Genomic DNA, 144,179 nt, shown 5'->3' with positions numbered 1-144,179 from the left:
TTTCTATTTACATTTATAGATCGCTGAAAGGCCTCATACCACTACTGGCGCAGTGGTGCAGCGGTTTTTAAGCAATGAGTCATAGCCTCGGCAGGTGGCTGTAATAAACACAGCCGCCTGTGGGGCTTGTGAGACCCGGGCTGCTCTTCCCGAGGTACCACTCGCAACCAATCATTAATTTAAATTCACCTGCCACGGCGGGCAGTTTACTCAGAATTTGATGGGCAGGTTGCCAACTGCCACGGTTGGCTGACTGTGATGCCACGGAAGGGTCACATGACATAGGTGGAAAGGTGGGCCACCTGCTTTCTCGCTCACGATGGTGGTGGTGGTGGTAGTGGTTTTATTAAAAATGATAGCAAAAAGGAAGGACAAGATTTTTTGCTAGCCCCGGCATCGACGGCGGATTTTCTTCAGAACGGGAACCTTAACGCTGTCGCGTTTATATTAATGTTAACATTCGTGAGCATATATACAGCTGAAGAAGCTATTTATTTATTTATTCGGTCATGCTGTTAACCCTCCAATGAGGGTCGTTCCAGGGAGGGAACAAAAACAAATACATTTCATAAGCACTTCAATGAGCAATCATGAATCAGAATTCAAAATTTATACACCATTTCTCAAAAACAGATCGACACCTCGCTCAAATTGTTGCACGTTCACACTCTCCACAGCATCACTTGGCAGTTTGTTCCATATTTCATGTTCCAGTAACAAAGTTATATACACAATGAGACAAAAGACGGGGTATGGGGAATGGACACGTGTATAATTCAGGCGTGTTGATCGAAAAAAATATGCATAAACGTGCACATTATTACTCGATTGAACGAAGCAGTGCAAATACAACTCGAGGCACTTTGCGAGACCCCGAAAGATCATAGGCGTAGAAAGGCAAGGACACCGACGACTGAGAAAGGGAAACAAAAACGCACACACAGAAGACCATAAGACAGGAGAAAGAAAAAAAAACCCATGTTCGGTGACCGTCCCCGTTAGCGAAAGGTACACCTTTTCTCTTTCAGTGCGGACGATCGAAAGGACGTTGACGCAGTAGTCTTAGGCGCTGTTAAGTGTTGAAGGCTTCTATAATTTTCCTTTTAAGTCGATAGCCGCTTTTCCTGATTATGGAGCAGCTTCCGAAGGGGTGCAGGTAGCCGGAATCCGTGGAGTGGGCACCGAGGTGCCCAGAAATCACTTTTTCGCGTTACGTTGGTATTCACGTAGGTATGGTATGTTGGCATTCACATTGACGCACCAGCCGGTTTGGCCAAAGTAGACCATGCCATAGCTTAATGGAATGGAGTAAACTCCTGCAGAGCACAGCACGAACTGCAATATCTGGTTTGTGGTACATGCTTCCCTCTCCCTCCCAGGTCTCTCGCTTAATTCCCTCTCAGTTCGGCAGACTTACAAGATTGCTGAGCCTGGACAGCTTGGTAGGAACGGAGATCACGTCCACGTTGGCGCGTTGCCCGATTCTTTTTAGGCGGTGGGATAATTTGTAAATGCAAGGAATTGTGGTGCACTTTCTTTTTTTCTTTCTCTTTTCTGGGCGGAGGAGCGCCCTGCGAGGGATCCTTGCAGACGATCTCGTTCTGTAACTGATTCCAGGTTCCCTGCAACGAATTTTAAGACAGGGAGGGAACCCGACGGCGATGAGTTGCTCAGCCTGTTGGCTGAAACTTGGCTCTATGGATCGTACACAGGACCTGCTGAGGGCATTCAAAAATCACATTCTTGACAATGCTTCGTTTCTCTAGTTTCGAGTTACCCAGCCGAATGATATACGATAGAACAGGTTTCGCCTCTCTTGATTCGTAGGCCCTGCAATCATGTGCACAATGAAAAACCAACTTTCGGTCAAGAAATTTTATAAAGCGTTTTACAGGGAAATCATGGACTCATGGACCACCTCGGGGGGGGGGGGGGGGCGCCACGGAAACCTCTTGAGCGTCAGATATGCTGTTCTGAGCAGGTTCACGGGTTTGAGCAGGGTTCTAAGAGCAGGAACCCTGCTCTTAGAGCAGGAAAGTTGGAACCATGTTCCTTAGATGCGAGAAACAGGCACTCAGAACAATGTCAATGCAGAACCAAATACGTATTCCATTTCTCTGAACCAATATGCCTCTTCCCAAACGGAGGCGGTACAACGGAGGTAAGAGTTTAGCCCCAACTCGATGGACGCATCCTACGCGTACCGGCTGAGTGCCTACGCGCACGGGCGTACGCTGGATCCTGTCTGCGCATGCGCAAAGCGAGACGCGCGCGCAGGCGCGCGCGTTTCTAGATATCTGTTTATGCCAGATATTTTCGGCCCTGGCGGCGCGCTGGCGCACGCGCCGGAAGTGGCTCGCTGGTTTGTGGCCAATGAGAGGGCACAGTTCCCGCAATATCCGGAATGAGCCTCTGTGGCGCGCCGACTGATTTTTTTTTGTCAACGAGCTGCGACAGCCCCCTGCGCAAACATGTCGTACCTAATAAGCAATGAAAAATTAATCGCTGCTGTTGAGAGGCGCCGCTCGCTGTGGCTTGCCAGCCACAAACACCACAAAAATAAGCTCGTTACGGCAGCGTCCTGGAAGGAGGTGGCGGCGGAAATAATGCCGGGAACACCATGTGAAGGTAAGCAGGCACATTGCTCATGACGAGCACTTCATGATTGTAATGTTCTTAAGATTCCTCATGTTTCAATCACGCAGAGAACGTTCACCACATTCAGAAGCGGTGGAAATCTCTCCGCAATAAGCACTGAAATGCGTGCCAGTTTGAATGAAAAGCTACTATTAAAACTGCAGTTAAGTTTATATATTACATAACTTGCCTTGCTACTTTCAAAATGTAAAGATTTCAAGTGGCAGTCTGTTTTGGCCAGTTCCAATCTATGAGGTCTAGCAAGAGCGTGCTAGTGCGCGCACGAGCGCGAGTCAGCGACAGGCTATAGAGGTGCACACCACTTGCGACGCCCGTCGCGACGCGGCACTGGGCGCACAGGCGCTCTGCGCGTACGCGTAGGATGTGCCCATCGAGTTGGGGCTTTTCGTATTCAAGGAATACATGGACCTAAACCCTGGCTTTGTTATGAAAAAACAGAACACCGTGGGCTTCGATGGCTTCTGGAATTCCAGAAGCAATTCTTCCTGAGGGACAGAGTAAACAAGTCCTTGACGTAAATCGCAAAGGCTGATAGGCGCTGGGTCTGATCCTCAAGAAAACATATCACCTCCGAGGAGCTCTTGATCAGAAATCAGTCAACCACTTCGAGGATACATAAGCTTTTTTTTTATTTCGCACACTTGCCATAAGGGCATAATTTGGGTTTGCTGTGTGCTAAAGGAAATCATGTAAGCTGTTTTCGTGCAAGAACCGGAGAAGGCTCCTGCTCATATTGTTGTCGGTCAGCCACTTGGAGAAATGGTTCTCCCTTGTCGCCGTTAGTCCCACCTCCTGTAAAATTTGTGTCTTTGAATTCCTTGACCGTACGCAAGTCCACAGCAGATGGCGAACATCAACCTCTGCAGCCAGTGTGGCAGAGTTGTTTCTAATGTATGCCATAAACGATTTCTACCATATCTTATTTTCAGGCACGGTAACCCGAGCGGACAATACAGTTTATCAATTTTAGCTGCCAAAATTTTTATTCTGGAGAAAACGCACCTATACACTGCTTCTGCGGGGCGATCGAGCTTACACTCGGTGCATAGCTCCTTTGCCCTCTGCTTGAATAAGACAAAGAGAACTGCTGAAGAAATGGGAGCCCCAAGTCACGAAACAGCCCTTGCACTCTTGGCGAAGGAACGTGACAGAAAGCCCCAGCCCTCTTGTGTGCAGCAGCAAGGTGCCAGGGGTTCGACACTAAGCTCCCAAGCACACTGTTCATTGAAGTAAGCCGTCGCCGTCACCATGCAGCTCCGTGTGTAGCCTCATTCGAACGATTGTGTAGCAGTGCAGCGGCCAGGCACCAGTGCGGGGATGGCCTCAGCGAGGGGGGGGGGGGGGGGGGCTTCGAAGAGCCTCTGGGGAACATCCTGCTACATAAGGAGGGCCGTCTATGGGGATGGGTAAAACAGAACGACCGTCCAGAAAAAGGCGTTTGTATCTTTGCCATTGGACTAGAACTCTTGTTTAGTTTTGATTTAGTCGTCACCCCTACGTCCACGCGTGTTCTGGAATCGGGTGTGCCCCGGACGGGAAACTTGAAACAGGATGGGCAAACTCTGTGACACACCCTAAACCCGTGCATTATTTCTTCCCTCACCCTCATCTCACCGCCTATGCCCTCCCTCACCCTCGCGCTCAGAAATTTTTGTGCGCTGATTTGTGACGAATTTCGTGATGCTGTCATGCACTGGCTACTTTTGCCTTGATTTAGCTGTTTGAAAGTCAGAAAAAAACTCGGTTTCTTGCTGTCGATGCTTCAGCAACAATTACATTACCGCTGTCTTTTAGGGCATACATCCAAAAGAGTAGAACTGCAGATAGGGCTAGTTGGTGTTGATTCATAATGGTGGTTTAACAGCGCAAACACACACAGACCAAAAAAGATACAAGACACTGGTTTAAGTGTCCGTCTCTTGCTTCGTCTGTGTGTGTTTGCGCTGTTGAACCACCATTATGAATCAAAAAGAGGTCAGGTTGGAGCAAAGTAGTGTAAATTCAAGATGGTTCTTTTCCTTTCTTCGGAGGGGGGGGGGGGGCACAGGCCTCTCCAAACCTGGTTATTCGGCGGTGTTGAAGGAGATGATGACTGATGATGCCAGATGATGAAGACGATGATTGCATTTACATGAATATACAAGGGCAAACTGTGAGTTATAGCTGAGTCTCACAGACAATCAAACGTACTATAACTGTTGGGAATTCTCACACGGAGAAAACACTCTGGCCCCGCCGCGGTGGCTCAGTTGTTAGGGCGCTCGACTACTGATCCGGAGTTCCGCGGCGGCTGCGTTTTTATGGAGGAAAAACGCTAAGGCGCCCGTGTGCTGTGCGATGTCAGTGCACGTTAAAGATCCCCAGGTCGTCGAAATTATTCCGGAGCCCTCCACTACGGCACCTCTTCTTCCTTTCTTCTTTCCCTCCCTCCTGTATATCTTCCCTTACGGCGCGGTTCAGGTGTCCAACGATATATGAGGCAGATACTGCGCCATTTCCTTTCCCCAAAAAACCAATTTAAAAAAACACTCTACATGAGCTTACTTGACCTACATGACCTTGCTTCTCGAGGCATGACGAGTTCTAGTTAACTGGCAGGACAACTAATTAGCTGGCTCGTCGTCGAAGTGTCAGATGGCGGTAGCAGGAAACGAGCCCCGCGACACTGCGGTACTGTCGAGAATGCCAGCAAACGAAAGGGCCCTTCCCGAAAACCAGGTTCGCATGTTTCCGCGAAAGTGGCATGGGGAGCCGCTGGCATGGAAACGGCAGGCCGGGTCCAGCTGTGCCTCATGCCCACCACTACCTTCTGTGTGCGCCACGCGTGCTTTCTTGGTGCGCTCGTAGATGCGCAATGCTAGGGGTCCTCGGCCGTCGCAGCGATGGTGCTGAACGGGCAGTAACTTCCGGGCTTTTGAGGATGTTTGCGGGGGACGCGCGGGTGTGGAGCTAGGGGCTTTACTGAGAACTCTCCGCGTAGACCGGAGGCGCGTGGTGGCCTCGAGCTAAAGTAATTAAAAATGTCGGCGTTAATGAAGCGCGGCCTTACAAGCAGTTTTATTTCGTAGTGGCCATTTCTGAAGCGCTCTACAAACGTAATCCTTCCGTTTGTCACGCAAGTCTCTTCCAGCAATTTTCTTGATGAGCTTTGATGACTCCACCAGTGACCTCTCACTCAAAGTCAGCCTGATAGGTAGCGTCTGTGACAGCGTCCTTTTTCTTCTTTCTCAGTGTGAGCTATCACGCAGCATGTGGATTTTTCCCAGTGGTCGTTGGTGCCGGCGCCACCATCACGGGCGTCATGGGGGCGTTTGTTTGAAACCTCGTTGCCTGCAGGCGGTGATGGGCATCACACAGGAATTAATGGTGATGATGGGCTGCCGTCGCGGCGCCCAGTGCCACAGGCGACAAGGCCAGTACGCAGTTCGATAGAGAAAGGTTAGGAATTTGTGGAGAGGTCGCCGTCGAAGTGGGGCCGGTAACCAAGGGCACTACCTCGGGCGGTGGTGTTGCGCCTCGGAAGAAGCACGCGTCGGAATTCGCTGTCGCCGGGGTCACCGTGCCGGCCACGGTAGCCGTCGAGGTTGTGCGCGTCAGCATGACGGTAGCGACCACGTCACCTCCGCATCCTCCGCAGAGGGCCAGGCAATGGCGTCCTCAGCCAGGGGTGGCGGCGTAACGAAAGTAGACGTGGGAGTAGTCGTGGTCGTGGTCTTCAGCACGACGGTCGCAACCACGACATCTCCGCATCCTTCGTCCAGGGCCAGGCCGCCATCGTCCTCAGCCAGCGATGACGACGTCACGGGTTTAGGCGGGGCGGTAGTCGAGGTCGTGGTCTGCAGCACGATGGTAATAACCACGTCACCTCCGCGTCCTTCCTCCAGGGTCAGGCCACCGTCTTCCGCAGCCAGTGATGGCGACGTCACGGCACTAGGCGGGGTGGTAGTTGCGGTCGTTGTCTTCAGCACGATGGTAGTAACCATGTCACCTCCGCATCCTTCCTCCAGGGTCAGGCCGCCTTCGTCCGCAGCCAGTGATGGCGACGTCACGGGAGTAAGTGGGGTGGTAGTCGAGATCGTGGACTTCAGCTCGACGGCAGCAACCACGCCATGTCCGCATCCTTCGTCTAGGGCCTGGCCGCCGTCTTCCTCAGCCTGTGATGACGACGTCACGGGATTAGGCGGGGCGGTCGTCGAGGTCGTGGTCTTCAGCACGATGGTAGTAACCACATCGCCTCCGCATCCTTCCTCCAGCGTCAGGGCACCGTCGTCCGCCGACAGTGATGGCGACGTCAAGGGAGTAGGAGTGGCAGTAATCGAGGTCGTGGTCTTCAGCACGACGGTAGCAACCACGACATCACCGCATCCTTCGTCTAGGGCCAGGCCGCCGGTGTCAATAAGGAATGACGGTGTCATAGGAGTCGGCGGGGTGGTAGTCGCCGAAGTCGTGGGCATCAGCATGGAGGTAGTGACAATGACCTGTCCACAATCTCCGTCCAGGGCCAGGCCACCGTCTTCCGCAGCCAGTGATGGCGACGTCACGGCACTAGGCGGGGTGGTAGTTGCGGTCGTTGTCTTCAGCACGATGGTAGTAACCATGTCACCTCCGCATCCTTCCTCCAGGGTCAGGCCGCCTTCGTCCGCAGCCAGTGATGGCGACGTCACGGGAGTAAGTGGGGTGGTAGTCGAGATCGTGGTCTTCAGCTCGACGGCAGCAACCACGCCATGTCCGCATCCTTCGTCTAGGGCCTGGCCGCCGTCTTCCTCAGCCTGTGATGACGACGTCACGGGATTAGGCGGGGCGGTCGTCGAGGTCGTGGTCTTCAGCACGATGGTAGTAACCACATCGCCTCCGCATCCTTCCTCCAGCGTCAGGGCACCGTCGTCCGCCGACAGTGATGGCGACGTCAAGGGAGTAGGAGTGGCAGTAATCGAGGTCGTGGTCTTCAGCACGACGGTAGCAACCACGACATCTCCGCATCCTTCGTCTAGGGCCAGGCCGCCGGTGTCAATAAGGAATGACGGTGTCATAGGAGTCGGCGGGGTGGTAGTCGCAGAAGTCGTGGGCATCAGCATGGAGGTAGTGACAATGACCTGTCCACAATCTCCGTCCAGGGCCAGGCCACTGGCGTCCTCAGCCAGGGGTGGCAACGTCACAGGAGTGGGAAAGGCGGTAGTCGTCGAGGTCATGGGCGTCAACGTGAAGGTAACGTCCACGACGCCTCCGCATCCTCTCTCCTGGGCCACGACGCCGGCGTCCTCAGTCGGGGATGACTGTGCTATGGCAGTCGGAGGGCCGGTAGTCTCCGAGGTTGTGGGCGTCAGCACGAAGGTAGTGACCGCGTCTTCTCCGTACTCGACCAGGCCACCAGCGTACTCAGTCGGGGATGGCGTCGTCAGGGGAGTCGGTCGGGTGGTAGTCGTCGAGGTCATGGGCGTCAACATGAAGGTAACGTCCACGACGCCTCCGCACCCTCTCTCCTGGGCCAGGGCGCCGGCGTCCTCAGACGGGGTTGACTGTGCTATGGCAGTCGGAGGGCCGGCAGTCTCCGAGGTTGTGGGTGTCAGCACGAAGGTAGTAACCGCGTCTTCTCCGTACTCGACAAGGCCACCAGCGTACTCAGTCGGGGATGGCGTCGTCAGGGAAGTCGGAGCGCCGGTAGTCGCCGAGGTCATGGTCACGAGCGGGACGGAAGCGAACATGTCGCCTCCACTTCCTCCTTCCATGAGCAGGAAACCGGGATCTCCAGCCGGGGATGTCATAGGAATCGACGGAGCTCCGTCGTAGGTGGGCCTGTGGGCTGAAGACATAAGAGACGCGAGAGCGGTGGTACTGGCCATGGTTTCTTCTTCGCCGGCCATCATTGGGTCACCTCGCTCAGCTGCACGACAAACATGCTGGAAAGGCCACTTGGCCAGGCCACTGGCATCCTCAGCAAGGAATGGAAACGTCGTGGGAGTGGGGAAGCCGGTAGTCGTTGAGGTCATGGGCGTCAACATGAAGGTACCGTCCACGACGCCTCCGCACCCTCTCTCCTGGGCCAGGGCGCCGGCGTCCTCAGACGGGGTTGACTGTGCTATGGCAGTCGGAGGGCCGGTAGTCTCCGAGGCTGTGGGTGTCAGCACGAAGGTAGTAACCGCGTCTTCTCCGTACTCGACCAGGCCACCAGCGTACTCAGTCGGGGATGGCGTCGTCAGGGAAGTCGGAGCGCCGGTAGTCGCCGAGGTCATGGTCACGAGCGGGACGGAAGCGAACATGTCGCCTCCACTTCCTCCTTCCATGAGCAGGAAACCGGGATCTCCAGCCGGGGATGTCATAGGAATCGACGGAGCTCCGTCGTAGGTGGGCCTGGGGGATGAAGACATACGAGACGCGAGAGCGGTGGTACTGGCCATGGTTTCTTCTTCGCCGGCCATCATTGGGTCACCTCGCTCTGCTGCACGACAAACATGCTGGAAAGGCCACTTGGCCAGGCCACTGGCATCCTCAGCAAGGAATGGAAACGTCGTGGGAGTGGGGAAGCCGGTAGCCGTTGAGGTCATGGGCGTCAACATGAAGGTACCGTCCACGACGCCTCCGCATCCTCTCTCCTGGGCCAGGGCGCCGGCGTCCTCAGACGGGGTTGACTGTGCTATGGCAGTCGGAGGGCCGGTAGTCTCCGAGGTTGTGGGTGTCAGCACGAAGGTAGTAACCGCGTCTTCTCCGTACTTGAACAGGCCACCAGCGTACTCAGTCGGGGATGGCGTCGTCAGGGAAGTCGGAGCGCCGGTAGTCGCTGAGGTCATGGGCACGAGCGGGACGGAAGCGAACACGTCGCCTCCACTTCCTCCTTCCATGAGCAGGAAACCGGGATTTCCAGCCGGGGATGACACAGGAATCGACGGAGCTCCGTCGTAGGTGGGCCTGTGGACTGCAGACATAAGAGACGCGAGAGCGGTGGTACTGGCCATGGTTTCTTCTTCGCCAGCCATCATTGGGTCACCTCGCTCTGCTGCACGACAAACGTGCTGGAAAGGCCACTTGGCCAGGCGACTGGCATCCTCAGCAAGGGATGGAAACGTCGTGGGAGTGGGGAAGGCGGTAGTCGTTGAGGTCATGGGCGTCAAAATGAAGGTACCGTCCACGACGCCTCCGCATCCTCTCCCCTGGGCCAGGGCGCCGGCGTCCTCAGACGGGGATGACTGTGCTATGGCAGTCGGAGGACCGGTAGTCTCCGAGGTTGTGGGTGTCAGCACGAAGGTAGTAACCGCGTCTTCTCCGTACTCGACCAGTCCACCAGCGTACTCAGTCGGGGATGGCGTCGTCAGGGAAGTCGGACCACCGGTAGTCGCCGAGGTCGTGGGCGTCAACATGAAGGTAACGTCCACGACGGCTCCGGATCCTCTGTCCAGGGCCAGGGCGCCGGTGTCCTCAGACGAGAATGACTGTGCCAGGGAAGTCGGAGGGCCGGTAGTCGTCGAGGTCATGGGCGTCAACATGAAGGTAACGTCCACGACGGCTCCGCATCCTCTGTCCAGGGTCAGGGCGCCGGCGTCCTCAGACGAGAATGACTGTGCCAGGGAAGTCGGAGGGCCGGTAGTCTCCGAGGTTGTGAACGTCAGCACGAAGGTAGTAACTGCGTCTTCTCCGTACTCGACCAGGCCACCAGCGTACTCAGTCGGGGATGGCGTCGTCAGGGGAGTCGGTCGAGTGGTAGTCGTCGAGGTCATGGGCGTCAACATAAAGGTACCGTCCACGACGCCTCCGCATCCTCTCTCCTGGGCCAGGGCGCCGGAGTCCTCAGACGGGGATGACTGTGCTATGGCAGTCGGAGGGCCGGTAGTCTCCGAGGTTGTGGGTGTCAGCACGAAGGTAGTGACCGCGTCTTCTCCGTACTCGACCAGGCCACCAGCGTACTCAGTCGGGGATGGCGTCGTCAGGGGAGTCGGTCGGGTGGTAGTCGTCGAGGTCATGGGCGTCAACATGAAGGTAACGTCCACGACGCCTCCGCACCCTCTCTCCTGGGCCAGGGCGCCGGCGTCCTCAGACGGGGTTGACTGTGCTATGGCAGTCGGAGGGCCGGTAGTCTCCGAGTTTGTGGGTGTCAGCACGAAGGTAGTAACCGCGTCTTCTCCGTACTCGACCAGGCCACCAGCGTACTCAGTCGGGGATGGCGTCGTCAGGGAAGTCGGAGCGCCGGTAGTCGCCGAGGTCATGGTCACGAGCGGGACGGAAGCGAACATGTCGCCTCCACTTCCTCCTTCCATGAGCAGGAAACCGGGATCTCCAGCCGGGGATGTCATAGGAATCGACGGAGCTCCGTCGTAGGTGGGCCTGTGGGCTGAAGACATAAGAGACGCGAGAGCTGTGGTACTGGCCATGGTTTCTTCTTCGCCGGCCATCATTGGGTCACCTCGCTCTGCTGCACGACAAACATGCTGGAAAGGCCACTTGGCCAGGCCACTGGCATCCTCAGCAAGGAATGGAAACGTCGTGGGAGTGGGGAAGCCGGTAGTCGTTGAGGTCATGGGCGTCAACATGAAGGTACCGTCCACGACGCCTCTGCACCCTCTCTCCTGGGCCAGGGCGCCGGCGTCCTCAGACGGGGTTGACTGTGCTATGGCAGTCGGAGGGCCGGTAGTCTCCGAGGCTGTGGGTGTCAGCACGAAGGTAGTAACCGCGTCTTCTCCGTACTCGACCAGGCCACCAGCGTACTCAGTCGGGGATGGCGTCGTCAGGGAAGTCGGAGCGCCGGTAGTCGCCGAGGTCATGGTCACGAGCGGGACGGAAGCGAACATGTCGCCTCCACTTCCTCCTTCCATGAGCAGGAAACCGGGATCTCCAGCCGGGGATGTCATAGGAATCGACGGAGCTCCGTCGTAGGTGGGCCTGTGGGCTGAAGACATAAGAGACGCGAGAGCGGTGGTACTGGCCATGGTTTCTTCTTCGCCGGCCATCATTGGGTCACCTCGCTCTGCTGCACGACAAACATGCTGGAAAGGCCACTTGGCCAGGCCACTGGCATCCTCAGCAAGGAATGGAAACGTCGTGGGAGTGGGGAAGCCGGTAGTCGTTGAGGTCATGGGCGTCAACATGAAGGTACCGTCCACGACGCCTCCGCATCCTCTCTCCTGGGCCAGGGCGCCGGCGTCCTCAGACGGGGTTGACTGTGCTATGGCAGTCGGAGGGCCGGTAGTCTCCGAGGTTGTGGGTGTCAGCACGAAGATAGTAACCGCGTCTTCTCCGTACTCGAACAGGCCACCAGCGTACTCAGTCGGGGATGGCGTCGTCAGGGAAGTCGGAGCGCCGGTAGTCGCTGAGGTCATGGGCACGAGCGGGACGGAAGCGAACACGTCGCCTCCACTTCCTCCTTCCATGAGCAGGAAACCGGGATTTCCAGCCGGGGATGACACAGGAATCGACGGAGCTCCGTCGTAGGTGGGCCTGTGGACTGCAGACATAAGAGACGCGAGAGCGGTGGTACTGGCCATGGTTTCTTCTTCGCCAGCCATCATTGGGTCACCTCGCTCTGCTGCACGACAAACGTGCTGGAAAGGCCACTTGGCCAGGCGACTGGCATCCTCAGCAAGGGATGGAAACGTCGTGGGAGTGGGGAAGGCGGTAGTCGTTGAGGTCATGGGCGTCAACATGAAGGTACCGTCCACGACGCCTCCGCATCCTCTCCGCTGGGCCAGGGCGCCGGCGTCCTCAGACGGGGATGACTGTGCTATGGCAGTCGGAGGACCGGTAGTCTCCGAGGTTGTGGGTGTCAGCACGAAGGTAGTAACCGCGTCTTCTCCGTACTCGACCAGTCCAACAGCGTACTCAGTCGGGGATGGCGTCGTCAGGGAAGTCGGACCGCCGGTAGTCGCCGAGGTCGTGGGCGTCAACATGAAGGTAACGTCCACGACGGCTCCGGATCCTCTGTCCAGGGCCAGGGCGCCGGTGTCCTCAGACGAGAATGACTGTGCCAGGGAAGTCGGAGGGCCGGTAGTCGTCGAGGTCATGGGCGTCAACATGAAGGTAACGTCCACGACGGCTCCGCATCCTCTGTCCAGGGTCAGGGCGCCGGCGTCCTCAGACGAGAATGAATGTGCCAGGGAAGTCGGAGGGCCGGTAGTCTCCGAGGTTGTGAACGTCAGCACGAAGGTAGTAACTGCGTCTTCTCCGTACTCGACCAGGCCACCAGCGTACTCAGTCGGGGATGGCGTCGTCAGGAGAGTCGGTCGAGTGGTAGTCGTCGAGATAATGGGCGTCAACATAAAGGTACCGTCCACGACGCCTCCGCATCCTCTCTCCTGGGCCAGGGCGCCGGAGTCCTCAGACGGGGATGACTGTGCTATGGCAGTCGGAGGGCCGGTAGTCTCCGAGGTTGTGGGTGTCAGCACGAAGGTAGTAACCGCGTCTTCTCCGTACTCGACCAAGCCACTAGCGTACTCAGTCGGGGATGGCGTCGTCAGTGGAGTCGGTCTGGTGGTAGTCGTCGAAGTCATGGGCGTCAACATGAAGGTAACGTCCACGACGCCTCCGCAACCTCTGTCCAGGGCCAGGGCGCCGGCGTCCTCAGACGAGAATGACTGTGCCAGGGAAGTCGGAGCGCCGGTAGTCGCCGAGGCCGTGGGCGTCAACATGAAGGTAACGTCCACGACGGCTCCGCATCCTCTGTCCAGGGCCAGGGCGCCGGTGTCCTCAGACGAGATTGAGTGTGCCAGGGAAGTCGGAGGGCCGGTAGTCGTCGAGGTCATGGGCGTCAACATGAAGGTAACGTCCACGACGGCTCCGCATCCTCTGTCCAGGGTCAGGGCGCCGGCGTCCTCAGACGAGAATGACTGTGCCAGGGAAGTCGGAGGGCCGGTAGTCGCCGAGGTTGTGGGCGTCAGCCCGAAGGTAGTGACCGCGTCTTCTCTGTCCTCGACCAGGCCACCAGCGTACTCAGTCGGGGACGGCGTCGTCAGGGAAGTCGGAGCGCCGGTAGTCGCCGAGGTCATGGGCACGAGCGGAACGGAAGCGACCACTTCTCCTCCGCTACCTCCTTCCATGACCAGGAAACCGGGATTTTCAGCCGGGGAAGGCACAGGAGTCAACGGAGCTCCGTCGTAGGTCAGCCTGTAGGCTTCAGCCATAAGAGACGTGAGAGCGGCGGTAGTGGCCATGGTTTCTTCCCCGCCGGCCATCGCTGGGTCACCTGGCTCTGCTGCACGACAAACGTGCTGGTCAGGCGGAAGGTATGCGTCAAGATGGCGGCTGGCGCTTCTGCCGCTGCCAGCACGGCAGTGGTAGTGCTGTAGATGGGTCGGCTGCGTGTGCTGCGCTCGTTCTTCTTCTTCTTCGTCCTCTTATAACATGGCACGCAGCCTTCATCGTCTTCTACTGCTGCATGCAGATGGTGGTTTTAGTATTAGTCTTGTATGCAGGAGGTATAGGGTTGAATCCCCAGTACCGCTGCGTCCGATCGGCCTTCCGCTAGGTACAAGCTTTCCCCTGGCCTGTTGTTCGTCTTCTTGTTTAAAGAAGATAGGATCTTTGGGGCGTATTCATCATCAAGAAGTTCGGGAAAAACGAAGAGGGGACTAAAGCGACAAAAGCACTTATTCGTCACCAATTCGTTGCCAATCCCCCTCGTGGGTACGCGCCAGGTCTGAAGAGGCCAACAAACAGAAAAGCGCTTACTCACAACTTAAGATTTAATCAGAAATTATCCCAAAATTATACACAATTGTGCAAAAAGTCTCCAGGGTGTTTTGGGTGTGAAAAGGGGGATGGAAGTGTGCGTTGTATGAGACGCTGGTTTTCTAGGAGGTCAACATATGCGAGAGGTATACGTGTGATAAGGGGCTGGGGCTTCGGGGAAGCAGATAGTGGGCGCGTCGGTGCGCGCCAAGATTGCTGTGGCCCGACTGATGTACTGGTACACAGATCAGACAAAGAGATGGGGGTGGGGTGCGGGTTAGAACTGAAAGACCGGGCTGGCGTAGAGTGACTTGTCATTCTATGCTCGCCTACGCTGCCTATAAGTCCGATAGTACCATGGAAGGTGGCAGGTGGAGGCAGCTAGCGGTATTGAGTTTTGAGTTTACTTACACAAAAAAGGAAATACAATGGTTGTGGGGGATACAAGGCAGTTTCTTCAGCCGCCTTGGAGTCGGAGGTACGAATAGAGCCGCTGGTAAGGAGGGAGCCTTGGGATCCTTGAGGACTGGAAACAACTGTTGTGAAAGAGCCTTGGATGAGACCTGCGGCGTCTATGTAGACTGTGTAAAGGTGTGAGTTTCAAGTGCGGGAGAGGCGGTCACTCGGGCTTGTCGTTCTTGGTGAAATTCCAGGTGCATATGCCAGTGGAGAGGTTGTACATGACTGGGACTGAGGGGACATGTCCCCCTTCGTTGTGCCGGGTAGGGCTGGGAAAGACCGAGTGTAGTGAGCAGGTTAATTGCGTCCCTGCCGTGGTGGAGGAAGAGAGCCGCCTGGGTTGGGACAGCCGCTGCGCTTCATGCAGTTCATGAAGTGTGTTGTGGATGTCCAGAGACATAGAGGGGAAGGCCCAAGGCTGCTTTCTATGCTTCGTGGGGTATAAGCCCCAGGCGTTGGAAATCTTGTTGCTTGAGGTGGAGTAAGGGTGTGCCGTAAGTAATACGGCTTTAGTAAGGATTTCTGACGGGCTAGTTGGTATGAACCAACTCAACATGAACTTCAACAACATGAAGTTTGTGCGGTAAATAGACGTTCACATGGAAAAAGAGTAGAGACGACAGGATAGAAGCGTAGCTTTTAACTTTAATAAAGCCAGGCGCGCTTATATAGCCGGTGATGTCCAGAGACAGGCTGCATGAGAGAGCGTGAACCTAACAAACAAACAAGAGGAAGAGCATTAGGGCACATATAAGTAAGACTAGAAAAAAACTAAAAACCAAATAGGGGAACATATCAACACGTGCCGAGGTATGATAGAAGCTTGGTAAAAAGAAAGAGCATTCACATGGCCTGACAACAATGCATAACAACATGAAAATACGCAGCTGCATGAAATATAACAGTCAAAAGAAACAAGTGCATAGCAACATGAAAATGTGCATAGCAATATGAAAAAATATGACAGTGATAAGCAACAAGAGAAGACCATCCCTTTTGATGATCCTTTCCAGATTAAGAGCTCGGTAGATGTCATAGGGTTTCTGGAAGGCCAGAATCACAAAAACTTGCAAGCATGTTCTATAGATATTAAGGACTTGTATTACTCTCTTCCGCAGAAGGAGTTACTTTCATACCTTGAAAATAGCGTCGACAAATTTGGCTCTGTAGCTTTCCAGAATGCAGTTGGGATGAGTGTCAAGTCATTTTTAGAAATGCTTACTTTCTACCTTGGATCCACTTACGTAACTTGGAATAACGAAATATATTTGCAAAAACAAGGTGTATGCATAGGTTCTTGCTTGGCACCCATCCTCAGTGACATTTTTTTAGGCCATCTTGACAACATGTTGATGTGTCACCTGGCAGAGTTCAACGCCGTAAAAGTGTTTAGATATGTAGATGATTATTTAATTCTTTTTGATGATAGCAATGATTCTTTCCAGGCAGATGTAACGCAAGCATTGTTAGTCTTTCAGAGATTGTTCGAACCACTCGTGTTAACGCATGAGCTGCCGACTAACGACACCATCCGGTTCCTAGATTTAAGTATCACGTGTACGAGAGATCATATCTGCTGGACATACGATCCACGAGGCAAAAAAAGTGTCCTACCGTTCAACTCGGCACATTCTAAACTAGTAAAACGTTCCATTATTAACCTGTGTTTGACAAATGCTTTGCAAAAATCCTGTCCACATACCATGGAGCGCAGTTTTTATCAACAGACTGCAAGGTTGAAAGAAAGTGGTTATCCGGAGCAGATCATCATCTCGGTGGCTGAAAGAATCTATAGGGAAGTGAAGAGTAAAAGCAAAGGAAGTATGAAAGCTTCGGCTGAGAGTCAACAAAAACGAAACCTGGTTGTAGTACCCTATTTGCACAGCATCTCCCACAATTTGAAACGAATAGGCAAAAAAGTGAAGTTGAGAGTATTGTTTTCAGCCCCGGAAAAGCTGTAAAAGCTTTGTAAGCTTACTCAGACGTGTGGTACACCACGTGTGCAGTGCTCCAAAAAACACCGGTCTCCGTTTGTACCTTGTACCAAGGGTGTGGTGTATCAGATTCCGTTAAGCTGCGGGAAAGTCTATATAGGACAATCGGGCCGATGCCTTAACGACCGACTCCGAGAACACAACAATAATTATGACAATCTGCGCAAGAGAAACATACGGGAAGGAAATCTCGCTGTACACTGCAGCGAATGCAATAAGTGCATACCACGGTTCCAGGACACTACGATTTTAGGTAGAAGCAGCGATCAGACCACGAGGGAGATTATCGAGGCAAAAGCCATCCAACAGAAAGGGGACATGTGCGTCAGCGCTGTGTCCTTAGTACTCCTGGATAAAGAACTTGGATTCTTGCAGGCCGCAGGCGCGCACCTGTAAATTTCAACACTCTTTAAATAATGGGTCTTATACTGTTTTAGTTAATGTGTTTTATACCGTTTCAGCCCTGTTTTTGTCAATGTATTTTCTTTTATCTTTTATTTTTTTGTGACAACGGGAGCCCATATACAGCTTCACCCTGCTTTTGCATTTTGGTATCATAGTTTTTTGGTAGTTTTTTCGAATGTTGTTCCTTCACCGTTATTGATCATGACACCCTTTAGGTGGTTTAGGCGGCACGTGTCTTTCAGTGTTTTCCATTCGTGTTTTTTCAGGGTTTTGATCTAGAGTATCAGTGATTTTAGATGGCACATATAGTAGGACGTTTTGACATCTTCTGAGTCACATGTTAAAAATTTTTGTATAAAAGTCGCTTATTTTTCCAATAAAGCTCAGTTGAAAGTCAGCGCTGTGTTTCGTTCCCTTTTCTGTCCGTCCGTGTTTCGTGTGCGCTGCAAACACCTACAACAAGAGAGGTGGGAATAAAAACCCTGTAAAGGCCGGCAAAGCAATAAAAAGCACATTAACCATTCTAAAAGCAAACTAAAATTCGGAGCAGCGAACGGGTTAAGAGGCTTGATGTAACCATTCCAAAAAGGATAGTTCATTTTTAGAAAGGTGAATGGAAGGCGCGGCTAACGCACTTGTCTTTGCTTAGGTCTGTGAAAAAGGCCTCAATTACTTCTCTCTCGTCCGGAGCCTCAGCTAGAAACTTAGTTTCATGAAACTCGGGATGGCAATTTTAGCAACTGCTGCTGTGTAACGGAAAGTTGCCTCCAGATTCGCTCTCCAGGTTCACGTTGTGCTTGCGAGGGCGCTCATTGAATCATTTTCCTTTTTCCCCATATACACTTTGTCGCGCGTGAAGAGAAATTCATACACAGCATTGACAGTGCATTTTGAGTACACGGTTTGGTGCTTGATGTTACAGGCCTTTTTAACACGCTTTTTGGCACCATCGGACATAATTTGGCCAGTTTACGGGGAGACAGAAAAACCAGCTTAACCCCGTGTCTAGACGCAACTTTCTTCAAATTGTATGAAAGACCGTGCAGGTAACACATTACCTGCACAGGTTCCTGCTCCGTCTCGCGCTTACCATGTTCCGATTTTTAATTTTTTTTTTTTGCAAAAGGTTTTCAGACGTGCTGGTAACCACATAGGCTGGGTAACCTGAAGATAAAATTCGTTAATCTGGCACGGGAAACTTTCACTTCTCTTGTGGGCGCATGACTTTTCTAATGCTAATTTCATGCAAAGAGTTACTATGCCACGCTTTACCGGCTTAGAGTGGGCACTTTAAAAGGACAAAAGTGGCTTCTTTAAGCGCGGCTGATAAACACACATGCGCATTTGAAAACAATGATCTGTAGGTCAAGAAACTGGAGTCGATCATGATCTTCTCTCTCATGCGTGAACTTCAGATTGGCGGCTTTTTCACGCAATATATATACATATATATATATATATATATATATATATATATATATATATATATATATATATATATATATATATATATATATATATATATATATATATATATATGATATTACACGGCGAATTAGGGACTTGGATCCAAGAATAGGTCACTGCTATGTCACAGTAAAAAGTGCGTTCCGGTACCGCAGTCGCCTCAGGTAAAAGTCGCGCGTGCGCAGTTGTGTCCCCGGCACTCCGGTAACGCTAACGGTAACAAGGTACATGGTATGCTAAAGGTCTCTATTACTGGGACTCAGGTAGCGTTGTCGGGTCGGAAGCAGGATTGACGAAGCCTTCGGTGTGGTCCGGCTGCCACGTGACGGCGTCCTTCGGTTTAGCAAAGACAACGTGTCGTCTGAATTGTCCACACTTCCTTGCTAGACCCACAAAGTTTCTCAGCATTTTCTAGGGGGAACGCTGGCACCACCGTCTATGAGAGATTTAGAAAAGCACTTCATCCACAGGGGGGATGCCGGGAAGACGTTGTACTTAACGCGGCTAGTGTTGGGCGGAAAAACGAGTATTGTGCCTCCGAACCTCGAGCTGCGCAGCGATGCCCTCTGTGTGGTTTCAATAGCGCATTTTTTCCTTCTTCAATGAACTTAACGCCAGTGAAAGTTCGGTGTTTGGCCGGTGTGGAAACTTTCACAGCATTTATTGGAGGTTTGCCTTCAGAAGGGTCGCATACTGTTACGGCCGAATCCACGTTTCGTGCCCAACAATAGCCAAGGCCCGCCGCCGCGGTGGCTCAGTGGTTACGGCACTCGGCTGCTGACCCGAAAGACGCGGGCTCGATCCCGGCCGCGGCGGTCCAATTTCGATGGAGGCGAAATTCTAGAGGCCCGTGTGCTGTGAGATGTCAGTGCACGTTAAAGAACCCCTGGTGGTCGAAATTTCCGGAGCCCTTCACTACGGCGTCTCTCACAGCCTGAGTTGCTTTGGGACGTTAAACCCCTATAAACCATAAACAATAGCCAAGCCAAATACGAACCCTCACCTTTCCGGCAATTCTGCGCTATTCCATGGTGGATGAAGTGCAGCGCCGCCAGCTTTCCCACATATCATGTAATTATCGCAAGTTACCGCCACGTAGTGGTAATGGAATCATTTGATGTTGGCTGTTACCTTCCTTCAGTGTAATGCCCTCGTTCGCGGCATTTATGTTTTATTTAAGATAGGGGAATTTTCAGTCCGAGCTCGAACATGTACCCGACGTGAAACTGCGAAGTCGGGCTGCTGTCCCGCAAATCAAACTAGAAAAGGTGGAATCGCTTTCGAAAAATCTCAAATGCCATTATAATCTACGCTGCACTTCAAATCGCAGCTTGGCAGTGCCATTCTGTTCATAATTAATGAAGTCGAGCTGTATTTTCCTTCACTTTAGACAGTGTAGTTACTGCTGCATTTGACCCGAAACCAAACTGGCTTCTGAGTGCTGAAGGCACAGGTGTTCACCCCTAACGCCGCATGATCCTGAAGAATGCGTGCCACATATGTCGTTGCAGGCACATAAAAGCTGCGTGACATGAGCTTCATTATTGGCTAAAGAATTTCAGATAAATTGGTTTGGATTCAAATTCTAGTTAGTTCTATATAAACCACTAAACGTCCCAAACTTGGCTGCAGCCAAGCAAAGAGTGACATCGTATTATTAACCTCGCTTAAGGCGCCGCGATGGCTCAGTGGTTGCGGTGCTCGGCAGCTCACCCGAAAGACGCGGGTGCGGTCCCGGCCGCGGCGGTCGCATTTCGATGGAGGCGAAATGTTACCGGCCCGTTGTCTGCGATGTCAGCGCACGTTAAACAACCCAGGGTGGTCGAAATAATCCGGAACCCTATCCCTCATAGCAGGAGTCGCTTCGGGACGTTAAACCCCATAAAACCAAACCAAACCTAGCCTCACTTAAACTTGTTCAAAACGATAGGATAGGATAGGATAGAATAGGATAGGATAGGATACACTTTATTGATCTAACAAGGTCTTTCTGTCAGACAGAGGTCTTCATCTTCAAGCAGATGTCTCCCTCCGTCTTGCAGAGGTCGGCGCCCCTATTCCAGGGCACCGCTGAGTTTGGCCGCTCGCTGGGCATGGATGGCCAATCCTCTTTGTTGGAGGATTGGGTTGCCGCTGGAGAGCACACTCTCCCACCCTTCTCGACCCTTCTCGCTTTATAATTTTAACTAATTTTGTTCTTGCATCATTCGCACCTCTCGCCGACAGGTTTATCATTTAACCTTATTTTGTACGCTGTATCATTCCGCATTGCACAATGAGAATTCGATCGAAGACCGCATTACATATCGCATCGCGTCCATCATCGTCACAAAGTTGGCATCCCGTTATTTGAAACGCTTTTTTTGTAATTTCTAGCGTCGTACATCCGAATAATAGAATTATCTTCCCCAATTAAGTGAAAAAAAAGTGGAAGGTGGTGGGGTATCTATTTCCGATAACTATGGTTCCTGCGAAATTTTAGCTAACGTTGTGCAAGCAGGAACAATCCTCATATACTAATGGATTCTGCATGTCCATATTCCTGTGAAACTTAAGCTAGCATTGTATGAATAGGAACAAGCTTATGCATGCTAATATCTTTCGCGTTTGTATACCTCATTAATTCTTTTCTTGTAACACCTGCCTCTGTAATGCCTGTTGGTAGCTAAGGGTAAAAAAGTAGTAAGCCGGGTGTTAGCCTACGAAAAAGCCCCCTGTTAACAATACACTGCACCGCAATTACATAAACAGGTTAGGTGACTCAATTTCTAACAAGTCTCCACTTCAACTTTCTCAAATTTAACGTATTGCACTGCGCCCACCTCGACAGCAAGACTTGTATCCGCATTGCCGCCCAGCCTTCAAGTTAAAGTCTAGCTCTAGTAGAAGTCCTCTTTCTCCTTCCTTATGCTCGCTTTTCACTTATTTCACTTGGACCCGCTTCTTTTATTTGCCCGTGACGGAACTTCACCCTCACCCTCGCTCTGTAATTTCTAAGAACAGAGATAAACTTTTGCGTACTTAAATATATTACAAATTGTGCAAAGTCTCTTTCGTATACTAACCGAAAACAAGAAATTCTCGTAGGGTTTGGGGGGGAGGCACTTGACGTTTCAATTGCATGCGTTATGAAACTCTATTCATAGAAAGTTAAATGAGGTTAGAGATCAGCGGCGTGACAACCGTTGAAAGGAACTAACTAGTTTTGTAAATTACCGCACCCTGAAATGGCAGTCGATGCGGCAGAACTCCACCTTCTCGCCGCGTCCAGAGAAAAAAAAAATATCCGCAACAAGCGCGACGGACGGCAATATATACGAGCGCGCCTCCCCGCAGAGGGTTTCACAATGATTATATGGCATTCGGCTGCTGAGCACGAGCTCTCGTGTTATATCGCCTCCACGTCGACTACGTTTACATGTGGCGCCCGACTGCAAACGATGAATTTGTACAGGAATTGTGGTGAACGTTGAAATACTCCGCGTAATTGGAATTACTTCTGAACACTTCGCTCTATAAGGTCTAGCTTTGGCGAGTAAATTTTCACCAGTTAATTTCTGGAACCTCCCCCGCTATGGTTTCTGAGGGTTCCGTACCGTATCCTCTGTCTTTCCCGGATGCAATATCGTCCACCGGCAGGCCTTCCCCTCCTAATGGGAAGATTGACGTCATTTCGGATTCCGGGGATTAGTGGCGGCACAGAGGTATTTATGCCGACCCTGTGCCCTTCATGGGTGCGCGCTTCTCCGATGTCTCGTGTTTTCCCGCTGAGGTTGTTCTTCTATAGGGATTGCTGCACAAGAGCGTATAGGTGGGCAGAAACCGAGCCAGTTTCCAAAGCCGTCGTTTCCGGGACTCTAAAATCGGCCGCTCAGTCCACCGCCGTCTCGTCTGAGTTAAAATGAACCGTAGCCACACCAGGCAGGTCGGATTCTCCACAGGCTTTAAATCCGCATCTTTTTTACATTTCGTACTTCGCCGACGTCTTTCCTGAGTTCTCCTCATGCTTGTGGTTTGCCTCTCAGATGGGGTGCCCTTTGTGCTTCTCGTTCTACGGCATATGATTATACAGCGTCGAAAAACTTTCACCACTTCTTTTCAGCTTTCTAAATATTGTGAAGGAAGACCCAGAAAAGCGACCTGGATTTCTTTCTTTTTAGCGTTAGAAGAAACATTAGTATGCTGACGTTTTCCGCTAGACGCACTTGCATACTGCCCGATGCATAAATTGGCACAGCGACGCGTAATTGGGGAGAGGTTTGCTAGAACAGTGATTTTTTGGTGTTTTCTGGCGTGAAAGAAGAACGTGTGTGCATCAAGTATAGCGCACATTGCTGGGCTAGTTGGTGGTTTGAAGAAATTTGCGCTTTCTTTTGAGAAAAGCAGCAACCAGAAACTGCTACAATGCTTCGAAGGCCTTCAAGAAAGACGTTCGGAGGCAGATGGGGTTGACGAATGGATTTGCTCGGTTTAAGCGTTACATATGTCGCTTGAATACGAACCGCTCTGTGGGCGTTCTTCAGCAAGCAAAACCCTGAAATACATCTAAAGATTTCGTTATTCGATAATTTATATTTGTTGCCGATAATGTTTGATCGGCTGTCTCCATTAACAAGTCACGCTCTCAAGAAATTATTGCTGAAAAGTAACGCTACCAGTTACCACCAAAGAGTAAATTACTGCAGTTTTGTGGCTCTAATGCCACCACTGTCGTGCCGTGTTGGGACACGTACCAGTAAGCTTGTTCAAAAAAGATCATGTACCAACTTCCCTTCAGCAAGTCTTGTTCAGTAACGTTCCACAGAGCGGAAAATAGGCGAATAAAACGCCAGCACTACACTTGATGGAAGGAATTAATAGGGATCGGGGATCCTCGCGTAGCGCCCCAATTTTTCGAATTTACTGGGCTGGTGCAGAACGCCACTTTGAAATACCCAGTCAAGTTTGCATTAGAAATTAATGGACTGCATAAATTGAAATTATCCAGGGTTTTGAATTAACAGAGTTCAAAATATCGAGGTCTTACTGTACATTGTTTTCAATATAATAAAGGTGTTTGTCCATTGATCTTTTTCTGACCAATTTTATACTGAACAGATATGCAATCTTCGCGATATTCGAAGCCCATTTCTCGTCATGTTCGTATTCCAGTTATATTCGAAAAGTTCGATAATCGTGTGGTTCAAATCCATATGTCTGTATGGACAGATGACCACTGCATCATTTCTTTTGTATTTGATGTTCGGATGACAGTGCATAAGCAAGCCAAAACTAAAAGTTTATTCGGTTCAGTTATACAAACCTATTAAGAGTACAGCACTAAAGTACATTTCAAACACAAGTATTTTTTTCCAGAATCCTTCCCCCCATCTAATTCTTTGTGCCCACTCATTACTAATATCCTGGAATACCTTCTTTCAGCGCATCAGTAGCCAAAGAAGTTGTTGCGAGGGGGCAACGAAAGGGGCCTTTTCTCCTTAGTAGTGGTTTATCTCTTGCTTTTCGTATTTTTTGTAAATAACTCATCATTGAGGAAAACAGGCTCATTTCATTGGCATCATGCAGCAACATTAGGGAAATTCGTCAGGCATGATTCTAGGCAGATATGCCCTAAAGCTTACTTCTTTTTTTGCCTCTTGATGACAGCAGCGGGGATGACAGTTGCCCGTCGTGTTCACTCGTCCGTGTCGTCTGCACGCTTGTATACGTCGAACGTGGTTTTTGTAACTAACCCAGACCCATACCTTAGTGAGCGATATCTAGTGCATTTAAAGCGAAAGCTGGGCTAGATGGGGATCTTTAGATTCAAGCCACATGGTAACTAGAGCTAAAGACAAGAAAGGTGGTTTCTGTCTTCTGAAATGTGCGGCAATACTGAGCAGGATCCAGCCATCTGGCAGCACGTATTCTGCAGAAAATTCGTATCGAGGGATACCACGTGACCTCCTTGGCTCCTAAAGCCATGCAGACTCTGCGACATGCCAAGCAACACCAACCACGTCATTGCCTCGGTTACATGTGCTCTCATCCTTCCATGTGTGGTAACCCTCCCCTGCGGTCTTACCAGTGCAGAGGAGGTTGCACTTCGAAGCATGTGGTTCACGTCCTGCCTGCTGTGAAAGTTTCCGAAAGAAGTTCGATATTTAGTTAATGTCAATCGATCCACTCTCTGTTACAATCCTCTATCGCACGAGCCACTGGCCGCATTTGATTTTCAGTCCTGGACTACTTAATTGTTGACTCCAGCTCGGCATACGAATTTCCAGGGCAGCCGTAAGCAGGGGGGTGAAACCCGCAAGCAAGGCGCCAGGTGCACGGGCCCTTGGCAAACGCCTTCCTCCTCACTCTCACATAAACACTGACCAGACGACGACTCCAGTTGCAAGCGTCTCCTCTCCATCCGCTGCGCAGCAGACTCGTCGCTGTATTCCTAATAACCCCAACTTAATGAGGTAGCCGAAACAGAGATAAAATCTCAGTTACCCCTAGCGAAGAGAAGTCTTAAGTTTATTAACCTATCCTACAGTAAACATGCAGGCACGAAACAGCACAGATGAGGCTCTGGCCTCTCTCGAGACCCTGATTAATGACCGGCATAGTGCACTATAGTACAGTGCTACTGCAATATACTCATCCAGTTGGGTCCAATTAGTCGGGCGGCTAAAAAAAAAACACCTAGAACCAATCGGAAAATCCATTTCGAACCAATTGAAATATCAGTTGGTTCCAATTGAAATTTACCTTTTTTTTTTCACTGGCAAAGTTATTTCTTTACCCCTGCCAGCGCTTTCAGTCAATCGTAAACATGCAGTTCATTTCCGGGACTGCTGAACATTTCTTGTGTTTTCTGCATATTGATTTTTAGACCCACCGTTCTGCTCTGCCTGTTAAGTAATAATTATTAATTATGTTTTGCAGTACATATCCCCTTAGTGACTTAGCAAGGCAATGTCATCATCGAGTGCATATTAGTGCGATTTTCTCCAATGACTCTTATCCACAATTCCCAACATAGGTCTCTGAATACTGCCTGTTAGAGTGAACTCCGGTAAATAGGTGGTGAACAAGATCGTGTCACCCTGCCTGACATCCTTCCTTATTGAAATTTTAATGCTCGCAGAAATGGAAGCATGCAATGAAATCTTGATGTATTGCATACAAGAAATTTGCAGATGTCTGTGACTACTGTTATCCTTCATACATATATAATTGACCTCGATGAAGCAACGCTGTCTTAACTGCGTGATCGACGAAGGACCAAATACGAGACTCACGCACTTGGAAACCGGTGAGTTTAAATAGCGCGGCGTTGCAGAGGCTTGTTTGAATAACACGTGGAACAGTGATGCCAACTTAGGTCAACGTTTTATCCCTAAAATGAACACCCAAAAATATCTAGATTGAAGAAAAATCCCTAGCTTTTAGTTCTTTACTTGTTAATGGGGCGATTACAGTTTTAACAAAGTCTCAACGCAGTTCACGCTTTATTCCATGTCTTGTACATTTTATCAGAGATAAATAAATGTGTGTTAGCCGCAACTGTAGCTTTTTTTAAAATTTTTTGTAGAGTTACCATGCATAGAATGTCCACAGAAGGCACCACCAGATAAAGGGGGAGTCAGCAACGACGCTCTCCTGACTCCCCTTGTATCTGAAGTAAAATTCCAGCAAACGACTCCTGTTTCACCGCACCGCCTTTTGAGCTGCTCCTTCAGCAGGCTCATCTTTACGCGCAAAGAACCCTTGCAGCCCTTTGTAAATAGAATGGAGTTGAACCCAAGTTGAAAGAGCTTACATTGTTTGCTAAGCCCCCTTAACGCATCAAAGTATTTTGTTCAGACAACATTAACAGTCTGTTTAAGATGCAGACAGAAAGACGAACACGTTTGACTTCGTCAAAGTTCCCTTCTCGCCTCAAACAGAACACTCAGAAGCTGTGAAATGGCGTACCTGACCGCCCAGTACTTTATTTATCAACGTTTCAATCAAAGATCGTCAAACAGTAGTTGGAGCGACTAAGAAATGACATCACGAGAACTTGACATCCTCAAAAATCTAGTCCTGCTAGTTATATAGCAGTGATTCAGACGTAGAGTTGGTAATTACAAAATCAGAAAATGGTTCCTTAAAACTGAGAATATATATGTTGTTTTGGAATTGAGCAGCACGTTGAGACGAAGCGGTCTAGCAAACGTGAAGAATGCTTTTCTTTTTAAAAAAAAAAAGCTGCACACATCGAAGCACTTTCTTCAATAACATAAAAACACGCACGATGCAAATGATACTGTATTCAGAAATAACGTAAACGCGCGTGCAGTGTCGATGCTGACGCTTTAAGGTATATATTTCTTAACTCTCTAGATTTATTATATGGCGCACGAACAATTAAGGAATTAGACGCGCACACAATCTTAGTCTTAATCATCGTACATATCTTTGTTCATCCTCTTCAAATGAGAAGGAGTGATCCTGAACTTGTAACAGCAGCTGTCCATCAAGGCTCTTTTTGCACAATGCTTCTGTTGCACAACCGCACAACGCTTCTGTTGACAATCTGTTTCTCTGCTTTGTTTTCACCAAGTTGACTTGCGAAAACACGCGTTCGACAGCGGCGCTGGAATGTGGCAGGCACAAAAGGTTCTTCATAAAACTTGACAGCAGGGGGTACTCTTGTGAACCGTCTCCTTTTTTCATTTGAGACACTTTGTGCCAGAACTGGCTCGCAGTCAAGTCAGCGTAGTCGCTCAGCTCCATGTTGCGGAGAAGTCGCCATTCCCTGTCCAGTTCATTCACTTATTAGTTTTCTTTCACAATCAGAGGAAAGGAGACCGCAAGCGACGCGATTGATGGCACTGTCTTTCCCAGGACAACTTTCGTGTCTATGACTCGAAGGTTTTTCATCTGTTCACTTTTTAGGGGGAACCGCAGGTAGATCTGATGAGCTGCTTCAATAAAAAAAAACTCTAAACACCGCAGCCGAAAGTTGTGAACCTGATTATCGTTTAAGCCGTGCGTGTTACCGGCTACTGCGGCAGTTGGCTTTGCTCCGAGGTAAATTTCTTCCAATGGCAGGAACTTGGCTGGGTCTTTCTACCGCACATCGGACAACGCTGTGGCCTCCAAGTAGTCCCGCTTGATGTAGCATTCAAGTATGCATTTCAGCATGGCCGAAACTTTTTCATGGAGCAAGTGGATTCTGGTTTCTTCCGACTGCATTTCCTTATTTAGGTTAGTGAAAAAAGGCAGGACATACTCAAGGAACTCGAGGTAGAGTTTTGTTGACGGGTCAATCAGTTTTTCCAGAATGGCTTCTGCAGCAAGCAGGCGGTCGTCAGTGGCGGCTTTTTTGAAAAACAAAATCAGGGCAAGCATCTACTCAAGTAAGCGTGTCACAACAACTTGTAGGGACAGCCACCTTCTTTGGCTTCGGTGCAACAGCTTGTGTGGTTTCACCTCTGCAAGCTTCTGGAATTCTTGGAAGGCAGATGTCTGCTTCGGCGACAAAAAGTAGTTGAAAACATCGCATGCCAGATCCTCAACTCCTCTCGGAAGTGTTTTACATGCATACGAGGCGCACAGATGGAACGAATGACAAACGCACTTCAAAATGAAGAGGCCTGCATGGAATTTCTGCCTGTAGCAGCGACGCGACGGAATGATGTGCACCCATCATCACGTTCGCTCCGTCGGCCGCAAAACCAATCAAATTTTTGTCGTACGGAATTTCCGCAGCACTGAACACTGCCTTCAGGCTAGTGTATAGAGAGAGCTGGCAGTCGCATCACTGAGTGGTACTAAGTCCAAAAACGCATCTATTATGCCGCCGTCGACGCGTTCATTACTCGGGCGACTAGAAGGGAGAACTTTTGTTTGCGCAAAAGCTCACAGAGCTCTTCGCGACTCTCCTCTCCAAACACATTATGATGGCAGCGCACTTTGTCCGGCGGCAACTTAACTTCTTTGCAATCAGCGAGTCATCACACGACGCTTTGACATCAACTAAATGCCCCATGGCATTAAAGGGTAGATTGTGTTCCGTGATAAACGCCGCAAGTCTTATTTCAGCCTCTTTGACAGATTTGTCTACTTGAGTTTGCCCACTTATTGAAGGCATGGATGTCAGCGCGCGGGTCGATTGCAAGCTCGCAGCGCTTTTTTTGTGTTTGGAGCTCGCAAGGTGGCGGTCGATTTCGGATTTTCCCCCTTTGTAATCGGATCTGCATGCTTTGCAGGAAAAGAACAAGGGCCCGTTTTTACTGGCTGACAACCAGCATCTGTACTTTGAATCCGCCTCCCATTTTGTCAAATATTTTTGGTCGTATGCTTTCGCTTTCTTTTTGCTTGGCTCACCTTCCTCAAAGTATCCCGGTCCAGAAGTTGCCATCTGACATGCAGCACGTTTGAACGGATAAGGTACGCGGTGAGTGTAAACGTAGCGCGTTGATCCAAACAATACAAGTCAAAACTCAACTTTTTTCTTTCGTAGAGCAGCAGTCCCTCGTAGCGCCTGTGATGACACGCACGATTAAACAATTTGAAAGTCATATGGTTTCGTTTCTCCTCTCTGTGCAGCAGCCAATTATTTCGCGTTGCAGAACTGCTGTTGCCATCTATCGGCTTGGCACAACACCAGATAGAGGAGCAGTAACTAGGATTTTTCATAGTTTTTTTTTGTTCGAAAGGCAGTATTGGCTGCGTTCCAATACTCCCAAGTAGACGGCTACTTAGACGTCTAGCCGGACAGCCGCCATCTTGGGACGCGGCCTCAAAATCCCTAGATTTCACAAAAAGACGCTAAATCCCTAAAGCAAAGAAAAAATCTCTAAATCTAGGGATAAATCTTTAGGGTTGGCATCACTGACGTGGAATGACAGCACGACTAGCAGCGTAGGGCTAAACGGAGGAACCTGATCCTCATGTCACGTGGTTTTTAATGACGTCATTTCAAAATGGCGTTTATCTCGGTACTTTTCTGGGTACTTTTTGTCGCAAAATTAGGTAAAAATGGCGCTGAAAACTTTTGAAACGTCTCTAGCCACAGTTCCTAGGTCGCTGGCGTCTCCATGGTTGCCACGGTGACCATCGCTGCCATCGCCACGGTGGTTTGTTTACATGGTTGTTTAGCGCGCGGTGCATTGACGTGTGAAAGAAGTGGTGTCGTCAAAGGCATGGAAGGTTAGCGCAAGGGCGAGTGATATTGACCGCGCTAACGTCCGGACTTGTGCCCTAGTGCTGTCTTTATTATGTAAGCTTGCAGTGCGACCGGTTCCAGCTAGTGGTATGATATGGGAAGCTCGTAAAGACTACATTTTGCAAGGCGGTGCCTGCATTGAATGAGTGTGTCGAGAATTATGGTTTCCTTGTGTTCCGCGTAACTGATTCTGACCTGTACGTACTGATACGGCAACCTCGCATGCATAATGTCATCTCTATGCCCTGTGCGATGTCTGTATTCTGTCATCCCATTTGTCAGTTGTGGTATTTACCATGTTCCTATAGTCCTGCATATGTGCCCACCGGCGGCAAGCTATGCGCAAAAAAGGCACTTGTGTACCGAAGGAAGGCGGACAAGGAGTACTGCACTAGCCTGTGAAAGGACATATCTTCCGTCTTACATGTTTGATATGCCTGCAAAGTCTAACCACCAACTAGCCAAGCTGTAATGGATTACTTCGCATTGACGCCCATGTTGCGCAAAGCACATGGTAGGCCACAGCTGCTTTGCACGACGCCGCAGCGTTTCCCGCGGAGAGACCTCACGCAACGCGACGCATCGTGCCACATATGAGCTGTGGTCCCTACGCCGCTTTCTTCACTGATAGGCTTTTAGCGAATTTTGTAGTATGGTCACACCACCTAACCTTGTAATATCTGTGAAAGCTGTTGGTGAAGTGTTTTTATAACCTATAAGTAGAACTTGTGAAAGTAACATGGTTCTTGGTGTATTTTTTCTAACGTTCAGCATTGGAATGAAGCCAGACAAGGCTAAAACTTGTTTTGCTGGCTCTGTCATTCCTGTAGTGGTTTGTGATAATGTGGGAGGCATGACAGGCTTTCAGCATCTGCGTAGCCAGAGTCAGCACAATGTGGCCTTAGGGTTCGCTTGGAAACGTTGGGTTATTGCATGGTAAGTAAAACATAATACAGAGAGAAAAGTAAACACTCTGAATGAGCAGTCTCTTGCACCTTCTGTGTGTAACATTTTCTGAGCTTAAATTCCTAGACACCATGAATGCATTCCAAATTTCACAGCTGTTGTTTCTGCTGCTGCAGTTAGTAAAAACGCAGACTGATAGGCTAGTTAGTATGGCATAATAAGGATAAAACAGCACACCTGTACAAGGGCGAGACTGTGTCTTGTCTTATCTTCCTTTGTCCTTGTGGAGGTGCGCCGTTTTAGCCTTATTAGTAAAAGTATGCTGTACATATGGACGTTGGATGCCATGCATGCTGTAATCTGTTGCATGAACTTTGTGCTAGCATTTGTAGCTAGAAGGGTTTCTTTTTGACGTTAGCGCTGTATAAGTGAATATAATTTATGCACGTACGTGAACAACATGCTGGCTTGGCCTTATGTAGGTCAATGGATCATTACGAAGTGCATGAGGTGTCACATTAATTGCATGCCTGGTATTACAGCATGTTGCCACTTTTGAGGGGAAAATCTGTTTTTTTTGGAATGGGTACTCAGAAGTGACTAGGCAAGCTACCTTTAACTTCAAATGAGCTTGCACCTTAGATGGCAGCTCTATGTGGCAATGGACGCTAAAAAAAAGAGTAGCCATGATCTTTTAATATAAAGTGAAGAACCAGCATAAACCAATATCAACACATCATACATGTGACATGCTTCTGTGCATATAGTGAAGAGCTTAAAAATGCATGAAAATGTAAGCATGGCTTGTCTACTTATATTTGGTTATTCCTTGTAGAAGGAAGCGTGTTGACAAATTTTTCTATGGTTTAAGGCAAACGTCTAGACTGGAGTGCAATTTCAATAAGGAAACAGTTACAATTGGCCACATATGAGTATGAAGTCTTCAACTTGGAAGGTCTGAAAAAACTGTGTGCCTTTCCTTTCTATCTGCATTCTATTTTTACTTCCTCACTTGACATGCTGCTGAATGGATGGATCTGCTGGTTTCTGAATTACTGGTTCTGTAACATGCACAGTCAGAACATATGCAAACCACAAGTATGAGGCAACATGGTTAAAAGTGCAATGAGAAAAGAGCTTATCGATACATTTTTGAAGGTAGACAGCTCAGTTTGCTGATATGTTTAGGTGCGTTTTATATTGTTAAGGCCCAGTAGGTATTAAAGGAGCAGAGGCACCAAAATTTTAGTTGTTTTCTTTCAGTTAGAATGATTCGCAGTAGCTTGGAAAACCTAGACAACTGCATGGATTGCTCCAACAAGAGACAGTATATTTATAACTATTTTTCTCTCACACTGTTTAGCTTAAACAACCGAACGACGACTATGAAGTCAGCGGTGCGTTCAGGTCACGTGAGGCATGCAAAGACTGCAGTATTGTCACAACTTTGTTCGTTGTTATTTATATCAACTCGTACACAAACCTGCGAAGAGTTGGAATGACATAAAGTGAACTGGCAACGATTATATCTCAATTTTTTGCATGCCTCACAGGACCTGAACTGACGAAAAATTAAAAGGCTCAAGTGTGTAGCAAACCAAGAGCAATGGAAACCAAGGAGGGCTTTGGGCAATTGTAATAATTTAAACGAAGTGGGGAAATTGCCTTTTGTTAATTTTTACATTGCAGGTATAGTAAAAGTACACTATGCCACCACCGTCGTGCCGCCACAGTGGCAGCCGTGTTTCAGTGGAGGTGAAATGCAAAGCGCCTGTGTACTGAGTGATATCAGTGCACGATAAAGAGCCCCATGTGGTCAAAACTAATCCGTAACCCTGCACTATGGTATCCCTTATAACCCTGTTGCCTTGGGGCATTAAACCTCATATTCCATACCATACCATAACTTTGGTGTGTGTTCTGTGTGCTTGACCATTTAAGCTGCAGTAATTGCTAGCACTCTTGAATTTTGACGCCATCAGATGTGCGTACACGTACTCTCACCTCTCTTCTCACCAGATCGGCACCCATCAGGACCCTCTTTCTTCTCCTCCTCCCCTTCCTGAGTGCAGAGAAGCAGGCAAGATATCAATCTTTCTGGCCGACCTCTTTGCCCTCGTTTCATTAAATTTACCTATCTTAAATTTTCATGAGTATTTGTGTGTGCAAATGCACAATATGTGGTGTTGACGAGGTGCATATCAACTATTACATATGCATGCCACCCATGCTATGATTGGCATGCATGTGTGCATTCATGCCTGTCATGTAAATAAATGTAAGTAGCACAGGCTCCATACAGTGGCCAGAGAGCGCTGCGGAGCAGCACTGCTTTCAGCACTACCGTGGCAGGTATGACGATACTGGGAAGGCGAACACGCTGGCTGCACTACTTGCTCTCAAGTTTTTGCTGCGTTTTGTACATGACCGCCGGCCGTGTTCTTGCTGCATCATGCGCTGTGCTTTCCAATGTCGCAAGTGGCCTTTTCTGGTTTTAAGACTATTAAAGGCTTTTAACAATGCGTTGTTCCCACCGCTCTGAAGGGCTTAATTCAGTTGCGCTTTATTTTATTGCGGAAATTCACTCTTTGCCATCAGTGGAATGTAGGACTCCAATGAGTAGTGCATACCATGGTTGTTAAGGAACGATTATGGTGTATGAAACATGTCAGATACCTATCATCTCTTGAAGGTCTCTTGGTTGCATAGACTCGGCTAACTGTAGTAATTGGCATGCGTTCAAATTGCACTTTTTTGCATATTTTCACGAGGTGGTTAGTGTAGATGCTTGTTGACTAATTCGACACAAATTTGCAGCCATCGCTCTGAATATAAAATAAGATGAAATAAAGCGACAACAGCTAATTTGCACTATGGCGCGGTATGCGTAAGCCGCGCGACACAGGCAAACACTAAAGTTTATGGGACATACAGATTTAAAAAAAGCCCAATTGCTTGGCACTCGATCTAAGCATGCAGCCACAAACTGGAACATGTTCGTTACACTTCCCTGCACGAACTGCACAGTGCACCCCTCCTCCAGCAGGCGAGGAAATCCAGCTTTTTCGTGATTTCGATATTCAGAAAACTTGTGGGCGTCAGTACGTGCTATTGGCAGCAAAGGTTACAGGACGCAAGTTCTCGGATTTAAAAAGAAGTTGTAGCGCTACCTCTTACCCAGTCGCTAGGTAGTATTACCAGTGGAAGGAACGCCCCGTCATGCATTCGTACATTTCAGGTGATATGCTTGCGTGCTGAAATAATCCCACTGTGCTGAAATAATCCCACCCCCTCCTCGCATTACGTTAGCTTCTGATTCCGACAGCACGTACGTGTTTGATATGATCACAAACATCAAAGAAACTAAAGCACGGTGAGAAGCCACACAAACGCCGAAAGTGCGGTTAGATGCCCACAATTAGAAAGTAGCTCTAGCGCTATCAAAATTCTAAATGCATGTTGCAGGAGTTGTAACGTGTATGCAATTTGAAAATGTAGCTTTAAATGCGCGGCAGTATGACTGACGTTGAACTTGACAGAGGTTGTTGACTTGACTCTCCGTACTGCTACAGTCCACCTCTCGGTCGTGCAGCCTACCAGAAAACTTGCACATTTTGATGCCAAGCTTCCTGCCCGGCTGTAATAATTCTGGACGCAGCATAACCGGCAGTAGTGTATTTTGCTTCCTGAAATTTCTTAGGTCGTTTCCGCTAGTACTCGCAATAGTTGCAGTGCCGTGAAAGCATCTGAGAGAGTGCTGCAGCACACGGCGCTTCCGCTCCCCCGCCCCACAGTTTTGTGAAAGCTGCGCTAGTTGGCGCAGGGCTCGTGACCAAACTTGACTGTACGGAGCCTATAAGTAGTGAACTAGGCGTGGTGTCAAAATGTGTGTAAAGCAAAAAATTCTCGTGTTTACATGTGCTGATGAGTCATTTTCATTGTAATGGCAAGCATGATTATGTTGAAGATTGCAGCAATATATCAGCACACTATGATTTTGAATGGTCAAATCTTTTGACTTGCATCTGTTGCAGTGTAAAGTACACATTACTGCCAATTAACATGATTAGTGTGAGTGGTTTTATTGTACACTGTTGGGAGTGAGGCTTCCAGTCCATCCGAAGTGCTCTGATGAAAAGTACCTTTTATAATGGTACTTGTGGTTGCTTCATGTCATTGAAACTAAACTCGAATAACAAATAATGTGATTTTGAGCCGCATAAGTGAAAATTATGTGACCGCTTTGTTCATGACACTACATTTGGTTTGGTTCTATCCGCTACAATGATAGAAGACTGTGCTGCTTTGAAACAGCAAAGAGACATGCACTGAAGCCTTGGATGCGCAGCAAGAGACAAAGTGTGCATATTGTTGACCATGCAATGTTGACCCTTTTGTGTCGTAAGTTTCCAGCGCCTATTACAGTTTTTTCTTGCTTAATTTTCTTATGGGCCGATTTAGAAATCTGCTAAACATGGTCGCACGTCTCAGCTTTAGTCTAACCAGGCAGCTTTGGAGAAAGCGCACATATTTATAATGTTTTGGTTTTATTTTCGTGAATGACACTGCTGTATCAATTTTATTGGCGCTTCCTTTCAATGAGTGTGTTGATTATCGACAGCTGCATAAGTGACTATCTTATTTATAATGTAAATTCTAACTCATTGTTTTTTTTTTCTAGTTCATTCCCAATATAGGCTATTTTTATTTGCGCCTCTTTGAGGAAGATCGCGATGATGATGATGTTAGCGCTCTTAAAGCGCCCCCTACAGTCAGTGACTGAGCTAAGAAGAAAAAAAACAACATGGCGGTTGTTTACGTGTTTGGAATCGCGGTCGGCGGTCGTTGCGAGTGAAGAATTCGCCGGCGTCGCGTCTTTGTGGCCTGTGTAGATATTTAAATTTGCCCTTTTTGTTTGTGACCAGCAGACCGCCCGTAGAATGCGTGTTTACCTCCCTCCCATGCGCCCCTAAAGGTGAGTGAACAGGATGCAAGCGCGTGCCGTCCAGTATTGGCGTCCCAGATCTGGGTGTTTCAAGCTCATTGCGGAAAAGATCTGTACATATAGCTCTTGTTATAATCATCACGATGCAGTGTGTAGGCTGTGATACGTCATCTCATGGAGCAAGGGTTGGAGAACGTTGCAGCATGTCTTTTCTAGCCCGCCCTCTAACAGTCCAAGGCACTGATCTGGACACCAAATGGCGACAGTACCGATTGACGACTGTTGTGGGTGCTTGTGTGCGAAATTGCATTGATCTGCCAGATCGCAGAGTGAAGCAATTGTCGGCAGAACAATCGCAAGGCTTACCCGACTGTAGCTTGCAACCACCTCAGCGGTCCCAATGCTTGGGACAGAGCGAAGAAATAAAGCTGCACAGTGCGAACGCTGGATTATCGAAAACCGTGCTTACGTCTCGTATAGTAGCTATTGGAATTGAGTATTCTGGAATGCACTGGCAATGCGTACTTCTGCTCTTGGGGCCGAGTGACCCGTCTTCCTTCATGGCGCAGGCAGAGTGTACTGAACGCGTGTGCACACGCTGAGCGGCGCATCTGAAAAAGTGAAAAGTGTTTCCATGTTCACTGCACGCTTTCATCGACGTAGGAGTTCTAAGGTAATCCTGTGAGTTCACGTTCTGTTGGTATACAGTCATATTTGGTTTGTGCAATCAGTGACTGCCCACATACTGTTGAAAAGCGAGATTTTTATTGTCTGCCAAAGATGATGTGGTGGAATGTATAAATTAATATAGCATAGTAACAATGTGACACTGAACACTTTTGTTAAGATGTAATAGCAAGTAATTTCGATGTTTGTGTAAGCCAGTGTGTTTGCCTTCATTGCTAAAGAGACTGAAGCAAGTGTTTGGGTGTTTATGAGTGGGGACAGAGCTGGTGTATCAAGTAGGTGATAGACAGGTGCCCAGACCATGCATACTCTGATGCTATGTACAAGTGTCGCATTTTGTCAGACTTCAGCTGCGAGTGATTCTTCGTGTCCTGCATCTTTTTGTTCAATGTAAAGAAAGTTGGTAATAACAAAGCAGAGTAGCTCAGAATGGAATAGGCTTGGGCAGGTTGGTAATTCATTGTAACACAGTGAGCATAGCACGGGAAGAACGAGAGGGGACAAGCACTATTCTTGTCCTGTTTCCTCTTCGTCCTGCGTTCTTTCCGCGCTATGCTTACTGCGTTACAGAGCAGCTCAGTGCGGCCAGACTTCACGGGATACCAAGGAGGACACATTAGAGTTGGGTCATAGCGATGATAGGTTACGTCATTCTAATGAAAAGGGGCTGCTTTTGCTGAGGATGAAGCTTTTATAGGCTATAATAGGCCAAAAGGTGAAATGGAAGTGTCATCATCCTGGCCGTTTTTACAAGCAACCTGTGCCAAGTTTTTGAGCGCAGTGCACCAAAGCCAGACAACATTGCTATTCACTTTCTAACAGTAATCACGGAGCCCTTCTCTATGTTTATATCACGAGTTTGAATCGAGTGCTCGGAAAAATTTGTAAATCTGATTTTATTTTTGGTGAATGCAGCAAACATCAACATAACCAGAAGACCAGACGTTAGATGGAGTTGTGCTGGCATGGTCATACTTGCCAGCCTAATTTAGAAGACTGTCAAAAAATGGTCGCGCATCTTAGGGTTTAGTTGTAATCAAGCAGAGTAAGGAGGAAAAGAATCTGGAGTCGTTTTTGCTGTGAATTTCGTGACTAGAGGAAAGGGGAAAAGAGGGAAGGTAGTGCTGAAATTAACTAGTGTTCAGCGTTAGTAAGGCAAGTCAGGAGGCATGCTGGGTGCATTCCGGTAAGTTGCACGTTGTGAAGACAGCTGTGCCAGACTGCACCAAGCGCGCATCAACTCCACTGGCCGCACTGTGCTCTGCTGGTTTTGCACCGGTGGCTGAAGTGGCGGGCTGTGTGATTTTGAGCTTTGTTCGGAACTCCCTACTTGTCTGCAGATGGTATAGCTGTGAGCGAAGTTCTCAAGGAAGCCAGTGAAGTGCGAATGCATGTGAAGGCTGCTGGTGATGCGGTATGTTGTAACCACCTGCTGGGCAGTGGGACTCGTAAGAGCTTTTGCATGGCATGCATGCAAATTCGAGAGCCTATTGTAGCAAGTGCAGGAGGGCGGAATTATGGGAATTTTCGTGCTTTAGAAGAAAGTGTTATATAATGCCTAGCATTTGTGTTTTCAAACCTGTTATGAGCTCTGTGTGCTGTTGTAATGCTTTTGTTAATATTCTGTTATGCTTTTATTAATTGTGGTGTCATCTGGGCACGCCGTGCCCGAAATTTTAGGCAAATGGACCACGGAGTAGGCACTCCTGGGACTGTATGTAACCTAATTGGCTCTTGCATGGGTTTACACATGTGTAATACTAGGTGTTTGCATGAACCTGACAATGTCGGGTCAAGTTGGCCGTTCAGGCTTGTGTAAATGCTTAGTAATCGTTGGGTCGGGCTAAGTCAACCAAATTGCAAGCAGTTCGTTGCTCAGCCCCATCTTCTTGGCAATGTGCACACAAGCATCGTCAAGTCATAGAGTCAGATCATTCGGAAACTGTTTTGTACTGGCACTTCTGGGACAGAGGGAGCATGCCACAGTTGTGGGTGGCACTTTTGCATGTTCTGTCTTGCTTAACACTGGGCATTACTGTACCTACGCCGGTCCTTACTCACCAAGATTAAGTTCAGGAAAATTCGCCATCAAGTACAAGTGTTCTTGTTGAGGCCTTTTCCCGACTTACCTTGGGCTCCTGTAAACGAAGCTGTAGTAGTAGACTCCTGCCATACTTAGGCATATGCATCATTAGTGGAAACCACTGCTGTATGGTTCACTTGTGTCCCTTAAGGATACGTTTGTTGTTTACAAGCACATGATGTTAGCTTTATATTGGCTGCATCAACGAGATGTTGGCTCTGAATTTATCGTATGGAAGCTCATTTGCCATTTTGCTGGATAAATAATCATGTTCTTAAATGTGGCAGGTTTTGATTGCTGATATTAGCACCATTGCATTGCTGAGTGATAGTAACAAACTGGTAGTCGTGTTTGTGCAGTAACCTTTTCTGTGGCACTGCTGTGCCAGCAATAGCTCAGCAAGTCTAGTAGGCAAGTCTGATGCGTCTTGCAGAATGTTTTAGAAGTTTGCAGGCATCACAGAACACCTTTGTGTCATGCTGGTATGCAGAAGGGTTGAAATGCGGGCCAGTTGGTGCATTGTACCTTGAAAAAAAAAAAAACAGTCACAAAAGACAAGGGACAAGAGAAGGAGTGTTCACGCCACAACGACAGGACCAGTCGTTGGACCAGTCGTGAACACTCCTTCTCCTGTCCCTTGTCCTTTTGTGACTGGTTTTTTTTTCATGCTGGTAGTGTGAGGTGCTGTAACTTCGTACAAGTGAGCCAAATACGGTTTAGCATTGAAGTATTATTAGGATGGTTTTTGTTGGCTTTTCTCAGAAAGGAGCAGGAGGTATGTGCACACTTTTCATTTCTACACTTTTCACATCCATTTTAGAGCGCCACTCTTTGCCACCCGTTCTTGGATTCCACGTCGTAGTCGGCATTACACGCCACCTGCCACGGCAAGAGCGGATGAATGGAAAACTGGAAGGTGGCTGCCACGGGAAGATCCCGGAGGGCGGCTAGTAGTGTAACGCGCCACCTCCCAGCTGTGGCAGGTAGTAGCAAAGCGAAATGCCACCTATCACTGAATCTTGCCGTGGCAGGTGGCTCTCTTAAATTTTGTACCTTAGCATATTGCAAAACTAAAATACATAAACAGCTGCGCTTAAAATTCGCATTACCGACTATCGCAATTGGCTGTGTATACATACAACCTTTGTCCGTAAAGTTCCGAGACTTAGTCCATTAAAAAAAAATGCGTTGAAATCATTGAAATCATTTGTGCAGCACCCCTTCGAAATAATCTCCCTTGCAGTCTATACACAGCTTCCAACGCTTCTTGAGGTCTTGGAAACAGTTGGAAAACGCTTCTTTTGGCAGGGCTGCCAGCTCCTATGTCGTGGCGCCTTGAATGGCCTCCCCACTCCCCATCCAGCGACCTTTTAGGGCTCTCTTCACACGAGGAATCGGGAAAAAATCGCATGGGGTGAGGTCAGGCGAGCATGGCGGATGGGGAACTACAGTAATGCTGTGCTTGGCGAGAAATTTTGTCACGCTGAGAGTAGCGGGCGGCCTTGCGTTATCGTGGAGAAGGCTCCATTGTCCAGATGCCCATAAGTGAGGGCGACGGCGTCGCAGTGCATCACGCATGTGTTGGAGCACGCGGATATAAAACTCCTGATTCACCGTCTGCCCTTGTGGGACGAACTTGTGGTGTACGACACCTCAGGCATCGAAAAAAACTATCAGCATCGTCTTTGTTTTGGTCTTCTGTCGCTGCACCATTCTCGACGCCGGAGAGCTTGTGGACCGCCATTCGGCGTTCTGCCTCTTTGTTTTGAGGATCGTATTGAAAACACCATGTTTCGTCTTCAGCAATGATGGTGTCGACGAATGCCAGCATCCTTCTCTGCCTCAGAGAGTAAATCAGCGCTCACTGATGCCCGCGTGCGTGTCCTTCTGGTCCTGTGTGAAGGAGTGCGGCACAAGTCTGGCATTCAGCTTTTGTTTCCCCAAGTTCTCACATAGAATTTGGTGGCATGTTGTTCTTACTAATGTCGAGAGCATCTGATAGCATGCGGATTGTAATGGTGCGGTCTTGCTGTATGATTTTCCTGATCCGAGCCACGTTGTTTTCATTCTGTGAGGTTTAAGGGTGCCCCTGCCTTGTGTTGTCTTCCACAGACGTTCTCCCCGAAACGAACCTCTTGTGGAACTCGAAAACTTGTGCCCACGATAATGTCTCATTGCCGTAAGCGCCACGAAGGAGCTGCTACATCTGTGTGGCTGTCATGCCAAGCTTCACACAGAATTATAAGCTTACACGTCCATCTCTCCACATTCACTCACAGTAGAATGTGCAGACGACAAGTGACAACGTATTTACATGTAGTGCCATCTAGCGGCTCCCTCAGCAACTAACATAAATAGCTCAGGTTAGCCCGAAAAGATTGTGCTACACATACGCACCAACATTTGTTTTGGGGAATTATTTCTATAGAAGAAAATAAATCAGCCTCGAAACTTTACGGACAAAGGTATTTTTTGCCCGTGGTTTACTGCTGCTACAATAGCACACATGGCTCAGTCTGTGCACTCTACTGCGTGCTAGCGCATGGTATGCTTCAAAAGCAAGGGTTCGGGCAAGTTGTTTGGGTGCTAGCGCATGGTATGCTTCAAAAGCAAGGGTTCGGGCAAGTTGTTTGTTTTAGTTAAGGTTGGTCGCAGAACAAAAAGGGATGACACGGGAACCAGACGCATAGCACTGACCATCGAAGAGTTGAGTCAGTGCTGTGTGTTCGGTTCTCGTGTTTGTGCTGTCTTTATTCGTTGCAATGTGATCAACCTTAGCTTCAAAAGCAGTCTTCACACTCTGTACAGGGGGAGTGCACATGCAACTGCTGCACAGAAAAGGCCTTAATAAGGTAATAAACATTGTCCATTTCGCGCTCGTGTCTGTGTACAGCACCTGGTGCTAACTGCTCGCTACACTGCACATTTCAATTTAGGCGCCAAATGTACTTCCTTGTGATGCATGGTGTAGCGAGTACTTTTCTACTTGGCATGTAACAAACTGTAGCTGTGATTCAAAAATATCATTGTAATGCGTCAGCATCAGAACCCCCATGTTGGAATAATTCGTCTATCCATCCGTCTGAAGCCTCAGGTGGCAAAGTGGAGAGAGTGGAAAGAGAAGAGAGGGTAGGTGGAGATGGTTGGCAAGCGGTTGACAATCACAGTCGAGGGGTGGGGAGAGTGGATGTGTCACAGATAGCTGGATTTCATTAGGTGAGTGGAGTGGGCGTGTCACGTGGTGATTGATGGGACCCATTCGTAGTCTGAACCTGTCAGCAGCTGCTGCGCTCCGTCTGGCAGGAACATAATGCTGACGCATACTGTGCCGCATGAGTCACATTGATGGTCTGTGATTTATTTTTAGCCTTAATTGATCAGCATTTAACACATGTACCATTCGTGATTAAATTTTATCGGTTTTCATGCGGCACTGCAGGGACCAGCTTCGCGATATTCATGCGTATGCCATCTTCACGTTTGCTACAAGTAACAAGCTCATGCATTTTGTACTATATTTCATGATTAATTTCAAAAAAACCTAATTAATGTAACAGTCTTTATTTTGACATCACCTTATACTGACACCACAGGCTGATTGTGACCATTTAGATTGAACTAGCGAGAAACTATTTTCTGCAAAAGAAGTGAGATACTACTACACGTGAACAATATTGACAAAGGCTTTGACCCTACAGGCACGTTTTGTTCAAATGAAAGAAACTTTTCTAATCTTCAAGTATTCCCATCATTATTGTGTTCGGACAATAACTGGAAGTTGCAGCAAGAATGCTGTTAATGAACATGCATTGAACACCTTGTCAGTTGTGCCCATGTGATGTGGGTATTGCAATTAATAGACAAGTTGGTTGTTTGGTTTATAAGGTTTAACGCCCCAAAGCGAATCAGGCTACGAGGGGCGTCGTAGTCGAGGGCTCCGGTAATGTCGACCACCAGTGGTTTCGCACAGCACACGGACCTTTAGCATTTTGCCACCATCAAAATTAAATCACCGCAGCTGGGATCGAAGCGGCGTCTAATGGAATCTATTGAATTTCAACGTTACACACACAGATTAGTTTTTGCTATGTGCAAGTTGTATTTAATGTCTGTACTAGGAAGGGCAGCTTTCTAAAGCCACAGATGGGCTTGTAGGGCATCGTAAACATCCATTAGAATCAATGTTTTTGTACAGTGATCACACAATGGCAGCGTATCTATGACTGCAAATGTTTAAATCAAGCGTAGTATCTTGAAGCTTATTAAAAATAGATCATATGTAAAATTACCTTCCAACTTCTCAGAAGTACCACATTCGTGGAGAAATGCAATTGAAAATTGCCAAAATGCCTAGGAAAAGAAATTTTGGCAGCCAAGAAAGGAAAAGGAGCACTTTATGCGAGGACTGTGGAAGGATGAGTTGCACCCAATTGTGGAAAACGATGAACCCTAAGAAATGATATGTGAAGGTGTTGCAATTCACATTTCGTGCATACTGGGCTGCCTTGCATTACGACAACTTGTCCAGGTTGACTGCCACAAGTCAAGGAAAACCCCTGATACATACAACCGCAGCTTTCTGTTAGACATTTTATTTGCAACATTCGTTATCTAGCTGACAGGTTATCAATATCCCGAGGTGAATGTGAGGTGCAGGATGAAACGGGTGCCATGTCTGGATACTGGAGAAAATGTGGTGTGATGAGCCTTGGGAGCCTTCCTCTTCACGTGGCTCCAGGCAGTTTTGCGGCCACATATTACGGTTGACAGTGCTTCATTCTGTAACCTAATACCACAGTTACTTGCATAATGGATGCAGTCTGTGGGAAAAAATTTGAATGGTAATTTTGGTGCATTTATTACATGCTGTAAAACTTGGTGTGGTCAATTAAACTTCCCCAAATTTTGGCGACTGAAGTAGGCAAGGCATTTATTATGCAAGTGCATCCATTATGTAAGTAAATATGGTGTACGAAAGCCTGAAACAAAAATAGAAATAAGTATCTGCATGAGTGGAACAAATTCCTAGCAACTTTGCCACAGCACCATACCTATGATTGCCAAGCAAATTCATTTATGAAGTGCTTTACTATTGTGAGGGAAGGCCATTCTCAACTAGTTCTACCACGGCAATATAAGTCCGTGTGACAAATTGCACCAGCAATGTTCCGAAAAATGAGTAATACTGTTTGTCTGCTGCAGCAGTATTGTCTTTGTTAAATAAGATGAATGGTAGTTATGTGCTCCACGATAACTACATATTCTCAACTGTCCTCTAAAAGGGCAGTTCACTGTGACATCACGACATGACAAAGAGGTATGTATGCAGCATGGAGTGCCACTTGATACTGCTTTTCCTGAAGTGCACCACATGCAAACAAAAATGATAGTGAATGCAAGGCAGGTATGAACAAGCAACAGAGTGCACTAATTGCCTAAAGATGAGAAATGCTTGCTAATTGTCAAGAGGTTCTCTGTTGAGCAGCACCAGAGAAAATTTACTCACACATGCAGATTCTGAGTGGGGAATGAGGGGCCTGAAATATCTTATTTTTAAACTGTGGGGTTTATATTTGAGAGCGACACATGGGCTATGAGGGACACCATAATGGAGGTCTCCGGATTAATCTGCACCCCCTGGGGCTTTTTAACGTGCGCTGACTTTGCACAACATATTGGCATTCTTGTATTTTTCCTCCACTGAAATACAGCCGCCACGGCCAGGATCAAACCCTGGGGTAAGCAGTCTAAAGACGCCAGAGCCACTGAGGTGCCATAGCGGGATGAGTTCTCCATTCCTAGGAGGAAAATTTCGGGAAGAAAGAATGACTAGAAAGGAATTACTTGAGGCCTGTAGTGTACCCTTACTGGTGCTGCTTGACATGGGTGGGATATCAGTTCCCTTGTTATGACCATGCGGGCTTCACGAAAATTAGCAAATGGCACTCCTCTTCCCTGCTGTGTTTTGAGCTTGCTATGCTGAAGAACTTTGTCAAAGCAGCCCAGCAACTACCTCACAAAATAATCCTCACCTGAAATCTGCCATCTTCAGTTGGCAGGGTCTACAAACAGCCAGCACATTCAGGTGCTACTTTCTGCATTAAATATTTTCCCTCATCAAATCTGCAAAAAACAAACACAAGCAAGGCAAGCACACAACTTGTGAAAAAGCTACATTTTCTCTAGTCAAGGACAAGTGAGCACCTGTCCCTATGACCAGTGTGGTTCAGCCTAAAATTTGGATGGCTAGTCTGGTGTAAAAATTTAGTTCTCTATAAAAAAGTTTTGCAGCCCATTCTGCTCTGCACACAAAGATACAGCAAGCTTCCTGCAATGCAAGCATGACAAGGACTATGTATTGCTGGATTAAAGCAACAGCATGCATGTGCTTGCACATGTGCGCATGCATTGCATGGTCAACACATGTGCATGTGAACATGTTGTGGCAAGCCTCACACTGCTTGCAATGAAGCTCACAGCCACTGCATGATTTGCTAGTCCTTTGCACTGTGTGCTTGAAGTTCACCAAGCTTTGTGACTTTACATGCCACTGGCCATCTCCCACTCTCTCAGTACTGGTCTTACAAAGCTCAATCCCCACTTTATGCCTCCCAAATAGGACAGATTTGCGGTGGTCTGCTCCTCCTTTCATAAGTGCAATAGCCCTGTTGTAAAGCTTGTCAGACGTCAAATAAAAAAGTACTTTGATTAATTTATCCAGTCGCCCATTTATCTTGCCACCAAAGTGAGAGTACTTCAGTGTCTTGTGCATTGACTCCAAGTGATTATTTGTTGTTAATCCAATGTACTGCCGATAGCAGTAAGCCCACTGACATGCCCTCTTTGCGTATGTTTTTTCAAAATATCTGATGAAGCCATCCAGCTCTTCCAGCTCCTTTGGAGCAAGGCAATTAAGCTGCTGCTCTTTGGAATAAATGCTAAGAAACGCAGGGAGCAACTGTTGAAACTCTGTCTCATCTGTGCACTTCATCAGAGTGTGTAGCATGTCCCTTATTGTATCCCTGCAGTCCTTGTTCGGGACCGTATTCAGGCGTGCGCCCCAGTTGTGCAGCACGTGCCAGCTGCAAAGCAGTCGACTCTTCAGGGTACCCATCACCTGCTCCCATGCATTGCCATAAACAGGGGCATCATCAGACATAAATGCCTGACACTGTACTGTGTTTGTTTTTTCTTTGATGGCCTCGAAAAACCTCACCATGGTGCCCATGTTCACCCTTTTTGAAATCACATAGGCACACGGGATACCAGATCCGTCTTCAGAAATTGTGAGCAGGGTTGTCAGTTGAAATTTGTACTTATTTGTGCCATGGGTGGAGTCAATGCACAGTTTCTCTGTCCCCAATTTAGAAAGTAACTCTCGTTGTGGGAATGTCATTAACGCTAGCTCAAAGTCACCATCATGACTGTTGGGGTCACCCTTCTTCATGTAATACAACAGTGGTGACTCGTTTTCCGCCCTCATTTCTTCGACCCATAAGTCAACACTTTTAAAATCGTCTGGATCTCTCTGCTCTTCTTTGCCAATCCTAAACTTATCTGCAATGTTGCGGAGGTCCTTAGTGGTCACAAGTTGCATCCGTGGGCTTGATCCACTTGTGTCTGCTCGGATGTTGTGCACAACGGTTTTTGCGGGCACTCCTTCTGCTAACCGACCTGAAAATTGTACAGAAAAAAAAAACTGTTAGCATCTCTGGTACATTTGCTTACTGCCATGTAATAAAGTGACAGATACTTCTTGTCAGATTCCTTTGTCTTCAGCCTTGTTCCTTTTTTACAGATGACACAAATTACATCATAACATTAATTTCACTTTTGTGGCACTGCACAGCACACGACAAAATGCTTGTTTCACAGCCAGATGGTATTCATTTTATGTGCTTGAGTGTTTAAACATGCATAGAATGCAAAACAGGAAAGTTATATACAGCCTGTTATAAATGCAGGATATAAAAGCTCTGAAAATGTGGACAAGAAAAGAACAAGGACATCTGGTTCTCATTCAGTCCTGTTTCATTCTACATATTCAGAAAGTGCACCAATTGACCTGACTGCACCTTTAAAGGAGTAGACAAACCAAATTTCTGAATGCATTCTTCGTTTCTTTGGACTGGAGCACAATACTGTGCATGAGGCGCAATGTAAAATCCTGAATAATTTCTAAGTGAATATTTTTCTCAAGCTGTTTCGGCTTCAGCAACCGAATGACTGCTGCTAAGTAAGAGACTATTTAAGGGTGTGCAAGTTATGCATAAACTGCAATATAATCTGCTTGTTCTTTTTTTTGTGATTTGAACTCTTGTCCAGGCTTGTGTTTAGTGGTTTTTGAGGAATGGAAATGGCACTGTGGGCACCTGAACGTGCCATGAGGGAAGGCAGGAACGTGGGAGTGAACGAAGCAAGGGAAAGCCGTAGTGGAGGGCTCCGCAATAATTCCAACCATCTTGGAATCTTTGGGCACTGACAATGTGCAGCACATGGGCACCTCTTGCATTTCGCCTCCATCGAAACGCAGCTGTTGCGGCCGCGTTCGAACCCGGGTATTCCAGCTCAGTAGCATTCAAACCACTGAACCACTTCAGCGGGTTAGGCTTGCATAACAAATGCTGCGAATTAAAACGACGAAAGCAGTGACCATCAAATCATCTGTGACGTCACAGCCACCGTTCAGCTGTTGAAACCGTAACAGCATAAGAGAAAAACATTCAGTTATTGTCGCTTGTTGGTACAATTCACATGGTTGTCAATATCTTCTCATGTGCTGTGCATCGTTGCAAAGACTGAACGTACAGCTAAAATTTGGTATCTCTACTGCTTTAATGCAGCCTGTTATAAGTACTCTAAACGGCTTATTAACATGGGTTCACGAAACAAAAATTTTCTGCACGTAGTACAAAATTTGGAGAGGATAGAAATGCAGTTATGGTCACGCAAAGTAATACATGAAAAAACAAAACCTTTAACTGATACCATAATAACCTTTAACTATTTATGTGGCAACAGCGGACACTGGTGTCTCCCACCTGCACAACTTTACAATTTGTGTATAGCTTGTGAGATGGCCATTGCCACTCTAGGACCGAAAATTCCTCATATGAACACTGCACTGAACTATAAATGTATTATTTTTCTTTTGTGTCATGGTGAAAGCAATATCAGCAGTTAAACTTCGTGCTCATTTCTGACGAGTGATGTTTCCAGCTGGCATTTTTTGGAAGCGACACAATCTTTATCCGGGCTTCCAAGAACATTTTTGTTATATTTCGCATGTCAACAGGAATGTCGGGACCCTGTTTGTGAGTGGATTTCGTAACTGGATGCACACTACTCTGTTTTATGTTTGAAAGTGTGGGCGTCAGTGAGGAATCATTACGATTAGCAATGACTGTTCCAGGCATACATTTTTAATGCAACGAAACTCTGCAGCGGCGTTAACCAGCAGTGATCCCAAAAATCCTAGATGATGTCTCTGTGACATCAAATAAAAATAAAATTTCGAAGGTGCAGGGAATTGAGCCCAGGACTTCCAGATTGCAAAGCGAGCGGGGAACCCACAGGCCACAAAACCATGTTGCGTCTGGGCGAGCAGAGGTGAACCAAGTTTATGCGTTACCTTACAAATGTATGCTAATGAGTAGGTGTGTAAATAGAAAGAGAAAAATTTGAAATGAAAAGGAACTGAAATAAAAATGCTTTCACACTCATGTAAGTAGTTTAAGCGCCCTTAGTAATTTTTCTTGGTATTGCATTCACCTAGTGACCTAACAGGTTTTCATTGTTCATAGTTAAGGGGGATCCGATAACCGAGGAGACCTTAGAACTGTTCTTCAGCTTTCTAGACGATTAAAAGCAAGGCACTGAATGATTTGGGCAGTGGTTTTCGAGCACCCTCCACTTTGGTTCTCACGGAGACATTAGATTGTGCAAAGCCAACACCAAAGGAAGCTGCAGGATCTCTAAATGCATGCTCAACCAGTTGGCGATGGTAGGGAAAATGACAATGGGATGGGCTGCTGTAAAGCTTACTGACATTCCTGCGAGCATTAGTAATGAAGTGACAACACAGTGAAATAGTCCGAATTAATGAAAGTTCACTGCAGACGAACCTGTCTTGTGAGAAAAAAACATGCCCCTTATACAACCGTTAGCCTGGTAGCGTTGTTGCTCTTATCAGAACAAAATGCCTACGCTTTCGACAGGCGGCCAAAATGGGGGCTAGCATTTAATTTTTTATTTGGCTCTTGATGCTGCAATTGTCATTCAAGACGCATTTCATGGAGCTCAAGCCAAATTCTTGTGGCTGAAGTTTAATGTCAGCCGACTGAGAGACAAACCTAGGATAGTCAATGAAACCAGCAGAAAAAAATTGGCGGTGGTTTAGCTCTGGTTAAACCTGGTGTGACGCGATAGCTACAGCTGGCCGAGTGGAACTCGCTTAGTCGAATTGCAAAGTCAGTCTTTCGCCGCTCCGTTTTGCTGGGCGTTTCATCTTCACCTTCGTCCCACTTGACATGGCGCATGCGCACAAATGTTGCAGCTCGGTTTCGCCTGCTCTGCACCATGTGGCTGGTCAGGTGACGAACCACGTGGCCATGTTGCGGTGGCCATGGTCACGTGCCACCACCACGCTAAAGGCTCGAAATGCTACCGTAATGTAGCTATCGCTACAAAAGAAAACAGACACTGCAGTGGTTCAGTTCTAGACGGCATTCCTAATCATGTTCAATTCGAAAGACTGGACCACTTCCACAAAGCATCTCTAAACTAAACAGCATGAAGTTCGTACGCGCAATGCGCCTGCAATGTGCCATTGTGGATCAATTGTTTTTCACCCTTCCATGCGACCAAGCAAGCTCAAGTGTATTGCACTATAGTCAGATACAGCTCAAGAACAAAGTGGCGCATGGCCCTCAAAGAAGACCCTCCATTCAATGGTATCAGCTGATTTTCATGACCCAGCAGTTAAGCCGCAACTAATCCCCGTTCATCTGCCACCATCCTGCAATGCTACTCCTTAGGATTAACGTGACATCATAAGAATTGGTCGACACCACTGCCTAGAAGGCTTCCTTTGAGGGGCATTGGTCACTTGGTTCTTAAATTGTATCCTACTATAACTTATTCTGCCCCCTCGTTTTGTGGGACATACCTTTTCCCACTTTACAATAGGTGTTTTCATGTGTCGTACCACCTCTTTTGTGCCATGAGTGCATTGCAGGAGAATGAAAATTCATTGTAATGATCACTCTTCAGTTCAATGAACAAATTATTTCCCTAAATTTCTAGTAATGCACTTTTGTCTCACACCATATGAAGGGTTGATAGAGTGTAGCCTCTAAATGTTTTTACATTCTGGTACAGTGAACACTGCATGCACAAACGCTTTGTACAAGAGGAGTGGCTAACCTGCAAGCACTCTGGCCTCATCCTGGGACAGCCTCTGGTGGCAGACTTCATTGAAGTGTCCGTAGTGTTTCTTTTGAAACACTACATATACTTTGCTGTCTTTCTCCGTAACCTCTAGAGTTGCAGAGCAATGCTTGCCAATTCTGCAGCTTCCTTGCCCCTTTTTCTGCCTTTGGCGCTGTTCTATAGGAAGCTCTTTGTGCGTGCCGGAATGGTGGCAATGCAGGTAGCGTTTGAAAACGCTTGATGCGCTTTCTTTCCTTCCTGTTGAAGCTATGAAATGACAGCAAGTTCTGCTTTCTTCTCCATCTTTCCAGGTGCAAAATTCTGAAATGGAAAAATTATAAACATAACTAAGCACTCCACACAGTAGAAATTAATTATTGGTGCAAGAGCACTATTCTGATGCGTAAACACCCGAGCAAGATTTTGTGAAGTATGTGGGTCTGTGCCAAGAGCATAGCAACGGCAGCATAGCAACCACAGTGTCATAGCAGCATTACAGCATAGTTATGACGTGATCAAAGTCCATGACTAAAAAAGTAAAAGAAAAAACAGGCCTGAACATACATGTGCTTCATTTTGATAAAAATGTACACAATGACAGTGCATGAAAAACGGCATAAGGCAACATTAGAAAGCCAACAGTGAAGTAACAAGACAAGGCAACGTTCATGCAATTCTGCTTTTGCATGTTTATAGAATTTTGGCAAAAATTCTCTTTTTTTGTGCATCACACCACTTTCATTTTTTTGAAAGGCAAGTGCAAAGTGAAGTTTGCTCTTTTTACATAGACTAATGAAAAATGCAAGCACTATGGATTGGGAACACGGGCAATACTCCCGCGCTACTACTGGCGCTCTGCTTGTGCCAAGTGCACATGACAATCACGGATTTAGTTGACCATTTTTTGCCTTTTGCCAGTAGTGCAGAACTGCGTTTCCCAGCTTATTTTTACTATTAAAAAATTGATCAGTCATTCACTTATGGGTTTTTCATGCTACTGGTGCATGAGCAACAATTTCTGGAGAATATTGTTTAATATACTAGGTTAACTGATTACACGAACTGTTACATAGTCTACCTCTGCAAAGCTCATTCCTGCATGGCAACCTTTTACGTGGCCCTGTCCTTGGACCACAAATTCAGGGCAGCTTTGTTGACTTCCAGAGGCTAGAATAACACTGGGCATTCCTCCTGCACACTTCTGTGTGTTGCAACAGCGATGGCTACAGCACTGCCAAGCCAGTGCATGCCGCGACAATGTCGTGTGTCCTGTATGTGTGTACCTCTGTCACATTGCGGTTGTGATGGAGATATGAAGTGCAGTTCGGTCAAGACATCGCAGGTGCAACAGAGCATAAGCAAGGCCTGTAGCACCGAGTCTTGCTGCTAGGATAGGCTGCACGAGCAGTTTTTTTTTCCTGCAGTGGCTAATTTAAATATGAAAGAGAGCCCCTTATGGAGGACCTAGGATACCAAAAAAAAATCTGCAAACACACTTAAGCGAGAATGCGAAATCATTGAGTCACGGCTACGCAGCATGACTAAGCAAACTTTGTACAACCTCTGTACACATTGCATTACTTAAGTGCTGAGTCATGCTATGCTTCATAACCATTATGAGTCGCGGCTATGACTACGCATACTTTACGTCGCTTGTATGATGATTATCGATTTCTATGGCGCAAAGGCATCTATGGCCAAGGAGCGCCATGACACAAGGTATTTTTGACTTCTCAGGGTGGGGTCAAAGACCCCGTTTCCAAGCAGTTCACCTTAGATAAGGCGAGCACCAGGCCAGGGGAAAACTTGTACCCATTGTATCACCGGTGAGTGCCCGGCGGCACTGGGGATCGAGCCCCGCACCTCCCGCATGCGAGGCGGATGCTCAACCACTTGGCCACCGCGGCGGTCATTACGTCGCTTGTAAAGTGCCGAGTCATGATACATTGCAGAATGACTGACTACAATCATGACTTCCATAGGTCAAAGTACGCTGCGTTTCAAATTTGACTAAAACGCGCATGTCATCGCGAAGTTTTTATGCGCAAAACCACGTGCACGTTTCACCGGGTGAGTGTAAGCCCGTAAATAAAAATAAAAAACGAACGGGCTTTGTATTAACACACTTCAAAAGCGCGCACTCGAAAGGTCAGTAAACTGCAACTTTTAAAACAGTAATCGAAGCTATAACGAGCGTCCGACTGCCTCCCGCTCTGCCCCTTTGTTGTCGTGACCACTGCGTGCATGCATGCAATAGCATCGACTTCGTTTCTTACCTGTATTAGAGTCGAAGACTAGATTCTCCACTTCTTCCTCGAAGTTGTGTTCGTCCACATGGTGCCGCCGCAGGTCACGAAGAATGACAAAATGCTTCGACACAAGTCGCACGAGAACGACCGTACCTTCATCGTCAGCGCTTCCTCGTCTTTTACATGCTGCAAAGCTCCTTCCCCGTGAACGTTCTTTACGTGTTTTCTTAAATTACTAGTGTTGGAGAACGCCTTGTCGCAAAACTTGCACCACTTCCGTTCGGAATTTTTGCCGGTGGTCGCTGAAGCAGCACCAGCGCTCACGTCCGTCTGCATGCTTGAGGCGAAAGGAAATGGCGGGAGAGAGAGAGATGCACCTTGGGATATGGGCACCTATCGTACCAAGGAACGCGGCGCAAGCAAGGATTTTCGCAAAGAGTTGAAATTCTCCCTATCGGTTGAAGCACAATGCTCCCCAAAAGTCCCCACAGAGTGACGTAGCGCAGAGCAGTGACGTCTGTTTTCAGTTGGCCAATCGCAACGAGGATCATCTTCCTCTGAATAGCCGCTCCGCGACTAGCATGACACTGCCGAAACTCAACTGTAATTTTTTTTCAAATGATTAGAGGCAATAACATCAAAAACCTTATGCTTGTAGTTTTGGCATTGATTAAAAAAAATTGAAGTTTTGTTTCTACCAAAATTTACTGGTAGCGCTGCGTAGGCTTTGGTTTTTTTTTTTTTTTTCACTGTCGCGAGCCCAGCAGAGCTGCAGTGCGCTGAATGAAATGTGTTCTACGCCATGTTTGGCTTGCTATTGTTCCTGATTACTGTCCTTTTCGTGCTTCGCTGCGCCTGTCGTATGCTTTCTTTAGTTGCTTTCGATGCTACCGAACCATAAAATGGCTTTGTTCGACATATCGCTGCAGTGCCGACGAACTTTCCACGCAATGAGCATCATTTTGGTAAGTCCAGCTAGACTACTGGTAGTTTTGCGGAAAAAAAAGGTGGTGGGTGTTTAAAATGATTGATTTCTCGAATTTCAGCATACTTGAATGTCATGGCGGCAAGTTCGGTACCTGGGCTAGAAGGTACCATACAGCAGCCCGCATAAACACGAACGCTCGAGCGCGTGTCTTCGACTGACATTAGCGCGGCTGGGTCCGAGTCTCCGAGACAATACTAGGCCGTTGGCAGGGCACGAGCTGTCTCCAACCTACGCAAACACACCGTGCAGCATAGTCTCGGGCTCGATGCCCATCACTCAGGGGCTGTAATAACAGTGCAAGGCGCGCAATCGAGCGTTCGTGTTCAGCGTGCTGCCGACGGTACTTGCCGGTCGCGCTTCTTCCGCAAATCGTTTTGTGAAATAGGCGGGAACGTTTTGCTTCGTGAGGTTAAATTGCACGCAACTTAGTGGATTGCATATGAGCTTGTCTGTGCAGGACTTATGCCAGAAATTCTTTTACTTGAATTCGGCATGAGCGTGATGCACGCGGCTTTGACGGTTTTCGCATCATCGAAACCAACGTCGGCTTTACACTCGCAGCTGACATCGGACGCAACATTTTGAGCTCCTATTTCAAGTGCGCGTCTCAGTGCTTGATCAGCGTACGGTAGCAGCCTGCCGACTAATTGAAAATGTATACTTTAAATCTGCCGGCCACCTCTTTTCATTATTAAGTAGAATGCTAATTCACTTTCAAACAATAGTGCAACGCAGTGTAGGCTACGGAAATATTCCGAAAAAAAAAAATGTGTATCACTCCGCGCTGTTCTGTGGCCGTGTGCTCTAACTCGTCGGTTTGGAAAATCGACATGCAACTGGTGGTGCGTTGGTTCAAATCCCGCATGGTGAAACTTTTTTTTTCGCACATTTTTTTTTTCATGGCAAGTTACATTTCGCGACTTGAATGGGAAATCTCGTTTTGTCCAGAATCGCTTGATTATGCCGCGTTCTAAAATGAGCTGCATGCATCTGTTCATTTGATTCATACCGCAATAATAGAGAAAACGAAGCGACTTAAAAACCGAACGCGGGAAAAAGACCGGTGTGTTTCAAGTTCTTGGCGCAGCACTTCTGTATTTCCACGCCCCTCCACGTGTGGCACACATCTGGACCGACGGGCCAACGCTGCACGGTCATCACCGATAACCCTGATATCTACCTCGTCTGCTGGGTACCACGAGGGACTGTGACGTCACCGCTCGCCTATATAAACTCTGTGCTATCCCTGGACGCGCCATTTGGCAGCACCGACGACGCCTGAAGGCACCACTTTGACAGTTGCCTTGTCGACTACGCAGGTTCTTGGCGCAGCACTTCTGTATTTCCACGCCCCTCCACGTGTGGCACACATCTGGACCGACGGGCCAACGCTGCACGGTCATCACCGATAACCCTGATATCTACCTCGTCTGCTGGGTACCACGAGGGACTGTGACGTCACCGCTCGCCTATATAAACTCTGTGCTATCCCTGGACGCGCCATTTGGCAGCACCGACGACGCCTGAAGGCACCACTTTGACAGTTGCCTTGTCGACTACGCAGGTTAGTTGCAGTCTGTCTGTTTTTTTTTTTTTTAGTAAGGGCGTCGTTGCTGCTGCTGAAGTGTTGTTGCATTGCCGTTACATTTGACTTCTTTGAAATTGTTTGTAGATTCTTGTTGTGGTAGCTCTTCTATCAGGAGGACCTGTCTAGAATGGGAAAGGGCCCTAATTCATCTGAAAAGGGCGCCCGGAGCGACAGTCGGGAGGAGAGGGCTGAGATGAGAGAAATGGTCAAAAGTATGGAGTATATTAATAAGGATCTTGAGCAATTCAGAAAAGACTTGGGGGAGGTCCTTGCCGAAAATAAACAGCTTAAGAAGGAAAATGAGTGCCTTCGGAAGAAGTGTGAGGAAAATGAGAAACGCATAAAAGATCTTGAAAAAATGTTTGTTCACAACGACCAGTACTCTCGGAAATCCAACCTTGAGATCAAAGGTGTAATTCAAACAGAGGCGGAGGATGTTGTCGAGCTTGTTGGTAAAATTGGTACTGCTGTCGGCGAACCTGTCTCGCCTTTAGATATTGAGGCCTGCCATCGTGTGTCAGCGCGGAATGCTCGACAGAGCGTCATTGTTGAGCTGAGCGAAAATCAAGAAACAAAAAAGTTCACTGCGAGCAATATTGTTGTGCAGTTCAGAAGTCGCCGGAAACGTGACCAAGTTCTAGAAAAATCAAGGAAGAAGCGCATTACTAATGAAAGTCTAGGATTGTTTGACAGCAGTGCTGACGGTACAGATAGCTCTGCAAGCAGCCATCCAGTGTTCGTCAACGAACACTTGTGTCCAAGCCTAAAAAAGCTGCTGTCATCGGCCATTGCACGTAAGAAAGCATGTGAATGGCGGTTCGTGTGGACACGCAATGGCAAAATATTGGCACGGAAAACTGAGGGTAGCGATGTTGTTCACATTGAGTCTGTGGACGACCTTACTAAGATCTCCTGAATGGTTTTGTTAATGAAGCGGTGCGAATTGCAGCTACCATAAAATGTTCAGTCTTTCTGATGTCTTATACCAGCAGTTTGTTGAACCTAGAACAGCTAAACTGTGCTCATCTGCAAAATGCACAGTATCCTTTATTCACCTTAACATCCGTTCTCTGGCAAAAAAACACGATGAATTTGCTCTTTTCATTGATCAGTTTTCTTTCCGATTTAATGTTATCATGCTAACTGAAACTTGGTGCACAACGAGCAACTGTGCGCCTTTGTTACCCGGTTATAATAATTTTTTTATCAATCGAACCGACATGCGTGGTGGCGGCGTTGGCATGTACATTTCTGACAGTTTATCAAGTGAGAAGGTGTCCCAGTTTACCGATATCACCAAACATTATGAAGCACTTTGTTTGCAACAAGAGAGCACTCTTTTCGCTGTCGTATACCGACCTCCTTCAGGCGATGTTAAAAGATTCATGGACTTTGTGGATAACCTACTCGAATATGCATCCTTCGAACGATTGCGGCTAGTTCTTGGTGGAGATTTTAATATTCATGTTACTGCAGGTAATACCTCTTCTACTGAACTGAACAACAAACTTGCAGCCTGTGGGTTTCAAAACGTCATTAAAACACCAACGCGTGTCACATCAACAACTTCATCGGTTTTGGACCTATTGATTACGAACAGCAACACACCAGTAACCGCAGCCGGAACCGTCAATTGCAGCCTCAGTGATCATTGTCCTGTTTTTATGGCTTATTGAGACGTCGCTGTGCGTCGCAAACCTTCTCGTTCAAAGTTCATTTTTCAATCTATAAATGACACCAGTATCGATGATTTTAGGAATAAAATTATTAGCACTGACTGGTCTGAGGTTTTTGCAGAAAGTACTGCAGATAAAGCATACGACACTTTTATGACTATTTTTTCTGCCCATTACAAGGCATGCTTCAAACTTAAATCTGTTAGGCAGCGTCGATCGATAAGAAAACCTTGGATCGGCATCGAGCAGGTAAAAATGATTGAAGATAAAAATAAGCTTTTCGCCCTGTTCTTAAAAACGCGTAAGCCTTCCATATTAGCAGAGTTCAAGAAACTACGCAATCGAATCACATCAGAACTAAGGAAAGCCAAAGTGCAGTACTTTCAGCAGCTGATTCAGGATGCCTCGACATCTCGTCCTGATCGGATCTGGAAGATTGTGAACGACGCACTCGGCCTGCGTACAGCTGCGCCTAATCAGTTTCAGATGACTGTCCAAGGTCAACTGCTCACTGAGGGTGCTCTAGCAGAGCATTTCAACACCCACTACATAACTGCCATGACTAACAATGCTGCTCCTTCTGTAACGTCTTGCGTCCTTGACGACAACCTCTTGAACACTGTTTTTATGGTGCCAACTAATACAGCTGAGGTTTACAACATATTTACGTCACTAAAGAACAGTAAAAGCCTTGACATAGATAATATCCAGGTCCGACCGGTCAAATACGTCCTCGACGTCATCTGTCCAGCCCTCGTACACATTTATAACCTTGCTTTGGAGGCTGGTTTTTTTCCACTAAACATGAAACGCGCAAAAGTTTCAGTTATATATAAAGGCGGCGACAAAAATGATGCTGCCAACTACCGACCAGTGTCAGTTCTCCCAGTGTTTTCAAAAGGTCTTGAAAAAGTTATTCTGTCTCATCTCGACCCCTTTTTTACCAAGCATAAACTTCTTTCTGAATGTCAGCATGGGTTCAGAAAAGGGTGCTCTACCGAGTCCGCCCTTTTGATTCAAAAGGAATTGATACTCAAAAACATGGATGCGAATAAACTGACGCTTGGGGTGTTTGTAGATTATAGCAAAGCTTTCGACTGCCTCACCCATACTGTTCTCCTTAATAAACTGTATCACTATGGCATTCGGGGCGTACCCCACTCACTATTAAAGTCGTACCTTGCAACACGCATGCAATCTGTAGTTATCGATGGCAGTCTGTCGTCCTTTAAAGAAATACCATGCGGCGTCCCTCAAGGCAGCGTTTTGGGACCGTTTTTGTTCAATATCTATGTTAACGATGTGGTTCGTATTGATAAGCATGTCAAGTTTGTTTTGTACGCTGATGATACCAGCTTGTTTTTCACATCAGATAATAGTTCTCACCTACTGCATACCGCTAATGAAACTCTCTGCAAATTGCTTGATTGGTCGAGCAAAAACTTTTTAAGAATAAATCCTAAAAAATCAAAAGCCATTCTGTTTGCTTCAAAAAACCAACCAGTAAGTTTGATTGGCGAGCTCCGCTTGGGCAGCTCTACAATCGATATAGTCAAAGAGCACAAGGTTTTAGGAGTGGTACTATCGCACCGTATGACTTGGGATGCGCATATACAGCAACTGGTGAAAAAACTCTTCCGCTGTTGGCTTAATACGTCGATCTCGAGATATTTTTCCAACTAACATTAAACTTCAAAGTTTTTCACTCCGTCTTTCGGTCCCACATTAACTACTGCACGTTAATTTGGGCCACGACTACTAAAAAAAACATAACTATACTACATAGGCTCGAAAAGAAAGCTGTTCGTTGCATCGCTAATGTTTCATACTTTCACAACACTCATGACCTCATTACTCAGTTCAAGTTGGTCAGTATACAACAGATTTACGATTACCGTCTACTATACCTGCTGTACTTCTCTAGTGTATCTTACCAGCAGTTCCTGAAGGAGCTGTGTACTCTTACTTTGCAAACTCGCACATATCGAACCAGGTCGTCTGAGGAATGGTTTGTACCGCGGCCACGCACTAATTATCTTCTGCAAACATTAACGTACAACGTACCATTTCTATTAAACAAGATTAAAACGCAATTTTCTGGTTCCATTGCCCTAATGCACACCGCATTGCGCAGCATGTTTGTTTCTGGGCAATTTTCTAAGACTGTTTTATGATTTTGAGTGGTAATTGTGAAATTGGGCATACAGAGTGAGTGTGTGTGTGTGTTTGCCTTCTCATCGGGATCTCACATGTCAAACTCTTTATGGTACTAATTTTTATTCGTTTGTTGCGTAGTTTGATTGTAGTGCACATTGTTCTTTTGTGGCGTAGTTAAGTTGATGAATGAAGTCCGTGTATTCGATTACAATATTCACTTGCATTTTAACTATTGTACTCAGTAAGTAGGACAATGTATGTAGTCTGTTGCACATTTCATTTGTATTTGAATTATTGAAGTGCATATGAAGTCGCTGCTGCCAAAATGGTTCCCTGACCTAGTCAAGCTGTCCTCACAGCTCTTTGTCACGGAAGCCATCAACATTGTATCAATGTTGAAAATAAATTTTTTGATTTGATTTGATTTGATTAATGTGAGCTGTCTGAAATCCATTGTCAGTGAGTTCGCACCGGCTTTTGGTCAGCAGTGGCGGTTTTCCTCCCGATTCTGCAGCATTGTGACTATACTTTGCGAGATTTGTGTGAAAAGATGACGTTCATTCGTCAGGCTTAATTAGCGCAGTGATGAGTGCTCCGCCGTGCCCCGATTAACAAGTGGGCTTCTGCAACTTTCTATTTCGCTGTTGCCGAGGAACCCACTCCTTTGTGGGCCTCTCTTAAGGTACCTGATAAGTAGTGAATTGTTCCGTGCAACAGGTTAGCGACGGATCCAGTTTTCGCCAGAAGCGACTGGGACAGACTTTGGCCCAAACGACTTGGCGAGAGCAATTATTTTTTACTGATCGTAAAGTTCGGAAGGAAGATGTGTGTTAATTTAGAAAGCTGGTGTAGCATACATGAGCTCAGAAAACATATTCTAGAGCTCTTAATCGCCTATTTTCTGACATTATATATGCAACATTCTTGTGCATATCTGTAATTCTTTTGTTTTTGTTAAAATATTTTTCGCTCTTAAGCAAAGCACGTTTTTCTTTGTCATTGAAAAGAGAGCTCTATAACTGGGCTACAATATGTGGCAGAAGAGCAGTATATTTAAACTGATGGGTTAAATTACTTTGCACACGTCACCCAAATATGGCCTGTTTTCCCGTGTTAAGTGTTAAATTTAAAACATAATCTTGATTCACACTGTGACAGAAAATAGTACTGCTTCAAGAGTTGTTAAGATTTGTTGTCGTGCACCAATGTATTAAAATGCATTACAGAGGCAAGTCAGCTTGTCTCGATTTCCTTGCTCTCCTAGAAGAGCAGAAGCAACTCAGGCAGGATTTTCATGTAGCCAGGCAAAAAGAGTTTCGAGCTGTGGGAGCGCCAAGTAAGAATGCAGTAAAAGTTGTACAACACTGTGAAGAAATATTTCTAAAGATCAAACAATAAATGAGACAGGACTATAATGTTGGCCCCGCAGTGTTTGCAAGAAATGTTTTTTTTTGGAAACAGCTGGTGGCATGGATTCCAGTGCATACAAATTAAAGGACACGTGCAGTGGAGGTACACCAGCACATGGTCAGTCAAGTGCTCCAAAATTGAAAAAAAAAAACTACAGGCCATCGAACAACATAATTTCATGCAACGAGAACCTGACCAATATCTGGACAGGGTTCAAAAAGCAGTGCGTTTTCAGTCAACAAAATCAAATTCCTGGGACATGTACTAACAAAGACATGACTCGAAACACAAATTCACACTGAACCGAGCAAGAGCCAGCTTGAAATCATTTACAGCCCCCAAAATTAAGGACAAAACATACTGTACTGGCTACCTCAACACTGGCACCGCAGCATTGCATAACATGTCTAAACGACCAGGGATTGACAGTAACGCAAGGCAACACCAAACCAGGCCTCCCTTTTCAGGACATGAAGATCAGACACCCATACATACCATTCCCAACTCTTACACACAAAATGAGGCCCATTCTTAAGGGTGTGTGAATGTTCGAAATTTTTGGAAATGGAATAAATTTCTGTTCAATTAGTCAAATGAATCAAAGTACATTTCAAAATTATTTTAAACGAATCGAATTTGCTCTCAGATTTTCAGATATTTTCAAGTAATTGACACAACCCTTGATTAAGCTGCACTGTATTTTTCTGCAATGAATCTCTCAAGAACTGCACGCATTGACGACGTGTAACACTATTCATATTCTAATTGAAAAAAGTACTATTTGCACTCCCTTACAAATTTTACTTCTATACAGACACTATTAATACGACCACGCATGGCCACCAACACCACCACCTCCTCCTCCACTCCCAACTTCACGTCCTTCACATCCACCTCGACACCTGCACTACAAGTTACTGCCTGATACAATTTGATGCTAAGGAGCGTGTGCTTTTACACACATGCACACGCAAGAGTGATCACAGCATGCCGATGAGTCCTCTCTCTTTCCTCGGTAGACTTATCAACACAGACACCCACATGCACACACATTTTCTCCTTTCCACCCACACACGTACAAAGGTGATGACAGCATGCTGTTGAGTCATCTCTTCTCAGTAGCATGTGTATTACACATCCATTCGTCCAAACCCAGACTTGGTCTCCTGGCTTGTATTCCGCATTGCGTCTTCGTAGGTTGTAGCGTCTGGCGTCGGAGCGCTGCTGATCTTTGATCTGTAATCGGGCAAGCCTTCGAGCTGCTTCTGCACGCTGAAAGTAGGCGGCAATGTGGACGTTCTCTTCTGTAACGTTGGGCAGCATGGCGTCTAGCGTTGTTGTGGCCTCCCTGCCATGGATGAGCCTAAAAGGCGTCATCTGAGTGGTCTCCTGTACTGCGGTGTTGTAGGCGAAGACGACGTAAGGCATGATGACATCCCAGGTTTTGTGTTCGGCATCGACATACATGGCGAGCATATCGGCGGTGGTTTTGTTCAGGTGCTCGGTCAATCCGTTGCTCTGCGGATGGTATGCAGTTGTCCTCCGGTGGCTGGTTTGGCTGTAACGCAGGATAGCTTGCATTAGTCCGTGATGTCCTCTGTCCGTGATGAGCACATCGGGGGCGCCGTGTCGAAGAAGAATGCACTCCATGAAAAATTTGGCGACTTCTGCTGCTGTTCCATTCGGTAGGGCTTTCGCCTCGGTGTAGCGGGTCAGGTAGTCGGTCGCTATGATGATCCACTTATTTCCAGATGTTGACGTTGGAAAAGTGCCAAGCAAGTCCTTGCCGATCTGCTGAAAGTGCCTTGAGGGAGGTTCAATGGGGTTCAGAAATCCTGCTGGTCATGTGGGAGGGGTCTTTCGTCGCTGACAATCTCGGCAGGTTTTCACATAATGTGCGACATCGGCAGACAGTCGGTGCCAGTAATACTTGTCTTGAATGCTTCGGAGGGTGCGAGTAATCCCGAGATGTCCAGCGGTCGGCTCGTCGTGTGAAGTGTGTAGAACTTCTTCGCAAAGACAAGCAGGTACAACAATAAGGTAGGCTGTTTTGTTCGCTGCAAAGTTCTTCACAAGGATCTCATTCTGCACACAGAAGGAAGGCAGTCCTCGCTTGAATGAAGCGAAGGATGAAGAAACCTTGCCTTTCAGGTACTCAATGAGGCTTTTTAGATCGGGATCCGAGCGTTGCTGCTGAGCAGAAGAGCTGGGGCTGATGGGTCCCAGGAAGGCGTCTTCGTCGTCCGGCGGTGGTGTATCTACAGGGGCTCGTGAGAGGCAATCGGCGTCAGAGTGCTTGCGGCCGGGCTTGTAAACGACGGTGATGTCAAACTCCTGGAGACGCAGACTCCATCGAGCGAGTCGGCCAGAAGGGTCCTTCAAATTGGCAAGTCAGCACAGCGCCTGGTGATTGCTGACCACCTTGAACGGTCGTCCGTACAGGTAGGGGTGGAATTTTGACGTAGACCAGATGATGGCAAGGCGCTCCTTCTCAGTTGTCCAATTGTTATCCTTAGCCTTGGAAAGGGAACGGCTAGCGTATGCGATAACTTTCTCCAGCCCGTCGCTTTTTTGAACGAGAACGGCCCCTAGGCCCACGCTGCTTGCGTCGGTATGAACATCAGTATCGGCGTTTTCATCAAAATGTGCGAATAATGGTAGGAAATGTAAACGACGCTGAAGAGCCTTGAAGGCTTCTCCTTGCGGCGCTTCCCATTTAAACGGCACGTCTGCTTTCGTCAGTTGGGTCAGGGGCTCGGCGATGCGCGAGAAGTTTTTCACAAATCGTCGGTAATATGCGCACAGTCCGAGAAATCTGCGCACTGTTTTCTCATCAGCCGGCGGTGGAAACTGTTCAATAGCAGCTGTTTTCGGCGGGTTCGGGTGTACTCCCTCCTGGCTAACGATGTGGCCTAGAAACAGCAGCTCTTCGTAGGCAAAGTGGCACTTCTCTGCTTTCAAGGTTAGGCCAGACGACTTGATGGCGTCTAGTCCTGTTCGAAGTCTTTTGAGGTGCTCTTCAAAGTTCGAGGCGAAGACAACGACGTCGTCTAAATATACCAGACAAATTTTCCACTTCAGGCCTGCCAGCACTGTATTCATTCTTCGCTGAAACGTCGCTGGTGCGGAACAGAGACCAAATGGCATCACCTTGAATTCAAACAGCCCATCCGGAATGATAGATGCTGTCTTCTCGCGATCTCTTTCGTCCACCTCAATTTTGCAGTAGCCGCTCTTGGGGTCCATCGACGAGAAATATTTGGCATTGCAGAGGCGGTCCAGTGTGTCGTCGATGCCGGGGAGGGGGTAGACGTCCTTCTTTATTATGTTGTTCAAGCGGCGGTAATCAACGCAGAATCGAAGTGCGCCGTCTTTCTCACTAGAACAACTGGTGCCGCCCACATGCTGTTTGAAGGCTGGATGACGTCATCGCGAAGCATTTCTTCGACTTGGTCCCGGATGGCTTGTCGTTCTCACGGTGACACACGGTACGGGCTTTGACGGAGAGGTCGGACGTGTTGGTTCGTTATAATGCGATGCTTAGCAATTGGCGTTTGTCTGACCTTCGGCGATGTCGAAAAACACTCACTATGGCTTCGAAGCAGATTGCAGATCTGGTCTTGTCTGTTCCGGGGCAGGGCTGGGTTGATGTCGAAAGTGGGCGAGTTCTCTTGGTCAGGCGAATTTTCTGCGGAAGGGTCGGAGAGGGCGAAGGAGTCTGGTACATGGGATATTTCGTTGAAGAAACCAATCGTTGTTCCTCTGCTAATGTGCCGGTATTTTATGCTGAAATTAGTCAGCAGCACTTGGCCTGGCCATTGCGGAAACGTGCGATGACTCTTGTGATGCTAATTCCTCGGTCTAGAAGCAACTGCATGTTCCCCTCGATGATGGCTTCAGCGTGAATGGCTTTCGTTGCGCCTACGGTCACGATAACGCTTGAACGGGATGGGATGCTCTGTTCTTCCTCCAGGACAATAAGGGCAACGTGATTTTCCCGAGTTTTTATCGAAGCAATGGCTTCGTATGTCGAAAGTATGATCATCTTGGATCGAAGGTCGATGATCGCCTGATGCTCATTAAGGAAATTCATACCCAAGATCACTTTGCGGGAGCATTGCGGTAGCACAACAAAGGTCGCAGGATAGGTATGTCCTTTGATGGTCATTCGCACTGTGTATCGTCCTGATGGCATAATGAGGTGGCCCCCTGCGATGCGAATGTGTGGGCCGTCCCAAGCCGTTGTGACTTTTCTCGTATACGCAGCGAATGTTCCATTCATCACCGAGTAATCGGCTACTGTGTCGACTAGAGCGGTAACTTTCCGGCCGTCGATAGTCACTTCTAAGTCGGAGGTCCTGGCTCTTGCATTGCATGTCGCTCTCGGCGTCGGGTCACGGCTTCGTCGTGCATGAGAGTTGCGGGTGGGCCGTGTGGCCAAAGCTTTTCAGGTGTGGTGTCGTCGTTTTGAAGGCAGTTTGCGTCGTGGTCGGGGTTGTCATTTTGTGTGGCGTCGGTGCAGCGAGTGTCGGTTCTTCAAGCGGCGTCGCGGGTGCAGCGTCTTCATGGGGCGTGGTCGGTGGAGGATCTTCGGTGCTTCGCTCGGGAGCAACCTCACCTCCAGACGTTGCTGTCTTTAGTTTCCCCTACGGGGGCTGGGAGACCTTCCTCGTACCGCGGCTGCGTAGTTTCGGCGTGTTGACGCAAAGAGCGAGGTTGACGGTGATGGCGAGCACGAAAAGCGGATTGGTGTGTGCTCCTCTCGACACAGGTACTCGTCGATTTCGTGCGGACGTTGGCCGAAGTGTGGTCGTGGGGCGTTAACGGAAAATCTTCGAAGACCGATACATCGGTATGGGCAGTGACGAAGAATATGGCCGACCTCACCACAATGGAAGCACAACAGCCGGTTGTCAGAAGTCCTCCAGGCGTCGCATTTCCTAGGGCTTGAGCATCGATCGTAGGCTGGGCGGGCGGGGGCAGGGAGGTGGCATTCGGGAACAAGTTGTTCATGTCGGACAGGATGCAGGGGTTGTCGTTGGGGCTGAGAAGTCCTTACAGCAGCGGCATAGGTCATAGCCCGGGGTTCTGTGGCCGTCGGGGTACCAAGTGCCTGTTGCACTTCTTCCCGTACCACATCCATCAGAGTCGCTGCTTGTGTCTGTGGGGAGGATGGCAGTAATCGGCGTAGCCCCTCTCGGATGATTTCGCGGGCAACTTCCCGCAAGCTGTCGCTGGTGGTGGCCATCGTGTCCGAACGGATTGCACAGGCAGAGGAAGGGCGATTGTACTGCCGAGCTCGGACGTCGAGGGTCTTCTCAATCGTGCAGGCCCCTTGCATGAATCCCTCGACTGTTTTTGGCGGCTGGCAGACGAGGCTGCCAAAGAGTTGTTTTTTTACGCCGCGCATTAAAAACTGAACTTTCTTTTCCTTGGTCATCTCGGGGTCGGCGCGGCGAAATAGGCGCTTCATCTCCTCGACGTAACTGCGGACGGGCTCATTCGGAAGCTGGATCCTGGACTCGAGGAGTCGTTCGGCTCTTTCTTTTCTCACGACACTGGTGAATACCTTTAATAGTTCTCTCTTCAATAGCTCCCATGTCGTAAGGGACGACTCGTAGTTTTCGTGCCACGTGCGTGCGAAGCCCTCCAATGAAAAAAACACGTGTCCAATTTTAGCCGCATCATCCCACTTGTTGAATGACGCCACGCGGTCAAATTGGTCCAACCATTCTTTAAGGTCTTTGCCTAGGGATCCATTGAAAGTTGGCGGCACCTGCGGCTGCTGCAGTATGATCGGTGTTGATATCTTCGGCCAGGTTGCGGTGCTTGTAGCAGCGTCTTTTCGCTCTCTGGTGCAGTCCGGCAAGGTCCTGAATTCAGGCTCCTCTATCTGGAGACGTCGGCTGGTTCGCTGAGCTGCTGGCTCGTCATAGGGGGCGAAGCTCTGAGGGCTGGCTTCACGTCTTGAAAGGGGCGTCCGGAACATGGAAGGCTACCCAGCACCTCCACCAGATGTCACGTAGTGGTGACGGCAGTCGAAGCAGCGATGAAGACGGACAAAATGTCTTCTAAAAGAAAACTGTTTATTGGGCTGACTTGCACCCAAAATGGACTGAATCACTCGGCGGCGGCGAAGCGACAAGCATGCTCGGCGGTCGTCGAACAGAATGCCCGCCGCTGTCAGCTGTGCTCAATTTAAAGTTGATAGCGAACTTTCGAGATAAAGCGTGCAAAGTTAAAGAACATTCCGGAACAACGTAGAATCAGCTCTGCCTGGCTGCGATCAATCGAGATAAATCTAGTCGCATCTTGCGTCGCAAACAAAGCAATAAAGTTGTTTGGCAGCAGATTTGAAGAATGAACAAACACTGCAAATATTTGCGGAAATATCCGCATGCTCATATCCTTTTGAACTGTGTATCTCGTGCTCTTAATTTCTGATGACCGCATCCTAAATCGGGCACATCACAACCCTCCTGGGTAATTTGTGATAAGAACTCAAGGGGTCTTTATTTGCCAGCACCTGTATATGGGCTGCAGACTGTTTTGATGCCTACGTTTACGACTTTTTGTGCCATTTCAGTCCTGTTCATTGATATCGTATTTGGCTTTGTTGAGCTGCGTGGATTGAGAGTTTTTTTTTTACAGCAAAGATCATCCGCTGTGCCACAATATATAGGGGTCTCAAACTTACAGGGCTGAGAAAAGGAAATTGTTCCCATCATCCCCTGAATACCGAATCAGTTGCGTTTCTTGGGAGAATCGCAGCCCAATGATATTCTTGGGTGCTGCCAAAACAGACTGCTCTTTATTCTCACGTATATACATTTTCTTGGGATCCTAATCACATACCCAATGAAGGAGTGGAATAGCCACTATTACCCATGGCTGTTGAAGTTAACTAAGTGCCTCTTGAAATCAACACTGGGGTGCCAATTAATGTTTGTTGAATCTACAGAACACTTATGCACTTCCGCTTGCGGTAGTTGGGTTTTTTACTTACTTTTTCTGTCTTTCCTCTACTTGACTTTGCAGATCAGTGTCGGCCACAAAGTACAAGCTCCCAACATTGGACCTTTCAAACTGCTTCCAGCCCTTGCTTTCTAGGTGTCTTACTGTTGAGAGGCTGTAAATTCACATACTCTGTTGTAGCATCTGGTAATGCATACGCATTAAATGGGGGAGACGCCAAATTTTTGGTTGGCGTGTTATTTGTTTCAAACGTTGCGTATTGCCCCAGGACGCGTGACACGCTGCCTGATTCATATATGCACTGTAAATAATTTTTTATTGAATTATTTATACTGAGCGATTTCGGTTTCTGAGCTCCGGGGTGTGCTGCGATGTCACGATCAGGGAAAAGCAGCAAGCCGGGTCACATTGGCCCCAAAAATTGTGACGCACATATTGCTGTGTCGTCTGCTCTCATACACATGCTGTGCATAGCAGCGCCTTTCGAAATCATAAGCCGACAAACTTGGTCGGGACTGCGAATCTGCTTATGTTAAGAAAAACCAAGTGAGCGAGGAACGAAATCCTGAAACCAAGCGGCTCACTTCGGCCGATCTCAGTTGCCATAGCACGTATGCCAACGCGGTTTCAGCGTTCTATTTCGCTTTGCCACGCCGATGCTCGGCGGACATCTGTGTCAGTGGCCCATAGCTGACCCTGGTCACATTACAGTGATACGATGCCTCACTTTTCCTACCGAGCAATATACCCGTCTCTGTCTTCACTTCGCTCCGCCTGCGCAGCTGCACTGCGAGACTGCTCAGGGTCCCGTGGCTGCTGATCGATGTATCTGCTGCTTGTTTAGCAGACAGTCCATGTATTGGCTAAATGAATGCTTCCAGACAATTGTACAGGATTCAGCAGTTACCACACGGGTACGTAACTCCTCCAGGAATGCGACCATAACGACGACTGCATCTCTGCGCCACTTTTGTTTACATATCTGCATCTGTGTACAGGCAGCAATTGCGCGTTATTTCGGCAGGAATTGCAAGCTGCATTTCACTTAGGTTAAGCAAGCTCATCTCTTTTGCGCTGGCTGCGGGTTTACTTGTTTGCGCAGTGCGATAACTGCTAGAATCGCCGAAGAATGTGAAGCACCAGCCTAGGGAATGCTTCATAGCCAGGTTGTGCACAACGCGTAGCACCGGTGTTTCCGACTCGCTGTAGCGTTTTTGCTTTTTTCGATGTCCAGTAGTTGAATTTAAATTGGTTTATCTAGAGGTATGTTTGGCACTCATTTGAGATAAACAAAATGGCATAATTTGTTGCCTTCAAGTGAGGATGACGTATCTGCCGTGGTGGGCGCCTGCAGCATTGACCGACAGACTGAGCCACACCGCCTAGCAGCGGCACTTCACGTTTGATATATTTGCGTCCTAAGATGTAACCAATCCTCGATTTAAGGTCACTGTTGTCAAAAGCACACTTGATGACCATATGTATCCGCTAAAACTTGTCAACTTGCTCTCCACAATCGCCGACATCGCGCATATGAACCCGGCAGACTTGCTAGGACTATTCGTACTGCAGCCGAGCCGAAGGGTGAACATATGAAATGTAGTTGCTCGTTTCGCTCTTTTGTATTATGGAGAAGGTGCAAACAAGAGAGTCATCGTCTCATTGACGTGAAAGGTCCGCTTGGCCGCCGATATAAGGTACGGGCTGGTGTGTCAGCAACGACATATATGCTGATCAGCACACCGATCACTCAGTCGCCGAAGCAGCGCCTCGCTGATGTCGCGTGTCGCCGTTCAGAGTACGTCACGTTACTGTGTTGTGATGTCACGGCTATTTACTGATATCGTTCCCAGGACTCTACGTCACCATCTATAGCACTAGCGATGGGCATCCATCGAGAGAAAGAGCACTTAGGGACTCTTTGGAGCTCAATTAAAATATATTTTAAGTGTTTGTTGCATCCAACACTTCGCTATAGGTGACCTTACATACAGAGGAAGCCTATAACAAGCTTAATATAGCCTCAATATTTGATGTCCCAACCCCTTTAAGCTATGAACATAAAGAGATGCCTTTTTAGACACTTAAGTGCCTGCTCCATTATACGCGCTGAGTGCACAAAGCAAATATACAATGCTGTTGTGTGGAGAAATCTCATGCTGCGATGCTCTGTTTCGATTTGCAGGCATGAGGACCAGTATTATGAGAACAAAGCATACCTACATGTCTGAAGAACCTTTGAAAGCAACTTACTGCACCAAAATTGTGCAGGAGCTTACCTTCATTTATTTGCCTGTGCAAAGTTAGGTGCATAAGAATCCATCTGGCTCTGTCAGGAGAACTATTGAAGACAGCTGTGGCTAAAAGTATCACAATTGACATCGCATTTTAGCTGTTAGAGAACGTCAGTTTCAAAAGCTCGTTCTCATAATTTGACCCTGCAGAAGTAATAAAATGACGGAGTGTGCAGTCAGATGTGGTTTTTGGGAATTCTCACTTATGCTTTGTGCATTGTCATTTATACGAAAGCAGACTGGCACCGCTGCTCGTGGGATTTCTTTTGTAGTGACTCTTTTTCTTCATTATTTTCCAGGCCATTATTGAAAAGACAATGCATACAAGCTTCCACAGAAAAAACCTTGAATACCACACCTGGCTCTATTGCTTCATGCTCACAACCTAGAAAATTGCATGTGCAGTCATCCCAGTGCATTGTGTCTACGTACAAAGTTGGATAGAAATTGTTTTGATGTAGTTGCTTGATCTGAATGATAAGGAGAAGGGCACTGTCCTCAAAGCAGAAAATTTGTTTATTGAACTTGTTTCGTAAATATAAGTCCACAGGAATGACAACAGGTTTTGGAAAAGAGAGGGAATAATGGATCACTGCATAGTTGTGGCTTCAGGGGTTGCTGATGATAAGGGGGCACGAAGTACTTTTTTTCCTTTTGGCTCAAGAGTCTTGGAGCAGAAATCGTTGTACTTTGGGAGAACAGTTTTCATTGAGCTCTCAGGTTCCTATTTCAGTTGTGGTACATACAGAAGACCTGACATGCACAGCCGTCAAGCAGAGCTTCCGACCTGTGTATTCTTGTGATGTGCACTTAGTAGCAGTATTAGAAACACATTATTTGAACACTAAAAATCAAGCGCCAGAAATGAAGTCGGCCTGGTGCACAAATGTCAGGTGGTCTTCCAGCTATCCAAGGCATATCAGGCACTCCATGAAGAAAAAGGTCGAGAGGGGAGGCGAAGAGGTTTAATGGTTTGGTTGGGATTTACAGGTTTTAACGTCCAAAAGCAACTCAGGTTATGAGGGGACGCCGTAGTGAAGGGCTGCGGAAATTTCAACCACCTGGGGTTCTTTAACGTGCACAGACATCGCACAGTACACGGGCCTCTAGCCATGGGGAATTAGAGGTGGCAATGGGTGAAATTGGGATGTGTTTCAGGGCAGTTATAACTGTCAAAAGATGTCGCATACTGTTGGAAGAAAGTGTGCTGGTGTCAGAGTCGATTGTCAATTGACTTTGTTACGTGTAGAATAGATAAAAAATAGGCAGCTGGAGATCACACGTGTCTCAGTAGTATACGGATTGATTCTTTCAGTTATACTATATTATTTTCTGTTTTTCATTGGAAGATCAAATATCAAGGGTGAAAATTGAATGCGCTGAAATAATGGCATTTTTGGTGCATCAGTGTTTGGTGCATCAATTTTTATCTTTATTCTTGAGCTGTACAGCCTTGAATGGGCAAATTGTTGCCTACGTTATTCAGTGCGACTCCATCACCTTGCACTGTTGCTTTTTCTGCTGGTTGGGGCTTTGTGAAGAGAGTAGCTCTGCCAGTTTTGTGCTCTAGGCATTGTGTGGTGAATTCTACATGGTATGTTATTTGCTGCTGTTTACTGGCCTGGGAATTCTCTTTCCATTGCTAAAGAGTACTCTGTTATTGCTCTTGGTTGCTCATAAACGACTGACCTTCTTTCTTGAGGCGCATAGCATTACTGACTGTCAGAACAGTATTCATTCCTTTTTGCATTCAGTCCACACTCTGACATCTTGCATTTTGTTTTGAGCCGTTTTTAATAGGCGGCAATATATCTGTATGGAATGCACTGTGACAGTTTTTTGTTTTCTCGCGATAGTGAATGCTCTTCTGCGCCTCTGTATTTCATTATGTACGAATTTCAATTCATGGAGGTGGTATCCCACTGGGCATTGATACTCTGCTGGCTGTCCCATGGACATCCTTTGGATGTCCTAAATGTCTGCAAGGCGTCCAAAGCTGTTTTATTGCCCATTGGGATGGACATTCAATCAACTTCTTGTTGGAATTTTTTACTTACTCTGCGAAGCTGTTTGTAAAGAATTGCTTGCTAACTGTTTCTGTGTAACCCTTTACTTTATTGATGTTACACACTGTGGCACAAGGCAGCTCCAGTTTTGCAAGACTCACTTGCCTGCAGTGTTCTTTTTTAGTTTTGCCCGACTGGGGCTCTGACAAAAGTCAAGTCTTCATGAATTTTAAAATGCCTGTAAAAGTAATGTGTTGCTGCTGCGATTGTACTGAGAATAATGCAGCAGCTAGGAGGTGACAAATTGCAGTTTTATTCACTATATTTTCCACATTCACCCTCTCTGCAGTCAAGGCCTTGTCATATGAGCTGGATCCTCTGCAGGGTGTGCGGGTTCAAATCCCAGTGCCACTGAGCACCCACCAGTGATAATGTACAGTATAATACACTGTTAAAGGGAACAGGCATTCGCGTGAAGTTGACTTTCCACTAGGCGGTGCTGCAGAAAGCCGGAAAGAATGCCGAGCTGATAATGGTCCGGAATTTTTTGTATGTACATGTACTGTACGCATTGAGTGGCATGTGAACCAAGTCACTCACACGTGGATTATCTAGCCCGGAGAATATGTTGCTTATTTCGCACGAAACGCGACCACAGAATGGAAAAAGCCAATTCAGCAGCGAGAAGAAGTAATAGATGCGTTATGGGTGTGAAAAATGAAATCCATGCATGGGGACGGAATGCCGAAAAAAACTCCGGACCATAATCAGCTTGGCATTCTTTCCGGGTTTCCGCAGCAGCGCCTTGCGGGAAGTCAACTTCACGCGACCGCATGTTTCCTTTAACAGTGTTCCATACTGTACAGGCGCTTTCCCCCTGGCTTATACTGGATGTAATGCTTGGAAATGGGTCTTTCACCCCACCTTATATAGACGAAAGTGCCTCATGCTATGGTGCTCTTTGGCTAAAGCTGCCCTTGCACCTTTTGAATTTATTGTCATCATCAACTTCCACTCTCGTTGCTGTCCGTTGAGCTCCCCTCATCAGCATGTTGCCAGGGATTGGTCTTCTCTGTGCCATCCGTGGTTTTGAAAAAGCCTGTCAAACCCCTCCAGGCAGCGCACTGATTTACTGATTACCATAAAGTAGCACATTGAGAAACTTGGTCATGACAGTTTCTTTTCATCTCCCCAATTTCTCATCCCAGAATTATGGGCGGAGGTCTTACGTGAGTAAATATGGTATGCTATAACTGCACTTGAGACACAGTAGTGTCGATTCTCAGATGTGGTGCTTCTTACTTGGTTAATATCACTTTTGGAGACACTGCAGGGGGAAACATGTTAAGGAAAATTGGCAACATTCCTGGGCAGCTGTAATCGGCTTTTCTACCAGTAGCAATTGTCTGAAAGTTTTTTCCATGTGCAGTGGAAATAGTATAAGTTCAGTAAAGAAAAGAAGCGCTGTAGGAATGTGTTGTGTCATTATGCATAACTTACTCGCATGAGTTGATGAGCCTGCACAGGTAGACTTATGCTCTTACCCATGATGCCAGTAATTGTGCTCGTGAACAGGTCAGTAAAGTGGCCATTGACTTGAATCTAATGTCTTAATTTGTAGCCAATCATCAGTTTTTTGTGAGCGTAAGTGTGGTTCTCTGCAAGTAGAACAAGAAGTCTGGAATGTTTGATTTGGAATTCACTTTTTTTAATCTTGTCCTGAATTGACATGGCCTGCCACAGCTGTTAGATGAGAAATTGTTGTATACCCACCGTTTCATGCACGTAACATGAAATGAGCTGTGGCTTGTGTAGACTTGTCTCAGTGGATATGATCTGGCTTTCATGTGCAGGCTTGAGCTCCAGGGACTGCAAACATGGCGAACTTCCTGGGCAGAACTCAGCAGGTTAGAATCTGCAGTTTTTCTCCATTCCTGCTTTTCTGAAGGTTGTCTTTCAATAAATAGTGTGAAGGGCACAGAAGGTGCAGTTCAGTGAATCGTGGTGAATGACTGTGATAGTTGCCTTTAAAATATTTTGTGTGATATGTGAACTACTGATCGAACTGCCACCCATATGAGTTCTCTTCATTGATGCGATAACTTGTATAGGCGTCAAGGCCTCGTCAGACTTTTAGCCTTTAGCCTTTTTTTCCTCTTGTGCTCTCTCAGAAAATAAAGCAAGAAAACATGCTAAACATAGTTCTATCTGAGAAAATAAAGCAAAAAAAAACATGCTAAACATAGTTAACTGCCACTCGTTTAGTTATTAAGCTCACTTGGATGGACTTGAGGCAGTGACATGACGTCAGTAATGCAATTGCAAGGGTGAAAGGCAGTGACTTTGCATGCATTACAATGGCTGACCTATGTTGTTGGCAATGATGATATTTATAGCAGCCTAAATTTTCTCTTCAACTGCATGCAGAATTCACTGTAGAGACTTCTTGCTACTGATCTGAATTCTCCTTAAGGCTTATCTACTGATTAAAACTTTTGGTAACACCCACAGCTTTTGATGAGTGTGTCCTCCACATTCATCTAGCCATAGCTCCAAGTGAACAGTGGAGTGTTGGTTGTTTTATTTTACTGAAAGTATTCTACCTTTATGCAGGTCTGTGGTCATGCAAACCAGACACAGTGCATCTCCTGGCCAAGATTCTTCCCATCTCAGCCATTGCATGGAATCTGCTCCTCCTGGCATGGGTAACCACCAGGGCAAACCGGCAGGAAAGAACCTGCATGAATGTACCCACTGCAACAGGGGATTTAAACAAAAGGCCGATCTAGTGAAGCATCTCAGTGCATACCGGTGAAAGTCCTTTTCATTGTGACCAGTGTTGTAGCAGCTTTACACAAAAGGGCAACCTGGAAGCACATCTGCGCACTCACACTGGTCAACATCCTTATCATTGCAACCATTGTGGTAGCAGCTTTGCACTGAAAAACAGCCTGGTGTTATCCGTACCCACATGGGTGCTAAGCCATTTCAGTGCCATCTGTGCCCCATTTCCTTTCCAGATAGTTCAGGCCTTGAGGCATGTAAAATCCCATAACGGTGAAAAGCCCTTCCAATGTGACTTGAGCCAAAAGACACTGTAGGAGGGAAAATTTGAAGCACCACAAGGATGCAATGCACAAAGAATAGCAGTGGTCCATGATGCCTTTCATCAATATGTTTAGCTGGCTGCAGTTTTGTGTACAAGTTTATTATAAATTTGCTCATTAATATCACTGCCCCTATAGCTGACACACAGGAAAATCTGTGAAAATCTGTGTTTACTCAAGCAGTGTTAGTAGCAGCAACAAGTGGGGACATGTAGGTGTCCAGCATAAAATTGATACGTCTTGTTTTAGTTGCCAGGTTTATAGAGTTTTGTGTTGTCTGGAACAAAAACTAACAAAAAAAATCAACATCTGCATCTTTGTCAGAGCATTGCATCTGCTGGATATAGATTGCATAATGCTTGTGGAATATTAGGTCCACTCCATTTTAAATCTGTTTGGTTGCCAGAATATCAGCTGTTCAAGATCATTTCACTTTGATTCAGCTATATTTGATGTGTTAGTGCCCCTTGAAAAAGGCTAATCTATTCATGCAAGGTGTTCATGATAATAAGCTGCCATGGTCTATGGCTATTGAAAAATGAGATACTCTACATACTGCAGGTGAAAAATATTGTAATCTTGTAGTGTATTGTAAAGATTCTAATCTAGGTCAGTTGTGTGAAACTGCCTAGTGCACAATAGCATTTACTGTGATTTCCATTACAAAATGTTGAATGTGTTCTGGCTCTTTGTAAAACTTCCTTACTTGGCATATTGTCAGTTACAATTCAAAAAAGTTCACTTCTTTAGTTAGCCTGCTTCTTCAAAAAGGTGTTCTTTTTTTTACTATTATACGTCGAAATGCACAGACATCATTGTGCCTTGTATCTAGGACAAAATTCCTATTGCTCTCGTCAGCACTCGGTGCTGTTCCTCGCAACAAGGCTGTTCTGTCTGATGGCATTGGTTTATAGTGCAACGCCATCTTGTAGTAATAAAGGGGCAGTTACTCCTTGGCATCTACCCAAGTGGAGCGTTCAGCTGCAAAGGAAACCTATACAGCCTCTGCAGAAACCTTGCGGTTAAAGAAAAATTCGCCCTGGGCCAGGGTTCGAACCTGGGACCGCCACTTCTCCAGAGCGGTTGCTCGACCAACAAATTTTTCCTTAACTACGAGTGGGCACCGCGGTGGCTCTGTGGTTACAGTGCTCGGCTGCTGAACCGAAAGACGGTTCGATCCTGGCTGTGTCGATCGAATTTTGATGGAAGCGAAATTCTAGAGGCCCGTGTACTGTGCTTTGTCAGTGCACGCTAAAGAACCCCAGGTGATCGAAATTTCTGAAGCCTTTCACTACGGCATCCCTCATAGCCTGAGTCGCTTTCGGACGTTAAATCACCATAAACCAAGCTTAACTATGAAGCGTCTGTAAAAGCTGTACAGCTTTCCTTTGTAGCCATATGCCTGTGCTGGTGTCGATGCCAATGACTGATTACTTCCTTGTTACAATATACTTCATGTTTCAGGATTCCCATCAATCATTTGGCCATACTGCTGTTTTGCTTGTTGCTTTGGAGACAATTTTTTAACTTTTTGTACTCCCAGCAGCCGCTCTTTTACATAGACAACCCCTTGCATACATCACTAACAAACTATCATAACCTTCTCGGTAAATTAAAAAAGATGACACCATTTTTCTATTTTTTGCTCATTGTGCAGTCCTCGCAATGTTTAGCAATGTTATTCTTTGAAGCTCACAGTTTCCAATCAACAATACCTTATGCACAGATAAAACTTTCTGCTTCACAAGATATAGTTAATCTAGGTTCTCCATGAGGTCTTCAAAGTGTTTGTTTATTTAAACAGGCCCATGCTAACCATGCTCATAAACTATGATGACACAAGCTTGATCGACATTAGCAGAAAATCCTTGCATCACCGGTTCCAGTTGCACTGTGTGGTGCTTTACGTATTCCTTTTTGTGTGTTATTAGTCTGTGCGAAGAAGGCAACGCTTCGGAGGAAGAAATTCATGTGTCCACAGAGAATGGGGAATTGTGAGTGACTTGGGGAATATCACTATTGCATTGCGTGCCAGTAAAAATGTGGTTCGTCTTTGCACCACCGCCCAGTCAGGACAGATTCGGCCTTGTTCACGCGTTAACCTCTGAAGCTGGAAAAATGTATAGCTGCAATTGGAGACTAATTTCCTTAGCTGAAACTTGCCGGAATTATCTTTTAAGCCGGCTATTTTAACATGTGCATCTGTGTTCCAAGTAAACACTTTACAGGCTGAAAGGGTGGGACTGACATTAACCTATCTAAATTTATTGTGTGTGTGTCTTCAGCCATGACAATATCACTGACTCGGTCTCCACTGAGCTTTCCACACTTTATTTCTCTTGTAGCATGTTTTAGTAAAAGATGGCAGGTTCGTAGAGATTGCACCGTTTGCAGTTCTTCTGATATGTACATGATCTTCTGTGTCCTTAATTGCATAACAAAAGAAAGTTATTTCTCGAGTTGCCTTGGAAAGTGTAGTCCTTTATGATTTCTGCATCGGCATGCCTGAAAACAGTTCACGGTGCACTATAGTGACTTGTGGAAGCTGGTGAGCCATATCTTGATTACTGTAGCCAGCAGCTTGCGTCAAAAACTGGTACAAAAAGCCACTAGTTACTGTATAGCACTAAACATTTTTTTTATATGGAGGTCGTCCCCCTGTGCATGCTCGCATGACATACAACTCTAGAACCTCTTTTTCCGTGTCTTAAACCCACAAGCCAGGAATGAAAAATGTGTGCTACCCTTTGATTGCACTAAATGGTCTAGTTCAAAATGCAGGGCTACCTGCCATATTAAACAATGTTGATGTCTGTTATAAGCTAGCACCTATAATGGTCATTCCCAGCATTTAGCCATTGCGTGTTTGTCTGTATACTTGCCTGAACCCTGCTTTGTGCCAGACTGCTCAATGGTTGGTGCCACCTGCCCGCTGGGTTGTGGGGAACCTGCCCAGTTTGTGTGTGTGTGTGTGTGTGTGTGTGTGTGTGTGTGTGTGTGTGTGTGTGTGTGTGTGTGTGTGTGTGTGTGTGTGTGCACATACACCTAGCAACCTGCTGACAGTGACAGGTTCGCAAGAGGTTGTGTGGGGAGAGGCCCAAGCAAAACAAGTCGCACTGATGGTAGCACCTGCCATAGTAAGGCAGTGGTGCCTCGCTTAACAGCTCTGCCACTGCACGAGTAGTATGAGGACTTCTAGGGATCTATGAATGTAAACTTGAGAATGAGCAATTCCTCATATATGAGCATTAACCTTTTATAGCTATCCGAACAGCTGCCTCCAATGAACACCAGAAAAGTGAAAATTGAACTGGTAGAGCACTTGAATCCCATTTGCCTTACTGTGCTTAACGTAAAGTAGAGAACGACCAATTCCACATACTGACTCAGTAACCCTGTTGCCTCCTAGCTTTAATGTCGGGCTAAAGTGTCCCCTCCAGTTTCTTTTTCAGTAGGAATGCAATGAAAATTTTCTTTCAGCTTGTAGGCTTAGTTATGGGAGCACTTTTGTACATAACATGTGCAGGCAACGGCACTTTGCTGCTGGGGTACGAGCTGCATATTATGTTATGACTGCATATTATCGACTGTCTTTCCAAATTTGCCTCGGAGATGACATCCACAAGGATAGCTTTGCTTTGAAATGCATAGTGCATGTTGTGCTGATAAAATAGGCAACAGCTGCAACATGTATGATGTGCAATTTAGGTTTGACTCTGCTGGGTTGTGGCACTTCCTTGATGTGGTGGATCTGAGTTTTACCTTAGCCAGTTGTCTGCATCTAAAATCACATCAGCGTTCCCTAGATGCATCACACCACGGGCCTCGTGTGTATGGGAGTAGTCTTTCTGCTGACGTGGGTTTATCGCAAGATTAAATGTATTCTTGGATTTTGATGGCTGCTGCTGAGACATTAAGGGCCTATGGTGCCTATTGATCACGCTAAATATTCTCTTCCTTAACCATGCACAAGTGGCTGCTTTTTAAACCCTGGTTTGTGTAACTGACACTTTTTCTTGTGCACATTCTGCTTTTCTGTGTGTTATCTTGCAGGCAAATCAAAGAGGTTTGCCGGAGACAGTCTGCTAGATCATAGAGGAAAAACCTGCATGGACAACTGCTTCCAAACTGCGCAGATAATATCCTCAGGCTTATATCCTCTCACTGTGCATTGTTATGCTCTGAATTTCGGACTCTGTGCTCAGTTAGGCACAGCAGAACCCTTCTGGGTAATTCGTGACAATGACAGGTCTAGATTTGGCAGTGCCTATATAATGCTGCGGACCACTTCGGAGTTTACGGTTACGGTCTTTGGTTGGATTTGAGCTCAGTTCATTGCTTGTACTTTTGGCTGTGCTAGGTTGTATTTATTGCGAGTTCTTTTTTTCAGCCGAGATAATCTGCTGATCCTGCAATACACAGGTGTTGCAAAAATACAAGGCTAAGAACAGCAATTTATTCCCATACTACGTGTCCTGGGAGAATTTTGGCCCAATGATCTTCTCGGGTGCTGGCAAAACAGACTACGTTCATTTATTCTCTCATGAAGGCATTTTCATGGGATATTAATCACACACCTAATCATGGAGTGAGTTTGCTGCGGTTTTCAATACAGTCGGGCAGCTTTACTATGACAGGCATGAAAAGGCAATGCTATGTTATGTGCCACGCAATTCTATGTCCACTCTGGAGGTTTATAAAGCTTGGTAGCGGCATTTTAACAGGTTTTCAGGCATAGAAGTCCTCCCTTTCACCTGCGATCCTTTTCACACTATGATAAAATGTGTCCCTCCTCCAGTAAAAAAATCATTCCATTGTACCCAATGCATATCTCTTTATAAGCACTGCTGCTCCACAGATAACCATCATTACTCATGGTTTGAAGTTAACTAATCTGCTCTTGAAATCAACACCTAGATGGCAATTATGATTGTTAAATGTACAGAACATATAGGCACTTCCACCAGTTGCAGTTGGGTTTTTTCTTTCCTTTTTCTGTCTGCTCTACTTGACTTTCTAGGCCAACGTATGCCAGGGAATAGAATCTGCCAAGAATGAACCTTTCAAGCTGCTTCCCGCCCTTACTTTCTGGATGCCTAACGGTTGAAAGGCTGTAAATTCACATACCCAGTAGTAGTATCGGTTATTGCTCACTCATTAGGCCATAAACAGAATGTGGTGCCTTTCAAGCAATATACATGCTCAATACACACAGCATATAAACAGTGTTGTTCCTTTGGAGTCTCCTGCTTTGGCTATTGTGCTTTGTTTCAATTTGCAGGCATGGGAACCAGTGTTACGAAGACAGAGTGTATGCCTGAGGAAGAACCTTCGAATGCAACCGAGTGCTGCGAACTTGTGCAGAAACTTACCTTTATTTATTTGCATGTGTGAATTTAGGTGCATGAGAATCCATCTGTCTTTGCCAAAAGAACTATCCTGACCAGCTGTGCTAAAAATACCACAGTTGACATTGCATTTTAGCATGATAGAAAACATCAGTTTCAAAGCTCGTTCTCATATTTTGCTGCACAATGCCAGGTGCACTTCTTTTTCTTGTTCAGATCCTTTCACATTTGGTATCTGCAGAAGTAATAAAATGACAGAATGTGCAGACAGATGTGGTTTTTGTGAATTCTCACTGCTGCTTTGTGCATTGTCATTTATACGAAAGCAGACTGGCACCGCTGCTGGCGGGATTTTTTCTTTTTGTAGTGACTCTCGTTTGTTCTTCATTATTTTGCAGGCCACTATTGAAAAGCCAATGCATACATGGTTCCAGAGGAAGAAACCTTCAATACCGCACCGGCGAGCTTTCTATGACTCCATTGCTTCGTGCTCATAGTCTTGAAGATTGCATGTGCAGTGATCTCAGTGCATTGTGTATACAGTCAGAGTGGAATCAAAATGGTTTTCATGTAATTGTCTGAATCACAGGGATCTAAATCGTGCAATGAAATGGGCATCACCCTGAAAGCAGAAATCTTTTTTATTGAACTTGTTTCGTAAGCAATATAGTTCTTTCCACAGGAATGACAATAGGTTTTGAAAATGAGAGGGAATAACAGGAGTAATAGATGGCTGCACAGGGGTCTCTTCAGCTGTTTGTGGGGCTGGGGGGTACCTTGTTCTATATTTTTGGCTCGAGAGTCGTGGAATACAAGCCATTGGTGCACATTGGTTGAACAGTTTCCACTGAGCTCTCAGTCAGGTTCCCACGTCAGTCGTAGGAGATACTGAACACCTGACGTGCACAGCAGTCAAGGCGACCCTCCAACCTGTGCACTCTTTTGATGTGCACTTAGTAGTATTACTAGTATTAGAATCACATTATTTGGTCACTCAGTATCAAGCGCCAAGAAGGGAGTAGGCCTGGCGCATGAGGGCCAGCTGGTCTTGCAGTGATCGATGCAAGCCAAGCACTCCACGAGAATAAGGAGGAACAGGAGGCGAGTGGTCTGATTGGTTTGGAAGGGCATTCCAGAGGAGAATAGGTCATTTTGGCGTGTGTTTCAGGGCAGTCATAACTTTCAGGAAATGCTGCACATTGCTGCAAGAAAGTGCGCCGGTGTCAGTAGGACGTTCCATGTCACCGTCAGTTGACTTTGTGATTGGAGAATAGAAAAACCTAAGCAGCTGGAGCTCACCGTTTAGCAAAGGAAGCTCATTTGTTCCAAATCTTTATGTTGAATTAAAGTTACAAATGAGAGAATATGGCGGCTTTATTTTAGGTGCTAAATTTGGTGAATCGGACCCTATTGGGTGTTTCAAAGCAAGATCACTTGATCGCCATTGTGAAAGAACATGTGTCACATCATATATCAGAAAGTTCAAAATGCAGTTATGATGAAGAATGTTTGGTCGTTCTCTTAAGCCTGCAATTTGATTATTTCATTTATACCATGTTTCTGCCATGTTATGCTTCCTTTTGTTTTTTTCACTCAAAGCAGAATTATCAAAGGTAAAAAATTGCATGTGTTGGAATAATAACCCTTTTGGAGCATCTATGTTTGACATAACATCAATTATTGTCTTGATGATTGTGCTGTACAGCCATGAATCTGCAATTCTCTTACATCATTTTATGTGGCTCCACCACTTTTCACTCCTGCTTTGTCTGCTGGCTGGGGCTTTGTAAAGACTGCAGCTATGCAAAACCTGTGCTCTCAGTATTGTGTGCTGAATTCTATGTGTTATTTTGTTTGTAACTCGTCACTGGTTTCAAAGAATTGTTTTGGCAGTGCTGAAGAGAACACTGAAATGGCTTGTGGTTGATCACAAATGACTGACGTTCTTTCCTCATGCACATAGAATTACTGCACTGTGAAAACAGTATTTGTTGCTGTGTGCATTTATCCTCACTTTTGACATCTTTCATGCTATTTTGCAGCATTTTTAATAACAGACGATACTTGGCTGTATGAGGCATACTGTGTACAATCTTAGTTTTCTCAAGATACTGATTGCTTTGCTGAACATCTGTAATTCATTATGTATCGATTTCATTTCCTGATTTTACTGTGCCAGTGTGTTTTGTCATTAATTGCATAACTGATACTCATGAGTTCATAGCCTGATAAGGCACACTTGTACTGTCCTCATGAAGGCAGTAATTGTGCAACCAGACAAGGTCAGTAAAATGGCTGTTGCCAATATGCCTGAATATTTAGGCAATCATTAGTTTTTATGAGCATTACTATAGCTCTCTTGTGCACATAGAATTAGAAATAAAAAATCTGCTTTGGGACTCACTTTTTATAAGCTCACCCTACTGAATTTGCACAGCCTGACACAGCTATTGTAAGAGATTGTATTTTGTATTCGTTGTCCTATGTATGTATCACAAAATGAGCTGTGGCCTGTGTAGACTTGTATCTTAGTGTATATAATCTTTCACATTCAGGCTTTCATTGGACTGCACACAAGTGTACCTTATGTGCAAGAACTTGCCAGATAAAATTGTGTGGTTTTTCTCCTTAAGTTCTTGAAGGTTGACATTCAAAGATCACTATGAAGGATACTGAATAATTATTTCACTGAACTATGGGGAATGACGGTAATTATTTGCATTCTCTTTTCAGGAAGGTATTTTGTGTGATATGTGAACTACTGATTGAGCTGTCACTCTTGTGAATTCTGTTCACTGAAGCGAAGACTTGTACAAGGGCCATGATCTCGTCTAAATTTTAGCCTTGGCCTCCTCATAGACACTGTCTGAGGAGCAAATAAGGGGAAAAATTGCGATATGCTAAGCATAGCTGATTGCCACTCGTTTAGTTATTAAAGGGGTATAGACACCTAACTTTGGTGGCATGTTTTCTTCTCTACAATGATGTGGAAGGCGCTACTACGCATGAATCGCCACGTGTTATTCACCTATGGCCGCTAAATCATTTATGATCATATTTTTCTTTCGGGGCTGCCGCGTTAGCTAAGTGGTTACGGCTCTCGGCTGCTGGCCCGAAAGACGCGGGTTCGATCCCGGTCGCAGTGGTCAAATTTCGATGGCGAAATTCTAGAGGCCCTTGTACTGTGCGATGTCAGTGCATGTTAAAGAACCCCAGGTGGTCGAAATTTCCGGAGACCTTCACTACGGCGTCTCTCATAGCCTGAGTCGCTTTGGGACGTTAAACCCCCATAAACCATATTTTTCTGTCGTGATGTTTCAGTTTCATTTCAATAGCCGAACGATGGCTGTGATGTCAAAGTGTGGTTTTCTGTCGTAGGAGGCATAGAAAAATGCCGATATATTCACCGCTTCATCATTTCAAATCATTATAGGGCTGAAGCCAACTTTCCTGAACAGCCAGAATGGCAACGAACATGGAAGCAGCGATTATATTGCAGTTTTTTCATACCTCACGTGACATGTAACCATGCTTTGACGTCAGAGTGCTTTTTACAGCTATTTAAGCCAATAACTGAAATTTCATTATAAATTGTTTAGTGGTCCTCAGAGAATACCAGGTGGTAATTAATGTATAATAATGGGTTATGTACCATAACAAGCAACAAAGCACTTCAAGCTCACATGGGTGGACTTGAGACACTGTCATGTTGCCATTAATGCAATTTCAAGGGTGAAAGGCAGTGATTTTGCGTGGATTACAATGACCGACCTATATTTTGGCGATGATATTTAAAGCAGCCTGAATTTTCTCTTCCACTGCGTGCAGAATTCACTGTAGGGACGTCTCGCAACTGATCTGAATTCTTAAGGTTAACCTATCGAACTTTTGGTAAACACCCACAGCTTTTGATGAGTGCGTCCTCGACATCTCGCATTTCTAGCTCCAAGTGAACGGTGAAGTGTTGGTTGTTTTATTTTACTGAAAGTATTCTACCTTTTAAATGCAGGTTCTGTGGTCATGCAGACCAGACACAGTGCATCTTCTGGCCAAGATTCTTCCCATCTCAGCCATTGCATGGAATCTACTCCTGGCATGAGTAGCCACCAGGGCAAACCGGCAGGAAAGAACCTGCACGAATGCACCCACTGCAACAGGGGATTCAAACAGGAGTCCCATCTTGTGAAGCATCTCAGAGTGCATACCAATGAAAGTCCTTTTCATTGTGACCAGTGTCATAGCAGCTTTACACAAAAGTGCAACCTTGTAGCACATCTGCGCATTCACACCGGTGAACGTCCTTATCATTGTGACCAGTGTGGTAGCAGCTTTGTATTCAAGAAAAACCTGACAGAACACCTGCGCACTCACACTGGTGAACGTCCTTATCATTGTGACCACTGCGATAGCACCTTTACACAAAAAGGTATCCTGGTAGCACACCTGCGCACTCACACTGGCGAACGTCCTTATCGATGTGACCATTGTGGTAGCAGCTTTTCAAAGAGGAGTAACTTAGTGGCACACATCCGTACCCATACGGGTGAAAAGCCATATCAGTGCCAGCTGTGCCCCATGGGCTTTCCAGATAGGACAAGCCTTGTGAGGCATGTGAGATCCCATAAGGGTGAAAAGCGCTTCCAATGTGACTTGTGCCAACAGAAATTCTACAGGAGGTATATTTTGAAACACCACAAGGATGCAATGCACAAGGAATAGCAGTGGCCCATGATTCCCCTTATTAATATGTTTTGCTAGCTCCTGTTTTGTGTTCAAGCTAATGAGATTTAGCTGAAAGCCTTATGAAAGCCATTGGTAGCTAACCTCTGTTTGTTGTCTACATTTCTATTTTTGTGTTCATTTTGACAGACTTCTCGGATAACATTTGTTTTGCTTTTAGCGAATACACAGAAAGTCAGGCTAAGTCTTTCCTGAACAAGGATTGCAAGCCTGCTAAGCTCGTAAACTTGCATGAGCGTACATAAAATCATGGCATACAGGGATGGCATGGCTACTTTTTGAAGAGAGACCTTGAAAGACTTTACACCCAATATTTATGGCTCGTGCCAGTGGTCAGCCTGGCTCAGTGAAGAAATTTGGGGGAGTCAAAGTGTGCACAACACTTCTTTTTAATCTTGCGGTCTGAGTGGGCTATATTAAGTGACGTTCATTTTAAATTAGCTCATTACTATCACTGCCCCTATAATTGACAGTACAGGAACATCTGCTGCTGTGAAAATTTTTGTGTTTATTCAAGCAGTGTTAGTGGCAGGAACGATTGGGGACAAATAGGTGTTCAGCCGCAGAATGATGTGTTTTGTATTAGTTTGCAGGCTTTAAGAGCTCAGTGTTGTTTGGACCGAGAACTAATGAAAAAAGGTCGCCAGCATCTGCCTCATGATTTCTGAGAGCACTGTCTCTGCTGGATATAATGGCATTATATGCGTCGACTATTAGGTCCACAGCATTCTATATACAATCTCTTTTGGTTGTCAGAAAATCAAATGCTTGTGAACATTTCAATTTGAGCAGGCTATCTTTGTTTTTTTTTGTTACTTAAAAAGGCTATCTATTCACATAAGTTGCAATGATCTGTGCTTATTGAAATAAAAAATAATCTACATACTGGAGACAAAAACATCATTTTAATCTTTTGTGTATTGTCAAGCTCCAATTTAGGTCAATTGTGTGAAATTGCTTAGTGCACATGAGCATTTACTGCATTTGCTGTTACAAGATGTTGAATACATTCTGGCTGTTTGTACAATTCACATGACATACTGTGCATTAAAACTCAAAAGCAGTGCAGTTCTTTGGTTAGCCTGCTTCTTCACAAAGCTGCGGTTCATTTTTTTTCACTGTTATACTTCAAGCATGCACAGACATAATTGTGCCTTGCATCGACAATGGAATTTCTTTTGCTCTCTTCCGCACTCAGTGGTGTTCTTCATAGCAAGGCTATTCTATCTGATGAAATTGCTTTAACAGTCGCACACCAACCTGTGGTAATAAAGGAGTAATTACTCCTTGACATCCACCGAAGCGGAACGTTACAGCTACAAAGGAAAGCTATGCAGCTTCCACGAAAACCTCGTGGTTAAAGAATAATTAGTCATGGTTCGGGATTCAAACCCGGGACCACTGTTTTACTGGAGCGGTCGCTCTGTCAACAAATTTTATTTAACCAAGAGGCTTCTGTGGAAGCTGCATAGCTTTTATTTACCTGTAAGGCTGCGATTGGCTTAATCCTAATCACTTATTAGTAATTACACCCTCATTACAAATCTACTCCAGCTAGGCAAATTTCCCTAAATGATTTGACCAACTTGCATTAGTGTTAGTGGTTGCTTTGGAGGAAATTTTAAATCTGTCATTCTTTCAGCAACCATGAAAGCCCTTGCTTAGATCGATTCTAATAAAGAACAATGATAACTTTGGAAATTAAAGAATTGCCCCCGCTGTTTTATGTCGCACATGGTGCAGTCATCCACAAGCCTTGCATCCTTATTCTTTGCTGCTCGTGCTCAATTATGCTTCTTGTGCTTGCTTCTGTATGGCGCCTTACGAAGAGGTCTGTGATCAAGACGGACGTAGCAATCTGTTCCGTAGCGGCCAGCCTTCATGATGCCAGCCTCGAGTCTGACAAGGCGACATTGTCCTCCCTTCCAAGGCTGAGTGCCAGTGTCACGCCATTGAGGCCATCAACAGCAGCTTTGCCCATTTCAATGTGAATGTGCAAAAAGTGTGAACTGCGGCAGCGAGACTTTGCGCCGACGTGGGGATGACCAAGCTGGCTATCTCCATAAGAAAAAGTGATGTCTGAGCCTAGCCGTTTTCTTTTCATCCATGACTCGCATTAAGAAGGGAAACCTTTTCTCGTCACTGTTTCCAAGAGGGACACATCGCAACACCAAGTGGGCAAGTACCTCCAACGTTCTCTGGCGCCCTTATTGACTATTCAGGATCCTTTCCTTATTTGCAACCCTCACGATGTTTCAAGGTTCTTGAAAGAATCAGCTCAAGGGGATTGGCACCATGTCCATCGATATCAATCTATTCTTTGGCCACATGCCTTAGCGACGCAGGGAACGAAGCCGTCGAGATGTATATGGGACTGTTAGGTTCTAGAATGACTGCGCATTTCCAACATTTCGTTCTATCTGCAGCCCACCTTCGTAGATTATGAAGAGCAGCTTTTCGTCCGAAGAGAAGCAATCTGCATTGCGTCATGTTTGGCCTGGTCTTCAGCTAGCTGATGTTCTGCTCAGAGGTGTCATCAAAGTTCTGATTAGTTGACTGCTTTAATAATACTTTACAAGGGCAATGTTCTGGGTCAGACCATAACCTCGGACGATTTTAACCTATTTTTTGACACCCTAACACCTCTCAAGGTAACCAACGAAGCACCAATTGGAGGGCAAATTCGTTTCCTTGACCTCTGACAATTTCTCCCAGAGCACGTATGCTGGTGGTATGAACCACGCTAAACAGCTACTTCCATTCACATCGTCACATTCCAAGCTGGTGAAACGTGGCATTGTCAGGGCCATTGTGAAAAGTAGAGTCGACAGGTCCTGTGAGCATAAAATCTGCTCGAGACTTTGCACCCGGTTGCACAGGCTGGAATCGGCAGGGTACCCGACCCATCTGTTATAAAACATTGCAGATGTTTTGTTCGGAGAACTTCCGGGCAACTGTTCTATCAAGGCGAGAGGCGGTACTGAGGTGAAGACTGCGGTAATCCGGTATGTACATAACTTCTTGCATAGGCTAAGGAAGATTGTAGGCAAAGCAAGAGTTCATAGTTCTATTCTCGGCCCCGAATCAGCCTTCTCAGCTTTGCCGCAGGGTGAAGAGGAAAGTAGAGTGCCCTAAAGAGCACAAGGACCCCTTCAGTGCGTGCAGGACCGGAGTCATCTACAAGGTCCCCACCTTGTGTGGCTGGTAGGAAGGAAGGCCTCAGACGTTGCTGGCACATACCCATTGCGGGGGAGTGGCCAAGACACAGGCGGTTAATTGCTGGATACAGGAAAGTTTTGACGGGAAAAGTAGTGGTAATAGTATGTAGGCTGATAGATTGGAAGACACAAGGACAGGGGTCCTGTTAACTTGGAGATCGAAGACGGGACAATGGCTTAATGTGCATAATAGTATACACTGCCTGTAATGTTTCAATGTCGTACTGACTGAGAGCGGGAAAAGGAAATCATAATGGTAGTCGCTGCGTTCCTTGAAGGAAATTTTGCACAGCAGAGCGCTCACTCCTGTCGCTTCGTCCAAGCAAAAAAGCGCCAATTGAAAGAACAACCGCGGAGGACACAGGCAAACCCAGTTGATGAAATGGAACTTGCAAAAGACGCTTCCTCAAATGAGAGAAGCGGCAGCAGAACAGCAGGAAGTGATCTATTGTTTCAGGCTCGGAACAAAAAGGGCACAATGGGGAAGCCGACAGGCCAGATCTGTGAAGGTAGGAATTTAGAAGGGGAACCCGGCAACGCAAACGCGTGAAAGAGACTTCTAGTCTGCGCGAGCGCCAGTCTTTGCTACTCCAAGGATGCAGAAGATGCTGATATTCGGGAGATGATGTAAGAGCCGAGGCAGAAAATTCCTGAAATATTGTGTAGCTGCGAAACCTCACCGCAGCTGTATATGCACAGGTTGGCAGGGCATCAACAATTGGGCCGCAGAGAGAGGCTCTTGCTAAGAAATCTGCAACCTCGTTTAAGTGAAAGCCCATGTGACCTGGTACCCAAAGCAACCTTACTGAATTTAGATGGAGCGGAATCAGGAACTTAAAGAGGCGTAATGCCCGAGACTCAGTGGGTGAGGATAATGAAGAGCAAATGGACAGAGAGTCCGTCATAACCACGACCTGGGAAAGGTAGTTTCTAATTTTCGTAAAGCTAAGATTACTGCTAATAATTCTGCCAGATAAATTGGAGTGTAGTCAGGAAGACGGAGAGAAAAAGACCAACCCAGTGAAGGCGAAAGAATTCCCACACCTGCCTTTTCGCGATCCTGCGAGGCATCGGTAGCAATAAGAACCTGAGAGGGAGAGGACCTTAGGTGGTCCTGCAACAGACCCTGAAGAAGCGGGAAGGGCTGCAGCTTTGCATTCGATGGGAAAATGTCATCGAATTCAATCTGGACAGGTGATGAGTTGTTATACATTTGGCGGACATCTGTGAAATGAATGTTTATGGCATCAAGGAGGGACTGCACGTAACATATCTGCGGAGTATGAAAACGTGACCAGGCGGCACTAAAAAAGGCGGAAGGTTGACTAAGAAATATTGTACTGGAGGCGTGAAGAGCTGAGTCGCACAATTTTAAAAATGTTTGAACTGTTAAAAGGCGAAACCTAGCTGATAACGATGGGATTCGCGCCTCAAGGTGCAGTACAGCATTGGCGACATATTTTGGAAGCCCCAGAGAAAGGCGCAACGAACGACTCACGCTCCGAGAGTACAAGAAGGCGAAGTTTATAGGCAGGAGCTCCTGAGAATAAAACACACCCGAACTCCAAAATTGGGCGGACGTACATTTTATAAATCATCAAAAGCGTATGCCTTCTCATGCCTGACCTAGCACTACAAAGCCTACTCACGATGCCAATGGCCCGAACTCCTTTTGCAGAAACTTGCTCAGTGTGTGGCCGCCAGGCAGGAAGGATAGAGTAGTGTCGTATATTACTCCGAGATACTTCGCCGTCTGTACTTGAGGAATTATGTTATTTCTATAGACAAGGCAAATATTTACAGGAACCGAAACCGGAAGTACTAACAATGCGCATTTCTTCACATTAAGGGACAGATGAATTCTTCCTAACCAGCTGTCAAGAGCACTGAGGTAATTTCGCAAAGTTTGATAAAGAGTGTGAACATCCCCAGTTGATGGTGGTTGTAGTGGTTTTATTAAAAATAATAGTAAAAAGGAAGGAAAATATTTTTGCTAGCCCCGGCATCTGCCATCGATAGTGAAGAACCTGAGCTGGGGCAGCGGAAATAAAGGATAGCAGGCAGAATGGAGAAACGAAATGAAAGAGGTGAGGGGACAGGAAGAGAGGATAGAGGGAGAAGTAATATGTACAAAGTATTTACACAATAAGAAATGTGTCCAGGTTGTGCGCGTGATTAGTTCATTTTAGAGGAATTAAATCACACACGCGCACAGCACTGTGTTGGTTACAACTGGAGTGGGGCGTCCAGTTATTAATCGTTCAAGGTAGAACTCGCGGAGCGTTCGGTCACTGCGTGTAACTACCTGACGGAGAACAAACGGGACGTCAAGCCCGTGTGTTCGAGGAATGCACAGAGGCTCACCAAAGTTCGCTCACGAGTGCGCGCACTGCCCTGCGGCCACAATAGCGCCTTGATGGAGTCTGGTAGTATGCCCTGCGCCCTATAGGACGCGAGCATATCGCGACGAGCATCGGCGAACGCGGTACAGTGAAGGAGCAGGTGTTCTAGTGTTTCCACTGCACCGCATCCGTCACACACATCACTCGTCGCGATTCCGTGACGCACCCGTCGTTCCTCGGGCCACACGCAACCAATGCGCGCGCGGAGGATCATTGCACGTTGTGACCGTGTTGATGCAAAAATGAAATATCGTCCGCGCACACATATGTTTTCACATTTTGAATGCATGAAATTGGGCTTAGGAGATTATTAGAAAGAACCGGTGACAGAACTGATCCTTGCGGTACACCTCTTGTCTGTTGAAATCTCCTAGACGAAACACTATTTTAGCCGCAATAAAATTCTCTGTTTTCCAAAAATGCAGAAATCCCGGCTACAAAATAGTTTGGGGAGTTGAGTTCCTGTAATCTGAGTAACAGAGCCGAGTGCTCAACGCTGTCGTATGCTTTACTGACATCCAAAGTGACAAGCGCAGCAAACTGTTTACTGTTGCGATCGAGCTAATTTTATAGGACTCTCTAGGTCAGTATGAGCATACCAAATTGAACAGCCAGGCCTGAAACCAATTTGACACGGATTCAAGAGAGCATTTTAGAAATGAAAGACACGACACGACTGAGAAGGACCGTTTCCACCAATTTCACTAGGATCGATGTTAATGAAATAGGGCGTCTGTTGTCTAAAGTAAAACCCTCCCCTTGCTTTTTAAGCAATGGAACTATTTCAGCCAGACGCCACTCATGGGGTATCCAAGGGCGTTTAATGGAATGGTTAACCTAATAGGTCTTCAGTGAGATTCATTGAACAAAATTTTGATAATAGATGAAGTGACCTTATCGGGACCAGGAGCCGCTGCGGAAAAGCGCAGAACGATTTGCGACAGCTCAGGCATAGAGACCTCAGTTAAATCACTTGGGGTGCATGTGAATATAGCTGGAGAAGGTAGAGCAGATGTAAAGCGAAGCTCTAGGCCACACGCAATGCCCTCTAAGGTCTTGGCGATGTCAGCAGGGGATTGAACGAGGGATTCAATGTTGACAGCCGGTGGAATCACTTTTTCGCCTCATGAAATTAAACAAAGCTCGTTTATTTCATGATTGCGAAAGGAAATCATAACGATTTGTATTATACTCCTCCTTTGCGCGGGAGACAGTGCGCTTAAATGTTACTACAACACACTTATAATCCAACCAATTTTTTGGGCATTGGTTTATGAGAAGTTTCTTCCAAGCTGCTTTCCGTCGTCTATATGCACACAGCATTCCACCAATTGTTGGCGATAGCACCCTTGGTTCCCTTGACCAAAAATTCAGACTTTTGCCTTGCATGTTCCAGTACTGAACATACATCTGTAGCCTTGCATTCGGCACTTGTCTCAGCGCATCGGTCTAAAGTGATTTTGAGAGCTGATTTTAGCGTGTCTTTAAATTATTCCGGAGGCGCCCACTACAGCACCTCTTTCTCCCTTTCTTCTTTCACTCCCTCCTTTATCCCTTCCCTTACGGCGCGGTTCAGGTGTCAGCAGATATGTGAGACAGATACTGCGCCATTTCCTTTCCCCAAAAACCAATTTCAGTTTTCAAAAGTGAACAAGGGACAGTCGATACACCGGTAACCTTTGCGGCTACCTGAGCGAAACTGGTCTTGACTCGCTCTTCTTTCCTCTACATTCAATTACCCCTTTTCATAACATGTCTTATGGCACACCTCTAGAATTAAAAAAAAAGTTCTCGTTTGGGATCGAACCCATGCACCGCATACGAACGAATCTTGCGGCTTTTCTTTCTGATCTGCAGAAATAAACGATTGCGATTCCTTTCTTTTTCTTTATTGCCTAGATCTGGCACAAAACATTTAACCAAAAAACACTCAACAAAAAGACACAAAACGCTATGTACATACCGCACTGTCGTGATCAATCAGCATGATTTCCGTTTCGTCATATTAAAATTCACGTAACATACACCACGGCCCCAGTCTTGAGAGCCACTCGGGAGGCACCGGAGCGGCTATCTGGATGGCAAGAAACCAGTCCATTCCCGAAAATAAATTCGGGCAGCACTCGGGTTCGAACCCGACCGCGGCTCCAGCGCTTCGAAGGAGGGGAAACGCACAAGGCGCCCGTGTGCTGTGCATGGCAGTGCACGTTAAAGATCCTCAGGCGGTATAAATTATTCCGGAGCCCTCCACTACAGCACCTCTTTCTCCCTTTCTTCTTTCACTCCCTCCTTTATCCCTTCCCTTACGGCGCGGTTCAGGTGTCAGCAGATATGTGAGACAGATACTGCGCCATTTCCTTTCCCCAAAAACCAATTTCAGTTTTCAAAAGTGAACAAGGGACAGTCGATACACCGGTAACCTTTGCGGCTACCTGAGCGAAACTGGTCTTGACTCGCTCTTCTTTCCTCTACATTCAATTACCCCTTTTCATAACATGTCTTATGGCACACCTCTAGAATTAAAAAAAAAGTTCTCGTTTGGGATCGAACCCATGCACCGCATACGAACGAATCTTGCGGCTTTTCTTTCTGATCTGCAGAAATAAACGATTGCGATTCCTTTCTTTTTCTTTATTGCCTAGATCTGGCACAAAACATTTAACCAAAAAACACTCAACAAAAAGACACAAAACGCTATGTACATACCGCACTGTCGTGATCAATCAGCATGATTTCCGTTTCGTCATATTAAAATTCACGTAACATACACCACGGCCCTAGTCTTGAGAGCCACTCGGGAGGCACCGGAGCGGCTATCTGGATGGCAAGAAACCAGTCCATTCCCGAAAATAAATTCGGGCAGCACTCGGGTTCGAACCCGACCGCGGCTCCAGCGCTTCGAAGGAGGGGAAACGCACAAGGCGCCCGTGTGCTGTGCATGGCAGTGCACGTTAAAGATCCTCAGGCGGTATAAATTATTCCGGAGCCCTCCACTACAACAGCTCTTTCTTCCTTTTTTCTTTCACTCCCTCCTTTATCCCTTCCCTTACGGCGCGGTTTAGGTGTGCAACAATATATGAGAGATACTGCGCCATTTCCTTTCCGCAACAACCATTTTCATTTTCTGAAGTAGACAAGGGACAGTCGCTACACCGGCAACCTTTGCGGCTGTCTGAACGAAACTGGTCTTGACTCGCTCTTCTTTCTCCTACATTCAATTACCCCTTTTCAAACCATGCCTTATGGCACACTTCTAGAATTGGAAAAAAAGTTCTGGTTTGTGATCGAACCCGTGCACCGTCTACGAATAATTCGTGATGCTTTTCACTCTCATCTGCAGAAATAAACGATTGCGATTCCTTTTTTTTCTGTATTGACTGGCATTGGTACATAACATTTAACCAAAAAATTGGCCGTGGTTTAGGTCTGGTTAACCCTAGTTGAATTGCGAAAGATTCGTTTCCTCGGCACGTCGTCTACGCAGCGTCTCATTCCGACGCTCTCGAGAACTCAAACCGGTCTCTTCCGCAGTTGAAGAGTCACTCCGGGACGTGGCACAACTTCTAGCCGCATCTTCGTTACGCAACTTCTCATGTCGTGCGGCGCGTTCTTCTAACGTCTCTTGAGCGCTCTCCATAACCACTACAATACACTGAGGCAAGGGCAGCAAGGGTGTGACATTCCCGTAGAGTCAATGGGGCCGATTTTTGAATGTGACGGTGGCGGTGCCTGGGAGCGGCGGTAAACACATGGATTGCTCAAAATTCTCTGAGACAAGCTCAGCGGCTCAGCCAAGCCAACCCAAAAATCCAAACTGGCGGCGCGTGCTTAGGCGGTTGGTTGCGGCCGGTTGCTCGCGCGTTCGTGGTGCTGGCCGGCGCTAGCTGGATTCAAGCTTCGTGCATACTAGGTGACTAACTGCTCCCGCGCTGCTTTCCTCCATGATTTCCTATGTACTTACGTTATGTGCGGCGTGTATTTCGACGTGTCTGTTGAGGCGGCATGGTGCAGGGTGGCGAGCGGCGCGACTGCATAGCAGCTGCTTAAGGCGCTCGCTCGAGAAGGAAAAGCGCAAACACTTCAGTGCAAACGACACTTTATTAAAGAATACACAAGTTTTCTCAATAGATGTACAAAAGTGGTGATTCTAGGCATCAGTAGCATGTCAATATCAGTGGCAGCCACTCCAAAGAATCAGTATCGAAAAATTCCAGTATGGTGCAAAAAGTGGAGGTACTGTCAAAATAAGTATGGTATACATAACCAAATGGTGCATCAATCAATATATATGCATGCCAATAACTTTGCAGAGATTCAGGTAAATGGCAATGAAGTAAAACATTTCACATGCATTGAAATATATAAATATATGGCAATGAGTATACGCATACAAAGTGAGCCAGCCAAAAGTTTCAGCCTTTAACTTGTGCAGAAGAATTCAGAGTGCATAAGTAGACAAAGGACAACATAATATCCTGCAGTGCTACATTCACATACACCAAGAAAAGGTCACCTTCTAACAATGTGCATGTTTACCTCCTTGCTAATGAGTTGCAGGCTTGCATGGTTTAGGGCATGGCTCGTCTGCCATGCCCTATTGCTGTTACTTGTTTAATGTAGACACAAAGGGAAGGGAAACGCGACCAAGGCAGGTCGATAAACGAATTTTTGAAAATTCGCAGAACAATTGTGGCCGTGGCTGGCGCACAGTAATAATCGGAGGTCATTAATTCAGTTTGCAGTGATGACGCACAGGAGGGTTACCCAACATATGCATGCGTATAAATAGCTCATCAGAGAAATAACAAATATATTGTACAATGTGTATACAAGCCAGTAATTGGCGGAAAATCTTCAAGCGCCGACCAATCGTTAAAAAGGATGACGTTTCGGCCCCGGCTTACGGGGGCCTTGTTCACAATGAAAGAAAAACAGGAGTGAAGGTAAGTTATATAGGTTTCATGGTATGACGCAAGCAGCGGGAGTATATCGGGGGTAGATTGCCTTCGTTGCGATTAAGCGTGTTTGCCGTCGTCTGAATATAAAAAGATTCTAGGTAAAGCCTTGTCGTCTTGCTCTTTTCTTTTCCGATTATCTTCGAGCCGTCCCAGTCGATGTCATGGCCCTCGAAGATAGCATGATCAGCTAGTGCGTTTGTTGCCACGCGCTTGTTCTTGACATCATTGTGGTGCTGCTGCAATCTTTTCCGAAGATCACCTGTTTCACCGATATAGACTTGCTCGCAATCAGCGCAGGGAACCCTATACACGATGCCCGGGAACTTCTCCTTTATCTTGTCTTTCACTGTAACCAACGCGTGTCGCAGCTTCTGCGTGGGTACATGTGCGACGTCGACTTCGTACGACTGGAATATGCGGGATAAACTTTCACTTACTCCCGGGACGTAGGGTATCGGAATCCTTTTCTTCTTCTCTCGCTGGGGTTGCTGTGGCGGCGGGTGAGCTAGGCGATTCTCGGATTTTCGTTTAAAAGAACTGGGATAGCCCGAAGCCATCAGGTCGCGGCGAACGGTGTCCAGATCTGTCTTTTTCTCTTCCAGCGTAGAGCAGAGGTTCTCCGATCGGCGGACAAGCGAGGCAACAACGGACTTCTTGTGACAGGTCGGGTGTACGGAACTGAAGTTGAGGTACATGCCAGTGTGCGTGTCCTTCCTGAATACACTGAATGATATTCCAGGGCCGTCGCGTTTCACCAGAACGTCCAAAAAAAAAAAGGCAGACGGCCATCTACTTCCTCTTCCGTGGTAAACTGTATGGCCGGTTCCATGCTGTTCAGGTGCAAAAGGAATGTACTCACAGCCGATTTCTTGATTATGCAGAAACAGTCGTCCACATAACGAAGAAAGACTTTCGGGCGTGGCGTGAAGCATGAAAGGGCGCGGGACTCCAGTGACTCCATTGTCAAGTTCGCAGCGGTCACAGAAATTGATGCTCTCATAGCCGTACCATGAACCTGTTTATATATGCTCTCCCGGAACGTGAAATAGGTGTTTGACAAGCAGAACTGAAGAAGTCTGCTGAGGTCTGGAACTTCAATGGGTGTTCTTTCCGGTAGGGTTGCATCCGCCTGGAGCGCATCTGTGCAAACCTTCACGGCCAGGTCAGTGGGCACGCTCGTAAACAGTGACTTCACGTCATATGACACCAAAATTTCGTCGTCCTCTGCAACCATGTTGCGAACCTTTTCAATGAAGTCGTGTGAGTTGCGCACGTGCGTTTCACTTTTACCAACCAAAGGGGAGATAACACGATGGAAATAGTTCGACAGCTTGTGAAGCGGGGAGCGGGTGAAATCGACGATTGGGCGCATTGGGTTGCCTTCTTTGTGGATCTTTGGCAGTCCATACTGAGCGGGAGCGGAACCATTGTGGCAGAGGAGGAAGTAGTAGAGGGACTTGTGTTGTGGCGGGACAAAGGAGAAGACATCAGCCAGAAGTTTCTGCAAGTCCCTTTGCACCTTTGAAGTGGGGTCCCGATTAAGTGGCATGTAGGTTCTCTCATCTTCCAGCATGCTCGTCATCTTGTTCACGTACTCTCGTTTGTCCAAGACGACCGTTGCGTTTCCCTTGTCCGCGGGCAGGATCACGATGTTCTCATTGCCGCGCAATCTCTTTAGTGCCTTTCTTTCTTCGGGCAAAAGAGGATTAAGTCCTTGATGCCGGTTCAGCTTGGACAGCACGCTGACGACACGGGTGCGTGCCTCGTCGCGACGGGAAGGCTCCACATTCTTGACCACAGTTTCCACGGCGCATACCATCTTTTTTATGCCCGGCTCTGGTCCCAAATTGAAATTGAGACCGAGGCTCAACACTGAGAGCTCAGCGTCGTCCAGTTTCTGTGACGAAAGGTTGTGCACAGTGGTGCGGTTAGCAGTTCTGGAAATGTCCATGCGACGAGGTAGTAGCCTTTAAAGCTTTCTCTCGTGCACGGCTTCGTCCCGACGTGAGCGGAGACCAGCATGGAAGTTGGCGTGCAGTTGGATGCTGGCAAAATCATCGGGGCACTTGCACTCGAGCCGGCGGCGTGCGAAGAAGGCTTGGTTTTTTAGTGAGCGGACCTGTTCTCTGCAGACCATGATCCTAGCTTGTAGAAGGCGTTCGGCTTTCGAAACAACGTGAACACCAAAGCGGCTTGCAACGGGCCTGTTCAGGCGTAAGGAGCGAGGAATCACATCCCGTGCCTTGCAGGTTAAGTTGAATTGAAGATGACCTTGAAATGCTGATGCACGGGTTTCTAATGAAATGAAGCGGCGAATCTCAGTGATGATCGGTTGGCCATACGCCTCACGATGTGCGATGAAATCCAGGGTTCGGCGGAAACCCGTCTGGTCGGGTATGTTCATGGCGGAAAATCTTCAAGCGCCGACCAATCGTTAAAAAGGATGACGTTTCGGCCCCGGCTTACGGGGGCCTTGTTCACAATGAAAGAAAGACAGGAGTGAAGGTAAGTTATATAGGTTTCATGGTATGACGCAAGCAGCGGGAGTATATCGGGGGTAGATTGCCTTCGTTGCGATTAAGCGTGTTTGCCGTCGTCTGAATATAAAAAGATTCTAGGTAAGATTCGTCGATTTCACCCGCTCCCCGCTTCACAAGCTGTCGAACTATTTGCATCGTGTTATCTCCCCTTTGGTTGGTAAAAGCGAAACGCACGTACACAACTCACACGACTTCATTGAAAAGGTTCGCAACATGGTTGTAGAGGACGACGAAATTTTGCTGTCATTTGACGTGAAGTCACTGTTTACGAGCGTGCCCACTGACCTGGCCGTGAAGGTTTGCACAGATGCGCTCCAGGCGGATGCAACCCTACCGGAAAGAACACCCATTGAAGTTCCAGACCTCAGCAGACTTCTTCAGTTCTGCTTGTCAAACACCTATTTCACGTTCCGGGAGAGCATATATAAACAGGTTCATGGTACGGCTATGAGAGCATCAATTTCTGTGACCGCTGCGAACTTGACAATGGAGTCACTGGAGTCCCGCGCCCTTTCATGCTTCACGCCGCGCCCGAAAGTCTTTCTTCGTTATGTGGACGACTGTTTCTGCATAATCAAGAAATCGGCTGTGAGTACATTCCTTTTGCACCTGAACAGCATGGAACCGGCCATGCAGTTTACCACGGAAGAGGAAGTAGATGGCCGTCTGCCTTTTTTTTTTTTGGACGTTCTGGTGAAACGCGACGGCCCTGGAATATCATTCAGTGTATTCAGGAAGGACACGCACACTGGCATGTACCTCAACTTCAGTTCCGTACACCCGACGTCACAAGAAGTCCGTTGTTGCCTCGCTTGTCCGCCGATCGGAGAACCTCTGCTCTACGCTGGAAGAGAAAAAGACAGATCTGGATTGCAGCAGCACCACAATGATGTCAAGAACAAGCGCGTGGCAACAAACGCACTGGCTGATCATGCTATCTCCGAGGGCCATGACATCGACTGGGACGACTCGAAGATAATCGGAAAAGAAAAGAGCAAGACGACAAGGCTTTACCTAGAATCTTTTTATATTCAGACGACGGCAAACACGCTTAATCGCAACGAAGGCAATCTACCCCCGATATACTCCCGCTGCTTGCGTCATACCATGAAACCTATATAACTTACCTTCACTCCTGTCTTTCTTTCATTGTGAACAAGGCCCCCGTAAGCCGGGGCCGAAACGTCATCCTTTTTAATGATTGGTCGGCGCTTGAAGATTTTCCGCCATGAACATACCCGACCAGACGGGTTTCCGTCGAACCCTGGATTTCAAGCCAGTAATTCTCTGTGTGGCATTACATTGCATCGACCACAATGCCGGGTGATCTACTAAATAGTAAACTGCAAGTGGTCCTTGTACTGTACAGTGTCCGCACATGTTAAGGGATTCAATATAACATGCCGACCACTGCTACTATGTCCCTCCTAGTGCATGTGTTGCTTGGCGACGTATAACCCTCAATGTTACAACTTACAGAAGAAATTCCTAAAAGAGACACTATATGTAACACTATCATAGTTTGAGAATGCCTGTTTTCCACACTAGCGTACATGACAACCAAGTCACATCTTATGTGTATAACCCATCTAAATTCTTACAGAGCCGAACACTTGGGCCAGCCTTTTTTTGCTGGCACTGGATTCCAGATGTTACTAATTTCCCCAACAGCAAAATAGAGTGCAACAGTCATGACCAGGGGATGGCAAATTATATACCACAAAACCCTTGGGTTCTGCAGAGTACTTTTTGGATTTTTTGAGCAGCTGAAGCCATGCATGTCTCAACATTAAGTTTCACTAGTTTATTTTTTTCAGTAATCACGCTACAACTGCTTATAGAGACTGATTTCAGCATACAGCTAATCATTATTAATTTAATTCTGGCATTTCTTGAGTGGCTGTAAGGCTCTGTGTTGTTGAACAGGAGGAGAAAGAAGCCATACAACACGGGGTTCCCTGGTACCTTTTGTAAGCTGTTAGTATTAGTCAGAAAAAAGTAAATTCAAAACCCCTGGTCATAACAATGCTCAGACTAACAAGGCACACAAGGGTTCCAGAAAGCAATGTTGCATTTCATAAAAAAAGTAACGCAGCTAGGGCAAAAGCAAGTACAATATATGTGCAACCAGAGCAGAATTATAAACTAGCATAGCAGCCACATCACTCCCCGTGGTGAACCGTGTGTGTGAAAGACGCTTAGCAGAAGGGTGTTGTGGCTCAGCAGAAGAGCCACAACCCCCCTTACATAACAAATACAAAACATTTATGAACATAACAAATAAATAGTTCAACAAAAGTTCAAGAGAGATCACATAAGCAGTAGGTAGCAATAAAAAACTAAATATTTTAATCATTTACTAACACGATCCGTCATGAATATAAACAGTATATTTACACTTCTTTCTGGTGGGAGCATGTGTTTCGACTTTGTGTCTGTGCTTCTGTTGATGAATGAGGTGTACCCTTGCAGCCTTGTGTGGCACATTAAGAAACTTCAGACTTCAGCCTACTGAACAGAACATACCTTGCCGGTTTGGCATCCTTTCAACCAGATTCTTACACACATTTGATCTGTGGGCACTGGTCACACTAAGTAATTTCTTGTCCGAAGGCGGAATCTAATTCCTTTAATAATATAGACATTCTTCAGAGGTTGCGGCAGCAAATATGAAAACGCGCTTAGAATCACCATTCTCCTGAGTAGTATGAAAAGTTGGTGTCGCCCATGGGCAGAGCCACCGTCTGCTGCAAGCAGTGTTCCCTCACATGTACACTCAGTAGTTCTCAGATCAAAAAAGCTCTTCAAAAGAGTGACAGTGATATGATACACATTTCCATATACTATGCGAGGGGCATGTTGGGAAGACCCTTGCGGCCTGCTGTGGCTTGTGGTTAGTATGCTGCTTCATGACAACAATACGGAAACACCCTCCAAGTTAATGAGGAATGCATTTGTTGTCACTTCACAGTCTCCTTGAGAAAGCTTGAAAACTTTGCCAATCGAGATATGTTTTAGAGTGGCAACGAATTGCTGCATATTGTGTCTGAGTACGGTCTGTTTTTTTTATGAATAATTCAAAAAAGTTTGCAAAGGGTCTAGCAGAAATCAGCGAGTGAAAAGATGAGTAAATTGAAAATCTTCTTTCAGATAGTCCACAGCAGGAGCAAGGCTTTAATTGCAATCTGCCAACCTTTGATGTAGCGCGGTTACTTGTTTCGAGGGCAACCAAAATGCCATTGGGCAATTCTATTTAGGGGCAACTCAAGGAAGGCATGGTGTGCCGAACCCTCACACATGTGTACCATATGTGTCGCACGTGTACCACGTGTCAAAAAGCTGATCTGCCTTTTCCACGAGGAAAAAAGCTAAGGCGCCCGTGTGCTGTGCGATGTCAGTGCACGTTAAAGATCCCCAGGTGGTCGAAATTATTCCGGAGCCCTCCACTACCGCACCTATTCTTCCTTTCTTCTTTCACTCCCTCCTTTATCCCTTCCCTTACGGCGCGGTTCAGGTGTCCAAAGATATATGAGACAGATACTGCGCCATTTCCTTTCCCCAAAAAACCAATTATTATTATTATTTCCACGAACTCTGCTGCAAATTTGATATCAACAGGAAGCCCCTGAATGGCGATGAGTGAGAAGTGTCCCAGACACAGATTTGGGAGGTTAAGGTTTGTTGTTGTTAAGGTTTGTTGAAGTGCTGTTAAAAGAGCTGGGATCACGTCTTGTGACCAGCTTAACGGGAACAACTGTAACTTACAGAAACACAATGCATCCTTCAATTGGGGCAATTTGATTTTGCAGTTTAATGATAATTTTAATGTTGGATAGTTGCAATGCAGCTCTTGCTCTCTTATTAATATGAGGGGTAGACACCTTTGACGATGCCCTAAAATCTCAACTTGACAATTGTTATGGTCATGTTAGTGAAAGCTCATTAATTCGAACCTCGATAATTCCAATTTTCGGATAATTCGAACTACTATACTTGGTCCGGCCAAGCTTCATACAGATTTGTGGATAAAAAAGCCCGTTAATTGGAAAGCGAGTCGGTTCCGCTACGGATAATTCGAACTACGCGCCGCCCCGTCTGGGCGGCTTGGCACACAGCACGTGGCCAAAAAAAAAAAAAGCGACTGCGCGTACTTAGAGGCTGCGCACGTGCTAAACTGGGACAGAAGATGGAACCAGATAAAACCGTGGAAGAGTGGGTAAAGCCTAAATGGCGCCATCACCGGCGCGGCGGCGGCTGCCTACCCTCTTTGCCGCGCGGGCTCCGAAGCTCGGAACTACCGTATTTACTCGCGTAATGACCCCCCCCCCCCCCGACACACACACACACACACTTTTGTCGGCCAGAATTTACTTTGTTTTCCAGCCTAGCGGGTTCCTCAGTTTTCGCCCCCGTCCGCAGCGCAGACTTCGGCAGCGCGCCAAGATGCTGCTCGCCGCCGACATCACAACTTGTTTATCTTTTGAGAAGAGCTCCAGCCAGAGGGGAGGGGGGAAGCAATGAAGCGGGGGGATGGGGGGGGGGCGCAGCGCGGACCTTGGCAGCGTGCCAAGCTGCTGCCGCCGCCGTAACATCATTTGTTTGTTTTTTTTCTATAATTTGAGGAGAGCTCCTGCAGAGGGGTTGGGAAGTGGGGGGCGCTGCGCGCTCGGCGAACTTGGCAGAGCGCCAAGACGCTGTGCACTCTAAACTAAAGCTTAAATATTCGCATTAGACCCTCGTCACTGTATTGTTCTTAACCTCGCAGTAAGAAACGCGCGCTTGGCCTTCAGGGCCGGTGTTCAGCACGTTAGCGTTATCTCGCCGCCGGCTAGCACAAAGTTGCCGCGGATCTCGTCAAACTGAACGATGCTAAACACTAGCGGCACGAACGCGTCTGACCGCGTGCGTTTGTTGACGACGGAAGGACGGACGGAGATATATGAAATATCGACCCTTCCAAAAAAAAATCTGTTGGAAACTTTTCCCGCGTAATGAACCCTCCCCCCAAACTGATGTCAACTTTTCTGGGAAAAAAAGTGGGTCCATTACGCGAGTAAATACGGTAAATATTCGTTAATTCGAGCCCTGTTAATTCGGAAATACGGATGAGTACTGTCGGGGCGGCCCCAGCCAATGCCCATGAAAGGCTATGACTTCAGACGGGCGCTACAAATTACGTGCGAAAAACTTTTTTCCTTTGCGAGTGTCCTCCATCCTTCCACCCATCAGTTGCCAACGGAACCACGCGGTCAGCCGCGATCATGACGCCGGCTTTTAGCACCGTTCGCTGCAAAAGGCGCAAGGCGCTTGCTGCTGTCGCGCGTTCCAATGATTGAGTGGCAGTAGACGGCGTCCGCCCCAATCGCCCATGGCACGATAAGCCGAATATAGTGAAAAGTCTTACACAAACGGACAAGCGCTGGCACTCTGCCAAGTTCGCTCCCCCCACCTATGATAGAGCTAACGTCAAAAGGTAGCTGCGCAGCTTCTTGGCGCAGTGCCAAGAAATGCGGTGTGGACCGTGAGGGTGCGAAACGGAGGGAAGCATTAACGACTGACGCTTTTTTCTTTCAAATTCTTAGGCAAAAATCGGGGGTGGGTGGGCTCCTTATGCGACTGGGTTCGACACATACCGTAATGCAAATGATTCTTGTCAGTTTTTTCGAGGCCATTCGATAATTCGAACATCGGATAATTCGAACTTTTTTCCCGGCACCGTGAAGTTCGAATTAACGAGCTTTTACTATACAGAAAGTGTTTCAAACTGCACTTATAGATATTACAAATTTTGAGAAAAATTTTGTCTTTGGCATTGGCAAAACAGCAAAGACAAATATTAAACTTAGATCAAAATAATTATTTTACTGCACATTTTAAAATTTCCATAATTCTTGCTGAAATTTGGAAGAGATATTAGAATGCCAAAATGTTTTAAACGTTACAAATGTCCTTTGACGCCAAATTTGTCATGACTGAATATTGATATTTCTTTTGTTTTACTATAAATTTTTGCTTTTTTTACCATTCAGTTTTGAACACTACAGTCAGTATTGTTTTCTGTTTTACATTTACTTATTTCCACTTGTGCACTGATGTTCAGCTTTTCATGAGCACTACAATGAGCCCTACATTTTATCACATAATGATCACATGTTGTGTTCTCTCATGTCATACTAATATATATTCCAATTCATTTTTTCAACACACAAGTAATGATTGCAAGCACCTTTTTTGCCTTCATCACTGTGATCGTCAATAACATCACCTTAAAGAAAACTGTAACTGATTTGTTGTGTTAATAATTTGTTCTGTTCACCCATTTCTCTTAATCCCTTGAGCCTTGAGAGTAAATAAGTAAGGTTATGAAACAAAATATTTGAATACATAATTTTTTTCAAATTTAAATTGAATTTTCTTCTCGTGCAAGGAGGGAGCAGCCACAAAAAGCTATTGCTCTTAGTGGCTTGATGAGGTGACCCAAAAGGTGATGACGGATGCAATGTATACACCAAAACACTGAATTAAAAGCATGGGCAAGCCGCCGAGGTGCCTTAGTGGTTATGGTGCTCAGCTGCTTACTTGAAAGACATAGGTTTGATACTGTCCCTGTTGGCCTCATTTCAATGAAGATGGAATGCTAGAGGCCTTTGTTGTGCAATAAGTCATAAACAACCCCAGGTGATCGAAATTATCCGGAGCGCACCACTACAGCGTCCCTCACACCCCGAGTCACTTTGGGATGGTGAACCCCATAGAGCCAAGCCACAGACAAGCGTGGGCTCGTTCAACTTGGACATAAACTGCACACATACTCATTGCTTGCATATTGAACAGCAGAACAAAAGCAAGTGGTCAACTGTCCTATATACAGCACAAAAAAAGAAGTAGGTGAATGAGGAGCATTATTTAAAGACATCAGACAAAGCAACAAATCATTGATTGAATTTATACAGAGGGAAGAAAGTTTGATAAATGGCACCCACCAAGCCAAAAAATAGACAAGCACTCCAATATATTCACCAGTAAACAAAATATATTAAGAGGAAAACGATGTTTCAGGCAAGTTGTTTTGATACTTTGGATGTAACTGCAGCACAAACATCCACATTCCAATTAAGGAAGACACGCATGGACGGATGCTGCAGCAGCCGCGTGTGTGTGTGTGTGAGAGAAAGAGAAACAGCTTTATTATGTTGCAACACAAAGAGCCATGGACATCCTGTGCCAGGGCCACCAAACCCAGCTGTTCAATATCAGCTTGTCCGAGGCTATCGGTAATGCTGCAATTGAAAGGCAACGGGGCAGGAGGAAAGGGAACGTTCCAGGTTAGCATAGGGATTGGTGCTAATGGGGCATGCAGGGAAGGCTCTGAGATGGTAGACGAAACAATAGCCAGGGGTGAGAGGTGTATCTTAAAAAGGATGCACTGAAGAATACGAAGATGGGGGGGCAGTGAGAGGTTTGTCTGGAAACAGGAAGGCTACAAAAGAGATCCTCTCATGTTGCCACGAGACGATTATTTTGTGTCGGCTTTATGTGAATCTGGGTGCTTGTGCTGCAGTTGCATCTGAAGTATTTTAGAAGCCTTTCTTAGACATAATATTGTTTTAATGCTTATAAGGCATTATTATTATTGTTACTGTTATTATTAATTGAAAAAAAAAAACCCTGCAAAGATGTCACATATTAGCTCCTTCACAGAAGAGATCTCGCCCTTGCACCGATGGTTTGCTGCATGATCCTGCATAAAAAGCTGATAATTTCAGTCAATGTTTCAGGCTTGCAGTGGAATGGGATTAACTCAACAACATCTGCATACTAAAAAAAAACCTTTACCTGCTTTAACATAGCTTCTGAGGCTCTCCAAAGGGAATCTGGCCAGGTTAGCGCAGTTTCTTGTGAAATAAGCCCGCTTCACTGTTACCACAAAATAATCGTGCTTTTGCAAACATATTTTTGATTCGTGAGGTTCAGGAAAATGCTGCAATATGATCTGTAAAACTTCTATATGGGTCACTATTCAAGGGAAGGCAAAAGAATGCATTGAGAACTAATAAATTTACCTAGCTGTTATTGATTCCATCACAAATACTAAAAAAATTCCTATTTCAATGAATGACAAAATTTTTCCACATTCTCTGTTTTATCCAATTGTCAATATGCCTATATTACAGGAAGGGGCATTGCATTAATTCTTGGCAAATCTGCAGATGCGCTGTGTTTGTCATTTGAGAAACTGTTTAACTGCGCTTTCTTTCTCAATGTTCAGAAAATCATTGATGCGGTGAGCTATGAGAATTTACCAAGCAAACTGTACTCACTTGGCTTTTAAGGTCCCTTTTGGCTATCCTTAAGAATTTTTTGCATGACTGTTTATTATTAAATTAAATAACCAAACCGGACCTGGTGATCCACTGCCAATATATAGAGGCTGGTAAACCACTGGATTCTATTTCACCGTCCGTATTCTTTTAAAAAATTTAATAACTAATAGTTTCAGCTCGATACCTTAAGGTGCTTGGTCTTCCAGTGCATGGAGAGCACAGTTTTGCTCACAGATCAAGCACACTTTGAGACAGCAATGCATTAGTCGCAGTAGAACGTAAATTGTGTGATTAAATGGTCTTCTGACAATGGAATTTCAGTTAGCACACAAGAAAATGATCTGTTTCAGGAAGGCTTATAGATAGAGTGGTATTTTTACTTCGCCATGGCTCTCTCTCCTGCAGCTGTGTACCAATAGAACATGTGAACTGAATCAAATATCCTGGCATATTCTTTGATACTAAAGTAGTAGTTTATTATGACGAGACCACTTCATTTGTGTTTGCATCACATTACGGAAGATTCCATGGTTGCTCTTTAATGTGAAGTCTTTGGCTAGCATCCATGAAAGGAAACTCAAAAATTCAGACATAGCACTCTTAGATAAGGTATTACAATATTTGTTTCATGTCCTTCATGTTGATATTGCTATGTGGACAATATAGCTTGAAGAATGTTTGAAATGTGTTTTAATAGCTATCTTATGTCATCAATTGCTCACATTTTCCTCTTTCTAGGTCTTACATCTTTTCATTGTCTTTTTTCAAACAGTTACTCATCAGCGCTTTTAGAAATCAAACTTAAAAAAAAAATCTACTTCTCATCGAAAGTTGCGGAACTGCAAAGTTTAGCTAGGCACAGGAAGGCAACACGCTGGCTTATATGTGCCTGACAACTTTGATGGGTCACCCAATGAGCTCTTTACTGTGACATCTGTGCACAGCCTGAAGGTGCAACTGAAATTGCTGTATTAATTTTCAACGTTTTATTGCATTACCACTCGCAGTCTTCTGGCAGTGAAAAAGCCGCTGTTGTCTGCGTGCATGTGTGTGTGGAAGGTAAATGAAAGTTTTTACCAGATGGCATCTTCAGAAAGAGCATAGATAAGGTGAGACTGAAAAAATGTTTAACCTCGGCACAATACAAACCATGTCATGTAAAAGCAATTCTACTTGATAGCACACTTCTTGTGAAATCACATTCCCACTGTGAGTGCACTATGATCAATTTGACTGCAATGTTTCAAAAAGAAAAAAAAAACTGTTGTGCCTGGGTAACTGTTCCTAGTAGCTTTTGCTTCTTTTGATTCTTCTTTTGCTTCCTGTTCCAGTAATTATATAGTCTGGCTTATCTGATGTATCTGCAATTGTCAGACTGGGAGAAGAATAGGAAAGAGGTCTAGTACATTGTCAGACATTCATGCCTTTCCATCAATGTATAGACAGGACGAGTGAAGTGCATTTTATTTTGTTCTGCTCAATAAATCACCTGATTTGAAACTTTGTATTCAGGCATTGTTCCGAACATATTGATTTATGATTGATTTATACTGCAATCTGGGCATTTAAATTCTTCTACAGGAGCTGCTGGCACTTTTTGTGCTGTCTGCATCATTTTTGCATTTTTGCACTGAGCACAGGCTCATCTGATGTACATTCGTCCATGCGTCACCTTTAATGGGGTACAATGTATGTTTTACGTAGTTTTCTTGCCTCAGCAGCTTTGATAACAACAAATGTCAAGAGCTTTCAGCCTGACACCTTAATAATAAGGAAATTATTTCTACTTCTATTTAATGAGAAAAGTTCAGCTTTGTGATGCCGAAGTAATCATATGACCTATGTTCCGCATTGCAGTTTAATCCCTACTGTATCTTTCTGCTTGATAAAAATTCCATACCTTTCATTGAAAATGAACTGGGTCTTACATTGCTACAGCACTTACTTGAAGGAGCTTTAAACCTATTTTTCTCTACGGTCGAGAAGATATAACATCAGCTAGTTAAGGTGAAATATAATTTGCCTTCACTGGGTAATTGCCATCTGGATTTACATACACGCAAGGGAAACATCCTAAATTGAGAATTTGGCATAGTTGCAGCTCATATGAACCAAGATCACCCAGTCTCAACCAGAAACCTGTTGGCCAGTTTTAAACAAAGAATCGTAGTTGTTTGCTTATATGTGATGGCCCACCTTGTCTTCCAAAGCATTGTTCCAGTTAGAACTAAGTGAAACTATAATGAAAACAGGTGCACCTGAAATATAACGGCAAATAGTTCCAGTTAGCGACTTAATAGAAGCTAAATACTTCTGTCTTGGACCAACAGTAGGTCAACTTCGTAAGCATGGCTGATTTCCAATAGTCTCCAGCTATGGAAACCACAGGGTTCTATATGGTCTCAGCTTTGATATGTCAGATTAAACTGTCTACATTTTAAGTTGGTACCAGTCGAAAGCCCGCAGGCATACATTGCAGCTGTGTTAAGGCTTCTGCTGTAATCTTCGTGTGCGAGATGTGTCCTAGTTTTGATTACTTCTTTTTTATAAGGAATACCTCTTAAAGAGATCTCTTTGACACCAGCTGAACCTGGAAAAACAGTAACAGGGAATAAAGTATATATACTTTAGTGCCCATGGCGGGAACTGCTAGAGGAGATAGCTGGGTATGCACTTGTAGGCGTGGCTGCAAGCCCCTCTGACCCATGCAGTTTTGCCCTTTTGGGCACCGTAAACTCACTGCGCTGCAGCCACGAGAATCATATATTGAAAAATCTAAAAACTGATGCGGATATTATGGTCAGCTATAATTAACCTTTCAATAAATAAGTCACATTACTGTAATTGGTAAAAAATTAAATCTTAGATTACCAGCCTGCTGGTTAAATAACTCATGTTAGTTTATTCTGACGCACTCTATTAACACAAAAAAATCTATTTAAAAATTATCACGTCTTCAGAGGAAACACACAGTAGACTATCAATTTTTCAGTGATTATAGCACGATTATAGTGATTATAGGGTACCTTCTAGAAAGTAAATTAGGCTCGGCATATATATACCTTGCCACTGAAAACTCTCACATGCACCTGCTGAATGGCATTTATTTTTTTGTTTTGTGCAATACCATGCCTTACTTATTTTCTTCTTCCGTAACTACTACATATTTCACATAGCAATAAAAACTAGTTCAGCTGTAGTTGTGAGTGCACATACAGGGATGCATTTCTCTAGTGATTATTTCTCTGTTGCAAGCTATCAACCTGCATCAGCTCGTCCTGTTACCCATTCTTCTGGTCGAAAACCTTAGCTGCAGCCATGGAATCGGCATTCTTGGGCGTGTGCGACATCTGTGGTCATATCGTCCAGGTGGTGATGTACGCGATTTGTGTGCATCTGGGAGAGGATGGCCCTATAGGCCATGTACGCCCGATATCTAAATATACGATTTTTTGGTATGCTAATGTGCTGAATCATAAATGAAATTTGGTATTCCAAAGATGATTTGATCTCATCAGATATACAGCAAAACATTACTTATTTTATTTAACGTTCCAGAGACAATATGAAGTTCAATTTTTGGCCTGCATGTACAACCTGAGGTGAGAGTTGAGTGTGCACTCGTGTTTATATATTTGTTAAATGCAACAGAACATTACCGTCACGTTCTTCATGGGACCGCGAAAAGAAAAAAAACAACAGCCAGGAAACGTAGTAGCCGTATGTTTAGCGTGAAAAAAATTGTGCAGCGCTGCCTGCAGTTTTTATTATTGTGACATATGCACCATATATGCTTCTCTGGAATTAGCGTGTGGTTCTCACGATCGTTCTGCATATGTGCAAAGCGTCAGAAACGGGCTGTGATGAGTCTCGGTTAGCCTGAGCAGCTGTCTGTGGAAGAGATTTAGCAGTGAAGAGGGAGCATGCCTAGAGCGGTGCGCAGATGCGGTACGCATGCGCTTCTTCGCTCCTATAGCGGTGGCCGCATTAATCCCATAGAATCATTGCCTATTGGAATCTAGAAATTGTTTATTTTAAGGTGCAGGTGACAAGAATAAAGTGGATGGCAGAAACTATATTGTCGGAGCCAACCCACGCAACCGCATTTCGCACAGCGCTGTTTGTGCCGTCTGCCGCAGCATAGTTCAGTTTTTGTCCTGTCGTTCGCGTTAGCATCGCAGCGGTGATGCAACTGTGCCAACAGACGCACAAAAAATCACATGGTCTGTAGGTGTGTTGGCGTTGGCCTGGGTGCTTTCTTCCAGAAGTCACCGAATGCAGCGGCGAACAAAAATTAAGCACCTACATGGAGTACGTGTATAGCCTCGCTTTTTCTGGCCGGCGCCGCCATTACGCGTGCATTGAACGAATTCCGGGACGGTGTAAACTACCAACGTGAGATGACTTTCGCGATGTACGACAAGGGAACTATGCAACAATTGCATTATGTAACATATATAGGCGATCCAGTTTCTGTTGTAGGGGCTTCTGTGGCATCTGAGCTATCTGGTTCATATGAAAAAGAAACAAAAAACGTAGCACCGGGTAAAACGCAGCAACTGTGAACGTAACAACGGGGTTCTACTGGATGTTTGTTTTGCAAAGAAAAAAAACCAATCCTGCCTCTTTTCATTGCGGGGGCTAGAATTAAAGGGACTATGCAATAAATTGAGATTACGTAAAGCAGACGAGAGATAGGCATTCAATCACTCGTCATCCCAGTGCAAGAATTTTTGAGCTAGCATCAATAACAGCGAAGATATAGACTATTATAAATTGCGCTCCTCCTCTCCCCCCTCAACTCGTACACGAGGAGCACCAGAAAAAAATAAAGAAAACGGCTCTGGGACTAGGCCTTACCCATGAATACGTCATCCACTGACGTTTATTTTGCAACTTCCGGTTGTCGCTTCTAGCCCCCCAGCAGCAGCGTCGGTGGCGTGGCGGCATCTCTCCGGTCTCTTCGCCTCCCTGGATAGTGGCACACGTCGGGTTTCTTTGCTTGTCATCTGAGGTAATTAGCAGTAATAAACCCGGACCTCGAGGTGCGACTCCTCACTTTTACGGCCGCGATGGGCATCGAGCCGTATGCGTGCGCACGAAGAGCCGTGCGAGTGGCTCCGGAACTCTCGACAGAAGGAGGCGGCAGAGGAAAATTGAAACCATATGCATGAAGGCAATGCCCTGGCTCGCGCTTGCCCGAGAGGGTCGCGCGGCGGCACGAGCAGACGATTTTCACGGCTACCGGAAGTGTGCCCGTGACGTCGTGGCAGCCGTGGCTCCAGCGAATGACAGCGTGTGGTGGCCTGGCGACGTCATGGGTAGAGTGACGTCTTTTTTCCCGATTTTAGTTCCAAAATCGGTCACTACGAGCACACCAAACGGCCCGCGAATTTTGAAAAACACGGTTTTTACAAGTTCATAATAAACTGCCGGCTCAGTTCTGAAGACTCATACTTGGTGTGAATGCTTCTTAGCATTATTTCTAAGCATTGAAAACATTTACAAGTGACTTTTTATTCGTTGCATAGTCCCTTTAAGAGCCCCCGCCGCTGCGGAATTCCATCTCATATCTATATCACCGTTTCGCTGTGCCGCATGCAAGCACCATATGATCAGTGCGTTAAGTAATAACTAACCTTTTATGCGCGATCCTTCCTCAAACACACGCTCACCTAGTGAACTCTCGTTTCGTGCTCGCTTTTATATAGCTCAAACTTTCGGTCAATCTATTGGAACTGAATCAAGAGCGCCAAGAGTGGACGCGTGTGTGCGACGGTGGTTTTGTAGATAGCGGCGCCTCATAGATTGCACCTGATCGGCCCCGCATGTGCGAAAATAAACTGGTCCTACATCGTGGCAGGAACAGGAGCGCATCTGGCGAGAGAAACTGCACTTCGAAAGCACTGTGTGACAGGGGTAGTAGACGAGTGGTTCTCCACGCTGGCTGCATGCAGCACGCTGCAAACATTGCCATACTTCATCGGTCAGGACAGGTAATAAGCTGTACGGCTGTTGCGTACGCTTACATTACCGGCAGCTTTGTCGCACTGAAATATGCGATTTTGATGGCAGCGAAGTGCCAGTTTGTAAATACCGCAGGTTTGAATTAAGCGCTTTCCTTGTCTTTGTACAGTACGCACCTTACATACCTCTCTGGCAATAATGACCCTCAGCAGCTGAGAAAAGTTAGAACCAAGAAAAAAAATAATCTGACATTAAGAGGTGATGCGAATTAATCACTCAGACATCTAGCTCAGGCCACTGTTCTGCTTGAGGAAAGATATCTCACAACAGTAAGAGAAGACTATAAATCAAATTTAGCAAATATTTAGGGCCTTTTGTTAGCAGTTAAAGCCTGATATTACCCAGTTTGTGCACCCGAAGCATAAATCATGAAAACCAGGTTAAACCCAATTTCTGCTCAAAAAGTGCCTTCAAGAGAAATGTAGTTTTCCAGTGCAACAGTCTGAAGCTACCGTACAGAAACTGGCAGATGTCTTGAACCTGAAGGCAATGGATAAAATGGCCAAGTGGTGGTTTCCATGTCATGTTGCATGGCATGAATTACTGTAGAAGACATCGTTTTCTTTATACTCTTTTACAGCGCAGTTTCGGGTAATACCAATTTCACAAACTGCCAGCAAGGGGCCAGTGCTACAGAGTCCGCCTCGTTTGCAACGAGTTGCAATCCCAGTAGCACTGTTAGGACAGTTACCTTGCCTTTGTAAAATATCTACAAGGAATACTCAATTCAAAGGGCCTCGATTACAATGTTCAGCAAGAGCTTCCCTAGCACTGTCAATGCTCAAGTGCTGAGTGAGGTGGTGGTATCGGTACAAGCAGCCCACACTCAGTGGTGATGCAATTAGAAAAGGTGCTACCCACCTGTAAAAAAGTTGAAACTGTCCCCTCCTACGCATTAAAAGTACACACGTGCAGTGCCCACAAACATCCTGTTCATTACCTGATTTACATTTTCATTGGGCTTCAGCACCCTTTTCGTAGTTGCCTCAAAGCAGCATGTTGTTGAAATTTCTTTTCCTCATAACCTTTGTGGAGAATTTTCTGCTGCAATTGCATAAACAGGAAGGCAATATGCGGTTCTGCAGCAACACTTCAGACTGTGATGCGACACACGGCAAGCACTTACCGCAAAGATGAGTAGGTTACTCGGAGGAAACAATGTGGTGGCTGGGTATGGTCTTAAAAAAAAAAAAAACTGCTTTGTGACACGTTTTTTCTATAGGGCCAATGAAGTTGTTACTCATTTATTCATACGCTTCATTAATTACTGAGAAGGCGCGTCGGTAGGAATACTTTGTTTGGCATGGAAGCCCTGGCCAATGTGGGTCTAATGCGACTCTGCTTGTAGGCAAAGGTGCAGACTTGTGGGCACAATCTTGAGCCAGTAGCCTGGAACCAGAGAATGCCGCGCCATGCAAGGTCGGCTGCTGCAGTCTCCACTAGTGTCAGTAATACACAGGGTTGGATGCCATGAAAAGAGAAAAAAAGTATGCAAGCTCAGAACAATAAAACGCAACTAACAAACCACTAAGAGAAGCCCACAAACAAATACACAAAAAATCGAGTGCATATGAGAGAAAAAAAGATGAGGACATCTTCCAACAGACTATAGCAGCAGCCCACGCACTCCTGTAGTGGCTTTGCGTATGGACACTAGAAAGGTCCTCAAAAAAGGATAAAAGGAACATTGTTAAAGATGTGCCGGAGAAATCACACACAAAAAGAAGTGTGTACAAGGCAGAGACCAAGGATGAATGAAAATAGTCAAGACAAACAATGAAAAAGTTCCTGAAAGGCTTCTGACACTGGCACACAGGAGGTCACAAGCTCCATATGCTAAACCCAAAACCTTAAATAGGCGGAGACACCAAATTTTTGGTTGGAGTGTTCTTAGTTTCAAACATAGCATACTCCTACCAGGCACGTGGTACGTGCTCCGCGATTCAAATATGTGCATTAAATATTATCACATTACTTATACTGAGCAATTTCGGTTTCTGAGTGTCAGGGTGCGTTACGACGTCCCTCCCGAGGAAGAGCAGCAACCCTGGTCATGTGGGCTCCAAAAGTAGTGCCACAGGGACCGCTGCATCGTCTGCTCTCGTATACATGCTGCGCATACCAGGGCCTTTCGAAATGCCGGCCAGTACTGTGAGATGCTTTATTTTCGAGTAGTTCAAATATTAAAACAGATATTTGAAATTACAATACAAACATGTTTCCACGAAATGCAATGATGAAAAGAAACATTTCACACAAATATTTTATTCCTCCTCATCATTTATCACATCCTAAAGCTTATTGAGCATCGCAATGAATGAGGGGAAATCATGTAGAATGGTACAATTTGTCTGAGCCACAACTGTGTTCAGGAAAAAAAATGACAGCTTGACTTTGTAAGCTGCCGAACGACAATCTTTCGGCTTTTCACTTCTCGACCTTTTGGCGAAGATCATAGCACCGAAGCACGGCCTTGTGGTAGAGCATCCGCCTCACATTCAGGAGGTGCTGTGTTCAATTCCCAGTGCCGCCAGGGGTACCCACTGGTTTTTTAATGGGTACAAGATTTCCCCCGGCATGGCGCTCAGCTCATCTAGGGTGAGGTGCTTGGAAAAAGGGTCTTCGACCAAACCGATGCCTTGACGGATCAGAAATAATTTCCGCCATCAAGCAACCCTAAATCCACCTTGTGCGGTAGAAGCCCATCTTTTTTGTAGCGATAGCTACACTACGGTAGCATTTCGAGCCTTTAGCATGGCGGCACCGCCATGCTGTCACGTGGTGCGGAGCAGCTGCTGGCGGCGCGACGCCGTGCCTGATCACGTCGTTCATCACGTGACCAAGTTCCACTCAGCCAGCTGTAGCTATCGCGTCACTCCAGGTTTAAGCAAAGCTAAACCACCGCCAATTTTTTCCATAACCCGTCATGCACACCTGCCGATGTGTGTGAGCCAGCCGCAACGGTAGCGAGCAAATACCGCTGCACTTTGCTCGAAGGGGGTTTGTGAGCGGAGAGTGCTATGGCACATCTCTCGTGAGGCTAGAGAAGTGAACGTTTCATGAAGTTTTGTAACTGGCACAAGGCGAGAGTTTTGGACTGCGGGTTTTAACCACGTGAGGTCAATTTTGCGCCCACATTTGACGGAAATTTTGAGGCGCAGGCTATCCTTCCCACGCGGTCCACCCCTCGAGAGCCGAGCACTAGGCCAGGGCCTGTTCTGGATTAACCGGCTGGTGGACCGGAGACCGCGAGAATCGAACCCACGACCTCCTGTAGTCAAGGCGAGCACACAAGCACGAGGCCACGGCTGCGGTGGAGATGCTCTTCTTGTCACAGTTCAGACAATGAAAAGGCATACGACGTGATGTGGCATTGTTGAGAAACATAAAATGACACAAAAAATCGATGAACAGCAGCTTAAGCTAGAACAAGAGTGACAGCATTAACAAGACGACCTCTTCCACACTCCCTTGTGACACCTCCAGCCATGGAATGCTGCCCCAGATGCAGCATTCTTGACGGGACATGGCCCACTTAACTCTCGTGCATGGGTTTCACCACACTGGAATCCCTGGCCGTAACGGACCCACAGATGCTGGCACATTTCAACTAGGAATCTGTGCAGGAATTTCAACAGCTGTTTTCCTTCTCACTGGACGAAAAGTGTGTGTTGTGTTTTATGGCACATAGGCAGCTAAGGCCATCATGCGCCAAGCTCAAGGTATAGAAATGGTTTTCTGTAGAATGTTTAGGAATATGAAAAATCGTCGATGGTGTAGATGGCCTAAATATATTGAACTGCCCGGTAAAAAACAGAGAAGGTAAGGTAGCCTCAGCGGCTATCCTTGGCTGGGCAAGGATCCTGAGGCGCCCAACTAATCAAATAAAAAGCCTCAGCCTTCTCTGGAATGAGAAATTGGCTGAGATGTACCATGCAATAAAGTGAACAAGTGGTTCAAAATTTAGTTTTTCAAGTGCCCCTGCTTCTTTTAAAAAGCTAAAAATGGAAGGTATGTTAACAATGGCATTATCATCTAAGAGTAGTGCTGGATGAAAAGGAATGCATTCATTATAAAATTGAGTAAAATACTTTTTTTCTTAGTGTTTCAAGTTTCACACATGAAAATAAAATGTGATAAACAGTAAGATCATCTCCGCATTAACAAAGAGGTTTGCCTTGCTTTGTTAGCAGGAAGTTGTGTGTAAGGTGCGTGTGGCCTATCTGGAGACGGCATAAAATCACTTCCTTAAAACGTTCCCGGTGAACATATGATTAAAATTCACCTAAAACCGGTTTCACCAAGTGTAGTTTTTCACTTCGCCATTCCATGCGGACTGCCATTTTCTCTTAATTTACAATGTACTAAGTTCATGCAATCCTTAAAAGGTATATTTACTTTTTTATTTCCTTGCCACGAGCTTTAGCAGCGCAGAAATCCGCCCTCTCGTTGCCTCTTATGCCGACATGACTGGGAACCAAGCAGAGTTTTATGTTTTGTCCTCGGTCCTCGAGCTGTCGCTGTTACTATCTTGTGTATGATGTCACCAAGAATCGGAGTGACTGCACTTCTGGAGTGCATAGCTGTAAGTATACTGAGGGAATCTGTGTAAATAATACTGTTTTTGTTTTCTATTTTTTCTACGGCCACACAGACTGCGCAACATTCTGCAGCGAAGATGGAAGAGCACGTAATTTTGGTGGCATAGGCACGTAATTTTGGTGGCATGTTTTCTTCTCTACAATGATGTGGAAAATACTACCACGCATGAATCACCATGTAATATTTGGCCACGGCCGCTATATAATTTATAATATTTTTCTCTCATGCTGTTTTGGTTTCAACAGCCGAACAATGGCTGCGACGTCAAAGAGTACTTTTGTGTCACGTGAGGCATGGAAAAACACCCATATAATCGCTGCTTCATCGTTATAATTTACTGCAGTGCTGAAGCCAGCCTTCCTCAAGAGCTGGAAGGACAACTAATGTGGAAGCAGCGATTATATTGCAGTTTTTTTCATGCCTCACGTGACCTGTAGGCACATGTTGGCATCAGTCCTCATTCGGCTGTTGAAACAGACCGAAACAGCACTAGAAAGAAATGCGATTATAAATTATTTAGTAGTTATAGGAGAATACCAGGTGGTAATCCATGTATAACAATGCCTTACGCATCATTACAAACAAAAAACAAGCACCCAAAAGTTAGGTGTCTATACACCTTTAATACTTTAGACCCACCATTCTGCTCACTGATCTTGCTTTGCAGTTGATCTCTTGAGCGACTTAGCGATATCTCCTGCGAATCGCAGATTACTAAGGTGTTCTCCTTAACTCTTATCCCCAACTGTTCCCAATCCAGGCCTCGGAATATAGCAGGTACTCCTAACTACCTCCTGTTTACAGGATTACAGGAGGTATTCTGTTGCAGAGGAGGCATTGTAGACACTCATTTTTCTGCATGATTGGTGATGTATTAGACACTGCAGTCCAAGACTTCTTCAGCCCAGTTTGGTATTGACACTGTTGCTTCCATCAGTGGCAAAACGCCATCCAATGAAAGTAACGCCTACATGGAAGCTGAAGACAGCTAAACCCGTACTGCTGGAAAAAACCGCATGCGTGCTAGACACTTGGTTGTTCACTCAAATACAGCTTAATAGAGCAGCTGGGACACGGGACCTGGCTTACATGCCTTCGAGGCTGCACTCGTAGCTATGTGATTAAAAGGTTTCACCTGCGCATTCTTTGAAATGCCTCAGGTATCATCTTTTACCAGGTCAACGGATATACTCAGGCTGCTTTCAGTTTGGGCATATTGTTACGTGGCGACCAGCCGAATAATAAGAGGCGATGAACGATGGCAGTGAGATGATTTTAATGGCTGCTCGCCTATAGCGCGACCTTTTTGTTCCCGCGCCACTGCCAGCTTTGTCATTTTCGTGACACTACCCGGGGCTGCCAAGCAATCGTCCTGATAGTGAATAGAAGAAGACAACAACGGAGAAACGCGCTCAGTGGAGATGGGTTCAGAGGACGGTACAATAGAAATGGCATGGGGGGAAGTGCTCACCGCCACAATGAAAGATATGTGTGAATGAATCCTGGTCCACGAAGCTTCTGGGTCACAGGTCGCCAGGAGCCGACGGCTGAAGGCCTTGGACGCACCGAATGGCATGGGCAGGGGGGCGGTGTCCTCACGTGTGGGCGGCGTCTCGGGTCGCCCCAGCGTAGTCATGTTAACATGTCATGTGGCCAGGGTGGGGGACGGGGCTGGGGTGAGCGGCGAGGTCAGTTCAGGTCTGGTGGTCTGGGGCACAGCTGGGCGGGGCGAACCAGGTGCACACGGCCGACGATCATGGCAGGCGGAGGACTCCAAAGCTCCAGGACCAGGATGAGGATGATACCCCGCATCGCACACCAACTGTTACGTGGCGACCAGCCGAATAATAAGCGGCGATGAATGATGGCAGTGAGATGATTTTAATGGCCACTTGCCTATAATGCGACCTTTCCGTTCCCGCACCACTGCCAGCTTCGTCGTCTTCGTGACAATATTGCTGCTTTGCACATAGTTTTTTCCGCAGTGCCACGAGGTACGTCTTAACGAGGTTTTACTGTACCTGTGAGTACTAAGGTTGCTGAATTTGATATGTCTCAATGTGAAATCTGAACCGATTCATACACCTCCTGCAGTAAGGCCCATGAGCCAACTATAAAATTGAAGTTCTGATCTATTGCTACGCGATGCGTTCAGAACAGGTGCTGCCGTTGATGGTCTCACAGATTACTTTGACCACAATGGCAACACAGGCATCAAAGGTTGCCTCCAAACTATAGCTCTCCACCCTTCGTGGCATGTTTTTTGCTGCTCTACTGTCTTTTTCCACAGTGGCCCACTCATAACTCACCTCAGTTCTGACTGCGGGGCCAATCCAGCAAACAAGCCTTACGCAGTGCTGTTCGGATGGACCTTATGGCCATGCCACTGCTCTTAATTACACCACACCACTTTCACTCGGCCCCATGGCGACATTACTAACAGAGGTGGGGGAAGGAGGAAGTTGGAGCAACACGAAAGCCAAATGTGCAACAAGGACATAGTGCAGTGGCCTTGCTCAAAGCTCTTACCCTGAGCTCAAACAGCACAGGTACTTCTGGTTGATCTTACAACTTTGTCATGCCCGAGCTGACAGCTCACCAGCCACACACATCGAAACAAATTTTTAATTACACATGCCAACAATGCCACATCTATTAAGATATGGAAGATGATGTTAAGCTATCTATGCTCTAACCAACCCAAAATTCTTACCACTGTCAAGTAGATGACCTCGGTTCTCTTCGGCAATGCATCGAGCTCATTACTGTTCACAGCCATGATAAATTGTCATTTTGACCTCTCAGATTTCCTTATCAAGAGGCACAAGGGCAATTGGTTAGCTGTCTGGTTCTTGGGACCAAGTGACATTAAGCAATCACTACAAGCTCTGGGCAAACACTCCCTGAAAGGGCCACCGAAAATCTTGCACCAAAGTTGCAAATTATACTGTTTGAAAGGGCACTACTTTTCTTTCTTTATTTGTACCTCAAAGGCCCACAAGGGAGTATTACATGAGGGGTGGGCTGACATGTATTAAAGCCTCCTGTCACAGAATTTTTCAGAAGAGGCAAACTGAAGAGCTAAACAATTCATCTACATCTTTGAGGTTCCTTTGCTCCCATAATTCCTACTGCACTAGAAGCCGTGTGTTGATGCTTGAATCTGAATGCCACACACCAATATGCATGCACCACACATCCTTTACCAGCATAGCACCACGTAAGATCATGTCAATACCTCATTTGGGGGCAAGGGGTGCAAGCACACAGAACAGTAGGAACAAAACGCAAACACTAATGTTGTGAGAGTCACTCCTGTGCTCTGTATTTTGGGCCACATGTCGCAAGATGAACAACCCCCTCCCCATTTTCTCAAAGAGTAAAACTACAATAAACATCTACTCCTAAACTGTGAAAACAAAACGACGAACATAGAAGGAAGAACATAAACATGTCTCATCCTTGTCTTTCCATGTATTCTTCAATTATGGGAACTACTTCCTCGTTCAGCTACCTGTCCTACCTACATTCGTCCGTGGTTTCTCGCCTCTCGCCACTGCCTGTATCTAGGGGCACAAACGTTGCCAGTTTCACAGCAGGAGGCCCCCTTTCAAAATTGCAATTTGATAGATCCGTGACAGCCTAGTTGCTTTATTCACTATACAGGCAGGCTTTGTTCATTTGGGGTCTGCAGGTGAAAGCTCATAATGGAGACAAGTTTCGCAGCATGAATAAAACGCACACAGAAGACAAGGAACAAACAAGACAGGACTGTGCTAAAAACAATATAGCAGCACAGTCCTGTCTTGTTTGTTCCTTGTCTTCTGTGTGCATTTTATTCATGCTGCGAAACTTGTCTCCATTATGAACTGCAACCAACTAGCCCAAACCACCGTGTTACTTCAAGGTGAAAGCTGTTGTCTTAATAGTGAATGTTTCCACGTTTACTTTGTTTCTTCTTTCTATGTAATGGCTAGGACAAACTGTCGCCCACCCAATGCAAAGGAAATAGCCACATAATCATAAGTTCTCTTCCATTTGGCTGCACTTTCTGCACTAGTTCAAAAAGTGCAGCACGAGTTCTAGGCTGGCTTGCACTCACCGAAATGGAAGCGCAGCTGCGGTGCAGCAATATGGCGGTGCCCATGTGTAGGTTGAAGAAGCGGAGAAGGTATGGCACTAGTTATTTAACGAAATTTGTTGAAAGGTTTATGGCTTACGGGGGTTTAACGTCCCAAAGTGACTCAGGCTATGAGGGACGCCACAGTGAAGGGCTCTAGAAATTTCGACCACCTGGGGTTCTTTACCATGCACTGACATCAAAATACACGGGCCTCTAGAATTTTGATGGAGGCAAAATTCTAGGGGCCCGTGTACTGTGCGATGTCAGTGCACGTTAAGGGAGCATATAGACCTAATTTTGGTGGCATATTTTCTTCTTTGTAATGATGCGGAAGGCACTACAATGCATGAATCACCATGTGGTATTCGCCTACGACCACTAAATAATTTATAATCGAATTTTTCTGTCATGCTGTTTCGGTTTCAACAGCCGAATGAGAGCTGTGACGTCAAAGAGAGGTTTTAGGTCATTAGAGGCATAGAAAAACTGCGATATAATTGCTGCTTTATCGTTTTAATTTACTGCAGTGCTGAAGCCAGCCTTCCTCAAGAGCAGGAATGACAACAAATGTAGAAGCACCAATTACATTGCAGTTTTTCACGCCTCACATGACCTACAACCTCTCTTTAAGGTCACAGTCATTGTTCAGCTGTTGAAACTGTAACAGCACAAGAAAGAAATTCCGTTATAAATTATTTAGCAGCCGTAGGAGCATGCCACATGGTAATCTGTGCATAATAATGCCTTACACTTCATTACAAAAAAGATTGGTTGGTTTATGGGGGTTTAACCTCCCAAAGAGACTCAGGCTATGAGGAACACTATAGTGAAGGGCTCCGAAAATTTCAACCACCTGGGGCTCTTTAACGTGCACTGACATCACACAGTACACAGGCCTCTAGAATTTCGCTTCCATCAAAATTCGACACCTGCAGCCGGGATTGAACCCATGTCCTTCGGGTCAGTAGCCGAGCCCCATAACCACTGAGCCACTGCAGTGGCGTCATTACATTAAATAGAAGAAACCACGCACCCAAAAGTTAGGTGTCTATGCTCCCTTAAAGAACACCAGGTGGGCAAAATTTCCGGAGCCCTTTACTACGGCGTCCCTCATAGCCTGAGTCGCTTTGGGACGTTGAACCCCCGTAAACCATAACCTTTCAGCAAATAACTGTCATCATTTCATTAAATTACACGTGCCATAGCTTCTCTGCTTCTTCGACCTACACATGGAGGAGGTGAGTGACTGTTTGAGGCGTCATATTGAAAACCTAAGCGGTCACGTCGAGTCGCATGGGCAGCATTTCAGCGCTAATTCGTAAGTCGCCTGTGTGTATACAAGCAACGTTTTTTTTTTTCTGTGAAATGACAATTTCCTAGAGAAGGTTCATGGTAAGACTTCTCTGCGATTTGCTGCTTGAAAATTCTTCCAAGTGTTTCAGGATTTTGGAGGTCGTTGGTGTCGGCGGCATGCAGCTGGCTGTAATTTCGTGACGACAGCAAGGCTATCAGACAATCGGGCCTGCACTCAGCCATTCGTTTTGGAAGCGGCCAGGGCCAAACTGCACTTGAACTGTCTGAACTGACGCTGCAGGCACCACCGCGGAACTTCACAGAACTAGTGCAGAGAGTGCAGCCAAATCAAAGACGCCTATCATGACCACAATATTGACAATGTGGTATTTGGGCTTGTTGGTATAGCATATTAGAAGACATAGCACAGCACATCAGGACAAAGAAAAGGAGCACACAGGACGAGCGCTTATCCTGTGTGCTCCTTTTCTCTGTCCCATTGTGCGGTACTATGTCTTCTAATATCACCACAATGACCTGTCGCACACTGCAACAGTGCCTTGTGAGCTTTATGCACCTCACAAGCTTCCAAACAGTCAAAGGACATCAAACACATTGTCCACAATGTTCATCTCTTTAAGGCCTCTTTACAGCATCAGCCGTAAAAAGGTCTTAAGATTAGACACCTTAAAAGGAAGCTTGCTTTTCCAGTTGCCTCATGCGTTCCATGCTAGTTGGCCACCTGGGTCCAAACACCTTCCCCACGTAAAACCGATGTTCGATGCAGGTGGCACAGCACTCATTTTAAAATTCTCACAGAAGGTGGAGGGCTCACCTTGTGGCACCTTAAAGCCTTTGCTGCCTCAGCATTTTAACGTCCCATTTGTTCAGCCTCTGCACCAGCAAGCGAACGCCGGACTCGAAGCAGGAATCGGGAAGGCCCGTGCATACCAGAAAACTGCCTGCCAGTTTTTCAAGTGCTGTTTTCTGAAATAAATATGAATTTAAAAGAAGAACATGTTTCGCTCTGCAGACACCAAAGCGTAATCGCTTATCTCGCCGCAATTTTTGCACCTGTTTTAGAAAGCGAAATGTAACCGCAGCACACAATTGTAAAGTGCAATTAACACTCTACAGACTTTCCCAGCCGCGGGGCCACAAAAAATCAGACCGCGTATAAAACTCATCGCACAAACGGTTTGTTCAACTCACGACTGGCTTTATTAGTAATAGAACCGGTCGTGGTTCAACTGAACTGTTTGTCAAAAGCTTCCCGCCTTTTTACGAGAGCACGCAAAAGCTGGTAAATATGCGTGTTTTACATGACCATGAGTTACGCTGGGCTAGGTTTACAAAAGATATAAATACACACTCAGCGCTTGCTCTTTTCCGTAGACCTGCACAGAGCTTTTGAGCAGAACTTACGATAAAACAGATGAGTCTTTCCCTCCGGGTCTTTGGGTCCACTGCCGGGCAAGCGGGCTCAGTGCTAGTCCTAGGCTATCTGCTAACACAAAATATTCGGGCGCAAGGAAGTTTACAACGGAATGCCGAGTGTCAGATAAAAGGCAATCACTCAGTGTGTGCATACCAAAAGATTGAAAGCACAAATTACTCACGTGCAACACGATCGCGCGCCCTTTCCGGCGACCGGCCATAGAGCGACTGAAAGCAATGCTCGGCTCGGCTCAAACGTGGCTCGAACAACAATAAAAAAAACTGCCAGACGTGACGTCTTTTTTCAAAACAAATGCGACGTCATGGGTTGCAATAACGCCAATAACGCGTGCGTTATCTGGAGCCAGATTACGCAACAGTGACAAATTTTGTAAAAAGTTATTGACGAACATGCCTGAAGCGTCTCCTCGATATTAATGAGCCCCGAGATCGCCACAACATTGCGCTTACTGGCCGCTAAGCGGCGCTAAAAATTGAACCCTCAATTTCGGTTTCAATGTCTGGGAGACTGTGTTGCGCGGAACCCGAACATGCTGTTTCATCCTTTTTTCAGGCAACGAGCAATAACTTTTATTTTGTTAATGACAAAAATTATGTTTTCTAAAGGCTTAGAGAGCAACAATTGCTTAGAAAGTCTGAGCTGACTTCCACAAAATACTGAAAGAGGATCATCAGTTTCGTTTTCGAAATCTGAAAGCGTGCTCTGCACGCCGTTCTATCATGCCGTTAGGACATTTTGTCTGCTGCATAATCAGTAAGCTTGGAACGATTTACAACGAAGTGAAGACGTACGAAACATCCATATTGCAACAAGTGCTTGAAGTGGCTAGAAATGCCGCAAAATAAGTATTTATACTGCATGATTCATGGTTGTATATTGTACTACTGCCAATGGCAAGAAATCAATAACTACTTAGGACAAGCAAAAAGGGAAAATAATTCATGAGGTAGAATAAGGACAGGAGGAAGTCCGGAATTATCTAAGCTCTCAAATGTAGCCAGGTGACCCGTGGGAAAGGAGGACTGCATGGCGCTCAATGGTTGGAAGCCGGAGGCGTCAGCAGTAATCTGTCCGGGGAGTCGTTAGCCCGCAGGGGGCACATCCCTCATATCTAACGTTCTTAGAACTTTGCGAAGCGCGCGTCTGTTATAATCTTGCTGCGGAGCATTGCGAGAGATGTTTCGATCGGGTGAAGCAGATCTTAAAGGGCCCCTGCAGCCTGCGCTGTTTCTGATCATTTTTCCGACGAGCTTTCGCCGAATGGTACTTCCTTGAATAACGTTGACGAATTTAAAATAAACCCATGCCCCTTTTCTCTATTCTTTCCGCAAGAAACACAGCTCACTAGGTTCCTGTGTGATGCGCACGCGCACAGTGACTTTGGGAGTAACACAGCAGACCTGACTGACCGGATTTCTCGAAATGACAAGCGCGTGCGTTGATGAAATGACAACTGAAACAAGGAAAGTATCAGACATGGCGAACGACTTGTGAATATTAAAAAAAAAACTGTGCTCGAAGGCACAGACACAAGCGCACTTACAAGGAAAAATGGCATGCGTCGGCGCGATGAAGGCGGCGGAAATCGTTTCTTTCTGCAGTTTCAAGAATTTTCGGGAAAGAGGATTCTTGTACATCTTCGCAACTCCGTTCTTGTCCGTTACGTCAAGTGCATGGTTTGTTAGATATGGTTTGATGAACTTCTTGCATATAATCTGCAGTAGTGCTTCGCTGTGGCCGCTGTCCTTGTTCTCACAGGTCAGGACTGCAGGGAAACCCGCGATTTTATTCACACTAGTTGTAATGCAAGCATGTGTCCAGTGGTCTTTGAAGATGCGTTCGGTCTTTGAGCATGACATCGGCGAACTTCTTGAGGCCCTGTAACAGTCTTAGGAGTGCTAACGTCGGCTAAAATAATCCACCCCTGTCTTGGTGGGCAGTCAAACTGTCTACAAGTAGCATTTCCTTGGCTGGAAATGCAAGCTACAAACTGCAGAATAATTTGATGTTGTGTTTGTCTCCAAGTTTTTTCTTCAAATTAACTTGAGCCGTCTTTCTCGGAATTCTAAGTCGGCAGGAATTTCATGGAACGAAACGCCGGGCTTCTTGTTTCGCTGACTGGACATGCAAAGCGGAACGCAACAGCAATGCATTTTTGCTCGCTACTCCCTCCAGCAACTGCAGTCATCGACGCGTCACTTGTCAAACGGTAACACTAGACAAATATCACAAACAATATCAGACACAGCGCACCACAAGCCCTAGTTTTTGCTGCAACGGCAGTCACCAGAAAATTCTGTGCTGCAAGCGTGTCGTCTGCTAGAGGGTCATCTGACAGCGCCGCCATACGGCGGACGCGCGTCCTTCTTCTGTGATTCTATTCTTGAAAATATTTCTGTGCAGCGGAAATATACGGCGGGCAGAAACCCCCTACGCTTCAGGCATGTTCTTCAGGAGGCATTGGACAGTGACGTCAAAATGACGAAATGGTGAGACCACCACGTGACTCAACGAGGAATCAGACAATAATTATAGCAGGGCGGCGCCCCAGAACATTCGAGGGGCCGTATGCAAAACTTTTTTGTAAAAAGAAATAAGAAATAAGCAACGATGAATATAACTATATAACATTTATTTTGCCAAAACATTGTGTTTAAAGTTCGAAAATATTAAGCAAAACAAAAAGCGTTCGAAATTGTGCTATTAAATTGGCTGGTGTGTAACTTTCGGTGCCGCGGGGGTTTGCTGACGGCAGTAAAAAGGCCGATTTGCACGAAAGGAGCTGTTTCACGCCATGTTATTGTTTTTTTGCGGGGCGTCTGGAATCGAGCTACTGTGCGGTTGACCTAAGTGCGCAGAAAAATTTCAGCGAATGCAGTGAAGGCTACCGAGCGAACTTGCAAGAAGCGCTTGGTACGAAATCGACGAAGACAACTTCTTGAAGTATGTGTTGTTCGGTTCTTTCTATCGATGACAAAAATGCCAAAGGGTGATGTGTTGCAGTATGTGATGTGTGGTTGTTTGTTTCTTTCCCCTTGGGAAACAGAAGACGACCACGAAGTGCCATTTGCTGGGAAAAATAAAGGGCTTTGCCAGCATAAGCGTGTCTTATTTATATGTAGCTGTGTGTCACAGAGGTGACGACGGCACCCACCCCTTCTGCGCACTAACTTTACAAATTGCCTCAAACACCCGCTGTACGCATTTGCTCATCGCCGGTTGTGCGATGCAGACGTACGCCTCATTACCAACGGCAGCTTGAAAGCCGCCGGTAGCAAAGAACCGCAGTGCACATATAGCACTTGCCGCCGCACCGACAACGTGCTCGCACGCGCACCTCCCAGTTCATCGGCGACTTCGTCGCACAGCCGCTCCACCGTCTGCTTCTCCAGTCGAAAAAGGAGTCGAAACAGCTCGTCCGGCAATTTTCTGTCACAAACGCAACGGTCAAATTGACGGCCTCAAAACTGTCACAAAAACTGTCAATTAGCGGCTGCAGTGCAACGTCACCACTTCTGCCATATTCCGTGACATAATCTGCTGCCACCCATGACGCAAAAAAGCAAAATGGCCGCCGGCCACGACCGACCAATAGGAGCGAGGCTTATTGACACCTTTTTACAAGTTTTTGACAATTTTCCTAATTGGCAGTTGCGTAATCTGGCCCCTGGTTGCAGCAGTCACTGCCTCTCGGTCGGTCGGTTGGTCGGTCGGTTGGTTGGAAACATTTGTCTTAAGGGGACTATGCAATAAATTGATTAAGATTACGTAAAGCAGACGAGAGACAGGCATTTCATCACTCGTCCCCCCAACGCAAGAATTTTTAAGCTAGCATCAGTAACAACGAAGATATAGACGATTAAAAATTATGCTCCTCCTCTCTCCCCTGAACTCGTACACGCGGGGCACCAGAAAAAAAAATAAAGAAAACAGGTCTGGGACTGGGCCCTGCCTATGAATACGTCACCCGCTGACGTTCCTTTTGCAACTTCCGGTTGTCGCTCCTAGCACCCCAGCAGCAGCGTTGGCGGCGTGATTGCGGCGTGCGTCGGTTTCTTTGCTTGTCGTCTGTTGTAGTTAGCAGTAATTAACCCGGACCTCGAGGCGCGACTGCCTGCTCTTACGGCCGCGATGGGCACCGAGCCGTACCGGCTGAACGCCAGCGACGACAGTAGCGACTCGGCGAGCGACTGCGAGTGGCTCCGGAACTCCCGACAGAAGGAGGCTGCAGAGGAAAATTGAAACCATAGGCGCGAAGGCAATGCCGTGGCTCGCGCTTGCCCGAGAAGGTCGCGCGGCGGCACGAGCAGACGATTTTCACGGCTACCGGAAGTGTGCCCGTGACGTCGTGGCAGCCATGGCTCCAGCGAATGACAGCGTGTGGTGGCCTGGAGACGTCATGGGTAAATTGACGTCTTTTTTCTCGATTTTAATGTCAAAATCGGTCACTACGATCACACCAATCGGACCGCGAATTTAAAAAAAAGCCCTTATTAAAAATCAGTGTTGTCGGTAACGCGTTACAATTAACGGCGTTACCGGTGACGAGTTACTTTTTTCGGTAACTTAGTAGCGTACTCGTTACCAATTCGGAACTGTAACGGGTAACGTACTTACGTTAACATTTCTCGGTAACGTGAGGTGTCACGTTACAAGTTACTTTTTGTTCCAGTTGTGACCCACTCCGCTCCCTTTTCTAGAAAAAAAAAAAAGAGCAGAGCACCTAATGCGATGTAAATAAACGTCACGTTACAAGTTACTTTTTGTTCCAGTTGTGACCCACTCCGCCCCCTTTCTTAGAAAAAAAAGTGCAGAACACCTAATGTGATGTAAATAAACAAAATGTACAGGTGCTCCCGACAGGCCTTGTTGGGGCTCGCATGCATGCCAGAAAACAGCTGCCCTTGACAACGCACCCAACTAAATAAAAAAGACGGAATAGCCATAAAGCACGAAAAACCTGCACGAACACGCATTCACACACTCGCCTTCGCCTACCTTTCCTTCTCAAACCACTCTCACACACAACTCTACAGAGTGGAAGCATGCCGAGCATTTTGGGACATCACATTTTTCAAAATTACTCTAAATCTGTTGAGAGTTCAGCGATGTTTTCTTTGTGAAGTTAGAATCGATGAGGGAGTGTCATTTTGTGTTTAATGCCACATTCAGAAGGTGGCTTCATCATGTGCCAAAAAGTTAGAATCCAACACATGTAACTCTACAAGCAACTTTAGGCCACTCTAACATTGCTAAGCTCCTGCACATTTATGCAAAGTATTCTCGTTAAATCAGGATATCGCGCAAAATCGTTGTTCGGGCTAGATGTTATATGTGAAATTTGAGCTTAATAAAATTGTTATCGTAAGTTCTTAAGATGAAGAAAACTTAAAATTGATGATCATGAAGTAACGGCAAAGTAACGTGCGGTACTTTTTTTCCGGTAACGGTAACGATAACGCGTTACCTTTTTTGTAGGTAACGTAGGGCGGTAACGCGTTCCTTTTTTTTAACATAAGGAGTAACGTATTTAGTTACTTTCGGTAACGCCTACAACACTGTTAAAAATTCATAATAAATTGCCGGCTCAGTTCCGAAGACTCATACTTGCTGTGAATGCTTCTCAGCATCATTTCTAAGCATTGAAAACATTTACAAGCGACTTTTTATTCATTGCATAGTCCCTTTAAGCGTTAATTGCTGATTTGCCCCCTACTACTGTCCAGATATTGTCAATTTTCTAGTTCGCTTTCCCCATTTCGTGTCAACATTCCTTATGTACAGGTATCTGAAAACTTTCATAGCCCACCGCTTTTCCGTCATCTTTCTCAATCGCTCCTCAAATGCTATCTTACTGCTAGTTTCTCTGCTATCGAACGACGCCCATCCCATATCACCCTGTACCCCCTGATTTGGTGTATTGCCATGTGCTCCCAAAGCTAGCCTCCCTTCGCCACGTTGTTTAATTTCTAACCTTGCTTGAACATCTGGTCTCATGCACAGGACCGCATTACCGAAAGTCAGGCTAGGAACCATCACCCCTTTCCAGATCCCTCTTACCACTTCATACCCATTGTAATTCTACAGTGCCCTATTTTTCATGACAGCTGCATTCCTACTAGCTTTATTCATTACATATTTTTCATGCTCTGTCAGATACTCAGCACCGTAATTTATCCACACCACAAGATACTTGTACTCATCCACTACTTCTAGAGTGAACTCCTGTATTCTATGCTCGCCGCCCTCATCATTAAATATCATGACTGCAGATTTTTCCTTACTAAACTTGAAACCTAATTTGTCTCCCTCTGTTCTACAAATGCCTATCAATTCTTCCTTGTTGTCAGCCATTAGCACTATACCATCCGCGTACATTAGTCCCGGTAATGACTGTTTAATCCATTTTCCTTGCTTGAAAAAAGAAGGGTTGAAGCCTAGTCCGCTCCTCTCTATAGCTTGGTCTCCAACCCTTGCAGGTACAACATGAACAAGAAAGGAGACAGAGGACATCCTTCATGCTTACCTAAGCCCCCGCTGTATCTATCTATATAGGCCCTTATACATTTTTTTCCCCATTTTATAAGCAATCTGTAACCTTTATATATACATATATATATACTTATAAAGGGAGCCCACAGCCACCGAAACCAAGGAGCAAAGGGGAATGTTTAATTTTTTAATGAGTAGTGCTGATCAGTGGAATAATAATACTTCGATTAATCTATCGCTTAACGAAAATTACTTATAAAGCAGCAGAAAAAACAACCATGCCGCCGGTGGGATCCGAACCCACGACCTCCGAATATCGCGTCCGGTGCTGTACCAACTGAGCTACGGCGACGGCTGTCCAATCTGCTGCTTTCGTGGGTATTTATTTTTATTGGGTGTAAGCGAACCTTGAGACTGTTCACCAGCACCACCCCCGTCCATAGCGGCGGACGTAGCACGTCCTGTATTACCACGAGTGTGACGTGGAACGTCATCTAACGGCGAGGGCGGAAACTGTGCGAGAGCCCTCTTATGCTACCTATGGCATGAAGACTGCCAGAACCGAGACTCTCGTTAAGCTATTAGCAGACAAAGTTAAGGAAATGAGGGGCTCGTTTGACAAACTTATGAAGGGAGCCAACAGTCACCGAAGCCAAGGAGCATAGGGGAATGTTTATTTTTTTAATGTGTAGTGCTGATCAGTGGGATAATAATACTTCGATTAATCTATCGCTTAACGAAAATTACTTATAAAGCAGCAGAAAAAACAATCATGCCGCCGGTGGGATCCGAACCCACGACCTCCGAATATCGCGTCGGGTGGTCTACCAACTGAGCTACGGCGACGGTTGTCCTATATATATATATATATATATATATATATATATATATATATATATATATATATATATATATATATATACACAGTATTGTGCGTTTTTATCGTGAAGACTTTCAAAAGTTTCCCCGCCTCAACCGCTGGCTCATTTGCGATGAAACTGCACACAGAGCTTGCGTATTATGGTAACTTTTGTATCGTAGGAAGTTTGACAACGGTACTTACTTAGTTGAGCCGTGCATGATGCGAAAACATAATCGTCTACGTAGAGATCGGCAACCAAAACCCGCAAACTACGCTTTTTCGCTGAAGGGCGGCAGTGGCGCCATCTGTTTGCGGTAGCGCAAAGCGTCACGACAAGGCCGTCGAGGAGAGCGTTGCAAGGAGCGCGGGCTGTTTGAATATGCCGTTCCTGTCGTTTCGTCTGCTTCTACTGAAGCGCTTACAACATTTTCGACTTATTAAGCGGAAAAATATCAGAACAAATGATTTAACGAGGCTTTACCTTTTATAGAATATTGTTTGCAATGCTCGGCTCGGCGGCCTTGTTGTGACGGTTTCCACTGCCCAAAACAGATGCCGCCACTGCCGCCCTTCAGCGAAAAAGCGTCGTCTGCGGGTTTTGGTTGCCGATCTCTACGTAGACGATTACGTTTTCGCATCATGCAAGGCTCAACTAAGTAAGCACCGTTGTGAAACTTGCTACGATACAAAAGTTACCATAATACGCATGCTCTGTGTGCAGTTTCACGGCAAATGAGCCAGCGGTTGAGGCGGGGAAATTTTTTAAAGTGTTCACGATAAAAACGCACAACACTGTATATAGGTCAACCGTATATATATATATATATATATATATATATATATATATATATATATATATATATATATATATATATATATATATATATATATATATATATATATATATATATATATATATATATATATATGGGCATGTTCAGATAAGAACGGTAATCGAGGTCCCATGGCCATTTTTTGTTTTCAATTATATTTTTATATGTGATGGGTAAATGTGTCCACACAAAGGAATGAACCTTAGTTTTGCAAGGAACTTTGCAGTTTTCTCGGAAAAAAATCGTATGTCACAAGAGGTGGAGAATGTCGTTTTTGCCACTTCTCAAAGTTGCAAGTTTGGAGCATCACTGCATGCACAATAAGTTGTTTTCGCGCATAATTATTTTTTCAATACTTTATTACAACTTGTACTATACGAAGAAATAAAAAAACGTTTTCTTTCTCTGTCAATCTTCTGAGTAAAAAATCGCAAATTTCGCTTCCGGAGCTGTGCGGTGCCAAAAAGGCACTTTTCAGGGCAGCCTTAGGGCAAGATGCGTAAAGATCTCCCGGCTGAATCTTTTTCTCTGTATTTTTCAGCTACTTTTAATCACTTCAGGCAAGTTTTGTAGCTCTACACTTTACCTATGTTTTTCAATATGGCCTCAAAATTGGCAGAAGTTCAAAAACGTCAAAAAGTGACAACTTTGACTTGAATTTAAAAAAAAAACATCATCATCGAATTTTATTAAAATTTGCCCTTATAATACTCAACATTTCATAATTCTAAGGCTTTAAAAAGTATTGCATTATATTGTTTTAAAGTATGGAAAAAAATACAAAACGGACTTTATGATTTCAATCCCTACGACTGCTCAGTATTCTCTCTTAGAATGCGCAATCGTCAGAAGCTGGTTTTAGTATTGGTATTTTGTAAGTAAATTTTAAACGCTACAGTTGCTGAGTTCATAAGTGTAATTTGTAAGCATTTTTTTCTATTACAATCAAAGGTCTAAAGCTCCTATTCGCTTTCGTACTGTTCTAACGGTGGGACCTAAATTACTGTAAGCATATTCCAACACGTTATTTTGGAGTGACGTGTGTGTAGGAGTAGTTTATGCAAACAATTAATGCACCCGTCGCACTTTCAAGGTGACTTTAACTGCTACCGCCGCTCCAGGGATGAACCGCGCTTTGCAGCCGCTCCTACAGCTATATAACGCCCGGCACGACCCTGAAATTCACAGCATCATGTGTGCCGCCGCCGCACCGAGGCTTTAGCCGCCGCTATCATCTTTTCATCGCAACGCACCGAACGCCTAGCAGTTATGCCTCAGCCTTCGACCTTCGACCGAGATAACCCGTGTGAGCGGATGTTGTTCGGATCTCGAATTTTGTGTGTCGTTTTCCAGGCCTGGTAGACCCGGTGGGGTCGTTTTCTGTACTCACGTGTTTTCTCTGCGCTGGAGCGCTCCCTCGACAAGCATACTTGGTATATCAGTCTCAGCTCGTACGCCAGACCGAAAGAACATCAGTGTCGACGGTGGGCAGCCTGTGTTAAAAATCCATTCATCTGTCCATCTCCTCTTTTTGGAAAAGCAGCTCTGGGCCCTGCATCCGTCACCTGCTCTTCTGTCTCGCGATAATCTCCGGAAGCGGTGAGCTTTTGCATTCATGAAGAGATTTCCGCGGCGAACGTTTTGTGCCGACTACTCAAAAAGGCACAAACAGAGAATTGAAAAAGGACGTAATTTTCGCAGTGTAAAGACACTCAATGTCGCTGCTCTCAAAAAAGTCCTACTTCCCGAAGAAGCTCTCCGAGTACGAGAAAGTGACTTCATCTGTCAGAATTGTTACCGTCGGTTCAAGGAAGACATAGATAATATGCAGGCAGAGTCAACCGAAACATTAGAAGAATTCCGCCCTGGGGAAGAAATCGTAGAAAATTTAAATTCAAGTGTCAGCCTTACCTCCGAAATCTCGCCCCTAAAGCCACCGAGCGCTCTAAAAAAGCGCCTCAGACTTTCCTATACAAAGCGAAAGCAGGAAGAGGTGGCAAGAGCTATGGTGACGAAAATACGATCGGGGATACAGGCAGCATGTAATGTCCCAGAGACTTCGCGTGGGTCAGAAGAAAAGTGTGCGCAATGCAGCAGTTGGGAGGACAACCTACATGCTGCCTACAATAGGTGCACGTCCTTTCAAGAGCGTTGCCAGCTGCTGACACTGCTACCACGCAACCTAACCGTGAAATATGTGCAGGAAGTTATTCCAGAGGCAACGAGGTACGTTATCCAAAAATCGAAGAAGATGGTGGATGAGGAAGGCGTATGGTCAACACAGGAGAGATATACAAGATGTAAACTACAACAGGAAGGCATTACCACCGTTTTAGAATATTACACCATGGATGAACTCGATTGCTCTAGACAGACTCCGAACAAAAAGGATGTTGTGAGAATCGAGAAGGAAGGAGAGAAAGAATGGATACCTAAACGCTTCATGACGCGGTCCTTGCGAGAAGCATTCCGCCTCTACAAGCAAGCTCACCCTGCCTCCCAGGTTGGCCTCACAAAATTCATATCCTTGCGTCCTAAGTGGGTGAAATGCTCGCCACAGTGGCAAGTGTGTGTTTGTGTGTGCTGTGCAAACTTTCAGTTGTGCCTCGTGGGACTGCAGAACGCGTCCGGAAGGTCGCTTTCTCCCGAAGATATGCAGAGCCTCTGCGTATGCCAGGAACCTACTGCGTCGTGTTTCCTTAGGAATTGTGAGCACTGTCCACAAGATGGCATTTTCACTTCGGAAAATTTTGAAATGAGCAGCGAGGACGAGGTGTTGATTGCTTCATGGAAATACGGTGAGCTCGTTAAAAAGACTGACCGCTTCATCATTTATGAGAGAATGTCTAAGAATGACCATGAAATGGATTCCCCACAACTATATTAGATCTGTGCAAGCAAGAGCAATACATGAAGAAAAACACAGCTGCAAGAGAGGTGCAATTGTTTTGCATTTTGATTTCGCCGAAAACTGGACAGTTGTGCTTCCAGACGCAGTACAAGCTTACCATTGGCAGAAAAATCAGGTGACCGTGTTTACCTGCGTTGTCACGTCAAGAAAATCGACTCGGAACTACGCCGTAATTTCCGACGAAATGTCTCATGATTCAGCTCATGCATGCTTGGCTCTGTCAAAAATCAAAGCACACCTCGAAGACAACGCGCCAATCTACACCAAGATAACATATGTGAGCGACGGGGCTCCCGCTCACTTCAAGAATAAATATCAGTTTCATGAGCTACAACGCAGTGAATGTCGAGAGACGAAATGGATGTTTTCGGCCACTGGACACGGCAAAAATGCTTGCGACGGCGTTGGTGGGCTTGTCAAACATCGAGCATCACACCACAACTTGCGGAAGCCTGCAAGTGAGTCCATACAAACAGCCAGCGGCTTCGTAGACGCAATTAAAGGAACGCTAAAGAACATCACCATTCTGGAGCTCCCACAGAGGGAGCTTGCAGACTTTCGCGAAACGAAGAAGGAAGAATGGAAAATGGCAAAGAAAGTGCCTGGAGTTCAGACGCTCCATATGTGGAAGTACGTTCAAACAAATGAAGGCAGTGCATCCTACGTGGCCTCCACCGCTGCTTCGGAATGGAAGAGACTGTGATCTGGTTTGTGCTTCGTGCTGGACAATATACTGTGCGCATACCGACTTCAACTGCTGCCGTTAATTTCTTGTTACGATTTTCTGAATTGCAATCTGCATATAAAGCGGCATCCCATTTGTAAATTGCGTTCCTATTAAAACTCCTCCTGATTAAAAATCTCGCAGATAAATTGTTCCTCTCAGAAGACGACGTTCTTTCTCCTGACATTGCCCTGTAGAACCTTTGAACACAGAGGTAAACAGATGCAGGTACGGAAACGTCGGCTTCAGAAATACATTAATATAAATTTTTATATATAAAATTTTTTCTAGGAACCCACAAATTATCTAATATTTTAAAAAAATCGATTACATACCAATGTACCTTACGATGATAAATTAGAGAATACAAAAAAAAAACGTTTGACCGCCAGCAGTCAGTTCATCAGGTGAAATAACGAATTTATTCCCATTTTGACGCATTAAGAACGCCGCTAACAAGCGAGCAGAAGCTGTACAAACATTCAGGATGGTTCGCATATTGTGGTAATTGAAATGTAACCACGTTCAGTGAGTGCTAAATCAAATTTCTGACAGTTACTATTTCTAAGAGGCAGTAATAAGCAATTCTAGGTAACAAAAACATAAACTCAGTTTTGCATTTATTTTTATACTTTAAAACAAAATAATGCAACACTTTTTTGGTGTTTTAAAATTATCGAGTATTGAGTATTATTAGGGCATTTTTTAATAAAATTCGATGATGATGTTTTTTTTTTAAATTCAAGTCAAAGTTGTCACTTTTTTGACGTTTTTGAACTTCTGCCAATTTTGAGGCCATATTGAAAAACATAGGTCAAGTGTAGAGCTACAAAACTTGCCTGAAGTGATTAAAAGTAGCTGAAAAATACAGAGAAAAAGATTCAGTCGGGAGATCTTTACGCATCTTGCCCTAAGGCTGCCCTGAAAAGTGCCTTTTTGGCACCGCACAGCTCCGGAAGCGAAGTTTGCGATTTTTTACTCAGAAGACTGACACAGCAAGAAAACGTTTTTTATATTAATCGTATAGTGCAAGTTGTAATAAAGTGCTGAAAAAATACTTATGCGCGAAAACAACTTATTGTGCATGCAGTGATGCTCCAAACTTGCAACTTTGCGAAGTGGCAAAAACGACATACTCCACCTCTTGTGACATACAATTTTTTTCCGGTTCATTCCTTTGTGTGGACACATTTACCCATCACATATAAAAATTTAATTGAAAACAAAAAATGGTCATGGGACCTCGATTACCGTTCTTATCTGAACATGCCCATATATATATGATATTACACGGCGAATTAGGGACTTGGATTCAAGAATAGGTCACTGCTATGTCACAGTAAAAAGTGCGTTCCGGTACCGCAGTCGCCTCCGGTAAAAGTCGCGCGTGCGCAGTTGTGTCCCCGGCACTCCGGTAACGCTAACGGTAACAAGGTACATGGTATGCTAAAGGTCTCTATTACTGGGACTCAGGTAGCGTTGTCGGGTTGGAAGCAGGATTGAGGAAGCCTTCGGTGTGGTCCGGCTGCCACGTGACGGCGTCCTTCGGTGTAGCAAAGACAACGTGTCGTCTGAATTGTCCACACTTCCTTGCTAGACCCACAAAGTTTCTCAGCATTTTCTAGGGGGAACGCTGGCACCACCGTCTATGAGAGATTTAGAAAAGCACTTCATCCACAGGGGGGATGCCGGGAAGACGTTGTACTTAACGCGGCTAGTGTTGGGCGGAAAAACGAGTATTGTGCCTCCGAACCTCGAGCTGCGCAGCGATGCCCTCTGTGTGGTTTCAATAGCGCATTTTTTCCTTCTTCAATGAACTTAACGCCAGTGAAAGTTCGGTGTTTGGCCGGTGTGGAAACTTTCACAGCATTTATTGGAGGTTTGCCTTCAGAAGGGTCGCATACTGTTACGGCCGAATCCACGTTTCGTGCCCAACAATAGCCAAGGCCCGCCGCCGCGGTGGCTCAGTGGTTACGGCACTCGGCTGCTGACCCGAAAGACGCGGGCTCGATCCCGGCCGCGGCGGTCCAATTTCGATGGAGGCGAAATTCTAGAGGCCCGTGTGCTGTGAGATGTCAGTGCACGTTAAAGAACCCCTGGTGGTCGAAATTTCCGGAGCCCTTCACTACGGCGTCTCTCACAGCCTGAGTTGCTTTGGGACGTTAAACCCCTATAAACCATAAACAATAGCCAAGCCAAATACGAACCCTCACCTTTCCGGCAATTCTGCGCTATTCCATGGTGGATGAAGTGCAGCGCCGCCAGCTTTCCCACATATCATGTAATTATCGCAAGTTACCGCCACGTAGTGGTAATGGAATCATTTGATGTTGGCTGTTACCTTCCTTCAGTGTAATGCCCTCGTTCGCGGCATTTATGTTTTATTTAAGATAGGGGAATTTTCAGTCCGAGCTCGAACATGTACCCGACGTGAAACTGCGAAGTCGGGCTGCTGTCCCGCAAATCAAACTAGAAAAGGTGGAATCGCTTTCGAAAAATCTCAAATGCCATTATAATCTACGCTGCACTTCAAATCGCAGCTTGGCAGTGCCATTCTGTTCATAATTAATGAAGTCGAGCTGTATTTTCCTTCACTTTAGACAGTGTAGTTACTGCTGCATTTGACCCGAAACCAAACTGGCTTCTGAGTGCTGAAGGCACAGGTGTTCACCCCTAACGCCGCATGATCCTGAAGAATGCGTGCCACATATGTCGTTGCAGGCACATAAAAGCTGCGTGACATGAGCTTTATTATTGGCTAAAGAATTTCAGATAAATTGGTTTGGATTCAAATTCTAGTTAGTTCTATATAAACCACTAAACGTCCCAAACTTGGCTGCAGCCAAGCAAAGAGTGACATCGTATTATTAACCTCGCTTAAGGCGCCGCGATGGCTCAGTGGTTGCGGTGCTCGGCAGCTCACCCGAAAGACACGGGTGCGGTCCCGGCCGCGGCGGTCGCATTTCGATGGAGGCGAAATGTTACCGGCCCGTTGTCTGCGATGTCAGCGCACGTTAAACAACCCAGGGTGGTCGAAATAATCCGGAACCCTATCCCTCATAGCAGGAGTCGCTTCGGGACGTTAAACCCCATAAAACCAAACCAAACCTAGCCTCACTTAAACTTGTTCAAAACGATAGGATAGGATAGGATAGAATAGGATAGGATAGGATACACTTTATTGATCTAACAAGGTCTTTCTGTCAGACAGAGGTCTTCATCTTCAAGCAGATGTCTCCCTCCGTCTTGCAGAGGTCGGCGCCCCTATTCCAGGGCACCGCTGAGTTTGGCCGCTCGCTGGGCATGGATGGCCAATCCTCTTTGTTGGAGGATTGGGTTGCCGCTGGAGAGCACACTCTCCCACCCTTCTCGACCCTTCTCGCTTTATAATTTTAACTAATTTTGTTCTTGCATCATTCGCACCTCTCGCCGACAGGTTTATCATTTAACCTTATTTTGTACGGTGTATCATTCCGCATTGCACAATGAGAATTCGATCGAAGACCGCATTACATATCGCATCGCGTCCATCATCGTCACAAAGTTGGCATCCCGTTATTTGAAACGCTTTTTTTGTAATTTCTAGCGTCGTACATCCGAATAATAGAATTATCTTCCCCAATTAAGTGAAAAAAAAAAGTGGAAGGTGGTGGGGTATCTATTTCCGATAACTATGGTTCCTGCGAAATTTTAGCTAACGTTGTGCAAGCAGGAACAATCCTCATATACTAATGGATTCTGCATGTCCATATTCCTGTGAAACTTAAGCTAGCATTGTATGAATAGGAACAAGCTTATGCATGCTAATATCTTTCGCGTTTGTATACCTCATTAATTCTTTTCTTGTAACACCTGCCTCTGTAATGCCTGTTGGTAGCTAAGGGTAAAAAAGTAGTAAGCCGGGTGTTAGCCTACGAAAAAGCCCCCTGTTAACAATACACTGCACCGCAATTACATAAACAGGTTAGGTGACTCAATTTCTAACAAGTCTCTACTTCAACTTTCTCAAATTTAACGTATTGCACTGCGCCCACCTCGACAGCAAGACTTGTATCCGCATTGCCGCCCAGCCTTCAAGTTAAAGTCTAGCTCTAGTAGAAGTCCTCTTTCTCCTTCCTTATGCTCGCTTTTCACTTATTTCACTTGGACCCGCTTCTTTTATTTGCCCGTGACGGAACTTCACCCTCACCCTCGCTCTGTAATTTCTAAGAACAGAGATAAACTTTTGCGTACTTAAATATATTACGAATTGTGCAAAGTCTCTTTCGTATACTAACCGAAAACAAGAAATTCTCGTAGGGTTTGGGGGGGGAGGCACTTGACGTTTCAATTGCATGCGTTACGAAACTCTATTCATAGAAAGTTAAATGAGGTTAGAGATCAGCGGCGTGACAACCGTTGAAAGGAACTAACTAGTTTTGTAAATTACCGCACCCTGAAATGGCAGTCGATGCGGCAGAACTCCACCTTCTCGCCGCGTCCAGAGAAAAAAAAAAAAATATCCGCAACAAGCGCGACGGACGGCAATATACACGAGCGCGCCTCCCCGCAGCGGGTTTCACAATGATTATATGGCATTCGGCTGCTGAGCACGAGCTCTCGTGTTATAACGCCTCCACGCCGACTACGTTTACATGTGGCGCCCGACTGCAAACGATGCATTTGTACAGGAATTGTGGTGAACGTTGAAATACTCCGCGTAATTGGAATTACTTCTGAACACTTCGCTCTATAAGGTCTAGCTTTGGCGAGTAAATTTTCACCAGTTAATTTCTGGAACCTTTCCCGCTATGGTTTCTGAGGGTTCCGTACCGTATCCTCTGTCTTTCCCGGATGCAATATCGTCCACCGGCAGGCCTTCCCCTCCTAGTGGGAAGATTGACGTCATTTCGGATTCCGGGGATTAGTGGCGGCACAGAGGTATTTATGCCGACCCTGTGCCCTTCATGGGTGCGCGCTTCTCCGATGTCTCGTGTTTTCCCGCTGAGGTTGTTCTTCTATAGGGATTGCTGCACAAGAGCGTATAGGTGGGCAGAAACCGAGCCAGTTTCCAAAGCCGTCGTTTCCGGGACTCTAAAATCGGCCGCTCAGTCCACCGCCGTCTCGTCTGAGTTAAAATGAACCGTAGCCACACCAGGCAGGTCGGATTCTCCACAGGCTTTAAATCCGCATCTTTTTTACATTTCGTACTTCGCCGACGTCTTTCCTGAGTTCGCCTCATGCTTGTGGTTTGCCTCTCAGATGGGGTGCCCTTTGTGCTTCTCGTTCTACAGCATATGATTATACAGCGTCGAAAAACTTTCACCACTTCTTTTCAGCTTTCTAAATATTGTGAAGGAAGACCCAGAAAAGCGACCTGGATTTCTTTCTTTTTAGCGTTAGAAGAAACATTAGTATGCTGACGTTTTCCGCTAGACGCACTTGCATACTGCCCGATGCATAAATTGGCACAGCGACGCGTAATTGGGGAGAGGTTTGCTAGAACAGTGATTTTTTTGGTGTTTTCTGGCGTGAAAGAAGAACGTGTGTGCATCAAGTATAGCGCACATAGCTGGGCTAGTTGGTGGTTTGAAGAAATTTGCGCTTTCTTTTGAGAAAAGCAGCAACCAGAAACTGCTACAATGCTTCGAAGGCCTTCAAGAAAGACGTTCGGAGGGAGATGGGGTTGACGAATGGATTTGCTCGGTTTAAGCGTTACATATGTCGCTTGAATACGAACCGCTCTGTGGGCGTTCTTCAGCAAGCAAAACCCTGAAATACATCTAAAGATTTCGTTATTCAATAATTTATATTTGTTGCCGATAATGTTTGATCGGCTGTCTCCATTAACAAGCCACGCTCTCAAGAAATTATTGCTGAAAAGTAACGCTACCAGTTACCACCAAAGAGTAAATTACTGCAGTTTTGTGGCTCTAATTCCACCACTGTCGTGCCGTGTTGGGACACGTACCAGTAAGCTTGTTCAAAAAAGATCATGTACCAACTTCCCTTCAGCAAGTCTTGTTCAGTAACGTTCCACAGAGCGGAAAATAGGCGAATAAAACGCCAGCACTACACTTGATGGAAGGAATTAATAGGGATCGGGGATCCTCGCGTAGCGCCCCAATTTTTCGAATTTACTGGGCTGGTGCAGAACGCCACTTTGAAATATCCAGTCAAGTTTGCATTAGAAATTAATGGACTGCATAAATTGAAATTATCCAGGGTTTTGAATTAACAGAGTTCAAAATATCGAGGTCTTACTGTACATTGTTTTCAATATAATAAAGGTGTTTGTCCATTGATCTTTTTCTGACCAATTTTATACTGAACAGATATGCAATCTTCGCGATATTCGAAGCCCATTTCTCGTCATGTTCGTATTCCAGTTATATTCGAAAAGTTCGATAATCGTGTGGTTCAAATCCATATGTCTGTATGGACAGATGACCACTGCATCATTTCTTTTGTATTTGATGTTCGGATGACAGTGCATAAGCAAGCCAAAACTAAAAGTTTATTCGGTTCAGTTATACAAACCTATTAAGAGTACAGCACTAAAGTACATTTCAAACACAAGTATTTTTTTCCAGAATCCTTCCCCCCATCTAATTCTTTGTGCCCACTCATTACTAATATCCTGGAATACCTTCTTTCAGCGCATCAGTAGCCAAAGAAGTTGTTGCGAGGGGGCAACGAAAGGGGCCTTTTCTCCTTAGTAGTGGTTTATCTCTTGCTTTTCGTATTTTTTGTAAATAACTCATCATTGAGGAAAACAGGCTCATTTCATTGGCATCATGCAGCAACATTAGGGAAATTCGTCAGGCATGATTCTAGGCAGATATGCCCTAAAGCTTACTTCTTTTTTTGCCTCTTGATGACAGCAGCGGGGATGACAGTTGCCCGTCGTGTTCACTCGTCCGTGTCGTCTGCACGCTTATATACGTCGAACGTGGTTTTTGTAACTAACCCAGACCCATACCTTAGTGAGCGATATCTAGTGCATTTAAAGCGAAAGGTGGGCTAGATGGGGATCTTTAGATTCAAGCCACATGGTAACTAGAGCTAAAGACAAGAAAGGTGGTTTCTGTCTTCTGAAATGTGCGGCAATACTGAGCAGGATCCAGCCATCTGGCAGCACGTATTCTGCAGAAAATTCGTATCGAGGGATACCACGTGACCTCCTTGGCTCCTAAAGCCATGCAGACTCTGCGACATGCCAAGCAACACCAACCACGTCATTGCCTCGGTTACATGTGCTCTCATCCTTCCATGTGTGGTAACCCTCCCCTGCGGTCTTACCAGTGCAGAGGAGGTTGCACTTCGAAGCATGTGGTTCACGTCCTGCCTGCTGTGAAAGTTTCCGAAAGAAGTTCGATATTTAGTTAATGTCAATCGATCCACTCTCTGTTACAATCCTCTATCGCACGAGCCACTGGCCGCATTTGATTTTCAGTCCTGGACTACTTAATTGTTGACTCCAGCTCGGCATACGAATTTCCAGGGCAGCCGTAAGCAGGGGGGTGAAACCCGCAAGCAAGGCGCCAGGTGCACGGGCCCTTGGCAAACGCCTTCCTCCTCACTCTCACATAAACACTGACCAGACGACGACTCCAGATGCAAGCGTCTCCTCTCCATCCGCTGCGCAGCAGACTCGTCGCTGTATTCCTAATAACCCCAACTTAATGAGGTAGCCGAAACAGAGATAAAATCTCGGTTACCCCTAGCGAAGAGAAGTCTTAAGTTTATTAACCTATCCTACAGTAAACATGCAGGCACGAAACAGCACAGATGAGGCTCTGGCCTCTCTCGAGACCCTGATTAATGACCGGCATAGTGCACTATAGTACAGTGCTACTGCAATATACTCATCCAGTTGGGTCCAATTAGTCGGGCGGCTAAAAAAAAACACCTAGAACCAATCGGAAAATCCATTTCGAACCAATTGAAATATCAGTTGGTTCCAATTGAAATTTACATTTTTTTTTCACTGGCAAAGTTATTTCTTTACCCCTGCCAGCGCTTTCAGCCAATCGTAAACATGCAGTTCATTTCCGGGACTGCTGAACATTTCTTGTGTTTTCTGCATATTGATTTTTAGACCCACCGTTCTGCTCTGCCTGTTAAGTAATAATTATTAATTATGTTTTGCAGTACATATCCCCTTAGTGACTTAGCAAGGCAATGTCATCATCGAGTGCATATTAGTGCGATTTTCTCCAATGACTCTTATTTACAATTCCCAACATAGGTCTCTGAATACTGCCTGTTAGAGTGAACTCCGGTAAATAGGTGGTGAACAAGATCGTGTCACCCTGCCTGACATCCTTCCTTATTGAAATTTTAATGCTCGCAGAAATGGAAGCATGCAATGAAATCTTGATGTATTGCATACAAGAAATTTGCAGATGTCTGTGACTACTGTTATCCTTCATACATATATAATTGACCTCGATGAAGCAACGCTGTCTTAACTGCGTGATCGACGAAGGACCAAATACGAGACTCACGCACTTGGAAACCTGTGAGTTTAAATAGCGCGGCGTTGCAGAGGCTTGTTTGAATAACACGTGGAACAGTGATGCCAACTTAGGTCAACGTTTTATCCCTAAAATGAACACCCAAAAATATCTAGATTGAAGAAAAATCCCTAGCTTTTAGTTCTTTACTTGTTAATGGGGCGATTACAGTTTTAACAAAGTCTCAACGCAGTTCACGCTTTATTCCATGTCTTGTACATTTTATCAGAGATAAATAAATGTGTGTTAGCCGCAACTGTAGCTTTTTTTAAAATTTTTTGTAGAGTTACCATGCATAGAATGTCCACAGAAGGCACCACCAGATAAAGGGGGAGTCAGCAACGACGCTCTCCTGACTCCCCTTGTATCTGAAGTAAAATTCCAGCAAACGACTCCTGTTTCACCGCACCGCCTTTTGAGCTGCTCCTTCAGCAGGCTCATCTTTACGCGCAAAGAACCCTTGCAGCCCTTTGTAAATAGAATGGAGTTGAACCCAAGTTG

At 46.0% G+C, this 144,179-nt stretch overlaps 1 protein-coding gene and 3 long non-coding RNA genes across 15 annotated transcripts; 2 read left to right on the top strand and 2 right to left on the bottom strand.

Moving 5' to 3' along the window:
- Nucleotides 1-35,512: 35,512 nt before the first annotated feature.
- Nucleotides 35,513-85,509, top strand: LOC144112997 (uncharacterized). Of its 11 annotated transcripts, none has more exons than XM_077645852.1 (5): nucleotides 35,513-35,704; nucleotides 37,702-37,775; nucleotides 73,071-73,124; nucleotides 73,831-73,922; nucleotides 83,682-85,509. In XM_077645852.1, the coding sequence occupies exons 2-5, from the start codon at nucleotides 37,771-37,773 to the stop codon at nucleotides 84,389-84,391; spliced, it is 861 nt and encodes a 286-aa protein (XP_077501978.1). In that variant the 5' UTR covers nucleotides 35,513-35,704; nucleotides 37,702-37,770; the 3' UTR covers nucleotides 84,392-85,509. The 11 variants fall into 11 exon arrangements, 7 of the variants coding, with proteins under 7 accessions (XP_077501978.1, XP_077501976.1, XP_077501980.1 ...); XM_077645850.1 differs by having other exon boundaries at nucleotides 36,244-37,775; XM_077645851.1 differs by lacking the exon at nucleotides 35,513-35,704 and adding an exon at nucleotides 35,717-36,347.
- On the top strand, nucleotides 39,016-46,208 carry LOC144112999 (uncharacterized). Its single transcript, XR_013310580.1, has 2 exons — nucleotides 39,016-41,296; nucleotides 45,473-46,208. It is a non-coding gene; the product is annotated as an uncharacterized LOC144112999 (long non-coding RNA).
- LOC144112998 (uncharacterized) lies at nucleotides 43,021-52,476 on the bottom strand. Its single transcript, XR_013310579.1, has 4 exons — nucleotides 52,151-52,476; nucleotides 49,869-50,195; nucleotides 44,477-46,118; nucleotides 43,021-43,423 (listed from the first exon to the last, which is right to left on the bottom strand). It is a non-coding gene; the product is annotated as an uncharacterized LOC144112998 (long non-coding RNA).
- Nucleotides 85,510-113,109: 27,600 nt separating the features above from the next.
- On the bottom strand, nucleotides 113,110-123,614 carry LOC144112996 (uncharacterized). 2 transcript variants are annotated; one of them, XR_013310573.1, is made up of 5 exons: nucleotides 123,519-123,614; nucleotides 123,325-123,403; nucleotides 122,735-122,886; nucleotides 117,955-118,305; nucleotides 113,110-113,320 (listed from the first exon to the last, which is right to left on the bottom strand). It is a non-coding gene; the product is annotated as an uncharacterized LOC144112996 (long non-coding RNA). The 2 variants fall into 2 exon arrangements; XR_013310574.1 differs by having other exon boundaries at nucleotides 123,325-123,406; nucleotides 123,519-123,533.
- Between the last annotated feature and the right edge of the window lie 20,565 nt (nucleotides 123,615-144,179).

Source organism: Amblyomma americanum, chromosome 1, assembly GCF_052857255.1.
Source record: "Amblyomma americanum isolate KBUSLIRL-KWMA chromosome 1, ASM5285725v1, whole genome shotgun sequence".
Classification (NCBI taxonomy): Eukaryota; Metazoa; Arthropoda; class Arachnida; order Ixodida; family Ixodidae; genus Amblyomma; species Amblyomma americanum.
Note: the sequence above shows the minus strand (reverse complement) of the source record. Positions and strands in the feature narration are given on the sequence as shown.

Excerpts from the sequence above, each read along its gene's own strand:
- LOC144112997 (XM_077645852.1), top strand. Across the intron at positions 73,125-73,830 it reads TCCTGGGCAGAACTCAGCAG|GTCTGTGGTCATGCAAACCA; the intron begins GTTAGAATCTGC and ends ACCTTTATGCAG. Across the intron at positions 73,923-83,681 it reads ATCTGCTCCTCCTGGCATGG|GTTCTGTGGTCATGCAGACC; the intron begins GTAACCACCAGG and ends TTTTAAATGCAG.